At 46.0% G+C, this 142,511-nt stretch overlaps 5 protein-coding genes across 5 annotated transcripts; 1 reads left to right on the forward strand and 4 right to left on the reverse strand.

The window, feature by feature from the left end:
* Nucleotides 1-12,325: 12,325 nt before the first annotated feature.
* On the forward strand, nucleotides 12,326-42,814 carry ELF5 (E74 like ETS transcription factor 5). The gene is made up of 7 exons (XM_044270390.1): nucleotides 12,326-12,411; nucleotides 25,693-25,810; nucleotides 35,271-35,504; nucleotides 36,704-36,757; nucleotides 37,150-37,218; nucleotides 39,775-39,970; nucleotides 41,460-42,814. Exons 2-7 carry the CDS (start codon nucleotides 25,696-25,698, stop codon nucleotides 41,557-41,559), a joined length of 768 nt encoding a protein of 255 aa, XP_044126325.1. The 5' UTR covers nucleotides 12,326-12,411; nucleotides 25,693-25,695; the 3' UTR covers nucleotides 41,560-42,814.
* A 4,867-nt stretch (nucleotides 42,815-47,681) lies between these two features.
* Nucleotides 47,682-84,373, reverse strand: LOC122920154 (catalase-like). Its single transcript, XM_044269378.1, has 13 exons — nucleotides 84,262-84,373; nucleotides 78,299-78,470; nucleotides 74,917-75,027; nucleotides 74,387-74,517; nucleotides 69,417-69,521; nucleotides 66,700-66,825; nucleotides 65,419-65,610; nucleotides 57,014-57,166; nucleotides 55,015-55,156; nucleotides 49,781-49,911; nucleotides 49,342-49,449; nucleotides 48,336-48,422; nucleotides 47,682-47,911 (listed from the first exon to the last, which is right to left on the reverse strand). Exons 1-13 carry the CDS (start codon nucleotides 84,286-84,288, stop codon nucleotides 47,876-47,878), a joined length of 1,521 nt encoding a protein of 506 aa, XP_044125313.1. The 5' UTR covers nucleotides 84,289-84,373; the 3' UTR covers nucleotides 47,682-47,875.
* Nucleotides 84,374-96,637: 12,264 nt separating this feature from the next.
* On the reverse strand, nucleotides 96,638-112,856 carry LOC122920683 (catalase). The gene is made up of 13 exons (XM_044270376.1): nucleotides 112,707-112,856; nucleotides 107,389-107,560; nucleotides 106,689-106,799; nucleotides 106,464-106,594; nucleotides 105,739-105,843; nucleotides 104,824-104,949; nucleotides 103,267-103,458; nucleotides 102,826-102,978; nucleotides 101,449-101,587; nucleotides 101,060-101,190; nucleotides 99,854-99,961; nucleotides 99,191-99,277; nucleotides 96,638-97,319 (listed from the first exon to the last, which is right to left on the reverse strand). Exons 1-13 carry the CDS (start codon nucleotides 112,770-112,772, stop codon nucleotides 97,254-97,256), a joined length of 1,587 nt encoding a protein of 528 aa, XP_044126311.1. The 5' UTR covers nucleotides 112,773-112,856; the 3' UTR covers nucleotides 96,638-97,253.
* Nucleotides 112,857-115,724: 2,868 nt separating this feature from the next.
* On the reverse strand, nucleotides 115,725-130,905 carry LOC122920740 (catalase-like). The gene is made up of 8 exons (XM_044270454.1): nucleotides 130,796-130,905; nucleotides 126,758-126,949; nucleotides 126,407-126,559; nucleotides 125,323-125,452; nucleotides 123,267-123,394; nucleotides 122,089-122,193; nucleotides 121,052-121,138; nucleotides 115,725-115,913 (listed from the first exon to the last, which is right to left on the reverse strand). Exons 2-7 carry the CDS (start codon nucleotides 126,926-126,928, stop codon nucleotides 121,052-121,054), a joined length of 774 nt encoding a protein of 257 aa, XP_044126389.1. The 5' UTR covers nucleotides 126,929-126,949; nucleotides 130,796-130,905; the 3' UTR covers nucleotides 115,725-115,913.
* Nucleotides 130,906-132,581: 1,676 nt separating this feature from the next.
* LOC122920782 (vegetative catalase-like) lies at nucleotides 132,582-140,332 on the reverse strand. The gene is made up of 6 exons (XM_044270510.1): nucleotides 140,253-140,332; nucleotides 139,469-139,637; nucleotides 134,744-134,854; nucleotides 133,072-133,202; nucleotides 132,691-132,795; nucleotides 132,582-132,602 (listed from the first exon to the last, which is right to left on the reverse strand). Exons 1-6 carry the CDS (start codon nucleotides 140,295-140,297, stop codon nucleotides 132,582-132,584), a joined length of 582 nt encoding a protein of 193 aa, XP_044126445.1. The 5' UTR covers nucleotides 140,298-140,332.
* Between the last annotated feature and the right edge of the window lie 2,179 nt (nucleotides 140,333-142,511).

Below are 142,511 nucleotides of genomic sequence, written 5' to 3' on the forward strand. Positions count from 1 at the left end.
TAGTTTCACAACAGCCACAAGTTGGAGACCATTGGTGTAAGTAGGGGCGTAGCTAAAGGCTCATGGGCCCTGGTGCAAGAGTTCAGCGTGGACCCACCTTCCCTCGGTGCTTTGTGGCCAGGGGCAGGCGAGCACATAGCCCTCGTGCTGCCTGAGGCAAAAACTGAAATGGAATCCCCCCCCCCCCATCCCCAATACTAAATTCTTGACCTAACCCCTTCTCTCCAGCCAGAGGTGTAACTTGACCAGCATGCACTTTCTATAATACCGGTGCCTTCTTATGCGGCACAAGGATCTTTGGGCCCCTCAGGCTCCTGGGTCCAATAGCTACCTCTGCACCCCTATAGCTACACCCCTGGAGGTGACATGGGCACTACTAGAAGTCATACAAGGCATTGATGGTCAGGAGAACTCGCCATGGCTTCCAGGACTCTTATCTTTCTGGGTGGCACCATGGACAGGGAAGACAATCTTATTTGATGCTGTAGCCATCTCAATCTTTCGCTGGTATGGGAGAAGCCCCAGAAGATCTTCTGACCTTCAGGTGTCATGGGAAGTTTCCCACAGCATAAAGATCCCCACATATGGAGTAACTGGAATTTCATGCCTGATTCCTGTGGTACAAAGAATACAATGGAATTAGGGGAACTCATCCCTGTCATGTAATTCCTTCATCTCACCAATGTGTGGCCACAAGGGGGCACTCCAGGTCCTGAAGCATCTGCTGTAGATTCGCCCGGGTCCGCCCCCCCATAACGGTGCAAGCCGCACCGGGTCCGCCCCCCCATAACGGTGCAAGCCGCACCGGGTCCGCACCCCCATATCGGTGCAAGCCGCACCGGGTCCGCACCCCCATATCGGTGCAAGGCGCACCGGGTCCGCCCCCCCATATCGGTGCAAGCCACACCGGGTCCGCCCCCCCATATCGGTGCAAGCCGCATCGGGTCCGCCCCCCCATAACGGTGCAAGCCGCACCGGGTCCGCCCCCCATAACGGTGCAAGCCGCACCGGGTCCGCCCCACATAACGGTGCAAGCCGCACCGGGTCCGCCCCCCCATAACGGTGCAAGCCGCGCCGGGTCCGCCCCCCCATAACGGTGCAAGCCGCACCGGGTCCGCCCCCCATAACGGTGCAAGCCGCACCGGGTCCGCCCCCCATATCGGTGCAAGCCACACCGGGTCCGCCCCCCATAACGGTGCAAGCCGCACCGGGTCCGCCCCCCCATAACGGTGCAAGCCGCACCGGGTCCGCCCCCCATAACGGTGCAAGCCGCACCGGGTCCGCCCCCCATAACGGTGCAAGCCACACCGGGTCCGCCCCCCACACCGGGTCCGCCCCCCATAACGGTGCAAGCCGCACCGGGTCCGCCCCCCATATCGGTGCAAGCCGCACCGGGTCCGCCCCACATAACGGTGCAAGCCGCGCCGGGTCCGCCCCCCCATAACGGTGCAAGCCGCGCCGGGTCCGCCCCCCATAACGGTGCAAGCCGCACCGGGTCCGCCCCCCATAACGGTGCAAGCCGCACCGGGTCCGCCCTCCATAACGGTGCAAGCCGCACCGGGTCCGCCCCCCATATCGGTGCAAGCCACACCGGGTCCGCGCCCCATAACGGTGCAAGCCGCACCGGGTCCGCCCCCCCATAACGGTGCAAGCCGCACCGGGTCCGCCCCCATATCGGTGCAAGCCGCACCGGGTCCGCCCCCCATAACGGTGCAAGCCGCACCGGGTCCGCCCCCCATAACGGTGCAAGCCGCACCGGGTCCGCCCCCCATAACGGTGCAAGCCGCACCGGGTCCGCCCCCCATAACGGTGCAAGCCGCACCGGGTCCGCCCCCCCATAACGGTGCAAGCCGCACCGGGTCCGCCCCCCCCATATCGGTGCAAGCCGCACCGGGCCCTCCATAACGGTGCAAGCCACACCGGGTCCGCCCCCCATAACGGTGCAAGCCGCACCGGGCCCTCCATAACGGTGCAAGCCGCACCGGGTCCGCCCCCCATATCGGTGCAAGCCGCACCGGGTCCGCCCCCCATATCGGTGCAAGCCGCACCGGGTCCGCCCCCCATATCGGTGCAAGCCGCACCGGGTCCGCCCCACATAACGGTGCAAGCCGCACCGGGTCCGCCCCACATAACGGTGCAAGCCGCACCGGGTCCGCCCCCCATAACGGTGCAAGCCGCACCGGGTCCGCCCCCCCCATAACGGTGCAAGCCGCACCGGGTCCGCCCCCCATATCGGTGCAAGCCGCACCCGGTCCGCCCCCCATAACGGTGCGGGAATCTACTGGACCCCCATATAAGAGGGAAGTACATGAGGGGCTGTTAGATCTTTATAGTCCATCACCCCCCACCAAACAACTGGCAGACTACTATACAGTCTACATCCATGGTGGTGCTGGTATTTAATGGGGCCCTGGCTGTGATGAAATCGTTCAGGTCCCCTCCATGCAGGTACTCCATCACATAACATAAGTGGTCCTCCGTGAGAGAAGAAAGTCATCAAAAATTGGTTTGTAAAATACATCATATGTTAAACCACATAAAGGGTTTGATCAGGTAACATCTGTCCTTTGAATAGTGAACTATGTTATAAATGGAGTGTGAATAGGGGAAAAAGGTCCATATTACAGAGCAGGTCACCAGCAGAACATAGATGGACTAAGCTCAGGGTCAGTAATCTTCAGGACTCCAGCTGTTGTAAAACTACAACTCCCAAGATGCTCCATTCACTTCAACAGGAGTTCCAAGAACAACCGAGCAAGTGTGCATGCTGAGAGATGTAGTTGCACGATAGTTGGAATGCTGGTGGTTGCTGATTCCTTATCGAAGAAGATAAACACAAAAACCTTCTTAAAAGATCCTAGTCCCAGTTTCTTGTGAAAGATGAAGCTATCCAAGGACACCGGCCTTGTGTAGAGGGGTGGTTGACTGGACTGCACCTCCTCCAGCAGCTGTTGGCTTAGAGGATGAATCTTGGTTCTCTTGCCTACCTATCTTGATTATTTTATAAGACAGATCAAACCTCTCACCTCTGGAGGCACAATCTTCATGTTGTATCTCCCTTGTCCTGTCTCGTTTCCTCTTGATGTTTTTATTTCCTCATTGGTCTTCCCGGGGTTTCTTTGTGGCCAAGATTTGAGATTTGGCCAAACCCTCTTCTTGTTACACCTCCTCTTTCTACTTGGACTCTCATTTCTTATCTTTGATCCTCTGATCCTCATCATTTCCCTTCCATTTCTGAAGGGATTCGAGGCCACCACATGATGCCCAGCAGATGGTTCATTGGGCTGGTGTCTCTTTCTTTTCAGGTCCTCTCCAATGTTATGAGGGACCCTGTCTTCTCTGATGTTATGAGGGACCATGTCCTCTGATGTTATGAGGGACCATGTCCTCTGATGTTATGAGGTACAGTACCATGTCTTCTGATGTTATGAGTTTATCAAACTGGTGTAAAGAAGAACTGGCTTAGTTGCCCATGAAAGGTGGAACCTGATTGGTTGCTATGGGCAAATAAGCCAGATCTACTTTACACCAGTTTTGGTGATGTCATGAGGGACCATGTCCTTTATGTTATGAGGGACCATGTCCTCTCTGATGTCATGAGGGACCATATCGTTTCTGATGTTATGAGAATCCATGTCCTCTCTGATGTTATGAGGAAACATGTCCTCTCTCATGTTATAATGGAAACATAGGGGACTTCTGGTCTCCTTAAACATCCTGGTTCAAGTACTCATGCTCAATAGAAAATGCCATACAAAGATTTGCCAAGCACAAGAGAAAGAAACCGACTACCTTCACACTTTGGTTGGCGTAAACTCACAAGTGTCTAGTGGCTGCTGTCTATACAAAGCAAGACAAGTCCTATGACATCGTCATCCACCATCATAACAGAGCACAAGGGAGGTTGATTGTTAAACCCTACAACCACCTGACATCATAAAGAAGCCCTGTGACATCATCAACCAACTTCTCATGTCCTCAATCTGTGGCTTTCCAGCAGTAGTGAAACTACACCTCCCATCATGCCATGGTAGCCTATGGCTGTCATGGCATCCAGCCTAAGATCTATATTGCTGTAAGTAGTCCATGTAGATACTTGGCAGGATCTCTGCATGCAGGGGTATTATTAAGCTAAATGTATAAACTGTATTCAGTAAGCTCCCCCTAGTGGTGGCTGAAGGTAGACAGAATGTATATTTAACATGTATATCTATGCAGGTTTGGAGCTCTGTATAAGCACAAAACGAACGTTGACCACTATATTTAAGATATATTTAGAAATTAATGAGCACGAAAGTAATAAAATTTAGTTTTATAGGGGGGCTTTCCCTTTAGGTGTAGGGTCTTGCCGTCTCCAAACTTCCAAGGTGATAAAAACATAGAGGAGCCTTAGATGTTGGTGGCAGCTCCTGATGGACCTATTGCCGATGTAGCATACAGCCATGGTATGGCTTGCTGTTGTTTCATATGGTCCCAGCCATGATATTTTGCACATTTTTGCCAGGTGCAATGGATCGCAGTCACTGACTTGCAGTGTGATTGAAAGCACATGAATTATGTTCATCAGTTACGCAACTCATCCCTCACAGCAATAGAAATATGACCTGCTGCTTCTGCAGAAGATGGTGCAGGATGCGGATTTATTGTTTCCGGTTTATGTACAGAATGTAGATGACATGTTGCTTTTTGTATCATCTTGTTTTAGGGTGTATCCAACCTGTAGGTGAGGTGTTTTATCTATAGATCCCGCTTTAGGGTGTTATTTCATGCACGTCTCTGTGTCATCGTACAGATCTATACACACTGATTGTACGGTGTATAGTGGAGTGCCCTCAATCCTGTGCAATTACAGACGTAGTATAGGACATTGGTCTCCAAGCAGAGACCTAAGAGTCAGCGCATACTGGGAGTTAGGCCTCATGCTCACGAACGTATTTTCTTTCCGTGTCCGTTTTTCTTTTGCGTACCATATACGGAAGCATTCATTTCAATGGGTCCGCCAAAAAAATGGAAGTTACTCCGTGTGCAGAATAGAACATGCCCTATGATTGTCCGCATTACGGAGAAGGATAGCACTGTTCTATTAGGGGCCAGCTGTTCCGTTCCGCAAAATACAGAATGCACATGGACGTCATCCGTATGTTTTGCGGATTCGTTTTTTGCAGACCGCAAAATACATACGGTCGTGTGCATGAGGCCTTATAGTTTTGCCATAGCTGAAGCCATAGGTTAGAGATCACTGATATAGAGGCTGCCCCAGCTTGGGTCAGGTTACCTATAACTCCCAACATGGAATCCTCACCCTCATGATCTGTCCCGATCCTGACAAAGTCTCCTAGAAATGCACATTCTTGTGAGCCACACTGATATGTGGGTACTGTAGCTGGTTGGCACTGTAATGGTGCAATGTGAACAGCGCTGCTATGGAGGCACTGTAGGTGGCTGGTACTGTTATGGGGCATTGTAAATAGCACGGTTATGGGGCATTGTAGCTTGCTGGTACTGTTATGTGGCATTGTAAATAGGACTGTTATGGAGGCACTGTAGGTGGCTGGCACTGTTATGGGGCATTGTAAATAGCACTGTTATGGGGGCATTGTAGCTGGCTGGCACTGTTATGTGGCATTGTAAATAGGACTGTTATGGAGGCACTGTAGCTGGCTGGCACTGTTATGGGGCATTGTAAATAGCACGGTTATGGAGGCACTTTAGCTAGCTGGCACTGTTATGGGGCATTGTAAATAGCACTGTTATGAGGGCACTGTAGCTTGCTGGAACTGTTATGGGCGCACTGCAAATAGCACTGTTATGAGGGCACTGTAGCTTGCTGGCACTGTTATGGGGCATTGTAAATAGCACGGTTATGGAGGCACTGTAGCTGGCTGGCACTGTTATGAGGCATTGTAAATAGCACTGTTATGGGGGCACTGTTGCTTGCTGGCACTGTTATGGGGCATTGTAAATAGGACTGTTATGGGGGCACTGTAGCTGGCTGGCACTGTTATGGGGCATTGTAAATAGCACTGTTATGAGGGCACTGTAGCTGGCTGGCACTGTTATGGGGCATTGTAAATAGGACTGTTATGGGGGCACTGTAGCTGGCTGGCACTGTTATGGGGCATTGTAAATAGCACGGTTATGGAGGCACTGTTGCTTGCTGGCACTGTTATGGGGCATTGTAAATAGGACTGTTATGGGGGCACTGTAGCTGGCTGGCACTGTTATGGGGCATTGTAAATAGCACTGTTATGAGGGCACTGTAGCTTGCTGGCACTGTTATGGGGGCACTGCAAATAGCACTGTTATGGGGCATTGTAAATAGCACTGTTATGGGGGCACTGTAGCTTGCTGGCACTGTTATGGGGCATTGTAAATAGGACTGTTATGGGGGCACTGTAGCTGGCTGGCACTGTTATGGGGCACTGTAAATAGCACTGTTATGGGGGTACTGTTATGGTGTACTGAGGATCTGGAATTTGGGAAATAAATACTTATACCTGTTCTCCATTTCGGGAAGTTCGGCTTCATTGTCTGGAGGTGGGATGAGGGATGAGTTGATAATAAAATATATTCCAGTTTCCTGGTTGCGGCAGACAGATCCGCCCGCTCCACACCTCGCTGAGTTCGGATGATTGCACAATTAATAAGAGATTTGCATTTCTTGTAAGATTGCTAAAAATGCCCCTCAGGAGTGATAATTACAAAAACTGGCAGATGATCGGCGCCCTGTTCTCAGGAACTGATGCACGTACCTAGAGCTTAAAGGGATGTTCCCATCTGGACATTTATGGCACCTCAGGGACCCACCTCATCTCAGGAACGTTGTGGGAGATATATTGTCTCCCTGTGCCTCTTATTTGGCACTTGGGTAAAATTTTGTTGCAATTCGCATTTCTGCGTGGAGAGCAGGTCCCGCACATTTTTTCAGGCATCTGCGGCAGAGAGTGTCGTAACCCACTGGTCTTTGATAAATCTCCTCCTTTGTGTTTGGAGATTTTATTTTGTCTTGTGGCGGTAGTATTTAAAGGGGGTTCTGCAGTTTTTTTAAACTAATGATCTATCCTCTGGCCTGGGCGCAGCTAAGCTCCATTCAAGTGAACAGAGCTTAGCCGCGCCCAGGCCAGTGATACTATTCGTGACGTCACTGGGCCTGCGGTAAACAGCGAGAAGGCTGCAGCACTACTGCCAGCGCTGCTGCCTTCTCAAACAGCTGATTGGCAGGGGTCCCGGGTGTTGGGCCCCAGCCAATCAGATGCTGATGATCTATCCAGAGGATAGATCATTAGTTAAAAAAACTGCAGAACCCCTTTAAGCACTGTATGATGGTTTTATTTGAGCACTGTATGGTGGTATTATTTGATCACAGTATGATGGTATTACCTAGGATTGTATGGGGGTATTACAAAAAGGAACAGTTCCATAAAAAATTCCTCTATCACATAATAACAGCCCATGTACCCATACAATTTCATATTTAACGCATATCTATCTATTTATCATCTGTTATCTATGTATCCATCAGTCCAACTATCCATCCATCTACAATGTGTGCCTCCCCCTAGGGCCCTCAATGTAATGTGACCCAGGTGTAGGAATGCCGAGTGGTATAGTGCGGCCTAAAATGTCCCTTTTATATGTGTCAAGGTGCTCCTACCTGGATATGGCTGGGCCCCAGGCTTTGGCTCCGAAGCAATAAATAGGGGGAATAATTGAGGAATTTGCAAGAAAAATTTAGTCCAGACCTTGTATATAGTTGAACAGCAGCTTTACTTGAATAAACGTTCATCAGAAACAATCTTCAAGCTTTGTCTTGGTCCCAGCAGGCTTTAGCATATAACTGGCAGGCAAACACAACTCTGCTACATCTGTTTCTCTCTGACTCTGTTTGCTCTACTGACAGGCTGACTGTATAACTCAGATTTTCCTGTCTGCTGCACCTTCTCTCTGTAGTATGACTCTTAAGTTATGCCAGGGAACTATGCTCCTGGCTTCTGAGGCTTTAAGCTTTGGCCTCCATGGCCAGCAGAGCTTAGGGTGCTCTGGCTGGCGTGGGCATGTCCAGCAGCGACGTCGCCCTGCACACCTTCCCCTAGCAGGGGGTAAGCTAGAACTAACTAGAAACTGGGACCCACCCTTCCTGCAGGAAGTAGGACTCGCCCACTTCTCATGGGGGGGTTAGAATGGAATGGAAAACTCCATTCTACCTAACTATAGCTCTGCCGTGTTTGCTGTCACCTGCTGGTGAACCAGGCACATTCCATGGGAACATAACAGTTACAAACATTAGAAATGCACAGTGTGGAGGACCTGAACAAAATACATAAGATGACGCTTTGTTAGCCCATTAGAGATAGTAGCAGGGTGCAGAAGTGGTAATGCCACTCTGGGGCGTTACACATCTATTATCTATCTATCTGTCTGTCTTCCTGTCTGTCTATCTATATCTATCTATCTCTATATATCAATTAGAGATTAGCGAATCAATTCATTTGAATCAAAATCCAACCCAAACTTTTCCCCAAAAATTTAGATTGGTCAGAATCAGAACTTCTTCAAAAAAATATTTGAATGAATCTTACCTTTGGAGAGAGATTTTCACCCTATAAGACGCACCTAGGGTTTAGAGGTGAATAATAAGAAAAAAAAAAACATATATATTTTTTTATCAGACCTCAGAAGAGACAAAAAAAAAAAGTCAAGTAACCTCTCGGGGGTGAAGACAGTACTGCCTCTCGGGAGATCCAGCGCTCTTCCTGCCGCGCTGTGCTGTGTCCGCATGAAGGCAACAAAGCGTACCTACGTCCTCACACTGGGCGCAGGTCACAGAACAGCGTGCGGAGGTGGCAGGAGAGGACCAGGGAGCGGTGAGTACAGAGACCACACAAGGAGCCCTGCATTCACTGCTTGCCGGTCCTACTGTACTAATGAGCGCTTCCATAACTTTTAGGGTGAAAAAAGTGCATCTTATAGGGCGAAAAACCTTTAATTCAGGTAGAATTGATTCTATAATTGAAATTTTTGGGTCGATTTGGACACACTGACCCAAAACGTATTTTAGGAAATTTGCCTATCTATATAGAAAATGAACTCCACGGCACCAAAGAGTAAAGGTGCGTTTATTCACATTTCGGTCCTCTCTATGGTCCTTTCTCAAGCTTCATTGCTTAAAGGGAACCTGTCCTGTGGATATTTGATTATAATCTAACTAATTATATACAATCATTAACTACTAAAAAGTACCTTAGATGTATTCACTTACTGGTGTGACAGACGGTTACCTCATAATATACACACAAAGATGCCTCATGCCGCATGCTAATGAGCTGATTTGAGTCCGGCGTGATGTCATTGAGTCCAGCGTATATTTAATTCAGAGCTATAGCCACTCCCCTGCCCACCTGCTGCTGATTCATATGGAAAATAACTGTCAATCAGCAGCAGGTAGGCGGGAAGAGTCAGGAGCTCATAAATATTCATGACTCATCATTATCAGCTGGAGCTTTTCAATACAAGATGTTGGCAGATTGACTGGGTCAATTAAAGAAAGTGACCCAGCATTTTGCTAAGAAAATCAGTCACTTATTTATGTTGCCCTTAGGCCCCTTTCACACGAGCGAGTATTCCGCACGGGTGCGATGCGTGAGTTGAACGCATTGCACCCGCACTGAATCCTGACCCATTCATTTCTATGGGGCTGTTCACATGAGCGGTGATTTTCACGCATCACTTATGCGTTGCGTGAAAATCGCAGCATGCTCCTCTTTGTGCGTTGGGGTTCGATAATCCACGCAACGCAGGCCCCATAGAAGTGAATGGGGTTGCGTGAAAATCGCAAGCATCCGCAAGCAAGTGCGGATGCGGTGCGATTTTCACGCATGGGTTCTAGGTGACAGTCTATTCACTGTATTATTTTCCCTTATAACATGGTTATAAGGGAAAATAATAGCATTCTGACTACAGAATGCATAGTATAATAGTGCTGGAAGGGTTAAAAAAATAAAAAAGTTAACTCACCTTATCCTCTTGTTCGCGTAGTTCGTTCCCGGTCTGTTCTTTGCTAGCTGTGGGCTTGGGCTAAAGGACCTTTGATGACGTCAGATCACATGCTCCATCACCACGGTGATGGACCATGTGATTGGAGCATGTGATCTGACGCCATCAAAGGTCCTTTAGCCCAAGCCCACAGCTAGCAAAGAACAGACCGGGAACGAACTACGCGAACAAGAGGAGAAGGTGAGTTAACTTTTTTATTTTTTTAACCCTTCCAGCGCTATTATACTATGCATTCTGTAGTCAGAATGCTATTATTTTCCCTTATAACCATGTTATAAGGGAAAATAATACAATCTTCAGAACATCAATCCCAAGCCCGAACTTCTGTGAAGAAGTTCGGGTTTGGGTACCAAACATGCGCGATTTTTCTCACGCAAGTGCAAAACGCATGACAATGTTTTGCACTCGCGCGGGAAAATTGCGCATTTTCCCGCAACGCACCCGTCTCTTATCCGGGCAAAAAACATGACGCCCGTGTGAAAGAGGCCTTAGTTAGGACACCATAAAACTGGTGACAGGTTCCCTTTAAGAAAAGTTCCATAGAGTGGACCGAAACGTCGCTGTTATTTGGTGAATAAATGCACCTTTAGGCCCCATGCACACTGCCGTGTTTCACAGCCGTGTGCGGGCCGTGGAACCGCGGCCTGGATCCCTCCTGAGAGCAGGAGCGCACGGCGTCACTGGTTGCTATGACGCCGTGCGCTCCCTGCTGCCGGCACAGTACAGTAATACACTGGTATAGATCATACCAGTGTATTACTGTACTGTGCCGGCAGCAGGGAGCGCACGGCATCATAGCAACCAGTGACGCCGTGCGCTCCTGCTCTCAGGAGGGATCCAGGCCGCGGTTCCACGGCCTGCACACGGCTGTGAAACACGGCAGTGTGCATGGGGCCTTACTCTTTGGAAGTGCCGTGGAGTTCATTTTTAATCTACATTGTCGGGTTGGTGGATCGCCTCTGCAGTCACTGGCACTCCGTTTTACTTTTTTTTACTCTATTTTCTTTTTTCTATCTATCTATCTATCTATCTATCTATCTATCTATGTATTATCTATCTCATAGCTATCTATCTATCTCCTATCTATCTATGTATTATCTATCTATCTATCTCCTATCTATCTATGTATCTATCTTAAATCTATCTATCTAGTATCTATCCATTTAATATCTATCTATCAAATCTATCTGATCTATCTATTCTATTTATTATCTATCTATCATCTATCTAATTTCTATCCATTTATTATCTATCTTTATCTATCTACATATGTGAACACCAGACATTTATTTCAATATGAATAACTTGACAACCCTGGATCGTGGTAATATCCAGGCCTCCACTGGTTGTTGGCACCAAACGCTTTGCTCACCATACCCTCGCCCATTATAGAGTCGGGCGCTTTCTCTTCCATGACCTGTTATTACTCCTGTTCCCAATAGCCCTTCTTCCCTGGTTGTCCAGTCCTTTTAACGGAAATGAGAATTCCCTGTTCAGTGTATGACACCTGTGGGCGAGGAATCATTCCAGGTGCAGGATCAGGTCCACCTCACCGGCCTCCCGTACTCCGAGAGACACAACCTGAACAATCCTGAATGGCTGTCAATGAAAGGGTTAAAAGGAGAGATATCATTGAGGGCAGGAGGTCTCCTTTGTTATAACGGTCATAAATGATCATAATAATCCTATGTAAGACCAGGCCGGTCAGTGGGAAATGCCATTCATCGTGTGTAGCAGGGCTTGGCTGTGCCCTCTGGAAAGAGTTAAAAATCTTCCAATATGGATTCCATTGGTATAATGGCTTCCAATGCTTATGATTGAAAGGGGTTGTCCAGAATTAGAAAAACATGGCCGCTTTCTTCTGGAAACAGCGCCACCCCTGTCCTCAGGTTGTGTGTGGAATTACAACTCAGATCCATTCACTTCAATGGAGCTGAGCTGCAATACCAGTCACAACCCATGGACAGGCGCTGTGTCTAGAAGAAAGAAGCCTTTTTTTATTATTATTATTATTATTATAATTATTTTAGCTTTATTAACACCATCCTTTCCAGATTGCCAGTCTATGGCTACCAGGGAGTTGTAGTTTTACAAGCTCTAGGTTCGGAACCACCACCTTAAAGGGATGGGTAGCAGTGGTCCATACAGGTAATGAGCCTGTGTTTTGCATTGAGTAGTATCCAGAGTAGTCATCATGTTCGTCACAGAATGGGTGTGTTCCTGAACCTGAAGAACCAACCTAACCTGTTCAGATGCCCACAGTCGGCGGAGTCTTCTTCACTTTCCACCAGAGGAGTCGACTCGCACACAGTTCGTGTTTTCTTCAGGCTGTCCGGGAACTTTACGAACCACCATAAGGTGAGCATCTGGGTCCTTAATCCTGACCCCAGCAGCGGGGAATGTAGACACCCCCTAGTGGTCGATAAGGAGGGTGATTTCTGACTTTAAACCAAGCGTGATTGCTGGTTTTCAGCCACTGCAGTCTCAAGTGTAGTGGTCCTTGTAAAACGTCCGCCCCGGTGCTCACTTCTTCATATACTACATCTCACGAGTCCGTTTTACATACTGCGGGCTCAAAGTTTTCTGTCCCTTTAAGAAAATTTAGAATGGTTTCCTATCAAATTATATTATTGTTCTGGTTTTCATGTTAATAGTTAGGCTTCATGCACACGACTGTATCCGTTTTGTGGCCCGCAAACCGCGAATCCCGGGCGATGCTGCCATTTTCGTTTTCCCTTCTATAGAAATGTCCATGGCACAGACCTATGGATGTGGACAGAACACGCAGTGCCGTCCGCACTTTTTGTGGCCTCATTGAAATGAATGAGTCTGCTTCCGATCTGCGAAAAATTGGATCAAAAATACAATCGTGTGCATGAGGCCTTATAATAATGAATATATGAATTATAAGGTTATATGTAATAATAGCTATGTATATATAATATTTCATTTTGTATAGTTTTTATGTTGTTTTTTTTAGCCCTAAAGGGGTAGTCTGGCCGTTTAGAATGAAAAAATGAGAATATAAATATTAAGATATGAAAATAATACTACTAATAAATTATTGTAAGAAAAACGATATTAATAATAACAACAGACGAGAAAACAGAGGGGATCCCTCTGTCATCTCATTGGCGTAACAGAGAAGTGATCATGGGGTGCCAATGAGTTTCTATGGCAGCCAGGGGCCTACAGATAGAAAACGGGAGGGAATCCCTGTGTCACCCCATAGGCACTACAGGTAACTGATCATAGGGTGCAAATGGGTTTCTATGGCAACCAGGGGCTTAAACTTAGAAAAAGGGGCCTACAGATAGAAAAAGGGAGGGGATCCCTCTGTCACCACATAGGCACTACAGATAACTGATCGTAGGATGCAAATGGATTTCCATGACATCCAGTGTACAGATAGAAAAAGGAGCCTACAGATAGAAAACGGGAGGGGATCCCTCTGTCACCCCATTGATGCAACAGAGAATCGATCGCGGGGTGCCAATGCTTTTCCATTGCAGCCAGGGGCCTAAAGATAGAAAGAGTGAGAGGATCCCTCTGACACCCCATTGATGCAACAGAGAAGTAATCGTGGGGTGGCAATAGGTTTCCATGGCATCCAGGGGGTTAAAGAAGACGCCCAGGTCTGCCATCTGCCTATGCCTAAACACTGACAGGCATAATACGCTGCAATACAGAGGCGATCAAGTGAACACATAGACAAGAGCATTGTCAGGACAAAATAAAATGTGTAAAATATGTATTATAAAATGCTCAAAACTATAAAAAAGTATGTGTTCTCCTACAATAGGGTACAAAAACATACACATAATTGATGTCACCTCAACCTTGACAACCAGAACTATAAACCTAACGCATTCTTTATCCTACATGGTAAACTGCCCCAAAAATGGCACAATAGTGTTGTTGTTTTTTTTTTAAATAGAACTATTTTTATTGTGCAAAAGTAGTAAAACATAAAAACTCTTTAATGGTGCTATCATCGTAATCATGCCAACCCCAAAAATAAAATTAACATGTCATTTATACCATCTGGTGAACGGCATAATAACCCAATATGGTGGAATTGCATTCTTTTTTAAAGTTATAATTTATATGGTCCCTAAAATGGTGCTGGTAGCAAAAAAAAAAAAAAAAAAAGATACCACACAAAAGACCCGGCATTCATACCTCTAGGTCGATGGAAAAAATAAAAAAGTTACGGCTCTTGGGATGCAGCGATAAAAAAAAAAGGGCCAAAAACAGATGAGTCCTTAATGATTTAGGAACATTTGCATATTTGTGATTTACCCATTAAAAAATAAAAACTATCATGTGGATGAGCCGGGGGAAAAAAGGAGCGCCTCCTCGCTCCTAAAGAGGAGGGGGCCGGTAGGAGCATGTTCCTGGCTGTCATTGCTCCCTCCATTAGTCTGGGTGCTGTCTGGTTTCCAAGATATTACCACACAAAGCTGTGAATTATGTTGTCACTTCCAAATCCAGATAATTACCGCGTGCAGGCGATTTCTGTCCAGAATATCACAGGAAGGTTGGACAGAAAACCTAAAAAGCAGAAGCCTAGAAAGGATCAACTCTCCCACAGAGAAGAGTAACTTCTTCTCTAACAGGGACCAGGTACCTCCATTCTTGGGATCGGCGGGGGTCCGAGCAGTCGAGCCCCCTCCATTGGATATTGAGTCTAGTCCATAGGCCATGGAGACTTTTTGCAGGAAAAGCTGCAAAAACGCCAAGACGGTTATTATAGGAACCATTATAAACTGGCCATACACATTAGCAGGGACGGACTGGCTAATGCCCAGGGGGCCACCCTCCGCACTGCCGCTGTCCAGGTACATAACGATCTGATGCTTTCAGCATTAATTAAAGTTAGGAGCATCAGGTGCTTATCCCCCTGGCCAGCTAGGTGCTCTCCTGAATTCAAGCTGCGCTGTGGTATTTGGTTCTGCTGGGGCGGTACTTTACACTATTGCTGGCTCCGCCTTCTTCTGTTGTCCCTGCCTACTTGTAGCTTGTGTTGTCCCTGCCTACTCGTGTTGCTCCACCTTTTGTCAATTTGGACTCGCCTAAGACTTGGGGCCACTTTTAGTTTTTTTTCCAGGGCCACATTAAGTTCCCGGTCCGCCCCTGCACATTAGATATCGATTTGATTTCCGCAGGACTGGTGGCAGAGGTTTAGGGATAAAAAGGTGGGTCAGAGTTCAACATGCCTGATCCTTTAGTTCTCAGCGAAGATAAGTCACCACCAGAAGTGTCCAGAAGCAGCTGACTCTCTGTTAACCCCTAAGTGACCAGTTTTGACCCCTAAGTGACCCTGTTTTGGGAAAAACAGCAACACCGCCGCTGACTTTTTGAGTTATAAATTTTGTGGCGTTCATTTTTCAGTATAAATAACATGATAGCGCTATTCTCTGGGTCAGTACGATTACAGTGATACCAATTTCATTAACATAGGTTTTTATATGTTTTACTACATTTTCACAATAAAACTTGGAAAAAAAAGTTTTTGCAACGCCACATCCGAAAATCCATTTTATTTTATTTTTTTCATTCGATGGAGCTGTGTGAGGGCTTGATGTTTGCAGGATGAATTTTAGTTTTCATCGGTATCATTTTGGGGTATATAGAACAAACAGCAAAACAGACATTTTCTTTTTATTATACCTTACACCGTTCAGGGTAAATTACATGATAATTGTGTAGTGCAGGCCATTATGGACACAGTGATACCAAATATGTGGAGGGGATTTTATTTTTCATTTATTATAACTTTATGTAAGTTTTTCTATCCATTTAATAGCTCCACGAGAGGTGATCTTTTGATCACTTCTATAATACACTGTAGTGCTTATGCAGTACAGTGCATTACACTGTTAGTGCTATACTGACAGGCACTGCAGGCAAGCCTGGGGGCTTCATTTGGCCCCCCAGATTGCCATGCGAAGACATTCCCGGGGTGCTGATAGAAGATAGAGAGAGCCCCCTCCCTCTAAACTACTTCGATGCCGCAGTTACTATTGAGCATCTGAGCTGTTAGAGTGCCTGGATTGGCACTTCTATCAATCCATGACTTTAGAACAAGAGTCTGGCTCCCATTCTCCGCCGCACGGGTCCCCATAAAAAGGCTGTGGCCTCTCCTTAGGCCTGTTAGTGATCGCATGCGTATGGGTGGTCACTAAGAGGTTAAGAACACATTCATGCTAAGCCAAGCCAAGTGTGCATGTGTATAGAGGATCCAGAAGACAATTTTATGTTTATACATGTAAATAGAAAAGATATACAGACAGATAGATAGAATAGACAGACAGTAAGATATTAGATAGATAGATATTAAATATTTGCATGAATACATAGATAGATACATAGAAAAGATAGACAGACATAGATATTAGATAGATAAATAGATAGATAGAGGTACAAGCCCAGGGAGAGCAGACTGTGCCAGCAGTGCGACCAGGAGGCCGTGGGGGATGAGGCTCATTTCCTGCTGCGGTGCCCCAAATACTCAGCAGTGAGGGAGACTAATTTCAGGAGACTGTCTGATCTCTGCCCAGACTTCATCTCCATGGAGGAGGAAGAGAGACTCTCCATACTGCTGGGGGAAGAGGAGAACACAGCGGCCACAGCAGCACAATATATAACTGCCTGCCATAGACTGAGAGGAGCCTGATATACCATGGACTCCTATACCCCCACCCTGTATATGTCCCCCCCCCCCCCAACCCTACCCAATTATTTCCCACTTGCTTTGGCAATGCTAAAATGTACAGTATTTAGTCCTGCCAATAAAGCTTATTTGATTTGATTTGATAGATAAATAGATAGATAGATATGAGATAGGTGATAGATAGATAGATAGATATGAGATAGGTGATAGATAGATAGATAGATAGATAGATAGATAGATAGATAGATAGATATGAGATAGGTGATAGATAGATAGATAGATAGATAGATAGATAGATAGGAGATAGATAGATAGATAGATAGATAGATAGATGATAGAAAGATATTAGATAGATATGAAATATTTGCATGAATACATAGATAGATAAATAGAAAAGATAGACAGACAAATAGATAGACAGAAGAGATAGATAGATAGATAGATAGATAGATGGATAGATAGATAGAGAGATAGATAGATGTGACACGGGATCTCCATGCAATCAATGATTCCTTTGTGACTTCTTTTCTCTTCTGTAGATGTTATTATTGTTTCCTGTCCTCTGAGATGGGACGCGCCGTTTGTCCCTTTAAGAAATTGACATTTCTGCCGTTCCCTGATATCAGGTCGGTTCCCACAAGTTCCTGTATTATTTTGGCAAGGATGGCGCCCACAGTCCTGTACACACTGACACAAAGCACACCCTGCGCCATAGTGTTATCTCCGGAGCAGTGAGACCTCGTGCGGGGGCTCGTTACACCAGACCGCTGAGTTCTGCAGATGTCTCCTCTTCTCTCCTCTGGGTGATTCTGGGTGAAGTGAAAGGGAGAACAAATGAGCAATAGACGTGCGCAGAACAGATCTGCCGGGTAAAAAGTTCTACCGCAAGGGCGACTTCCATATTCTTGTCCATTTTGCGGACAAGGATAGGACATGGGGGCAAATGACACACTCTAATACTGACTTATTCCTAAATAAATAATTGACATCGACAACATAGTGGAGGAAATGGCCGCTGTGCTTTATTAAGGGTCACTTAAAAGTATTTTACAACCATACGTTAAATAAATAAATGAATTTTAAAATACCATCATAACCGATACCATAAGACCAATAATAAATTAACCATATAAAGACCAAGATCCACTGAGCATGAGCTGAGCGACACTACCCCTCTAATAAAGCCCAGCGACAGGTGGCACAGTGAAAAAATAGGGGAAGGGGGGGTGGGACGCTGGTCAGCTCTTCAGGCACTTCTGAGCCAGCTCTGCCGAACCTGGAAATATAAAGGGGAACAGATTCCCGCCGATAATCCAGCAACAAATCAGGGAGCTGGAAATCTCCCCCAGCAACAAGCAGCAACCAATCAGCTGCCTTCTTGACACGCAGCAGCTGATTGGTTGGAATGCAGGTAAGACATCTCTGAGGTGATTTTACCTGTAATAGAAAAAAGGGCGGGAAAAGAGATACAGGGAAGAGAAACAAGGCCCCTAACAACCTTTAACTTTCTGCCTACCAAAGGTGTCATTGCCCCCATGTCTCCCCCCAAGCTAGACGCTCTGGTGGGGTAAATTCATTTGTGAAGGAGTGAAAAAAATGGCGGCAGGCTCTCTGCCTGAAATCCATGTTTTGCGTGTTTTATCTGTGCTTGTGCTGAATGTTGGGTCCAAAGCAGCGGTCACATGGCATGTGGCCACCCCCAGCTTGACTGTTTTGGAGGTGGCAGCCAACAGGGTCCACTGTTTACAGACTGAATCCATTGTCAGTGGGGGGCACAGAACCGAGGCGCTCTGCTAAGAAACTAGAGGGCTTGGGGTTTCCTACGTCATAACCAGCGGCGTAGCTATAGGGGGTGCAGAGGTAGCAGTAGCTACCGGGCCCAGGAGCATGAGGGGGCCCAAAGACCCTTGTGCCACATAAGAAGACACCGGTATTATAGAAAGTGCATGCTGGTCCAGTTACACCTCTGGCTGGAGGGAAGGGGTTAGGTCAAGAATTTGGCATGGGGGCGGGGGGGCAGTTTCAATTTTTGCCTCGGGCAAGCACGAAGGCTATGAGCTTCCTGCCCCTGACCACAAAGCACTGAAGGACGGGGGGCCCCAAGCTGAACTCCTGCACCAGGGTCCATGAGCCCTATAGCTACGGCCCTGGTCATAACCACGCAGATATCGTATTTTAGAGATTAAGTGGCCGTGTGAAATGAAGCTGAGGATTTAAAGCTGTGTATCAGCAGAACATCCTTTAAATAAAAAAATTCTGTCTGCCTGGAGCTACCACTAGGGGGAGCTCATTGCATATCCCATTATAAAGTTACCATTAGGGCTCATGCACACAAACGTATGTATTTTGCGGTCTGCAAAAAATGGATCCGCAAAAAATACGGATGACGTCCGTGTGCATTGCGTATTTTGCGGAACAGAACAGCTGGCCCCTAACAGAAAAGTCCTATCCTTGTCCGTAATGCAGACAATAATAGGACATGTTTTATCTCTTTGCGGAACGGACATGCGGAAACAGAATGCACACGGAGTAACTTTCTTTTTTTTTTGGCGGACCCATTGAAATTAATGGTTCCGCATATGGTTCACAAAAAGCACGGAACGGAAAGAGAATACATTTGTGTGCATAAGGCATTACAATAAGGCCCCTTTCACACAAGCGTGATTTCCGCGCGGGTGCAATGCGTGATGTGAGCGCATTGTGTCCGCACTGAATCCTGACCCATTCATTTCAATGGGTCTGTGTACATGAGCGTGTTTTTTTCACACATCAGTTCTGCGTTGAGTGAAAATCGCAGCATATTCTATATTCTACGTTTTTCACGCAGCCCTGGCCCCATAGAAGTGAATGGGGCTTCAGTGAAAAACGCATTGCATCCGGAAGCAAGTGCAGATGCGATGCGTTTTTCGCGGATGGTTGCTAGGAGATGTTGTTTGTAAACCTTCCGTTTTTTTATCACACGCGTGAAAAACGCATCAAAACGCATTGCACTCGAGCGGAAAAAACTGAACTGAACGTAATCTCAGACAAACTGACCGGAGTTGCTTGCACTGAAAGCACCCTGAACGCATCCTGACCTAACCCGTCACGCTCGTGTGAAAGGGGCCTTAGTGCCGCTAGATACCTGGCCTGTACTCGACCTGCAATAGATTTTAAATTTGTTTGATAAAGGGGTCAATTACATCCAATAATTAAGCGTCTCAATCCTAAACCGGATTAAAACACACAATCCGAAATGACCTTTGCGTAGGCGTGAAAAACAATGCTCTCTTTGAAATCGTAACAAAGTATCAGGCACTGTTTACCTTTTACAACAATGTTCTGGGACTTTATTTGTATCCATAACGGATAATATACTATTGTGATTATAGATTTGGTTTTTGATGCAGTGCAGTACCTACCATAACCACCAGGGGTGACACTAGTCAACTGATATAGAAAGCAAAAAAAAAAGAATCTTGCATTTCACAAAGCTAGGATTATATACAGCGACTGTGGCTTGAACAGGCAGATATCATTTGTATAGAGGATGAAACAATCCCTGTAAATGCAGCCTGCAACATAGGGACAGACATCTTGGCCAATAAGGTTCAACAGAGTGCAGTGCCTTTGCAGATCAGTTGTTAAGTGCACCGAGGGCGGGCTCAAGCCATTGTGTGCACCCCTGCTCCTCCTGCTTTCGCTGTCAGACCCTCCCTCTTCTTCGTGATTGGCAAGTCTAGGTTGCAGAACAGTCGTCTTGCCAATCAAGAAAGAGAAGGTGGGGTTGAAGCAGGAGGAGCACCCAGAGTACCCGTCGTCAGTGCACTTAACTGTCCAGTTGCATGTGGATTAGGCCGCATTCAAACATGTGGATTTTCACGGACCACAGTCGGTGAAAACCTGTCCTGCTGAGTGGACGAGCGCACAGAGTTTTTGGTTGCTCTGACGCCGTGCGCTTCGTGCTGCCGCCGCTGTACAGTAATACACTGGTATACAGTAGATCATATGAGTGTATTGCTGTACAGCAGCGGCGTCACGAAGCGCACAGCGTCATAGCAATCAATGACCCATGCGCTCATGCATGCAGCAGGACAGCAGGACAGGTTTTCATAGACCGTGGTCAGTGAAAATCCACGTATGTGTGAATGCAGCCTTAAAATAACTTTTTCTCGTGAATGAACCAACAGATCGATGTGTGAACAGTATCATTATACTCAGCTGAGCAAGTCCTACAGAGAAGAAGGCATGGCGCCTGGTTTATAGGTGAATTTCCTTGTGACAGACCCCATTTAATATGAACACAACAACATTTTAAAGCTATGGACCAGTGCTTTATAAGTAATGTATGTACACAGTAACTCCCCCAGCAGAATAGTGAGTGCAGCTCTGGAGTATAATACGGGATATAACTCAGTATAAGTAGTGTATGTACACAGTGAGTGCAGCTCTGGAGTATAATGCAGGTTACAGGGGTATAATACAGGATGCAACTGAGGATCAGTACAGGATAAGTAATGTATGTGCACAGTGACTCCACCAGCAGAATAGTGAGTGCAGCTCTGGAGTATAATACGGGATATAACTCAGGATCAGTATAAGTAGTGTATGTACACAGTGAGTGCAGCTCTGGAGTATAATGCAGGTTGCAGGGGTATAATACAGGATGTAACGCAGGATCAGTACAGGATAAGTAATGTATGTACATAGTGACTGCACCAGCAGAATAGTGAGTGCAGCTCTGGAGTATAATACAGGATGTAATTTAGGATTAGTACAGGATAAGTGATGTATGTACACAGTGACTGCACCAGCAGAACAGTGAGTGCAGCTCAGGAGTATAATACAGCATGTAACTCAGGATCAGTACAGGATAAGTAATGTATGTACACAGTGACTGCACCAGCAGAATAGTGAGTGCAGCTCTGGAGTATAATACAGGATGTAACTCAGGATCAGTACAGGATAAGTAATGTATGTACACAGTGACTGCACCAGCAGAATAGTGAGTGCAGCTCAGGAGTATAATACAGCATGTAACTCAGGATCAGTACAGGATAAGTAATGTATGTACACAGTGACTGCACCAGCAGAATAGTGAGTGCAGCTCTGGAGTATAATACAGGATGCAACTCAGGATTAGTACAGGATAAGTAATGTATGTACATAGTGACTCCAACAGCAGATTAGTGAGTGCAGCTCTGGAGTATAATACAGGATGTAACTCAGGATCAGTACAGGATAAGTAATGTATGTACACAGTGACTGCACCAGCAGAACAGTGAGTGCAGCTCTGGAGTATAATACAGGATGTAACTCAGGATCAGTACAGGATAAGTAATGTAATGTATGTACACAGTGACTGCACCAGCAGAATAGTGAGTGCAGCTCTGGTGTATAATACAGGATGCAACTGAGGATCAGTACAGGATAAGTAATGTATGTACACAGTGACTGCACCAGCAGAATAGTGAGTGCAGCTCTGGTGTATAATACAGGATGCAACTCAGGATCAGTACATGATAAGTAATGTAATGTATGTACACAGTGACTGCACCAGCAGAATAGTGAGTGCAGCTCTGGAGTATAATACAGGATGTAACTCAGGATCAGTACAGGATAAGTAATGTATGTACACAGTGATTGCACCAGCAGAATAGTGAGTGCAGCTCTGCAGTATAATACAGGATGTAACTCAGGATCAGTACAGGATAAGTAATGTATGTACACAGTGCCTGCACCAGCAGAATAGTGAGTGCAGCTCTGGAGTATAATGCAGGATGTAACTCAGGATCAGTACAGGATAAGTAATGTATGTACACAGTGACTGCACCAGCAGAGTAGTGAGTGCAGCTCTGGAGTATAATACAGGATGTAACTCAGGATCAGTACAGGATAAGTAATGTAATGTATGTACACAGTGACTGCACCAGCAGAATAGTGAGTGCAGCTCTGGAGTATAATACAGGATGTAACTCAGGATCAGTAATGTATGTACACAGTGACTCACCTTTTTATATAAATTCTTTCACACAATTCTGTGTTGTCTGAATGTCAAACTTGCTCCTGACATTTCCCATAGAAGAGGATTTGTTTGATACAAAATACAGTATAAACACAGCTGGATACATAAACCTGCAGACACCACAAGTAACAAATGTAGGGGATGTAGTTACTATTGTGTGAGCCAAGTGACTGCACAAGCATTTGATAATCATATGAGGGACTGATCAGATTCATCAAAAAGAAAGGGGAGCTATGGGTGGGGGTCAATAGGAGGCAGCGGGTTCTAAAACACTGAAGCACCTGAGCCACAATGTAACTTCTATACCAGGGTCCCCCAAACCTCAGTTACTATTTATAATACTGCTGCCCTCTTAATAATAGCAGAGTCTGTGGGTACCAATAGACCTCCATTATGGTGCTGGGTTTTACCTTCCGGGACAAAAGGGCCTGGTGTTTGCTATCCACACCTTTTCCATATGCCTCGTGCCAATTCCTCTGGAGAGGGTAGTCATGCACAGATTTTTGCCACCCAGGGATAGGGACCACATGAGTTTCCTCTAATGGGAAATGTGTAATACTTCATTTCTCCTGTGGTGGCGCTGCAGATAAATTGAACACTTGGTCTGAAGTCCTCCAGAGATTTCAGTCGATCGCTGTGATCACCGAATGCAAGGTGTTATTGACATATTGTTAAGGCCTCCTGCACACGAACATGTGCGCCCCGTGGCCGTGCTGCGGCCCGCAAAATGTGGGCCGCAATGCAGGAACACCGTCCGTGGGGCAGCCGCAGCGGATCGCGGACCTATTCACTTTAATGGGTCAGCGATCCAGCCGTTCCGCAAAAGGTATGACATGTTTTATCTTTTGCGGAACGGAAGCGCTCCGTAGCAGAAGGAGAAGTGTCTGTACCTTTTATCATTGAGCACATGATAACAGATTTGCGTGTTTTGCAGGCTGTTATGCGGTAAACAGTCCTGACGTGTAAAATAGACAGCGTTCCTCTGTGCTTCTCGATAATCCTCCCAGGTCCTGGGACATTGTGACACTATTTTTAATCCAAATAGAAAAACATCTTCTCAGTGGGTGGATGCATGTGTGCGGTGACACTGGGCGGGTGATGACACAAACCATGTTGATGTGAGGACAATACAATGTTTGTGTTCTACATGGTAATATCAATTGTTGGGGAGGATTAATTAAGAGTCACCTTACCCCAAATACACCCTTGTTTGCCGACTCCATCAGAATCTCACCCTAAGGGCTCATTCACACGAAGCCCGTGTGAAGCCCGTTGCCGTATTGCGGCCCGCATACAGCGGGTCCCGCAATACACGGGCACCGGCCGTGTGCATTCCGCATCACGGAGCGCTGACCCATTCACTTGAATAGGTCCGCAATCACGGAGATGCGGAACGGAGGCACGGATCGGAACCCCACGGAATGCTTCCGTGGTGTTTCTGGACGTGCCTCCGCACTGCAAAAAAGTAAAGCATGCACTACTTTTTTGCGGTGCGGACCGCGGACCCCATTCAAGTGGATGGGTCCGCGATCCGCATGCGGCTGCCCCACGTGCGGCTGCCCCACGTGCGCGGGTACGGAGCCCTTAAGTTCGTGGGCATGAGCCCTAAACAAAATATCTTGTGAAAACCAGCATAACGCAGATACCTGGGAACAAGGATTAGAAAAGAGGTCCCAAAAACAGCACCAATCTTATCCATGGCTGTGAATGAGCTGTAGCACCTGACACAGTCCATGGACAAATATGGCGCTATTTCTAAAAACTAAGTAGGTCTTTTGTTTTTCTGAATCCAAGACGATATTATCTGCCTAAATAAAGTACGTTTAAAAACATTTAATCCAACAGTTAATTTGAATCCCAGACAACCCCTTTATAAGATTTCACAGAAGAGGTCATACAGTCACCTCTTTGTATGAAGCTTGGCTCAGTCTTGGGAGATGGAAGTGTAAGATAATATGTCTACATATTTACTTATGGCGGGATGTTGTCAGTGTTGACTCTTCTGCACCTGTAGCCCATAACTTGCTGTCACTTAGGAGTTATGGACACCTTTGGATCCTTTTTTTTTTTTTTTACTATTGGTCTACATATATTTTTGGCTTAAAAATCAAGCCAAAAAGGCCCATTAAACCTTGTGTAAATACATCCTAACTAGGCTGGGTCTCCAACCAGAATTACCTACCTGGGATCATTATAATCCCATATAGAACCCTACTTAAAAGGAAGGCTCTGGTAAAATGTTTTTATCTGCCCAGGGTACCCTAAATAGACCATATTTTTCACTTGTATAATTGTTTTTCATGTCATGTCATGTTTTCTTCCCGTGTTCTCACCATCACTGCATCCTGGCAGGATGTTTACATGAAGAACTTCCTGTTTTCATTGGCTTCCTGATAGGTTTTCTAAACAGTCCTAGCATGCTTAGCTCTGTCATGTTTCTCAGGGATTTCTACATTGTTCCCACTGCTATTGAAATGTCCCCTACACCTCTCCTCTCCTTGTTAGCTAGGTGGAGTAAGCCCTGTGAAATATTACATAGCAAAGCTCTGTTAGAAAAGTTACAGAACCCAACAAGAAGCTGAAGAAAACAGGAAGTTCTGTATGTAAACATCCTGCCAGGCTGCAGTGATGCTGAGAACAGGGAAAGCAAAATGTCCACATATTAAATAGGCACATGAGGAAACATATGCAGTGTTTGAGTTACTCTGGGCAGATTTTAAAAATAATTATAAAGCTAGAGAACCCATTTAAAGTTAATCAAGATTTCAGGCTTAGGCTCCAGAACTTTGTGAGCTGCATAACAGTCTGCAGTAAGCTCCTTAGCTCCCCCTGGTGGTGGCTGCAGACAAGTAAAGAGTATTTAAAGTGTGACATTTGTGTATTCTTAATCATCTGATTTAGACACTGATCTTTCAAAAAATTGAAACTTCCGCATTAACTTGTTGTTTGCACATAATAGGTAATGATAGACTCTTCTACACACAACCTTGTTATGCCCGCGTATCATGAAGCCCATTTTTCATGGACAGACTTATTCTGCACTGACCTGTACCCTACATACAGAGACCCATCACCAGGTAAGGTGCCTTGTTTATATCTCATTTCAATCATAATCATATATGAAAAACTCGTAAAGATGTCCTCCTTACTATATGATATCATAAGAGGGAACAAAGCAGCTTTTATAAAGTATCTTCTGAACATCAAAGATGGGGGCCAGGGCTGGACTTGTCCACCATAGTACAAGAAGATCCTCCAGTTAGTCAAGGATTGGTCACGTACTGGGACCCAAAGGTCTAGCAGAAGAGAACCCCACGTGGAGGTGACTTTGGAGCCAATCATTTGCCTCTAGGGTCTATTACTTAATAATCTCAAATAACCTACTAGATCTTCTTGAGATGGATACTGAGGTGGAGCTTGAAATCCCATCCCCACACTGATGGGAACGAACCAAGGGACATCTCTTACTGGATAATGTAAACCTTGGACAACTTTATTTGGGCACCAAATCATGAATCACTGGCCTAGAAGCAAAATTAAAGATGTTTGTCTACTTTTCATAACCCCTTGGACGGTTCCTCCAAAAAATAATCACAGTTTAGCCCACAAAAGGATCCCCCAGCAATCATCTGTAATCTGCTGGTGATCCAGCAGCAACAGTTCAATTTCAGTGCACTGCCTCCACAGGGGAAATGGAGTATTACAGATTGTACCCATTGAAATCAATAGGTTTCCTCGTTATGTATGGCCGTGATGGGTCCTTCAGAGAGGGAGACACTCTATGTAGCATCTGCTCTGGCTGATATATGTCAAGGACCATGTTCATTTGAAAACTGGTTTTATAAACTGGACAATCCGAGTCACCAGAGACTGGGTCAGTAGAGCTGTGCGTTTTGGACTGAAACACCCAACCATGGGACATCTGGGACTGCTGTTTAAACCCCCAGTACAAGGATATAAACTCCTAGTGGAAAACCGGAACTAGTGCACTAACTCAGTGAATACTGTAAATACTAACTCAAAGCCAATGGCCACAGGTGATCAGGACTTGATGCCTTCGACTAGATGACTGAACATATGAGATTGCTCCATTGAGCCACTTGGAAGAATGACTGTAAGGCAATAGACACAGCCAACTGGTGCTCCAAGTCACTGACCAGCTGGGACTAGATCACTAACCCCTGGGCAAACGCCATTGCTTAATAAATCAATTTAACACATGGAATATGAATTTTAACCCAATGGACACAATAAACCACTGGACAGCTGGGACTAGAATACTCACCCGTAGACATCAGAGACTGATATAGTAAACCTCTTACCACCAGAAAAAGGCTATGTTTGCCAATTTTCACAACCACCTGGTGCTCTAGACCACTGGACAACCCTTAGACTCCAGGCATTGATACACTTAAACTATGAACAGCCGAACACCGGGGACAGAGGCTCTACGCCCTATAGACACAATCAAATGGGCAGCACACTCCTGGACACCAAGGATTAAGATGCAAACCCCCAAACACCAGAGACTAGTACAGTCACTGAAAACCAAGACTAGGATAATGGACACCATCAACTGGGACTCACTGGACATGTAGGGTGACAATAGAAGCCATTGTACTAACTAAGCCACTGTCCACACATCGTGGGAACTGGTAGTCTCTGAAGAGGTTTCGACTGGTGGATTTATAAGTCCTACTTAAATTTTACTGTCATTTTGTAGATTACCTTTTGGATTAATATATTTTTGTTAGGATGAAATCATTTTATATTAAATCATTTTATATTGTGACTGTAATTAGTAGGTTTATATTAATGTCTTTTCTAGAGACTTTTAGATAAAATGTAATGACTAGTGTTGATCGCGAATATTTTAATCGCAAATTTTTATCGCGAATATCGGCACTTCCAGAATTTGCGAAGATGTAGAATATAGTGCTATTTCTTCGTAATTGCGAATATTCTAGATTTTTTATTATCAGTAACCTCGCTGCTTCTTGCTTGTGGGCCAATGAGAAGGCTGCAATGTCTTTGTCACAGCTTAGCAATATCCCTAGCAACCAATAGGAAAGTTGCCTCCCCCTTACTATATAAGAACCTCCCCAGCAGCCATTGTGTGCTGTTTTTTTGCAGTTGTGAGAGAGAGAGCAGTGACATTGCTGCGCTCTGTGCTTTGCTGAGTCATCTGGATCCATATTCAATTGCATTAGATAGTTAGTTAGTTTAGTTTAGTTTAGTTAGTTAGTTTATATATATAATACAGATAGTTAGTGGGAGATAGTCAGTGTAGGTTAAACCCTGAGATAGTGCAGGGTGTTAGGTAGTGTGATAGGGATTACTGTACTGTGCATTTTCTCCAGTCTCAGGAAACTTCTAGCAGCTTGAAAAATGCACCAAAAGTCAGCGACGCCTGTATTGCACACGCATATTACATCGCCAATTTTTGCAATCAAGAATGACTGGAGATCACGAATTCTAGAATTTGCAAATTTATGGAGAATATTATGCCAAAAATGTGGGAAATATCGCCAAAACGAATATTGCATATGCTGCTCATCACTAGTGATGACATTATCTTTATGTTTGTGCACATTGATTTTGGTCAATCCACATGGGAAATGTCTATATTTCACTGTATACTGGGTGTATTCCCATGTCCTGTTTGTAATTTATTTTAGCCAGGGAGGCTTTATTGGGCACATTCCCCTGGACCTCCACTATGTTCCCACCCGGTAGATGCAAGGGAGCCTTTAGTAATCTCCCCCACCATTCACCTTGTAGGCCACAAGCAATTTTTAGGCTGCGGCCTTCCACACACCCACTCCTATAAGTGGCTACAAGACAACATCAGGTGGAATCTTGGTCCATCAAATGGACTCAGATACAAAATAGGCCATAGGGTCCCCATATATCACACATCACTCCTAATACTGGTCTTCTCCTGCTACAGGGCCCTATAGTTAGGCCAGTGGCTTCTGCCATCTTGCTTTTTGCATTGTTTTTTTGGCCATGCATTACTTGAAGTATAAGGAATGACCTTTAGGAAGTTCCTTCACAAGCTCTTCTCCAGCTTGCATCAAAGACTTCCAGACATTGCTGTGCCAGTCTTTGAGGGCATGTCTCATCAGAACCTACCTTGTTATTTCTAGGTTATTTACATACTGTACCATCAGATAGGGTTTAATTATATGTTCTGTGAAGACTGGCGCATTCTTGGAGATCCATGTGGTGATTTGGCAGCTGGCAACATCTTATAAGCTCCGGATCTTGGCCTACAGCCCAGGTCAGGTTCATCAGTCAGGTAGCCAGTTCTTAAAACATGAAATCTATGACAAAGCTTGCCAGTAAGGACCCACTGGTGGCTGTCCCACTCATGACTCATTAGTGGAAATAACTATCATTCCTCCGCCATGATTAGGAGTTGCTGTTAATTAGTATGCAGGCGTCATTCCTTCTTAATGTAGCTACATACGCCGCACTTCCCGGTTCAGCTTGTTAATGTGGATGGAAAATAATTGCAGGGTTTTCATTTTTCACCTATTAACATAAAATTATCGAATAATGATTTAATTAGGGCATCACTAGAGGCTAAATGTAAAGAAAATTAAGACTTTTCAGTATATCTTGCGAGAAGAAGCCTTCAGAAAAATTACCTTCATCAGGACCAACCTTTAAGGTGTGCGACCTGTGCAGTTGCAACCCCCCACTCCACTGAAGGGGGTAGCAAGGATGGTCTAGTACCTGAGGCTTGTGATCACCACGAATCGTGATATTAAAGGAGTATTCCAGTAGTCACTTTATAGGGGATCACTATAAGATCGGTGGGGGTCAAACCGCTGGGACCCCCATAAATCACGTGCCCCCCTGTATGAATAGAGTGGCAGTCGCCCATGCACGCTATCACTCCATTCATCTCTATGAGACTTCTAAAGATGGCGTTTGGCTATCTCCAACTGGAAGATGGAGCCACAGCACACATGCTTGACCACCTCTCCATTCGAACTGAGTGGTCTTACCCCCACCGCTCTAACAGTTATCCCCTTAACGTATTGTTACTAAAATATCCCTTTAAATCGTTTTTCTGGGAGTACATTATTGATGTTCTGTCCTCAGGATGGGTCATCAATATCTGATTGGTGGGGGTCTAATCATATATCAGCCATTCCGGTGAGCACTGCGACCTATTCCTAGGCCATTGACGTCACGTTCATTGGTCACATGGTCTAGGCACAGCTAGGTCCCTTTCAAGAGAGTTGCAATACCAAGCACAGCCACTATACAATGGACGGCGCTGTGCTCATTATGATCACCCAAGCACCGGCTTCTTCAAACCGCATGTCCATGTTGCCGCTAGCAACCAATCACAGTGCAGCTTTCTTTTCATATTCTGCGCTGTGATTGGGTGCTATGGGCAAAAAGGGCAGTTTACACTAATCTGCCCAATTGTATAGCATAGTAGTTAGGTTACTTTAAAGGCTATGTATACCTCCTGGGGCAATTTTTTTATGATTGCATTTTATGCATTTTGGACAAAAATCATCTCTAAATTACTAAAAGGTCATAAACACTTATTTAGGCCACATTCTTATTAGTAAGATACGAATTGAGCTACAATGAGTGTTTATAAGCTCAGAGATCAGAGATAAGGAGCCATCAGCTGAGCTGGCTGACAGAACAGAGAGAAAATTCAGATCCTGCTACTAGAGAAACTCAAGTCTGCACAAAGACAGTGGTTCAAAAATAAAATTTTAATAAAGACCAACTGAAAGTGATTTTTAGCTCAAAATGAGTACAATGCAATAATAATAAATAAATAAATAAATAAAATGACCCCCAAAGGTGTACATAGCCTTTAAGTATGGAACTGTTACTTGTTTACTGTATTGTGTATGGAGGATATTGTGTGGCCAGCAAAGCTTCTGCTCCTCTGCCCATAGATTATGCACCCGCACTTCCTTCAGCTCATTAAGAGTCAGCGTTTGTCCTAAGCAATAGGTTTCTAAGCAATAGGTTTCTTAGTGTTCTAAGTTCGTGAAAATCTTTCCATTCTTTTATCTTCCCGTGTACCGACCTCTGTCTGTTTACCGTATTCTGATCCTCCGCTGCCTGACATGACATGTCTGTTATCTGTACTACTTCTACTCTGCCTGCCCTGACCTTGGACTCATTCCTGCTTTGCATGGACTCTAATAGCCCTGACCTCTATTCTGCCTGACTCCTCAGGGCCCTACACCTGTGCCTCTGTCCCCAGTGGGTCAGCTGTGAAACACATAGAGACTACTCTAGGACGTACAGACCTGGTGGTTCCCCTGCAGCGGAGTTGAGATCCGTGTATAGGGCGGGGTTAAAGAGTGAATTCCAGGGAACTGCCAGGATAAAGCCCTTAGGATTAGCCCTATGCCAATTCTGTTGGTTAACACAGTGGTTCCACAACTACTACTGTACTTTGAGTTTTACAGCATTTTTTAAAGAAAATTTTTTTTTTCATTGTCGTTTTTTATATAAAATAAGCCAAAAAGAATGCAAAGGTCTTATGTGTGAGCAGGTGTTATCAAATTAGCTCTTTTGGAGAAGCAAATAACTACAAAATAATCAGGAAAAATACATGCTCTCTCCATATTTCAGTGCAGCCCCATTGCCTGAGCAGCCCTATGCAGAAACCCACTTTGTCCTGGTTTGCCAGATTTTTTATTTATTTTTTATGAATTGAAAACAGTCATTCACTGTTTCAGTCAGTGAATGAAAATGTATTTTTTTGACTGACGGAAAACCTATCCATCTGCCAGAAGTATATGAGATAATCCTCTAAAGTCATAGTCAATATCACCATTACTGTAGTTCATAACGGGTATCGCTAGAGAAGAGGTCTGTATATTTTATACTAAAGATCCAGTATGGACAGGGCAGACAATGTAAAATGTAAAGTCTATTCATGTTAGTTTGTGTGTAGTACTGCCTGTCAGCACGTTCCCTACTGGGTCACCGCATGGATGAGATCAGAGCCAGCTAAAGGGAGAGCTGCTTTAACCTGCTCTCTCTCAGGCTGTATAGCAGCTAGAGATACGAGACATGTCGTGTTTTAAGGCTGACATTCTCAGAAATTTAAACAACATTGGTGATACCTGCAGATCTCATTCCCGACCTAATTTCTAAAAAATTCAATTTCTGGCTGTATGTCAACTAGCATTGCAATCCCGGTCTTGTTTAAAAACTTAGAATGTCAGCCTTAAAACAAGACCTTAATACAGTTTGAGACAGAGCCATAAGGAGCAAGTAGGTGTCTGATACCTCCTTGGCTACGTACAAATTAAATAGGGCAAAGACCTCTTGGCGGTAATACCAGCTAGGTTGGTGGTATACTGACCAGGTGGTAACTCTGTGTGGCACTGCTACTATTATTTTTACAGTGTCTGGTGGTGACAATGAGGTCTATTATCCAATTGCATTGATCTTGAGAAGAAACTATTGCTAAACATCCATCCAATCTCTGTGAGAGAGTTTCTGCAACACTTTACGATATGGATGTGTCATGTCTTGGTCATTGGGCTGAGCAGTCTTATGCGCTGATGTTCTCTGTTACCAGGAAACTAGTAGATAATATTCTCTTCCCATTACTAACCCATGTCTAATTGCTAGTCTGTCATTAGCATCATAGCTCTTCTGCATTAATCATCTTACTGTCTGGACTTGCAGATATATTTCGGGGTTTTCCCTTATAGCAAATAGGCAAATGAGCAAGGCAGGCCCAAGCAAGCAAATACCAAGGTAACATTGAAACCTTTCCACTAAATATCTGGCTGCGGACTTCCTAAGGGTACATTCAGATTGTGCAGTTGTGCTGCGGCAGCGCACCACAGGTGCGACGTCAGCCAGGGGCCCCTTTAATATGTTAATAAAAGTTTAAAGTTTGTTGTGACGCCAGTTGTATTTCAGCAATGAGGGACTGGGTCCCTCTAAATAGGTGGTGTTGGTGGTACCTAGGTGTAGGAATGCCAGGGTGGTGTAAGGGTTACCTATAATGTCCATTCAGGTGTGGCTGTGCACGTGTCACGGTGCTCCTACCTGGATATCCTGGAACCCCAGGCGTAGTTGTCCGCAGTCATGCAAATAAAGGGTGGTTAGTTGAGGGATTGCAGAAATGATGGAGTCCAGACTTTTATTAACGTTGAAAATGGCGTTACTTGAACAAACTTGCATTAGGAAACAATCTTCCAGCTTTATCTTGGTTACCAAGAGGTTTTGGCTTAAGTTTTGGCAGGCAAACACATTCGGCTCTGCTACATCTGTCTCTCTTTCTTTGACTCTGCTGACTCTGCTGTGCTAACAGATTAAATAGAAAATTGTCCTTTCTGCTAAACATAGCTTGGTAGTCTGACTCTTTATCTCTGCCTTAGTATCTTTAGATTTACCTTTCTTTTCGTCTCTGTATCTTTATTCTTGTCTTTATTCAGCGAATCTTTACTCTCAACTCTGGAGGCATTCAGCTCTGCCAGCTGGAACACAGCCTTCCCCTTGCAGGGGGTACACTCAACTAACTCTAACTAACACCTCCCTCTCTAGAGAGTGCTAGAATGGATAGAAGGTTCCACTCTAGGAAAACTAGCTCTGCCATCTGCTGGTAGATCAGGTACATTACACTTAAACAGTTGCATTACAGGGAAAAGAATATGCATATTATACAGGACCTGGCAAGTAATATATAAGATGACATTGGGTCAACCATAGGTGATAGTAGGGGGCACAAAGAGGTGGTAATACCACTCTGGGGAATTACACAGTTTTTGCCAAGACCCATTTAATCTGTTTTTCACCATGAATTGCAATGGTTTTCGGGTTCCTGGCTACATAGTACTTACAGTTGTAACCAAAAAATTGAAAAATTGTGCATCCAATAAGTGCAAGGTTCAAAATCAAGTGTTTTTAGGAGCCGGACTGGAATTTATTGTCTCGGGACGCCAGTCCATGAGAACAGTTCCCGCAGAGGTGCTGCATCGGGACCGGTGGCCTCCTTTTGTCCTTGATTAGCCAAGCCCTAAACAAATCTTAAGATAAAAAAAAAACTAAGCAACCTTGCAAATCATCTTCAGTAGAAAAAAATAAATAAAAATACAGTTTTGTGTATACAGCTGCTATCCCAAACTATGTGTTTCCATGGTAACAGGAGGTCACTTTAACCCCTTTCCCCCTGTATGTAATTTGGCCGTTAGTGACCAAGTAATTTATTTTTTATTTTTTCATTACCACCTTCCGAAAGCTATAACCTTTTACATTTCTCTGTCAATGCAGCCGTATGAGGGCTTTCTTTTTTGTGGGACAAGTTGTGGTTTTTAATGGCACAGTTTGGGGGTACATATAACTTACTGTTTTATTAACTTTTTCTTAGGGTGGAATGGAAAAGTTTTTATGTTATAAATTTTTCGTCTTTCATTTTTCAGCATAAAAAACACAACTTTACTCTCTGGGTCAATACCAAATACATAGAGCTACTTTTGCGCAATAAAAACAATTTTTTTTGTGTGACGACTTGCAGGTATGATTTGGGGATACATAACACTTCTTGATTTGCTGGCAAAAAACAGCAATTCTGACCTTTTTTATGGTGTTCTCCATACAGGATAAAATTACATGATAAATGCGTAGTGTTGGTCATTACAGGTGTGGAGATACCAAATATGTGGAGGGGATTTTATTTTAGCAATTTTTTCTATTCAAAATAAAAACATTTCAATGGAAAAAGGTGTATATTTTAACTCATTTAATAAAACTTTTAAAAACTTTTTTAACCATTTAATACTCCCACAAGGGGACTTTAATAAGCAATCTTTTGATTGCTTCTATAATTCTCTGTATTGCTTATGCACTGCAAAGAATTATACTGTCATTGCTCTTCTGACAGTCACCAGCAGGCTACACCAGAGAGGCACAGCCTGCTGGGATCCACTGCAGGCAGGGCTGGGGCTTTCATTAGATCCCAGCCTGCCGAGCACAAACATTGGCACCCTGTGATCACATTAGTGGGGTGCTGACAGTAGGAGACAGATGGAGTCCACCATAGCTGCTTAGATGCTGTGGTCACTATTGACCGCAGCATCTAAAGTGTTAAATGGCCCGGATTGGCACTTCTGCCGATTCGGGCAGTTAGAGCAGGAGGCCAGCTCTCATGTGATGTGTCGGTCATTAGGGGTTAAGATACTATCCACAACCTCTTCTCTCAGTCAGTACCACAGAAGAAAACTTCTTGGAGCTGCTAATAGACAAGGTTTTCTGGGACTTAGCTCAGGGTAGGTCATCAATATCAGATCAGTGGTGGTCCTACAGCCAGCACACTCACCGATCAGCTGGTTTGGGCACTATACAGTAGATGGAAGGGGGTGTGGGGTGTCGGACCCGCCTCACCAATCTGATAGTGATGATGTATCATGTGGATAGGTCATGAATATTTAAGTCTTGGTAACTGTCTTCTTTCTTGGTAACTGTATAGACATTTATTATAGAGTCTGGTCACTGTTTTCACGTCCTGTATCTCGTTCTCATCAGATGTCCCTTCCCAGTGGTCGTCTCTACCCCCAGAACATTGGACCAAGTACCAGGTGTGTGAATGGCTTCAGTACTGCTGTGACAACCACAAGCTGGACGCCACCTGTATACCCTTCGCCCAGTTCAATGTGACCGGCCTGGAGCTCTGCAACATGAGCAAAGAAGACTTCACAGATTCGGCAGGAGCCTGCGGTCATTTTCTCTACAGTCTTCTGCAAGAAACTCGAACACATGGTAAGAAGGAACTTACACTGAGCAAAGGAGGCCCCCTAAGAAAAAAGAAAACTAGGGCGTCTCATTCCACCACCACTGTCCTATTTGGGGGCTGGAGGTGAGCACTTCTACCACCCCTCTCATTTAGGAGATGAGGGTTAGCATGACCATTAACGTTAGAGGGCTATCCCCATCTCGACATTTATAGCAAATGTACAGAAAGTTCCATACATGTCTGATGGATCTGGGTTTCACTTTCACTGGGTTTTCTCTCCATTCACTTCTATGGGAGTTCCATAAATAGCGCAGACTGTGGGAAACCAAGTCATGCCCACTTTCTGGAAAAGTTGAGAGAGTGATGACAAATGCCCAAATTTTAACTAAAAAAATTGCAACTTTTGTATGCCAGTTCCCGGGAAAAGCCATTGATAAATTTCCCCCATAGAGTTAAATGAGAACAATCTGGCTTATGCAGCCACCACTAGGGAGAGCCTCTGTCACGGATGTTCCCGTGAGAGGTGCCAGGAGATAAGTGAGACTGGCAACACGTGGTTTGATCTGACAGGTTCCTTGTGTTCGTGTCTGTGTTGTTTCTGGTAATGGCCACACCCTTTGCCTAAGGCGTTGCTAACGTGGTCATTTAACCATCCCTATTTATTGTGGCTTCTCCCACCATGCTGTGCGGTTTATAGCTTCAGTCTTGTTGTGGATTGCTGGTGCTTGGATCTCGGCAGCGTTCCTGTGCTTCCATAGGCATTTGAAGTTAAGTGTCTCCTTCCCCTGTTTATTGTTGGTGTTTTCTTGTTTTGTTCTTTTCCCTGCCATTCGTGTTTTGGCCTGAGGGAGACTCCTGTTCTTCCTACCGTTTGGAGGAACAGGTTGTCTCTTGTCCTGGCATTAGTACCAGGATACTACAGGGTGAGTTAGGACTTTAGGTTCCTGTGTATGAACCCACCTGCCTCTGGGCTCAGTTCATACTTGCAATCAGTCAGGACTTTGATTAGGGTTTCTCTAGGAGGTGACCGGCTCCTTTTCCTAGCTACCAGGCCTTTTCCCCTCACCCCCTTTCCCCCCTACGTTCGTTGTGGGTTTCCCTCCCAAAACGAAGCGTGACAGACGCTTGTGCTGAACGTATTATGTGGTATAGTTGCATCGAAGCTCAATCTTCAAACCTATATGACCTTCTTAACATATCTTCTCTGTTTATTTCCCTCCCCCAGGCATTCCATTACTTACTGGTGCAGAGGAAGTGCCGCCCCCACAAAGCGCTGACCGTAAGTGACACAACTTGTTTGGGGTTCTTAGAAAAAATTTTTAGTCTTTTCTACTCTAAGCTGAGAAAAACTGGTATGACTTGTATTGTAATTTTTTTTGTTTGCTTAAAGAGGAACTGCCACCAGTCTAGATAGGGTTTGAAAGTCCTTAGAATTCCTCTGTTAATCCCCCTGGAAATGTATGTATAAACTGACAACTGGATGCTACCGTTCCCCTTGTCAGTAGAATGTTTTCCTATAGGGACACATCCCCGTTGACAAGGGGAATGTTTGTAAATTTATTAATACATTTCCCAGAGGAAGGACAGAGGAATCTCCCAATGCATGGGTGATGTATTGCACGTCTGTTTGAGCCATAAAAGCTTTATTCACATATTCTTTATATTTTACAGGTAATGATAAAGTATTCTTAAAATCAGAACCGGTGAAACGAAACCGAGCCACCAACCAGCATCGACATGGTAAGACTGAGCGCTCACCTCTGCCAAATGTCCCCACCAAAAAGTAACATACCTGTCCAGTCTTTGATAGTGATGACCTATCCTTAGGGTGACTCCTGACGCCCCCACCGATCAGCTGAATAAGGGGGGCTGCGGTGCTCCGACATTCGCCTTGTCCCCGTCATTATTCGGCCTATGGCTCCATACATTTAGGAGCGGCTGTGCCTAGTATAGCAGCCCCACTCGAATGATGTGGATCTCATCAAAGTGCCATCAGTCAGCTGAACGGTGACAGGAGTCAGACCCCCACCAATCTGATAACAATAGACCATCAATGTTAATGGTGTCTTCCAGGGGAATCCATTTTCATTTTAAAACAAGGGGCAGAATAGGTTAAAAGTAAAAAATAATACTCACCCCTCACCAATCCCCCACCGCTGCCATTCCTGGTCCGGTCCATTTTGCTGGTCAGCTAAGGGGGGGGGGGGGGGGGGGTTACAGCTGCAGCCAGGGATGCTCAAGCTGCGGCCCTCCAGCTGTTGTAAAACTACAACTCCCACCATGCCCTGCTGTAGGCTGTCCAGGCATGCTGGGAGATGTAGTTTTGCAACAGCTGGAGGGCCGCAGGTTGGGCATCCCTAGGCTAAGCCATTTCCTATGTGTTCAGCCCAGGAAAAGGAAGCCGAGAAAAGCAAGGATCAGTGAGGCTGGGAATGATATATATATATATATATATATTTTTTTTTTAACCCATTCTATCCCTGTGACTTTTTTTATTTTAATAAATGATCCCCAGAAAATCCCTTTAATGGCATTAATAAAAAGAACACCAGACCACCAGCTTTATTAAATCAGTTTTCCGGAACTTTTATACTGATGACTTATCCTCTGGATAGGGATCGGTGGGGGTCTTACACCCGGGACCCCCGCTGATCAGTTGTTTGAGAAAGCACTCGCAGTAGCGCCGGGTCCTTTTACAGCTTTGCCTAGGTCATGTGATGTCACGTTCATCGGTCACATGTCCTGAGCGCAGATAGTGAATGGGGCTGAGATGCAATACCAAGCACAGCCGCTATAGAATGTACGGCGCTGCGCTTTGTGAGCTGAGGAAGGCTGTGGCGCTACTGTGAGTGCCGATGCCTTCTCAAACAGCTGATCGGTGGGGGTCCCGGGTGTCAGACCCTCACCAATCAGATACTGATGACCTATCCAGAGGATAGGTCATCATCCTAAGGCTTCTTTCACACGGGCGAGTTTTCCGCGCGGATGCGATGCGTGAGTTGAACGCATTGCACCCGCACTGAATCCGGACACATTCACTTCTATGGGGCTGTGCAGATGAGCGGTGATTTTCACGCATCACTTGTGCGTTGCGTGAAAATCGCAGCATGCTCTATTTTGTACGTTTTTTCACGCAATGCAGGCCCCATAGAAATGAATGGGGCTGCATGAAAATCGCAAGCATCCGCAATCAAGTGCGGATGCGGTGCGATTTTCACGCACGGTTCCTAGGAGACGATCGGGATGGAGACCTGATCATTATTATTTTCCTTTATAACATGGTTATAAGGGAAAATAATAGCATTCTGAATACAGGATGCATAGTACAATAGGGATGGAGGGGTTAAAAAATAAATAAAAATAATTTAACTCACCTCATCCACTTGTTCGCGCAGCCCGACTACTCTTCTGTCTTCTTCTTTGCTGTCCAGGAGGAAAAGGACCTGTGGTGACGTCACTGCGCTCATCACATGGTCACCATGGTGATGGATCATGTGACGGACCATGTGATGAGCGCAGTGACATCACCACAGGTCCTTTTCCTCAAAGAAGAAGAAAGAAGAGAAGCCGGGCTGCGTGAACAAGTGGATGAGGTGAGTTAAATTATTTTTATTTTATTTTTTTAACCCCTCCATCCCTATTTTACTAAGCATTCTGTATTCAGAATGCTATTATTTTTTCCTTATAACCATGTTATAAGGGAAAATAATAAAATCTACACAACACTTAACCCAAACCCGAACTTCTGTGAAGAAGTTCAGGTCTGGGTACCAAACATGCCGATTTTTCTCACGCGCGTGCAAAACGCATTAAAATGTTTTGCACTCGCGTGGAAAAATCGCGCATTTTCCCGCGACACACCCGCATCCTATCCGGCCCAAATCCATGACGCCTGTGTAAAAGAAGCCTAAAAGTCTCAGAAAACCCCTTTAATTTCCATTGAAATCCTTGGAGGAGAAGTTAGCTACTTCCTGATCTCACTCGTGAACTACACTTCCCAGTCTTCCTTGTTTTTCCACTGATAAAACTTTATCACCTTACGGGCTATAGACACAGGTGAAGGATATGCTCTGTATAAAGCCTCCTGCACACGAACACGAGCAATATGGTTGCATTGCATTAGGGGTAGAACGCTAAATTGATAGGGTAATTTCATGCGCTTGTGTGCATGCGCCATTAGGGCGGCACAGTGGTTACTACTGTTCCTTTGCATCTGGGCCAGGTTGGCAACCTTCCCCATAGAGGTTGTATTTTACGTGTTTGCCTTCTTCAGGTGGCTTTTCTTCTATGTTCCAGGCGTGCACAATTCTCATTTGTGGGAATTCCTTCGTGATCTTCTCCTGTCACCTGAGCAAAATGATGGCATCTTAGACTGGGAGGATCAGGAGCAGGGAATATTCCGCGTGGTGAAGTCCGAGGCGCTGGCACGCATGTGGGGCCAGAGGAAGCGCAACGACAGGATGAATTACGAAAAGCTCAGTAGGGCTTTGAGGTGGGTACTGGCTATACGGAGTAGTCCATATGTTTATAAAGAGCATAGATGTGTAATAATTACGGACCCCCAATCATCTGACCACCCCTTCCCATACTATGCATTTTGCTATAATATAAACAATTTTGCCATCGGCCGTGGTACAAAAGTGCTGCTTGCCCCCTGCACACACACAACCTCTCTTGGAAGCCCATACATTTTCAACAGCATTGCTGGCAATGTTCCCTTTAAACCTCTGTATCCCTGGTTAGCAAGGGTAGGGTTGATGTCTGTATGCCTGGTAGTCTAGGGCAGCGAAGGGGTTAATGTCTGTACACCTGGTGGCAGTAAAGGTTTTGGTGTCAGCATCCCTGGTAATCTAGGGAAGTGAATGGGTTAATGACAATATAGCTCTGGCCTAGAGCAGTGAAGGGGTTAATACCAGAATCCTCGGTGATCTAGGGCAGTGATGGCTTTAAAGGAGATGTCCGGCTGATACATATATTTTTTTTAAAGATCAGAATGGCAAAAGAAAAGAAAAAAGTGATACCACGTCCACTGCAGTGATACCACATCCCATTCTTACAGGGTCCCCCATGGCTCTCTGTTTCCTGATCCCTTCTAACACACAGGTAATGTCCACCCAGCCAATAACTGGGCTGAGGTAGGTCACTGCTGCCGCCATGGGTTGGCTGAGTGGGCATTCCCTGCTTGTCAAGAGGGACCAGGAAGCAGAGACCAGTGGGAACTCACTATGCATCACTTTTATTTTTCTTTTGTTATGATATTTTGACCATTCAAAAAAGAATTGAAAAAAAAAATAAAAAAATATCGGAAGAAGCCTCTTTAAACCCTTCACTGTCCTAGACCACCAGGGACTCTGAGCATTTTTTATTTACTATGCCATTATGGCCTTTTTAAAAAAAATACTCTTTGACCACCGAAAGTGAGTATATCTGGTGGTGTATGGTAGTGAAGCGGATGATGTTAGTATATCTGGTGGTCTAGCGCAGTGAAGGGGTTAATGACAGTATTCCTGGCTCTGTAGTGAAGTTAGGGAATTCATTCCAGTATCCATGGTGGTCTAGGGCAGTAAAGAGATTAGTGCTACATATCTGGGGTCTAGTGGTTACTCACCTCCTCAGACTCGATCATCACCATGGCTGTAAATTGTTACTTCCCCGCAGTGATCTGAGTGCACGGGGGGCACTGAATGGCAGTTCTCTCTTCGATCAGGTAGTGCTATGCCCAATACCTAAAAGGAAAGCCAGCATTTGGCGATGGGAGCCTGTGGACCCCCTGGCTTAGGGAGCAGACACAACTATTAGAGCTATGTCACTGTCACTCGGCCAACTCTTGTCTACCATCTGACAAAATGTATTTAGCAAACTTCCTTCAGATAGATTCTAAATCTCCCGCCGCCCCTCTTCAGGCCCATGACCACCCTCTGTAGACATTGTCTTTCTACGTTAGAAGAGATACTACAAAATCCCCTTTAATTTCTTCACAGGCACTACTACAAGACGGGCATCCTGGAGCGAGTAGATAGGCGACTGGTCTACAAGTTTGGCAAAAGCGCTTATGGGTGGCACCGTCCCGTTACGCATTGAGTGACCCCTCCGATGGCTGCTCCGGGGCAATTCTCGTAGATTCCATGAATCAAATTTCAACTTCACTGTCAGAGGATGAATATTCTCTCTGTGCAGAACTTGAACTCATCACAGAATCTGAATCATGAAGCAAGTTAATCAGTATTAGCCCAAATAATCACCCTGGATTATAAAGGTACTGTAAATAGGGGACCCACATGGGGGCCACAGGTTGTGTCGGGTATGTCAGGTAACTGAATAGGGCTGAGCTGCAATACCAGACACAACCCGAGGACGGCTGTGGCGCTGTTTCTATAAGAAAGCAGCAATGTTTTCATCATCCCCTACAACCCCTTGTGAGTGCCTACAGGAGCCGACACTAGAGGCCAGGGGGCAATGTTGGCTCAATAGTGCCCCTGCCTCAAATATGTTCTGAGAAATGTCTCCTGTTCATCGCCTCCTGAAATCACGTCTTTGTGCAACTTAGTCCCTTGCAAGTGAATATGCCGCAATACCAAAAAAGGCCACTATACAACGTATGGCGCTGTTCGTACAGCTGATTAGTGGGGTGTCAGGAGTCAATCAGATATTGACTATAATGACCTATCCTGAGGTCATCAATATTTGCATCCCGGATAACCCCTTTAAGCTTGACCTCTTGCTCCTCCTACCTGACTTATATTAATTGTTGTCTTTCCCATACCTCTAAATATTTTAATTCTATATCAATTTAAAGGGGCTGCCCAGGATTTTACTACTGATGGCCTGTCCTGAGGATATATGTGGTCGGTGGGGGTCCGACACCTGCCAGCCCTGCCGATCAGCAGTAGCTCGATTACACAGCGCCATCCTCTGTGTAGTGGACGGAGCTGGTAACTGCACCGCTGCTCCCAGCAAAGTCAATACTGCCGTAACCAGCTCCTTACACTACAAAATGGACAGGGCTGTTTAGTTCTGGAGCTGACTTCCAGCATCGGGGCCAACCCGAAATAGCTGATCGATAGGGGTGCGGGGGTGTCAGCATCCTGTCGACAATGCCTTTAAGCTCCACCCTGTTCCACCAAGCAACGCCCTCAAATTGCATAGAAAAACTCATTTGAATGCAAATCTGCATAAGCCCCGCCTCTGCAGAGCCCTGTCCACAATACAGTATTGCAATGAATATGTTAGTCCTGCTTCTATACAGACAATGTGTGAATGGTTGTATGTAAAAATGTGAATATATACGTGTCAATAATATTTTTATGCCAAACCAAATAAATATATATTTAACATCCAGGAGTTGAATTCTTGGCTTCGCACTTTGGGTTTCATGCTCTACGCGGCAGAAAAATTCACATACTTCTCACAGCTGTGGGACTGCTACAATTGTATCCAGTGTGGACAATCCCCCGCGAACACAGCAGTGTGCAAATCCAATGCCCGTGCTGAGTGTTTGCTGCAATGTGTTAGTAAATGTATCAGCCCTAGACCATTGTCGACTGGATACAACGGTACCAAACCCTCAACAGCGAGTAGGACTAGGTCAATGCTATTTTCAGCTTCTGGATGTAAGTAAGAATGGTCCCATTACCAGGGCCGTCTTTAATACTGATTGGACCCTGGGCAAGAATTTACTTGGGCCCCCTGGACCCCGCCTTTCCACACACTAGCATGCAATCACGCCCTCCACACACACAAATAATCCACACACCTCGTAGAGTAGTAAACTTTAAGGCCTCTTTCACACAACAGTTTTTTTTCCGTTTACGTTTTTGCGTTCTGTATACGGTCCGTATACGGAACCATTCATTTCAATGGTTCCGCAAAAAAAAACGGAATGTACTCCGTATGCATTCCGTTTCCGTATCTCTATTTTTCCATTCCGCTGAAAGATAGAACATGTCCTATTATTGCCCGCAAATAACGTTCCGTGGCTCCATTCAAGTCAATGGGTCCGCAAAAATAAAACGGAACACATACGGAAATGCATCCGTATGACTTCCGCATCCGTTCCGTTTTTGAAGAACCATCTATTGAAAATGTTATGCCCAGCCCAATTTTTTCTATGTAATTGCTGTACACTGTATATGCCATACGGAAAAACGGAACAGAAACGGAAGCAAAAAACGGAACAACAGATCCGTGAAAGAGGCCTAATAATGATTCGTGGCCACTAGAGGTGTAATGTAAATACTGACTTTTTTTTCTGAAAAGGCAGTGTTTCCATTAAAAAGCTTGCAGAGACGCGCTATAGACACCAGAACTACGGCGTTTAGCTGTTGTGGTTCTGGTGACTATAGTGTCCCTTAATATAGAGGGGAAAAAAGAATCAGCACAAAAGTATCAAATAAAATGACTGTATCATTATTCTAAAAATTAACCACTTCACAATAACCATTTCCCCCTTCCTGACAGAGCCTAATTTAGCAAATCTGACATGGGTCACGTTATGTGGTAATAACTTTGGAACGCTTTTACTTATCCAAGCCATTCTGAGACCGTTTTCTCATGACACATTGTACTTCATGACAGTGGTAAATTTGAGTCTATATATTTCACCTTTATTTATAAAATAATCAAAAATTTACCAAAAATTTTGAAAAATTCTCAATTTTCAAAATGTACATTTCTCTACTTTTAAAACAGAAAGTGTTACCTCATAAAATATTTATTACTTAACATTCCCCATATGTCTACTTTATGTTGGCATCATTTTGGAATTGTCATTTTAACTTTTTTTAGGACGTTAGAATTGTAGAAGAAATTCTTAAGAAAATTTCCAAAACCCACTTTTTAAGGACCAGTTCAGTTCTGAAGTCACTTTGTCGGGCTTACATTGTGGAAACCCCCCATAAATGACCCCATTGTAGAAACTACACCCCCAAAGTTACTCAAAACACCGATCTCAAACCCAAACCCGCGGGGAAAAATTTAGCATTTTCCCGACACGCACCCGCATCTTTTCCCACACGTCACCCCCAACGCCCGTGTGAAAGAGGCCTTACAGTAGAAACTCCCAAAAAGTGACCCCATTTTGTAAACTAGGGGATAAGGTGCCAGTTTTATTGGTACTATTTTGGGGTACATATAATTTTTAATTGCTCTAATTTTCATTTTTTGTGAGGCAAGGTAACAAAAAAATTGCTGTTTTGGCACTGTTTTTATTTTTTACAACATTCATCTGACAGGGTAGATCATGTGCTATTTTTATAGACCAAGTAGTTACGGACGCAATGATATCAAATATGTCTACTTTCTTTTGTTTGTTTGTTTCAGTTTTACATAATAAAGCATTTTTGAAAAAACAAATTATGTTTTTATTTTTCTGCCGATCGTCTGGTGCAGGGGCTCGTTTTTTGCAGGAAGAGTTGATGTTTTTATTGGTTCCATATGATTTTTTCATCATTCATTATCAGTAATGGCCAGTTCGCATTGTTTGCCCGCGAACATATGCGGGCTGCCATCTTTTTTTACAAGTCCTTACCTGTGTCTGTGCGCGAGCCGGTCTAAAAACAAGTGCAATCAGCGGGAGCAGGCAGTACCGAGAACAGCCCGATGAAGCCCCCGGTGGCTGTTCTCGGAACTGCCTGCTCCCGCTGACCGCACTTGTTTTCAGACCGGCTCGCGCACAGGCACAGGTAAGGGCTTACCTATGTCTCGCCAGACTTGTGAAAAAAGATGGCAGCCTGCATATGTTCGCGGGCGAACAATGCGAACTGGCCATCACTGTTTATAATTTCACTTTATGGGGCAAGGTGACCAAAAAAATTGGTTGTTTTAGGACAGTTTTTATTTATTTCTTTTTACAGCGTTCACCTGAGGGGTTAGGTCATGTGACATTTTTATAGAGCTGATCGTTACGGACGTGGAAATACCTAATATGTATACTTTTTCTTATTTATTTAAGGTTTACACAATAATAGCATTTTTGAAACCAAATAAATTATGTTCTAGTGTCTCCATAGTCTGAGAGCCATAGCTTTTTTAATTTGCTCCTCTCCCCCCTTCTTCCTAGTGCCTCCCATAATGTACCAGTATAAAATGCCCTATATATAGTGCTCCAGTAGATGCCTTCAGTGTCCCCCATAATTTGCAAGTATAAAATATCCCTTCTTTGTGCCCCCCATAGATGAGCCCATAGTACTCCTCTCTCCCCTTTCCTATAGTACCCACCATAATGTGCCCCAGTATGAAATACCCCTTCTTTGTGGCCTCAGTAGATGCCCCCAATAATGTGCCAGTGAGAAGTGCCCCCATAGATGCCCCCACAGTGCCCTTCAATAATGTGCCAGTAAGATGTGCCCCCATAGATGCCTCCCAATCATGTGCCAGTAAGTAGTACCATATAAAAAAATAAACACTCATACTTACCTCCATCAGGCTGGCAGCGATGCGATGCAGGCCTCTTCCGGCCTGTACGCTGCCTGCATCGGTCTCTGATAGGCTGCAGGCGGAATAGGGAATGGAGACGCCTCTCCCTCCCCTGCCCCGCCGCAGCGCATCTGTATCGCTGTCCTGGGCCGCGCCACCAGGGGCCACCCCCCCCCCCCCACGCTACTTCACTGGCCAGCGGGGCTCAAGAGGCAGCTGCCTTGGGCCCCCCAGGAGCAACTTGGCCCGGGGCAGCTGCCCCTTTTGCCCCACGTTAAAGACGGCCCTGTTCCCATTCACTGGCAAAAAGCAGAGATCTTAAAATCAGTGAGGAGCTGAAACAAAGATAGAAAGTGGCAGATTTATTTTCCATATTGCAATGGTTCAGCTTTATTTAAGGGTGGGAAACCCCTTTAAGGGAACTAAATCTGGGTTTGAGACTTTAAAGGGGTGTGAAATCTGGACAACCACTGTCAACATTTGACTGCAACGGAGGGGATTCGGATTGCTTCCAGTGCTTCCAGTGCTTCCAGTGCCTCCGGTCACATTGTCCTAGCGTTTGCCTCTAGCTTCCACCAGGGGGAGCTCAATGCACATCGATTTTTACAGTCCCCATTGAGTTCTGTAGTAGCTGTTTATATCCACAGTGAAGCCTTTGGTCCTTAGAGCTGGCACAGAGGGTACAGTGAGGTGACAAGTTTAGCTCTGCTGCATCATTAGTTTTATACCAGTTGTGAGGCTGGACAGTATAGAAAAACGCCTTGGCCTCTCTGGTGGCCTGGACCAAGTGCGCATAGACTGATGCTTTTTCCTATAGTGTGCAAGCACGGCCATGCTGCTGGATCGCAGGGTTATCGTAACCCCTGGATATGAGCAGTGTATAACGTGATGGAAAAATGAATCCAGCCAGCAAAGGAAGCAATATGGACGCTCACAATACATTAGTAAGTGTCTTGTACTAACTTTCTCTACATGATAAATGCTACTTGCTCAAGTGAGAGAACTCCTTTAAGGAGGATCTGTCCCCTCTCCTGACATGTCTGTTTTAGTAACTACCTGCATTCTCCATGTAATAACTATTCTGGAGCATCTATACTCATGACTGTGCTGTGCATTCCTTTATTATTCCTGCTAGAAGTTTATCAATTCATTGCAAGCAATTTGCTATAAAGGTCCAGCTGGGTGTTTTCAGTTGGGGGGGGGGGGGGGGGCGGGTCCCGGCACAGCCGGACACTGGCAGCACTGATTGGATAATGACACCCCTCCTCCTAACTGGTAGCACCCAGGTCGACCTTCATTGGAAACTGCTAGTAATTTATTCAGAACTTTGTAGATGGAATAATAGAGGTTGGGTAATAGATGCTCCAGAATTGTTATTACATGGAGAATGCAAGGCAGACAGGGTGCAGCTCCTCTTTAAAGGGGTATTCTGGTTAAGATGAGTTATTCCCAGTTTGACCCTCACCGATCATGAGAACGGGGGTCTTATGTCCACATGTAGATGGAGCGGTAGGTCGAGCATGCACACTGCAGCTTGAGTCAGAGGTCATGGGACTGGATCTGGATAGCTAAGCGCACACTCAACATGTCACTCCACTCCTATGGGGGCATAGGATTCTTGTTCTCGTGATTGGTGGGGGGTCCCAGCGGTCGGACCCCCACGATCTAACAGTTGGGTCAGAGATTAACTGGAATACCCTTTTACTGGTGATATTGGGGCTCAGACAAAAGACCAGTCATATGTCTACCTTACGCATATAAAAAGAAGCATAAAAAAGATTCCATCCTATAAAAAAAATATCTATATATAAAACTTTTTCTTCCAAGTAAATCCAGTAAAACAAGCTGAGGCTGCGTCAGCAGCCCGGGACGTCTGGTGAGATGATCTGTGGTTCCAATATTTCCATAGGTACGGCAAGGGTTAAATTTGTCGGGAAACTGTTATCTTCTATCTGAGATCACCTTCACAGTCCCCATGGTCCATTCAGGAGGAACATCGAGTGTAACTATGCAGCGGTTCCTAAAGAAGGGATAGAAAAACACTTTAGTGCAGGACTAATTAATATTTTTTTTTTGCTTTATTAAAGGAGCTCTCTACCCTGGACAATCCGTTTATTTTTTTGCTAGGAAGGTCTCCTGGCTAAAGGTTAATCATAGAGTGTCCTTCTGCTGGAGATCTGAGCAACTGGCAGTAGGCGAGAAACATACGAGCACATGCTCAATTTCCCTACAGCGCACCTACAGGGCAAATGGAGCATTACACCCTGCTCATTGAAATCAATGGGCTTTTCATGTAATGCAATGAGACGCTGGGTCCTCCAGACAGGGATGCTCTCTTTCGCTTTCTGCTATTAACAGTGGAGATTTTGGGGGGCTCGGGACAGGATTACAGCCATCGTCTCAGTGCACATTGGGGGCTAATATTGTGTATTATGAGCGGCTACCTTCTTTCCACCAGCCTTGTTGTGCTTGTCCAGCAGAGTTTGGATACGGGCACCATAGTCCGGGTCCACAGCTCGGAAATTTTTCAGCTTAAAGAAAAAAATATAATAATAACATTTAATTCATGGTGCAGGGTCGGCACTGAGAGAGATGAGCGAAAGGAAATCCTAATGAATTCAAAAGCACACTGAGATGGAGGATGACTGCTGCCAGGCGGCTCAGTCACAGCTCATTTTTTTTCTGATACAGAGCACCAAATCCCCTGCATAGAGTTTAAAAGGGTTGTGCAATAACTACATAAAATACAATAAAAAAAATAAGTAAAAATAAATATTTTTTTATAAAATAATAATATAAATAAAAATAATATAACTTAAAAATAATAAATACATAAATAAATAAAATAACAATTAATTAAAAAGTATAATTAAATAAAAAATATTATAAAATAATAAAATAAATAAAAATAATATGACTATTTTTTTTATTAAAAAAAAAAAAAACATACTCACCCCTTTTCTCCTCGGCTGATTGCTCCAGTCCTAACGTGACATCATGTGTACACCAAGTCACCATGCATCCAATCACTGTTCTCCGCTTTTTTTTCGGGATGTAACTACTGAGGCCAGTAATTGGTGTGCATAGAACAGCCAGGAAGGGATGTGTGACTTTTTTTTTAGGATATTTACTGCTGCCTCCCCCCCAGTATCTATTTATATCAGACAATCCCTTTAATAAGACATTTCTTGCAGTCTGTAGCCACCACTAGGTGGAGCTGACGAGCTTACTGCATATTATTTTTTATTGAGTTCATTGTCTACACAGTATGCCGTGAGCTCCCTCTAGTGGTGGACTGGGTGTTACCAATTTATTCATAAATATACAGGAGGAATTACAGAGGAACAGCACGACACAGAGTTACTGGATATGAGAACTGTGCACCAGAAAACAGGAATGTACTAAAATAGACATGTCAGGGTCTCATCGAGTTCTGTCATGGACACTTACTGCTCTTTCTTGGATGAAGATCTGTGCATCCTTCAGGCTTAGGGCGATGTTTTCGCACACTCTCTGGCGCTCGTCTTCATTCAGCGTTTTATTGTAGAAAATTCTTGCCTGAGAACGAACGTTGATGATGTCACTAATGATGGCGACATGTTCGCCTCATCCATATTTACATAAAAGTTTGTAGGTGGCAAAGCCTTCTGGGACTATGGGAGTCATTCACAGCAGTGGGTGGCAGACCTGAGTTCAAAAGATCTCAACCCTGTCCTTTTAGCATGAATAGATGTCAAGTTGCGGCTTTCTCTCGTCCCCATGCTTTACACTGCAGCTCATTTCACATTGAGATAGACCTAGAATCCATCCGTTCTATACATTAATGACAATGACTCATTATTTTACCACCCACATGATAGTACCACTCAATGACCCCCTTCTCCCTCACCTGAGACACATTGTCGTCATCACAGCTATCATGGCGGGTGATGTCTCCAGAGGTGGGGAAGGCACTTTCATTGCACTTGCGATCATCTCGCGGAGAACTGAAGCTGTTTGGGTAATAATTTGGGACAGTACCTACAGAAAAAGATTTCAGGGATTTACAGCATTCATTGCACAGATCGTATAAAGTCTAGCAATGTCTGCCATTACATACAACATTCATTGTATGATGCAGGATACAGAAGCAATGATCTGATTGGTTGGTATGTAAGCAAGAATGTTCCCATTCGCTGACAGCTAGCATTGGTCTTGCAAATGGTGAGGAATCGAACCAGAAAGTACATTGGAAAGTTGTAGAATTGTTAAAGGGGGTATTCCCATCTGATACATTGATGCCATCGATCTCGGATAGGTGCGGGTCCCACCTTTGGGAGCAGCTTCTATCTCCAGAACGGAACCCCTGAAGTGAACAGAGAGCAGCTGCGCGTGTGCGGCCAACCTTCGTCCACCGCTATGGTAGTTCCGAAAGATGGCGAGCGCTCACTCGGCTATGAACGTCAGTCCCATAGCGTTGAATAAAGAGGAAGCCATGCTTGGGCAGAGCGCTCGCTCAGCTACCTTCACAGCCCCAATGGAGAGAACGCTGGGCACACGCGGTATGCCCGTTCTCTAGATAGTAGAGGTGGTACCCTCCCCTGTCTGACATTGATGGCATAATCTAGCAATGTCAATGCCCATCAATGTTTCAGATGGGTCAACCCCTTTAATTACATAGCAATTAAAAGGGTGATCCAATTCTAAAAATGCCCCCCCCCCCAATAGATGATACTTACCCCGCTCCCCGTCACCCGCGTCAATCCAGATCCCAGCACGGCCGCCACTGCGTCTCTCCGTCGCTCTGATCAAAACCTCTCGCGACGGGGGGAGGGGGTGCAGCGAATAGCAGGCCGCGACAGTGACTAGCCTCCTTGCATCATGGATGACATCACCCGCGATGCTAGGGAGGCTGGTCACCGTCGCGGCCTGCTATTGGCTGCACCCTCATCACTGGATGTTTTGTTGCGAGATGCAGCGGCGGCCGTGCAGGGATCCGGAGTGACGAGGATGCCGGGGAACGGGGTAAGTATGCTCTAGAGCAGGGATGCCAAACCTGCGGCCCTCCAGCTGTTGCAAAACTACAACTCCCACTATGCCCTGCTGTAGGCTGTTCAGGCATGCTGGGAGTTGTAGTTTTGCAGCAGCTGGAGGGCCGCAGGTTGAGCATGCCTGCTCTAGAAGAAAGGGGGGTGCATTTTTAGAATTGGATAACCCCTTTAAACTTTATTACATAAAACTGGAAAATCCCTTTAAGAATCTTCTGTTATAATCATACGGAGCCGGAAACTGCCAAAGGCTGATCCTGATGTGTGGAGGGCAGATGACAGCAGCAGCGGCGGGGAGGGTCAGCATGTGACAATCATGAATCAAAGAACAGGAGAAATCTGCTGACTCTTACATAACACGAGGAGGAAGGTCATGGAGACAAAAGCTAAGGTTGTTGTGAGTCCAGACAAGGGGTCATGAAGGAGCATACACTGCCAGGGGGGCTAGATGCCAACGAGCCCCCCTGTGTTGTTTAGGGTGTTTAGATACAAGGCTAGGACAGCAAACTGAATCTATACCCTGGAGCAGTGGTGGGCAAACTTTTTTGTCAACTGAGCCAAATATCGCCAAAACCACGATTGAAATTTCTTTTGAGAGCCACATTTTTAAAACCTAAAATATTGCGTCAAAAGTACCAGTGAGGACTATTAGGGCTCATGCACACGACCGTGTGCCCGCCGTTGCCATATTGCAGGCTGCATACGGCGGGTCCGCAATACACGGGCACTGGCCGTGTGCAGCCCGCATCATGGACCCATTCACTTCAGCATGCGCTACTTTTTTGCGGTGCGGGCAGTCGGATGCGGATCGCGAACCCCATTCAAGTGAATGGGTCCTCGATCCTCATGCAGCTGCCCCATGGTCTGTGTTCGTGCATTGCGGTCCGCAGCACAGGCACGGCGCCCTTACATTCGTGGGCATGAGCCCAGAGTGTGTTTTTACATACTTTTATATGTACTTTCTTTTATTTGGATCTTGATTATTATTTCATTTTATCTTTATCATTTTTTACTTTTATCAAACTTGTCTGCAGATATGGATGACGCACTGATGGAGAATATCTGTGGATGACGCACTTATGGGGGATATCTGTGGATGACGCACTGATGGAGAATATCTGTGGATGACGCACTTATGGGGGATATCTGTGGATGACGCACTTATGGGGGATATCTGTGGATGACGCACTTATGGGGGATATCTGTGGATGACGCACTTATGGGGGATATCTGTGGATGACGCACTTATGGGGGATATCTGTGGATGACGCACTTATGGGGGATATCTGTGGATGACGCACTTATGGGGGATATCTGTGGATGACGCACTTATGGGGGATATCTGTGGATGACGCACTTATGGGGGATATCTGTGGATGACGCACTGATGGAGAATATCTGTGGATGACGCACTTATGGGAGATATCTGTGGATGACGCACTTATGGGGGATATCTGTGGATGACGCACTTATGGGGGATATCTGTGGATGACGCACTTATGGGGGATATCTGTGGATGACGCACTTATGGGGGATATCTGTGGATGACGCACTTATGGGGGATATCTGTGGATGACGCACTTATGGGGGATATCTGTGAAGGGCACTTATGGGGGATATCTGTAGCATAAGATGCTATATATGTGCCCTCCACAGATATCCCCGATAAGTGCCCTCAACAGATATCCCCCATAAGTGCGTCATCCACAGACATCCCCCATAAGTGCGTCATCCACAGATATTCTCCATCAGTGCGTCATCCACAGATATCCCCCATAAGTGCCCTCCACAGATATCCCCCATAAGTGCCTTCTAGTAAGTAAAGTAATGTATTAGTGGGGGGAAGGGAGGAGGCAGGGACACTTGCGGCGGGGCCGGTGCAGTGCCCGGCGCTGTGCACCCACCGGGGGCAGCTCCTACCTTTCTGCTGCAGGACATTTCGCTCCAAGTCTCCTGAGCGGCGGCCTCTTCACCACTCCACCACTCCTCACATGGCCGGCAGTGGGCAGCCGAACTAGAGCGCCGCTGCCCGCCCTTCTGCTGCTGTGCGCAGTGTGACATCTCTCCCTCCGTCATGCGCCTCCTGCCCTGCCTGCCTGCTTCATTCATAAAGTGGAAGGAGCAGACACACGGGGCAGGAGGCGCATGACGGACATTTTACAAGCAGCTTGAGAGGCGCGATATGACTGCGCGGCCGCCCACCCGCACCAAAGAGCCGCATTGAAGGTCCTAGAGGCGCTTGTGGCTCGCAAGCCGCACTTTGCCGACCACTGCCCTGAAGGAAGTTAAGTCTGCGCAGGACCAAGGGTCCATTCACACGACCGTATCCCTTTTGCCACGGATCCACAAAATACAGATGCGGTCTGTGTGCATCCCACACTTTTTTGCGGCCCCATTAAGAAAAGAAAAAAGAGCTGCAAACAGACAAAAATAGGACATGTTCTATCATTTGAGGCTCGGCCTCACGGATGCGGACGGCACATAGATGACATTTGTGTACTGTCTTCCTATTTTTTGCGGCCCCAGAATGGGTCTGCATGCAATAGCCAAAAATGCGGATCGGATGAATACGGTTGTGTGAATAAATAAACCCTAAGTCCTATATCACAAATGCTACCCCCCTATAGGTCTGTATCTATGGATGTCTCAGCGTAAGCTTTACTGAAAGGATGTATGACAACAGCCCTGCCCTAATTTACTGAGTGTTACTTTTGTCAGCCATAGAAAAGGTAGGCGAGTTATCAAGTAACTGGCCTACCTTTTAATAAGGAAATGGGGTACTAATGTATGGTTACAACAGAAGAAAATAGAAATGACTGCTATACACCTTTCTACCACCAGGTGGCATGCAGAGTATTATGATGAGCTTCCGAAAGTTTTGGTGATGGAAATGTTTCACAGCACACCTTGTGGCCAAGCACAGTACTGCAGATAGAATGTTTTTTCGGGAAACATTATCATTACTTATCTATTAGGACAAACCCTTGTCAGCAGGCACGTCCCTGACAATGACATGTCCCTAACATCTGATTGCTAGGGGAGCAGTACCCTGAAAGCGTAGTCTAAAGCTTCTAAAGTCTAGTGTAATACATGTGCGATGCCCCAAGGCGTTGCATATCATGTATGTAGCATATGGCCTCAAGGGATGGCTAACCTCCGGCACGCCAGCAGTGGTGAAACTACGACTCCCAGGATACTCCATTCATTTCTATGGCGTTCTGAGAACAGCCAAGAAAGTGTTCATCTTGGGAGTCGTAGTTTTACTACAGCAGGAGTGCCGGAGGTTAGCCATTACATCCCTAAGATGAGGGTATAACTATTCCCTCTGCATCGGCTAGCTACACAACTGGACACAGATCCATGCCATACACCTTTCTACCACTAGGTGGCGAGCAGAGAATTATTGGAGAAACCTATGTATGATTTGGTTATAAAAAGGTTAACAGCACTGCTTGTGGCCAAACTTAGTACTGCAGTTAGAATAGTTTATGGGGAAATATTCCCATTACTTATCTATTTGGACAACCCCTTGTCAGCAGGCAAGCATCTGATTCTGGCATGAGGTGCCACTAACATCTGATAGTAAGGGCAGAGTAGCCTCAAAGCAAAGACTATGGGGCAGCATGGTGGCTCAGTGGTTAGCACTGGCCTTGTAGCATTGGGATCCCAGGTCAGCTTGATGCTAATGTCTGTAAAGCGCTGCAGAATATAGTAGTGCGTAAAAAATTAAAATAAAAAGCCTCTAAGGCAGGCATCCTCAAACTGCGGCCCTCCAGCTGTTGCAAAACTACAACTCCCACAATGCCCTGCTGTAGGCTGATACCTGTAGGCTGTTCAGGCATGCTGGGAGTTGTAGTTTTGCAACAGCTGGAGGGCCGCAGTTTGAGGATGCCTGCTCTAAGGCCTAGTGTAATACACGTATAGTATCCCAAGGCATGTCATGTATGTGACATATGGCATATGCCCTAAGGTGAAGGTACCATTATGCCCTCTGCACCCGCCGCATGGCTACACAACTGGACATAAAACCGTGCACCATATTTGTCGGAGAATCCCTCCCCCCCCCCCCCCATAGCCCCGGCAGAAGCCCCCTTACATGGAGCACTGAAGAGGCACATAGGACCATCCTGCTGATAGTTGGAGACATGTGCAAACTTCCTGGGGCAGTTGACAGGTAGATGCAAATAATTAGCTCCAAGGCGATGTCTGTGTGTATCTGGGTAGGAGAAGAGACGTCCCTGTGAGAGGATACAAGACATTGTTACAGACCAGGTATTAGTGCTGCAGAATGCCAACCGCTGCCATAGATGCACACTTGCCGCCAGGGCTGGATCCAGATACAATGGGGCGACACGTATGGTATTGCATTACACTAGGTCTCCAAAAGCCCGCCCCAATGTTACCAGCCCATAATAGTGACATATTCTAAAAGTCAGCTAGGTACGGTAGCATTGTACACACAGTATATTGGGCTTCAAACAGTGGAGAGGTGGCTGAACATTCTCCAAAAGTAGGGGCACATCTTACAACACTGTTTAGCCTGGGCCTCAGAAAATTTGTATGCTAATTATATTTACTAAAAACTAGTATGAAATTTGATGTTTTGCCACTAGATGGAGACATACCACCACCTCCTACTATCAGCTGCCCTGATACTGGATCCAGTGGCTGCACCATTGTCTGTCATAGTCACTAGTGTTGAACGAATCGAAGTATCCGAAGTAGACTTCGATCTGAATTTCAGGGAACATTCGATACGCCAAATTTCCTCATGCTTCGTGGTAAGGAATCATTTTTACCTGAAATCGCCTTAAAAAAAAACATAATACTCGCCTTATCCATTTGAGCATGAAGAGGCCGCCGCAGCCATCTTGCTTGAAGATCCAGCGCGAAGTCTCATGTGCAGTGACGTAGGACGTCGCCATGCCAGCCAGCGTGATGACGTGATCACGCATTGCGTGAGATTTCGTGTTGGCTCTTCAAGCAAGATGGCCGCGGCGACCTCTTCACGCTCAAATGGATAAGGTTAGTTTTTTTTTGTTTTTTTTAAAATGATTTACCCCTTAAAGGCCTTAAAGGGGTTCTCCGGGCTTTCACTATTGAGGACTCAGGATAAGTCATTAATATCAGATCGGAGGGAGTCCGACACCCGGCACCCCCGCCGATCAGCTGTATGAGGAGACGGCGTTCGCAGCGCGCGCGAACCGTCTCCCTTCTCTCTTCCTGTCCGCTGCTACTGTCTATGGTCTTTGCGATAGACAGCCGCAGTGAGCAGGGAGAGAGACGGGAGGCGGCATGTGCGCAGAGTGGACGCCGTCTCCTCATACAGCTGATTGGCGGGGGTGCCGGATCTGATATCATGAGAATAGGTCATCAATAGTAAAAGCCCGGACAACTCCTTTAATAGTAATCTCAGATGCCGCGATCAGTGATGAACGCGGCATCTGAGGGGTTTAATGATGGGGTGGGGGGGCAGCACAATCACCGTTCCCCATCATTGCACCCACTAGTTGCAAAGAAATGCGAAGTAATTCATTATAAAGCTTATTTGTCTGTAAAATTGGATGGAAAGCGTCGGGGTTTACTAGATCTTCCCAGTGCATAATATAATAAAGTATAAAATAATAAAAGCCTGTGTGCTCTGGAGCAGATTGTGGCGTGGCATACGGTCAGCTGTTCCCACCGAGGCACAGTAGTTACTAGCGGCAAGGAACTCCGGCAGGCTGTTCTGGCGGGTGACAGGTCGTGCTTGTATTCCGGCCGCCTCTCTGCAGGTTTGCCGTGCTGCCGCCAGAACTCCAGCCCACCCCCATTATAGTCAATGGGGCCGGAGCAGTAGTCCGGAGGCTCGCGTGCACTAGCGGAAGCACGGAACAGCCTGCCGGAGTCCCTTGCCGCTAGTGTGAAACTACAGGGGTGCAGAGGCAGCAGTTGCACCGATCCCTGGTGGCTAAGGGGGTCCAAAACCCTTCAGGCCACATGAGAAGTCACCAGCATTTTAAATGGCACGTGGTGGGGCCCCTGTTCCAGATTTTGCACTGGGGCCCAGGTACTACAGTGAGCTGATCACAGTTTAGTTTAGTGAATGTTCCCACCTGCAGCATTTTATCCGGGCTGGCCTCAATCCCCGGCGGCATGTTGCTGGGGTCAAATGCAATCTGTTCCACTTGGGCAAAGTAATTCTCAGGATTCCTGTTGAGTACCAGCTTACCCACGGGGATCAGGGGGTAATCCTTATGAGACCAGACCTTGGTAACAAAAAACAAAACAAAAAAACAAGTTCAATATGGTGAATCCTACATTTCCATATCATTCTAGCCATGCACCCCCCTTTGTATCTATCTGATCATCTCACAATTTTCTATTTTTCCATAAGGAACACGATCAATGCCCGAGGCGGCTGTTTCTTCCTTAATTAGCATAGCTGCCAACAGTTCAGAATTTGCAGGGAGACCCCGGGCAAATTCGGCCGTCCTGGGGCAAAAATGGTTAGGACATATGTAAACCTCCCCAAAAGTTAATGCTCCTGGGCAGGGCTTACATATCCCAAATTTATCAACTACCATGTTATATATAAGTAAGAGATAGCACCATACCTCTCGGAGCTGTAATACCATATGTGCCCTGTTCTTGAGGAAAGCAATCCTCGACAGCCACTTTAGCCTCTTTGTTTCAAAGGTTGGGTCTTCTATACATTACAGCATAAACCCTACTGAAATTACTGGGATCAAAGTTATTTAACCCCATAGAGGCACATGGCATCTGGGAGGTTAGCCAGAGGCAGGAGGGCAGGCTTCTCTCTGTCCTCCAATCGGCACCTTCGTGGCGGAATCACGGGATGCCGATCGGCTGCTATGGCAGCTTGGGACCTTCTGAAGGCTCCTAGGTCTGCCATAGTAAGCTTCCTGTTGAGCACTGTCAATCAAGAAGGAGAGGGAGGGGCTGGCAGAGGGAAGAGGAGAAGTAGGGGTGCACAGAGTGGCTTGGGCCCGCCCTAAGTGCACTTAACTGCTCATTTGCATATGGATTAAAAGTACCCAGAATGAAGCAACGGATGGGTAATTAAAAGGCATCGTTACATTCAGCTGAGCCTAGAAGGCATTGTGCCTGAATTTTCAGACTTTAAATGGTGGAGACCCCAAGGCGATTGCCGTTATTGCCTAGCGTCACGCCATTAAAGAACTACGTGACCTTAAGGATGTCGTGATAAAACTGGCGGAGAAAGGGGGAAATGTTGTGTTGTGGCCGGCACAGATGTATGAGAGGGAAGCCTTCAGACGGCTATCCCAGAAGGAGTGGAGCTATAGACGGCTGGATAGCAACCCGACCGTCAAATTCAAAAGCGAACTGGATCATATCTTACAGTCTGGGGCGGCTAATAACATACTCACACCAAAACTGAAAGATGGCCTGGTTGTTGACCATCCAATAACACCTACATTTTATCTATTACCCAAGGTTCACAAGGACAAGACCAGCCCTCCAGGACGTCCGATTGTGTCCGGAATGTGGGGTCTTTGTGAGTGGGCTAGTAGATTTGTGGATTTCTACCTGAGAAGTTGTGTGAAGACCCTGCCATCTTATGTAAAAGACACATCTGATGTCCTAAGGAAATTCAATGGGGTCTCTTTAGAGGATGATATGTTTTTTTCGTCACTTGTGACGTAGAGGCCTTGTATACGTCGATATGCCATGACCACGGGATCCGAGCAGCCAGGATTTTTTTTTACAAATGACGGATTTTGATCTGGATCTGATACAGTTTGTCATCAATATTCTGGACTTTGTACTTAAGCATAATTATTTCACCTTTAAAGACCGCCTCTTCCTACAGCTCCGGGGCGCGTGCGCCCTCACATGCCAACCTGTTCCTGAGGCTGTGGGAAAGAGAGATGGTCCGGAATATACCTGGCCATGGTGATCTCGTGGTCTAGGTATATCGACGACATCCTGTTCATCTGGTGGAACTCAATGGCTTCCTTCAACAACTTAAAGGGAACCTGTCATGTGGATATTTGATTATAATCTAACTAATTATATACAATCATTAACTACTAAAAAGTGCCTTAGATGTATTCACTTACTGGTGTGACAGATGGTTACCTCATAATATACACACAAAGATGCTGCATGCTAATGAGCTGATTTGAGTCCAGCGTGAGGTCAGTGAGTCCAGCGTGATGTCATTGAGTCCAGCGCTTTTATAATTCAGAGCTATAGCCACTTCCCCGCCCACCTGCTGCTGATTCATATGGAAAATAACTGTCAATCAGCAGCAGGTGGGCGGGGAGAGTCAGGAGCTCATGAATATTCAGGACTCATCATTATCAGCTGGAGCTTTTCAATACAAGATGTTGGCAGATTGATTGGGTCAATTAAAGAAAGTGATCCAGCATTTTGCTAAGAGAATCAGTCACTTATTTATGTTGCCCTTAGTTAGGAAACTATAAAACTGGTGACAGGTTCCCTTTAAATATTAAACTGACATAAAAATATAGCCGGGAACACATTGAGTTCCTGGATATCCTGTTACGTAGGGAGATGGATGGCAGGGTCTCCACAGACCTCTTCAGGAAACCTACAGCAATAAATGCCTTGCTACATGCTAATTCCTCTCACTAGCCACAGATTATACCCATGGGCCAATTATTAAGATTACGCCAGATCTGCTCCAGTGACGAACGCTTTGAGACCCAATCTGAAGATCTCTCTAACAGATTTTACAATAGGGGCTACAATCAACGTGATATAAGAAAAGGTTATTCAAGAGCAAAAACCATCCTTTTTGGTGAGTAAAACACAGACTAGGGGAAGATTCGGGACTTCATGACCCAATTCTGGCCCATTCTACTGTCAGACTGTGATCTTAGGGGGTCACTTTCCGAGTACCCTCTTATCACGTGGAAGAGGGACAAGAATTTGGGGGACCTGCTTACAAGAAGCCACTATGTCCCACCTGTAACGCACAATTTTTTCGGTAGCAGATGGTGTTCATTCCCATGTGGTAATTGTCAGGCTTGTGGGTAGATGATGAGAATATCCACTTTTAAAGATTCTAATGGGATTAAAGAATATCAGATTGTACATCACATCAACAGCGGTCGTCCACCTGATAGCATGTCCTTGCAATCTGCTATATGCGGCCATGACTACTGGAGAGCTTCGGGTGAGAATTTTGGAACATGCCAGCAAAATTTGATTGGCAGGTACAATGAGGATGGAGGATTTGGTGAAGCTGCAACCTATAGCTCTGCATTTCAAGGAAAAACATAATGGTGACCCGAGGGGCCTGAGAGTCAGGGGCATTGACAGGGTGACTCTGGGTTGCCGAGGTGGTGATATCAAAGGGTTTCTACCACCAGAAATACCGACGGATATAGCGATGCGCTAATGTCAGCACTACACAACAGTATGTTTCTAACATTTCTCCCTGCAGCAGTTTTGCTAAAATACACACTTTTACAATATGCTAATGAGCCTCTAGGTGCTATGTGGGTGTAGAATCAGCACCTAGAGGCTCCGTCCACTCACCCTCTATCCCGCCCAGGTCCCCTGCTCTGCCCGCCCCACTCCTCTTGATGGATGGCACGGTACGCCGCATCGCTGCCGAAATCCCGCGCCTGCGCCGTTCACTTCTGTCTTCGGTGCAGGCGCTGTGAGTGAATGATGCGCTCCTGGTGCCGGATTCCTCACTGCGCCTGCGCCGACTACGTCACAGTGAGGAAGCCGGCATCAGGAGAGCGGCCTTCACTCACTGCGCCTGCGCCGAATACAGAAGTGAACGGCGCAGGCGCGGAATTTCGGCAGCGATGCGGCGGACCGTGCCATCCATCAAGAGGAGCGGGGCGGGCAGAACGGAGGACCTGGGCGGGATAAAAGGGTGAGTAGACGGAGCCTCTAGGTGCTGATTTTACGCCCACAGAGCACCTAGAGGCTCATTAGCATATTATAAAAGTGCTTATTTTACAAAAACGGCTGCAGGGACAAATGTTAGAAACATACTGTTATGTAGTGCCGACATTAGCGCATCGCTATATCCGTCAGCTACATAACGGTATTTCTGGTGGTAGAAACCCTTTAAAAAATGATTGCTACAAAGGGAAACAAAATGGATAGTTCTGCTCAATACTGAGATCCCCCAGGAATTAAATGAAGTTTCAGGTCCTTTCTATAACTGCGCTCTTTTATTGTTACTTGTGTTTTTCTCGATTTGGGTAGAAGATGGAGTGTGGGTATTTGTTATTTGTATTTTAACCTTATGTTTTCTTCTTTAAAGGGAACCTGTCACCAGTTTTATGGTGTCCTAACTAAGGGCAACATAAATAAGTAACTGATTTTCTTAGCAAAATGCTGGGTCACTTTCTTTAATTGACCCAGTCAATCTTGTATTGAAAAGCTCCAGCTGATAATGATGAGTCCTGAATATTCATGATCTCCTGACTCTCCCCGCCCACCTGCTGCTGAATGACAGTTTGTTTCCATATGAATCAGCAGCAGGTGGGCAGGAGAGTGGCTATAGCTCTGAATTAAATAAACGCTGGACTCACTGACATCACACTGGACTCAAATCAGCTCACTAGCATGCGGCATCTTTGTGTGTATATTATGAGGTAACCATCTGTCACACCAGTAAGTGAATACATCTAAGGCACTTTTTAGTAGTTAATGATTGTATATAATTAGTTAGATTATAATCAAATATCCACATGACAGGTTCCCTTTAATGTCATGTCACTCTCCAGCGAGATGCGGTACACCCCCTTGAATATGAGGCCTGATGTGGAAAAGATCTTTCTCATATAATGCACTTGACACTTTATTTTTTATGAACTGTATTGGTTTCGAAAGATCTTTCTCTCTTTTTATTTTTTAGTAAAATTTTTTTTTATATATATGTTGCACTGAATACACGGCTATTGAGTTTATATGTATTTTTATTACTTTGCATCAATGATGTTGACTTATTATGTATTGGATTTGGCCCTTATTTTTATAAATGTATAGACAATACACAGTATTATTTGAAGTTAAATGAATTATTATTATGTATTTTTTACACTTGGATGAAGCATGATATCTATATATGGACAGTATATAATTCTATTCTGTAGAGGGTATATATATACCGGCTACATCACATTATTATTAGTATGGTATTGGATATACCTTCTGTGATACTTCCAATTGATGGGGGATCTGTACACTTTCTTTTCACTGCAGTGCCTCTGCTCGACTCTGGGGTGTACGCATTCTGTGCATGCGCTGGTCGGGCGCGTCATGTAGTACTCTGCGTTAGCTTGTTACGCTAGCGACCGATGTGGGCGGTGTCTTGCGCCCCCGCGTCATCCATGACGCGGGGTGACGAGTGGCGCGCTATGATGACGCGGCCCTCCTAATCATGCCGGACATGCGTCAATGATTGACTCCAGATGCATTTGTATCATATATACCCCTATCGTAACCTACCTGTTTAAGCCTCCTGACGAAGCCAGTGGGTTGGCGAAACGCGCGTTGAGCCTCGGGTCACTTGTGTATTATGGGTAAATTATTCATGTTGTTTTATTTGCCTGTGACATTTTAATGTGATGCAGCTTGTGCGTGTACGCCTCATTGTACGGATCGGCTATTATGCACTTTTGATATCGGGCACTGGTTACCGTTTTATAAATGGTCTTCATACAACGCAGATTACAAGATACTTACGTGTTTAACATTTGTCCTATCATGTTCAATTGTTGTATTTATCCAGGCCGCAGATACAGTAATTGTTTGCTGGCCCCATTCATTGTATATACCTTGGGCCTGTGACCCGTAGCGGCTCCTGTGTGGTCCCTACTATCAGTGGTCCTCGTGGCCTTCTTCTTCCCTTGTTTTCACCTATGTCATGTATTTTAAATACCAATAAAGATTTTTGCTATATTTCATAAGAGATTGTTTCCATATTTATTAGGGGCTATTAGTTAGTTCTGTTGTAGGAGTTGTATTGTATGAGTCTAGGCCCCTGTGACTAATTCTTGACTATAGCGGAGGTATCTGTTGGTTCTATCTGGGATGTTAGCCAGAGGCAGGGGGGGGCTTCTCTCTGTCCTCCAATCGGAATCACGGGATGCCGATTGGCTGCTATGGCAGCTTGGGACCTTCTGAAGGCTCCTAGGTCTGCCATAGTAACTTCCTGTTGAGCACTGTCAATCAAGAAGGAGAGGGAGGGGCTGGCAGAGGGAAGAGGAGAAGTAGGGGTGCACAGAGTGGCTTGGGCCCGCCCTCAGTGCACTTAACTGCTCATTTGCATATGGATTAAAAGTACCCAGAATGAAGCAACGGATGGGTAATTGAAAGGCAGCGTTGCATTTTAGCTGAGCTAGCCCTAGAAGGCATTGTGCCAGGTGTAACACTGAATTTCCAGACTTTAAATGGTGGCTACCCCAAGGCGGTTGCCGTCATTGCCCATGGCATCATCCAGCCCTGAAGGGCAATGGAGGGATGTGAACTGTATTGAAGCAAGGTTATGTTGAGGACAACCACGGGGCAGATCTCGCTAGTGACACACAACAGAGCCGGGCCTCCCGAAGTGCCCAGTGAGGCAGGGAAAATGGCTGGTCTGTAACCTGATCTCCTCCGTACCCCCTTGAAGTCTTCATTCGATAGCTCTATAGCACAGGAAGTGCCCGAGTTTAATACGTCAGGGGGGCGGGGCTTTTTAGTGCTGAACCCCAGAGACGTTCTTATGGGGACCACCCAATGGGCTATGGTGCTGGTTCCCATCAGAGGGGTGAAGCACAAGTGAAAAAGGAACCCGATGGCGAAATTCTAAACTCATTGAAAGATGAGAATCCGCAGGGATTAAGATCTAAATCCTTCATTGGGCTGGATGCCATGCAGGTTCCTGGCACCAGGAGCTGGCACCAGGAACGACTGGTGGTTTCATAACCAGAAATCCTACAAGACACAACGCAGCGATATCAGAAAGATCTAACTAGGACGGAATCTAATTACCGATGACGATAAGACTGACACACTGGGAGGACACATTCACATCTGGACTCTCCAGCTTTGGGATATCATGAATGTTGTCACCTGATGCACAGCGCACAGTAAAGGGATGCTGTACAGCCCCTGGCTTCAGCGCTTCACTGCACATGCGCCTGCGCGGGATCTTGTCAAAATAAGAGGTAACATGGGGAGGGCGGTGGGTGGCGAAAGCCTGACTTCCAGCCTCCTTGACTTACGGTAATTTACATATGACAAGAACAAGAATCAAAATGCATTTTCTGCAAGTTACTCAAAAGAATTAAGAGGTGGTTCTGGACCGCCGCAACCTGATCTGTGGGCAGTATCAAATATGAGATCTCAGGTTCCGTTTACATATTTTAGACTGTTGGACTACGTGGTGGCACTGTATAGAAGTCAGAGCTACACATGAGCCGTCAGATAAGGGGATTCAATGGAAACAGACTGTGACAGCTTGCAAACAGACTGATTTTTAACCCTTGTATCTCAGAAACGGCTAAACTTTAATAAAAGGCTAATTTTGAATAAAGACCAATTAAAAAAAAAAATGTTTTTAGCCAAGAAGGAGTAAAATGCAATCATTAAAAAGAAAAATGGTGACATCTTAGTTTTTTTTTTTTCTGACCCAGCCTTGTTGTGCATGATAGTCCAAGATGGGAATATCCCTTTAAGAATCTTCATACTAATCTGGAGGATTTGGAATTGATCTTACGGCTGATATCCAGTTCCCAGTCTGACCAGTCTGTGTTTACACAGGTGGGCATTACACAATCTTATTGTAACGGATCTCCTGGCACCCCGACTGGGTATGTCCTAGTGCATCCATCAACGGAGGTACCCAGTCAGGGTGCCAGGAGATCCGTTACACTTATTATAAAGCCGTAGCTCCTCGCACTGTATACAAGCCTCTAATCTTACCACCGTAGATGGCAGTATTACTATCGACCATTATTATAATTCAGTTTGATCGAAATATGCCTCAAATAACAGTGATCATATTCGGAAACAATGCATTCGATCCTTAAAGGGCATGTCTAGTTTTTGTCACCATGTCAGAGGTTCATGTCTTGGTCTAAACCAGGCATGCTCAACCAGTGGCCCTCCAGCTGTTGCAAAACTGCAACTCCCAGCATGCCCAGTCTGCCCTGCTGTAGGCTGATAGCAGTAGGCTGTTCAGGCATGCTGGTTTTGCAACAGCTGGAGAGTCGCAGGTTGAGCATCCCTGGCTCTAAACCATTATATGGTATCTATAGGTCAAAAATACAAAGCTTTCTGATCAGCTGTTTCTTCCTTACTTTTCGGGGAGCTGAGTGACAACCAACATAACCGCTATGACCGTCGTTACAGAAGTTGTCACCCAACGTTTTCTGGCTCCTTCATTCCAATCTGCTGCAGTATGAGATCTGCTGCCCCCATGTTCCTGCTTTACTAGGCAGATCTGTCATTTAGGAGTCTGAACGAGCAGAATTTTTTAGCCGCTGGTGTCCCTTACCTTGGTGAGGTCGAAGGGATTGAAGGGACAGATCTCGGCCTGCTCTAATGTCATGATCTGGATTTTTAAGGTCCATGATGGGAAGTCCTTTTTAGCAATGGCTTGGAATAGGTCCCGAATTGCGTAATCGGGGTCTTTGGCCGCCAGCTTGTCTGCTTCTTCTACTGTCAGATTCTTGATACCTTGATCAGACTGCAGGAAATAAAATACTGCATCTTAATTATAAACTTCAAATATGGTGCCCCAGTAATAGTGCCATACGGTTGCCCACGTATCAGTGCTATACAGTGCCACTGATGCCATGCACTACAACCGTATGATACTGTAGAGTGCCACACAAAGCCGGAGTACACTGTAGGTCACCATACAGGGCTCAAATAATACCGCTAGTGTTGAGCGAATTGACGTAGACTTCGATCCGAATTTCAGGGAAAATTAGATTCGCTGCAAAGCCAGATTTCCTCATGCTTCATGGTAACAAATCGATTTTCTCTGAGTGGCGCCATCTTGATTGAAAATCTCAAAATCGTAATTTGTCACAAAGCAAATTTTTGGGTAAAATTCGGCAAAGCAGCCAAATCAAATTTTCCAAAACTTCGCTCATCACTAAATGCCGCCATACAGTGACCAAGTAACAGCTCCATACAGAAAGTAATAATAGTTGTGTACATTGCCTAAATAATACTGCTATAGAGGTGCCAGTCTTGTACCAGGGCAGAAGTATGGTATTCCAAGTCAGTGCCAGGAGTTTTGGACACCTGTTTGTCATGGGGTTGAAGTTCCCCAGGAAAGAGGCCCACACTGTATATAAATGAATAACTGATCTATTGCAAATCTGTTTTAAAGGGCATCTGTGTTGGTGCCATGTTCCGATGTGAGATTTTTTTTTATATATGCAAATTAGCATCTAGGAGCAATGGGGGCGGTGCCATTACACCTAAAGGCTCTGCTCTCTCTGCAACTGCTGCGCCCTCTGCACTTTGATTGACAGGGCCAGGTAGTGTAAACATGATCACGCCTGTCCCTGTCAATCAAAGTGCAGAGGACGTGGCAGTTGCAGAGAGAGCAGAGCCTCTAGGTGTAATGGTAACGCCCCCGTTGCTCCTAGAGGCTCATTTGCATATATTAAAACATAATTTTTCTCAGCAATGCAGGCACATATGAACATGGGACCAACACAGATGCCTTCAGCTGCCAAGAGCACATGTAACAGGTCAGCCAGTTTCATAGGTACAAAACTGCTGACAGATGCCCTTTAAATCCCTCACACAGGAAACTTACCTTAAGATGGAATTTACAATACACGGCATTTCCTTTGGGATCCACCAGTTTGAAGGTGTGAGATCCATAGCCGTTCATAAACCTGTATCCATCGGGAATGCCACGATCACTAAACAAAAACGTCACCTTAATAACGAGAAGGAAAGAAGATTAGGTTGCAAATATCAGTTTTGTCTATGACCTATGTGTCTCCATGGTTACAGACTACAAACAAATCTTGTGTAGCCTGATCCTGCAGTCATGTGTAAATTGCTTCTTTCCCTCCTTCTACTGCCTGTAGGTGACTAAGAAGAAGAGTCAGGGGGAAGAGGAATAACACATGACTGCAGGATCAGACTACACAGGGTCTGTTTGTAGTCTGTTACCATGGAGACAGATAGAGCTGCATAGGAGCTGTATACCACTCATCTGCGTTTGTGACCTTTTCAAAGTTTAAATACCAAAATAACTGATGTATTGGAGAGATATACGGGGTGGTGACCCAATAACAGGGTATCGAGCCTCTGGAGTAAATGATATGTTGAAGCTGGGTGTGACAAGTGGCACTCTGGCAGCCTAATACATGTGATGGCAAGTGCCGGTCCTGGCGGTGTAATATTAGCTGGAGAAATACACTATTATAAGACTGATGGATACTCGTAGTACCGGACAGTATCGTCTGATGACAGGACGGCCTCTTGCTCTGACTCTCTGCAATCATTTTTTATTTGTGGAAAATCCAGCGACAAGGGCGCAATTCTCCTTCAGAGCTACCGCAGGGCAAATGAAGCATTGAACATGAGCTCTGCCTATGATGCGGGACATGCGAAGTCCTCCAGGGTGAGAGGTGCGGGGTCTGAATGAGGAACTTCCCTCCTCCCTCCAACATTTACAACGGCCTAACAGGTTAGGGCTCGCGCACACAAACATATTTTTTGTCCGTGTCCATTCATTTCAATGGAGCCGCAAAAAAAACTGAAATGACTCTGTGTGCATTCCGTATCCATATGTCCGCAAGTCCGTTGTGCAAAAAAATAGAACATGTCCTATTCTTGTCGCTTTTGCAGACAAGGATAGGCATTGTTACAATGGATCAGCAAAAAAAGTATGTAACACGGACATCACACGCATGTCATCCTTTTTTTGTGGATCCGTGTTTTGCAAACCGCAAAATACAAACGGTCATGTGCACGAGCACTTATTTGAAAACTTCCCTAATATCACTGATCTAGTACTCCATTTTTTTCTTTAGGTATCTCTAATTTATTTAACTATTGTTAACCCCTTAATGACCAGGCCTGAATCCAGGTTTTTATACAGGTAAGATTTTAAAGAGAGACATTTGTGGCAGAAAGGACAAGCCCCCCGAGCTGTGATAGGGAGAGAGCTGCAGCAGAAAAGACACACCCCCTGAGCTGTGATAGGGAGAGAGCTGCAGCAGAATAGACCCCCCCCCCCCCCCCGAGCTGTGATAGGGAGAGAGCTGCAGCAGAATAGACACAACCCCTGAGCTGTGATAGGGAGAGAGCTGCAGCAGAAAAGACACACACCCTGAGCTGTGATAGGGAGAGAGCTGCAGCAGAAAAGACACACCCCCTGAGCTGCGATAGGTTGAGAGCTGCAGCAGAATAGACCCCCCCCCAAGCTGTGATAGGGAGAGAGCTGCAGCAGAATAGACACCCCCCCCCCCCCTAAGCTGTGATAGGGAGAGAGCTGCAGCAGAATAGACACCCCCCCTGAGCTATGATAGGGAGAGAACTGCAGCAGAATAGACACACCCCCTAAGCTGTGATAGGGAGAGAGCTGCAGCAGAATAGACACAACCCCTGAGCTGTGATAGGGAGAGAGCTGGAGCAAAAAATACACATCCCCTGAGCTGTGATAGGGAAAGAGCTGCAGCAGAAAAGACACAACCCCTGAGCTGTGATAGGTTGAGAGCTGCAGCAGAAAAGACACAACCCCTGAGCTGTGATAGGGAGAGAGCTGCAGCAGAATAGACACACCCCCTAAGCTGTGATAGGGAGAGAGCTGCAGCAGAATAGACACACCCCCTGAGCTATGATAGGTAGAGAACTGCAGCAGAATAGACACACCCCCTAAGCTGTGATAGGGAGAGAGCTGCAGCAGAATAGACACACCCCCTAAGCTGTGATAGGGAGAGAGCTGCAGCAGAATAGACACAACCCCTGAGCTGTGATAGGGAGAGAGCTGGAGCAAAAAAGACACAACCCCTGAGCTGTGATAGGTTGAGAGCTGCAGCAGAAAACACACAACCCCTGAGCTGTGATAGGTTGAGAGCTGCAGCAGAAAGGACAAGCCCCCTGAGCTGTGAATGGAAGACAGCTTCAGCTAAAAAAAGACACCCCCCCCCGAACTGTGATAGGGAGAGAGCTGCAGCAGAAAAGACACACACCCTGAGCTGTGATAGGTTGAGAGCTGCAGCAGAAAGGACACTCCCACTGAGCTGCTAGCTTGAAATAAATCTAGAAGAGCAATTGGAGCAATGAATGGGGAGATCTTTGGATCCATGTGAGGTGCAGGGCTGGTTCTAGCTTTGTTAGAAATAGATTGTCATGCACTATATGATAATAGTCATAGGATAACCCCTTTAAATCCTAGATAACCCCTTTAATCAAACATCCAAACTCTGCTCATGTGCCCCCTCCCTCTATTATTTCAGTAAATGGTTGGTATTACTTTTCCAATATTCCAATCACTTGCCGGATATGATACCGCACCTGATGCAGTGACTCCGGTCTCAGGCTCCAGAAGTCCCACACCATATCAGGGTCCTTCAGATGTGTCTGCGGGTTCCTTTTCTGGCTGTGGATGAAGGACGGAAACTGCAGACAGAACAGATTATAAGTACAGGTTATACCAGGATACCTGATGACATTGGTCATGCCAGGACTCTCCGCTGGGCAATGGTTCCAGTATGAGATTGGCTTCCTTTTTTAGATGCAGTGCTACAGGTGCCAACCTTTGCAATCTACAGAAGGGCACACGTACCACAGAGGCAGGCCGTGCAGATGCTTGGGGCCCTTAAAGAGAGGAGGCCTAGACCTTTATATACAGAGTATATACAGTACAGACCAAAAGTTTGGACACACCTTCTCATTCAAAGAGTTTTCTTTATTTTCATGACTATGAAAATTGTAGATTCACACTGAAGGCATCAAAACTATGAATTAACACATGTGGAATTATATACATAACAAAAAAGTGTGAAACAACTGAAAATATGTCATATTCTAGGTTCTTCAAAGTAGCCACCTTTTGCTTTGATTACTGCTTTGCACACTCTTGGCATTCTCTTGATGAGCTTCAAGAGGTAGTCACCTGAAATGGTCTTCACTTCACAGATGTGCCCTGTCAGGTTTAATAAGTGGGATTTCTTGCCTTATAAATGGGGTTGGGACCATCAGTTGCGTTGTGGAGAAGTCAGGTGGATACGCAGCTGATAGTCCTACTGAATAGACTGTTAGAATTTGTATTATGGCAAGAAAAAAGCAGCTAAGTAAAGAAAAACGAGTGGCCATCATTACTTTAAGAAATGAAGGTCAGTCAGTCCGAAAAATTGGGAAAACTTTGAAAGTGTCCCCAAGTGCAGTCACAAAAACCATTAAGCGCTACAAAGAAACGGGCTCACATGCGGACCGCCCCAGGAAAGGAAGACCAAGAGTCACCTCTGCTGCGGAGGATAAGTTCATCCGAGTCACCAGCCTCAGAAATCGCAGGTTAACAGCAGCTCAGATTAGAGACCAGGTCAATGCCACACAGAGTTCTAGCAGCAGACACATCTCTAGAACAGCTGTTAAGAGGAGACTGTGTGAATCAGGCCTTCATGGTAGAATATCTGCTAGGAAACCACTGCTAAGGACAGGCAAGAAGCAGAAGAGACTTGTTTGGGCTAAAGAACACAAGGAATGGACATTAGACCAGTGGAAATCTGTGCTTTGGTCTGACGAGTCCAAATTTGAGATCTTTGGTTCCAACCACCGTGTCTTTGTGCGACGCAGTAAAGGTGAATGGATGGACTCTACATGCCTGGTTCCCACCGTGAAGCATGGAGGAGGAGGTGTGATGGTGTGGGGGGGCTTTGCTGGTGACACTGTTGGGGATTTATTCAAAATTGAAGGCATACTGAACCAGCATGGCTACCACAGCATCTTGCAGCGGCATGCTATTCCATCCGGTTTGCGTTTAGTTGGACCATCATTTATTTTTCAACAGGACAATGACCCCAAACACACCTCCAGGCTGTGTAAGGGCTATTTGACCATGAAGGAGAGTGATGGGGTGCTGCGCCAGATGACCTGGCCTCTACAGTCACCGGACTTGAACCCAATCGAGATGGTTTGGGGTGAGCTGGACCGCAGAGTGAAGGCAAAAGGGCCAACAAGTGCTAAGCATCTCTGGGAACTCCTTCAAGACTGTTGGAAGACCATTTCAGGTGACTACCTCTTGAAGCTCATCAAGAGAATGCCAAGAGTGTGCAAAGCAGTAATCAAAGCAAAAGGTGGCTACTTTGAAGAACCTAGAATATGACATATTTTCAGTTGTTTCACACTTTTTTGTTATGTATATAATTCCACATGTGTTAATTCATAGTTTTGATGCCTTCAGTGTGAATCTACAATTTTCATAGTCATGAAAATAAAGAAAACTCTTTGAATGAGAAGGTGTGTCCAAACTTTTGGTCTGTACTGTATATATATATATAAATATATATATATATATATATATAGGCCACCAACACTTAAAGAATGTACATACTGAACAGCATAACAAAAACACATCACCTATACAAATATTTACAAAGTACCAAATGTTAGAAAAATATCAAAGCTTCAATTAGTCTCAAATAATTAGACAATAAAAAGCAGGACATCTCGTAGAAAGAAAGGAGGGACCTATTCTATACATACAATGAAATACATTAAAAAAATATGGCAATTATTTAGCCAAGCCTAATTCAGGCTAAACAAACTATTATTACCGCATGAATAAATAGACAATTCAGTAATAAGACCATATAATAAATGGTACTGTATGTGTAACACTCCGAGTGACATTACCAGTCCTACGCCCTGCTTCTATCTGTGAATGATAATATACTGTTATCTTATGCATTTATTTCCATGTCTCTAGACACTGTGCATTTATAATAATGTTATATAATTGTTCATGTAATGTGCCTGGTTCACCAGCAGGTGGCAGCAACTATGGCAGAGCTACACTTAGAGAGAATGGAACTTACCATTCCATTCTCCCCTCCTTTCCTGGTCAGAAGTGGGCCCGTCCTGTTTGCTACCAGAAGGAGGTCGGGAGTTCTGGTTGAGACTCCATGTTTTTGTGTGCGACGTGGGAAACTGAACATGCCAGGTCCGGCACTAAAACCATTGTAAGTCAATAGTGCCAGATCCAGGGTTTTTTTGGACACGAAAAAAAACGGACCCGGCGTCCATTGACTTACAGTGGTGTTAGTGCCAGATGTTCAGTTACCCATTCCGCACACAAAAACGCTGTGTCCGGCATAGGAACACAACGCATTCTGGTGAACTCCATTCCGGTTTGTTCAGCTTTGTCCCTATTGACAATGAATGAGGACAAAACTGAAGCATTTTCCGACGATTTTTAGATCCTCTGCCGGATCTCAAAACCGGACAGCACAAGGCAGATGTACTCATTTATACAGCGCTGACATATTCCGTATTCCGGCATGTTCATTTTTGATAGAATATAACCGGATGCAGCTGGTTGGATAATCTTCTGCCGAATCTGAAAACCGTACAGCAAAAACACAGATGTGACAGTAGCCTAAACAGCAGATAATACAGTAGCCAGGTGAACAAGCCCCGACACGGGTTTCGCTGCGGCTTCTATCCCTTGAAAGAATCCCCAGCTAAACACATCAGGGGTGTGGGGTTATTTACTGCGCCCAGGCGGATTATTATATAGCAATAATAATAGTTTGTGTAGCCTGGATTCGGCTGGGCTAGATACAGTGCAGTTTTACAGTATGTATCACCGTCTGCACAGTGCGGGTTCCTCCTTTTATTGTCTGAGATCTGCCGCCTTTTATTAATTGAAGCGTTTATATTTTTATAACATTTGGTACTTTGTAGATATTTGTATACGTGATGTGCAAGAGTCACGATGACAAGGGCTTGCAGGGTGAAACAAATACCGAAATGGAGGGGGTCACTTTGCTATGGGGTCCCTTCTCTTGTACACCACTGAGTCTACAACTTTGTATTACATTACAGTGTTACATCCTTCACAAGAGTCCCGAATTTGTGGGGACTGTCCCCAAGCCATAAATAGTAGGAACTTATGTAAGCCTCTCCCAGAACTGGCGGACCCGGGCAGGTTTCGGCGTTCCTACCCAAACACTTGAGTTTACTAGCTTGGTATGTATGCCTTTACAATGGAATAGATGGACGCTGTTGTGTGACCCGCTAGGCCCACCAGTGGAAATTATTCTGGGGGCCCACCCTCTGTGTATATAGGATCATTATTGTCAGAGCTTGGGCCACTGGAGGATCCTCTGGTACTCTGGTGGGCCAGTCTGACCATGGTTATGTCTAGTGCCGGAGTGAGGCCTGACCCTCTTCAGGTACCTCCCGCTCAGGCCCTGCAATAGGCATAACCTAATGAATCCGGTGTTCTGCCAGATTCCTATACCTTGGCAGAATGCTATACCCGGAAGTGACGTGGCCGCACCGGAATCAGCTGTGTCTGGATCTGGATTCATAAAAATAATTGCACCGCCGCGGGAGAAGCACCTACTTCATTTGCATGCGTGAAACCAGACACTGCGCGTGCGCACTCAGCTCTGCTATGTGGTGACCCCACCACCCCAATATCCTGCAATCACCTCTGCTATGTGGTGTCCCCAATATCCTGCACTCAGCTCTGCTATGTGGTGTCCCCAATATCCTGCACTCAGCTCTGCTATGTGGTGTCCCCAATATCCTGCACTCAGCTCTGCTATGTGGTGTCCCCAATATCCTGCACTCAGCTCTGCTATGTGGTGTCCCCAATATCCTGCACTCAGCTCTGCTATGTGGTGTCCCCAATATCCTGCACTCAGCTCTGCTATGTGGTGTCCCCAATATCCTGCACTCAGCTCTGCTATGTGGTGTCCCCAATATCCTGCACTCAGCTCTGCTATGTGGTGTCCCCAATATCCTGCACTCAGCTCTGCTATGTGGCGAGGCTGAACTGCTGTATATGTGTCGACGTGTCCGCACTTTACCTACCCCTGAGTGCGCACACGCGGTGTACGGTTTCGTGCATGCAAATAAAGTAGGTGCTTCTCCCGCAGCGGTGCAATTATTTTTTACAAATCCAGTGGATCTGCCCTTGCGCAGATCCACACACACCCTCCTCCAGCTGATTCCGGTGCGTCCGCGTCACTTCCGGGTATAGCATTCTGCCTGGTATAGGAATCTGGCAAAACACCGGTATTATGAGATTTGAAGGAAGGCGCCACTCTTGCTACAGGCTGTGCCTGGTATTGCAGCTTAATGTCTAGGAAATGTCTAGGAAGAAGTGCCCCCCCCCCTCTCTTTCATATTTGTTGCCATCTTTTTATATGTTTCAAAAAATTTATAGTAATTGATATTGGACTCGAGGGGAAAAAAAAAGTTCATATGACTTTAAGACTTTTTCAATGGGAGTCAAGAGCTTGAAGTCAATTTACCATAATGGGATCCCGAATAAAGAATATCGGGATGTTGTTACCGACCAGGTCCCAAATTCCTTCGTCCGTGTAGAACTTCACTGCAAATCCCCGTGGGTCGCGGACGGTGTCGGCGGATCCTGCTTCTCCGGCTTTTGCATGCAAAGAGAACAGGACATTGTGTTATGAACAAATAAAAAAAAACACACAGGGTAACTTTATTCATTTAAAGAGCTCCTGTCAGCAGGATCAACTCTACGCAACCAGGTACGGTATCTGTTAGGGTTGGTCCTCCTGATTGATAGCATTACCTTTGTTATGTAGACCGGTTGCAGAGAGAGCAGAGCCTCTAGGTGTAATGGTAACGCCCCCGTTGCTCCTAGAGGCTCATTTGCATATATTAAAACTTCATTTTTCTCAGCAATGCGGACACATAGGAACATGGGACCAACACAGACGCCTTCCGCTGCCAAGCGCACATGGAACAGGTCAGCCAGTGTCATAGGGACAAAACTGCTGACAGAGGCCCTTTAACATTAAGATCTTCTTACCTACAGTAGAAAACCTGATAGCGATATCTGTTTTCTTCCCAACGCGCTCAAACACTTTGGCTTTCGTGTACTGGGTGATGTCATGGGTGACTTCAAAATATCCAAATGCTCCTGCAGTGAAAAGAAGACGCCAAGTAGTGATATTTGACAAGCTCAGCTTAAGGCTACGTGCGCATGAATGTAAGAGCTCTGTGCCCGTGCTGCGGACCGCAAATTGATGGGGTCTGCGATCCGCATCCGACGGTTCCGCACCGCAAAAAAAGTAGTGCATGCGCTACTTTTTTGCGATGCGGAGGCACGGCCGGAAACACCGCGGAAGAACTGACAATAAACTCTTTTAGTCCTCCTCCTAGGTGGGCCCCTTCTGAGCTCGGGCCCCCAAAGCAGCCGCTTCCCCTATAGCAGGGATCAGCAACCTCCGGCACGCTAGATGTTCTGAAACGACAACTCCCAGAATGCTCCATTCACTTCAATGGGAGTTGTGAGAACAGCTGAGCACGTTTGCATGCTGGGAGTTGTAGTTGCACAGCAGCCGGAGGTGGCTGATCCCTGCCCTATAGCTACGTCCCCGGCTGATACCTTTTATTGGAAGTTTTCTGGATGACTCCGGCCTCTCCCTCGGGCGTGTTAGAACACGGTATCTGAAGACTCACATAGTTATTTAGTGTCTGACCGAAAACAGAAAAGAAACATGTCAGTCTTCAGGTTCCGTGTTATAACGTGCCCGAGGAAGAGGCCGGAGTCGTCCTGAAAGCTTGCCGTTTTCTCATCGTCTTTTAGGTTAGCCATTAAAGGGTATCAAACACTGAGGAATCTCATGTTCATATCTTGTATGTAATTAAAAATGTAGTATAGCTACTGAGTCATTCAATAATCTGAATAGCACTATCTCTTCCTCAGCTCTCTGTCCATCTTGCTGAAGTGGTCGCACATGCTCAGTTCCATCCTTCAGCATCCACCAGCTGCATCTTCTGTTAGAAGCCGTGAAAGTTACACGGAGAGAGCTGCAGCGGAAAGGACCCCCCCAGCTGTGATAGGGAGAGAACTGCAGCAGAAAGGACTTGCCCCCTGAGAAAGGACACCCCATCCGGAGCTGCCATTTAGAGCAATGAATGTGGAGATCTCTGGGTCCATGTGAGGTTCAGGGCTGTTTCTAGCTTTGTGAAAAAGAGATTGGCAGGTTCTATATGATTTTTACTGTTTTACATTAATCGTCAGGCCAGCAATATAGCTGTCAGCTGAATAGTTCTAGTGGTCCAAACACCAGCTGGGACCTCGGTGGCACTAACTAACTTTAAAGGGGTTGTCCAGGTTCAGAGCTGAACCTGGACATCCCTCCATTTTCACCCCGGCAGCCCCCCTGACATGAGCATCGGAGCAGTTCATGCTCAGATGCTCTCCTTTGCCCTGCGCTAAATCGCGCAGGGCAAAGGCATTTTTCTGAGTTCCGGTGACGTACCGGGGCTCTCTATGGGGCTGACAGGCAGCCCGGTGACGTCACCGGCACTGATGGGCGGGATTTGGCTCTGCCCTAGCCAGTAAAACGGCTAGGGCAGAGCTAAAGCCCGCCCCTCAGAGCCGGTGACGTCACCGAACACACTGCTGGGCGGAAGTTACCGCCCGGCAGTGTGTTATTGTAAACACAAGAGCATGTGCCCTGCGCGATCTAGCGCAGGGCACGGGAGCGCATCGGAGCATGAGATGCTCCGATGCCAGGCTAAGGAGGGCTGCCGGGGTGAAAATAAGGGTATGTCCGGGTTCAGCTCTGAACCTGGACAACCCCTTTAAAGGGGTTCTCTCACTTCAGCAGATGGCATTTATCATGTAGAATAAGTTACTACAAGGCGCTTACTAATGTATTGTGATTCTCCGTCTTGTCTCCTTTGCTGGCTGGATTCATTTTCCCATCCCATTATACACTGCTCATATCCAGGGGTTACGACCACCCTGCAATCCAGCAGTGGTGGTCGTGCTTGCACACTATAGGAAAAAATCACCAGCCAACAGAGAGGCCAATGCCTTTTCTTATAATATGTGAGCACGATCACCGCTGCTGGATTACAGGGTGGTCGTAACCCCTGGATATGAGCAGTGTATAATGGGATGGGAAAATGAATCCAGCCAGCAAAGGAAGCAATATAGACAATCACAATACATTAGTAAGCGCCTTGTAGTAACTTTCTCTACATAATAAATGCCATCTGCTGAAGTGAGACAACCAGGGGCGTAGCTAAAGGCTCACGGCCCTGGTGCAAGAGTTCAGCTTGGGCCCCCGTCCCTCAGTGCTTGTTGGCAATGGGCAGGGGAGCACGTAGCCTTCCTGCTGCCAGAGGCAAACATTGAAAGGGCACCCCCTCATGCCAAATTCTTGACCTAACCCATTCCCTCCAGCCAGAGGTGTAACTTAACCAGCATGCACTTTCTATAATGCCAGTGTCTTATGTGTCACAAGGGACTCTGGGCCCCTCAGGCTTCTGGGCCCGGTAGCGACTGCTACCTCTGCACCCCCTATAGCTACACCCCTGGAGACAACCCCTTTAAAGTTTAATATTGAGAAACAGCTTGTCATTAAAGGGTAGGGAACAGTGACGCGCTGTACTCTACCCGCACCTCTGCCCCCTAAATAACGGCCCCCAAGTTGGCGGTAGTCCCTGACTTGACTAAGTGCAGGGGCCTAAACCTAAATGGGTAAAGAGTAGACAGACGGAAAGAGGTGAAAACCGAGACTGGATATCAAATGCACAGCAGAGTGAAAATAATAGTGTCCGATAAGGTCAAATAAAGGAGGTCGCGACAGAAGTCCGAGAAACAGGCAAAAGGCGATAACGAGAAACAAACAATAGTGAGGCAGGAATACAAATCACAGGCAGCTTCCTGTTTAAATAGCGCATCCACAGGAAGCATGTGACGCCAGCACGAAGCCTGATTGGTCTGGCGTCCTTGCACCCTGATAGGTTGACCAGCCCCACTGTCAGCGGGACTGGTTGCTGTAGCAACACAGAAACACTAGTGGCGCCACCATATTATGGCCAGGGTACGCAGACGGGTGAGTACGTGACAAAGCTTCGAAGTGCATGTCCATTGGTAGCGCTGTGCCCAGTCCCCCCCATGTCTTCCCCCTCTCACAGCATGGACTGAAGGAGAAGCTGCAGCTGCATCTCCCTCCTCTCCTCCCTCTCCCTCATTTAATGTTTTACACTAGAAGGATATTTCAGTGACTGAGGAGGTTTGTGACATCTACAAAGAGCCTGCAGGCCATAAAAGGGGAACTACAGGATGCTGGACGTCACAGATGGGTTCGCAATCTTACAAATGTCCACCTCTAGACATGTGCAATCCTCTAGGACCCCGGGCACGTGGACCGCCTGGCTGTTTTACTCACCTGCTCCTTTAGCGTGCACTACTCTTTCAGGGATCCTTTCCCTGTCAAAATGGGCCATCTCATCGATAAATACGGTGTCCTGGACCAGCAGTGGCCCCCGAGGGCCCACAGTTAAGATATTAAGCTTGTCTCCTGTTGGAACGCCTGCAGCGGTGGTGAGGACACAAGGATCCTGAAGGCAAACACATTGAAGTTGGATGAGATTCTAATATCAGTTTTTTAATGATTGAGGACCAGAAAGATCATGAACATCTGGACACCACAAGATTTACTGGCTCTACACAGTTCTGTGACATTTTGGCGAGTGTCCCATTTGCTGACAGTAAGCAGAGGTCTTGAAAATAGTGAGAAGCCTGAATACAAAGTATATTATCAGGATGCAGAACTTTATTTACACAAATGATCCTCCTACATGCCATGTAACTGGTAACTGTAGACTTCAGCTTCTGATAGGCCCTGTCACCCTCCACCAGTTTTACCAATGTAGCCCCCTCCCCAGTATTCACATCCCTCCCCAGGTGATTATTTCCTCTATATTGATGTCAGAGCTCTGCTTTTCTTTTTCTTTACTGAATTACAAATTCCCTGCAGCCACCACTAGGGGGAGCTTACTGTATACAGGGTTATTCTCGTCACATCCAACTCAATGATAAATATGTATGCAGTAAGCGCACAGGCTCCCCCTAGTGGTGGCTAGAGGCAGCTACAATTTCATCAATTAACGTTGGTTATACAGGGGATTTGGAGCACAGTATAATGCCCATTAAGTGACCCCCCCCCCCCCCACGTTAAGTGACCCCACACACAGTATGAATATGGTATACATGGCATCCCCCTTTTTTTTCAGAGCAAATACACTTGAACAGTAGCAGGTTTGCACTGATAAATCTCCCCCCTAAGCCCATGACAAACGCAGCTCTGCTACACCCGTACTTCACTACAGACTAGATAGTTGTGGTTATTTCTATATCCACCGTCCCATGCATTTGTCTTCCAGCTTCTGCTGTTTGCCTCCTTAGATAAATAAGCTACAGTGACTTTGCAGTAATGGTCTTAAAGGAGCCATGCAGTATTAGAAATACATGGCTGGAAAACAGCGCCAAACGTGTCCACTGGTTGTTTGCGGTATTGCAGTTCAGTCCCATTTACTTCAATGGAGCTGAGCTGCAATACCCCATTGACTTTAGCGGAGACAGATGTCCATAGGTTTGCAGCATAGAAAAGCTTTGTTGTACATGTTGTCCTCTAAGGGCAATCTCACACAAGCGTGTCCAGTGCATTAGCTATGCTCGGTGTGATAGCAGTATTTCCCGGACTGAACGCTGCTCCTATGACACGAACTCATGGCAGTACAATGATTTATAATGCTGTGTGTTTCTGTCTGACCTCAGCCCCGGGAACACACAGCATTATAAATCATTACAAGGCCTCCTGCACACGACTGTATGGCTTTTTCAGTATTTTGCGGTCCGTTTTTCATGGATCCGTTGTTCCGTTTTTTGTTTCAGTAGTGTTTCCGCTTCTGTTCCGTTTTTCCGTTTTTGATCCGTTTGTTGCGGATCGCAAACAGAAACGGAAGCATACAATAATGTTTAAACAGTAAGTACATGAAAAAATTGGGCTGGGCATAAAGTTTTCAGTACATGGTTCTGCAAAAACGGAACGGATACGGAAGACATACGGATGCATTCCGGATGCATTCCGGATGCATTCCGGTTTTTTTTGCGGACCCATTGACTTGAATGGAGCCACAGATCGTTATTTGCGGGCAATAATAGGACATGTTCTATGTTTGAACGGAACGGAAATACGGAAACAGAAAGCATACGGAGTACCTTCCGTTTTTTTTTGCAGATCCATTGAAATGATTGGTTCCGTATACGGAATGCAAAAAAAAAACGGAACGTAAATGGCCTAATGACGTAGGAGGCCTAATGCTGTGAGTTTGTGTCACAGGAGCAGCGCTCAGTCCAGCTGTCACACATGGCGTACTCCAGGCATGCTCAACCTGCGGCCCTCCAGCTGTTGTAAAACTACAACTCCCACAATTCCCTGCTGTAGGCTGATAGCTGTAGGCTGTTCAGGCATGTTGAGAGTTGTAGTTTTGCAAGAGCTGGAGGGCCGCAGGTTGAGCATGCCTGGCGTACTCGTATTTCACTGACTGAATACACTTGTGGCTCTCTAGCTGTGGTAAAACTACAACTCCTAGTGTGTCATGACATGCTGGTTGCTGTAGTTTCGTCACATTTCATCACACTGGTTTCTTCAAAAAGAGGAAGCGTCTAGCGAGGGTAGTTCGTCATTATCTTCGGTTGCTCCACAGCACTCGGATTGCTTAAACTTGCTTGCGCCGTGTGCAACTACACAAGTCGCACAAATAGCCATACAATTTAGGCCTCCTGCACACGACCGTATGGCTTTTTCAGTGTTTTGCGGGCCATTTTTCGCGGATCCGTTGTTCCGTTTTTTGTTTCCGTTCCGTTTTTCCATATGGCATATACGGTATACAGTAATTGCATAGATAAAATTGGGCTGGGCATAACATTTTCAATAGATGGTTCCGCAAAAAACGGAACAGAAACGGAAGACATACGGATGCATTTCCGTATGTGTTCTGTTTTTTTGCGGACCCATTGACTTGAATGGAGCCACGGAACGTGATTTGCGGACAAGAATAGGACATGTTCTATATTTAAATGGAACGGAAAAACGTAATGCATACGGAGTACATTCCGTTTTTTTTTTTGCGGAACCATTGAAATGAATGGTTCCGTATTCGGAACGCAAAAAACGCCCAGTAAACGGGGGGAAAAAAACGGTTGTGTGCAGGAGGCCTTATATTGTAGCTTGTTCTGCCAACAGCTATCCCTCCTAGGACCCTCATACACAAGCATGCAGGTGTCCTGAGTGGCTAGAGGTAAGTAAGACTCCACTGGCTGCAGCATGGGGCCCCTTAAAAAACAAAAGGACTTTTGGGCTTTCCCCCCCCCCAGCGAGGCACCCTATACACATAAGATGGTTGGCCTGCCAAAATCAGTAGGTTCATCTGACATTGATTGTATGGCTAGGTTACGAGTAAATGGGGAACGACTGTTAGATTGGTAAGGGACCAAACCGCGGGGAACGGGGGGTCAAAAATGTGCGCTGCCTCCCTAGTCAAACTCTACAGGTGAAACTCGAAAAATTTGAATATCGTACAACAGTCCATTTATTTCAGTAATGCAAATTAAAAGGAATTGCATTAATGCAGCTTAAAATTAGAATTTTGTGAAAAGGTTCAATATTCTAGGCTCAAAGTGTCGCCCTCTAGTCGGCTAATTAATGCATACCCCCTGAGCAAAGAGGACCTCAAAACTGAGACTTTGGGGTTTCATAAGCTGTAGCCATAATCATACAAATTATAACTAATAACTGCTTGAAATATCTCGCTTTGCCTGTAATGAGTCTATAGCCTCATGCACACGACCGTTGTTGTGTTCCGTGTCCGTAGGTCCGTTTTTAGGGATTTTCTGCGGACCCATTGACTTTCAATGGGTCCATTGAAAACTCGGCTAATGCACCGTTTGTCATCCGCGTCCGTGATCCGTGGTTCCAGTCCGTCAAAAAAATATAACCTGTCCTATTTTTTTCACGGAAAACCAATCAAGTCAATGGGACCGTGAAAAAACGCGGAGGCACACAAGATTGTCATCCACGTCCGCGTCCGCTTTTTTCCTATCATTTGCATGGCAAACTTGACTTTTTACTTTCCTTTATGTCTGGTGATCCTCCAAAAATAAAGGAAGACACACGGAAACAAAAACGGAAACGGAACAACGGAACCCCATTTTTTTGCGGAACGGAACAGAACAACGGTCGTGTGCATGAGGCCTATCTCATATGTTAGTTTCACCTTTTAAGGCCTCTTTCACACGACCGTATGGCTATTTCAGTGTTTTGCAATCCGTTTTTCACGGATCCGTTGTTCCTTTTTTTTTTTTTTCCTTTTTTCCGTATGGCATATACAGTATACAGTAATTACATAGAACAAATTGGGCTGGGCATAACATTTTCAATAGATGGTTCCGCAAAAAAACGGAACGGAGACGGAAGACATACGGATGCATTTCCGTATGCGTTCCGTTTTTTTTTTGCGGACCCATTGACTTTAATGGAGCCACGGAACGTGATTTGCGGCCAAATATAGGACATGTTCTATCTTTGCACGGAACGGAGATACGGAAACACGGAAACGGAAAGCATACGGTTTTTTTTGCAGACCCATTGAAATGAATGGTTCCATATACGGAACGCAAAAAACGGCCCGCAAAACAGAAAAAAAAAACGGCAGTGCATTACTGAAATAAATGAACTTTGCACGATATTCGAATTTTTCGGGTTTCACCGGTATAGGACTGTCGAAGGGTAGCCGAGCAGTCCCATAGATACTCAAGTATCTTTAACAGTCCCACAGAGATGCTGCAAGCCATTCCTAGCAGCCCATCACGCTATTTTGTTGTCCGGGAGAAACATGGCGCGTGCTTCACTGCGCTCCCCGCTAGTTACATGGACTTGTTTTACTCTGTAACGATCAGGACTTCTGCCATGTTGCACCCTGCACCACCGATAACACGAGTCTTAGCAAAGATATGCGCGCGGTCCATATTACGTGAGGATTTTCCATGCAGATTTTCGTGCAGAAGATCCACGGCCCCAGCCACGTAGATGAGATCTTCAAAATTTTCATCTACACGGCAGGGAGAGCGACCTGCCTCGTGGATTTAGAAATCCCCCATTGCACTGCAAATCTGCGACTATACCACACGGTTGCCCAGGGTCAATTTTAATTGATAAAATCCGCAAGTGACACCTGGAATTGGCACAAATTTGACGCGGAAACGGGAAATCCGTAAATCCATAAATGACACTGCCATGTGCATCTGCCCTACTCACATTACTCTCACCCCATGACTTGAAAAAGACAGTAGAACTACAAGTCCCAATATTACTGCAATCTATATGCCAGGGATAGGCAACCTGCGGCACCCCAGCTGTTGTGAAACTACAACTCCCAGCATGCATACTTGCTCTGTTCTAGGGAGGCTCAACCTGCGGCCCTCCAGCTGTTGCAAAGCTACAACTCCCATCATGCTCGGCTGCAGGCTGATAGCTGTAGGCTTTACGGGCATGCTGGGAGTTGTAGTTTTGCAACAGCTGGAGGGCCACAGGTTGAGCATCCCTGTTCTAAGAACTCCCACAGAAATGAATGGAGCATGCTGGGAATTGTAGTTTTACAACAGCTGGAGCGCCGCAGGTTGCTGACCCCTGCTATAGACTATGCCCTCCTAAGAGATGACTCTCCCCCGATCCGCAATATTATCCGAAATAATGAACGTTTCAAGCCAGCCAGCCGCGCCGCGCCCTGACTCCACGCCCCTACGTTACCCTTCACCTGATCTGTTTACTGTGGCAGAATAAAGGCTCCATTCTTCGCTGGTTTATTAACACATCCTCTGTGATCCATAAACTATTAACCCCTGCCGTACAAAACTATTTTATACCATATATTAACCCCTTCTAATATGCCAGTCAGTGGTCTGTAACCTATAGCATTGTAGAACTAGAACTCCCAGCATGCCCTGCTGTCGCCACGCTGGGTGTTGTAGTCTCTGTACGTGTATAATGCATTGCGTACAGGCCTAATTCCTAGTGGACTGAGACTCCCTTGGCGCAGCAAAGTGATGTCCTACATGTGGCTTTCCCGCTGTTCCAAAACTACAACTCTCAGCATGCCCCGACACCCTGCAGCATACTCTCTGTTCACATCTCCCCTTCCCCCTGGCCTCCTAATACACTTGGCATCTTCAAGATGCAGGTGCGGACATTCCAAGGGCTCAAGTATCAGAAGGCATTCCTACCAAAGCACTGCTTGCCTGGCACTTGTGTAACTACCATGCCCTACAGATACCCCCTGGTACTGGTACCTTGGTCTGCTGCCTGAAATGGTCCATGGTAACGGTGGTTGGGTCGCCGTCTGATTCTTGGTACTTGGCACTTGCTAAATTGAGAAGATATGTCCTTTTGAGTGACTTTTGGCGTCTCTTTATTGGATCCTCTACCCCGCCCTCCCTGCTGTCAGCTCCACTCCCTCCTCAACATCTTAATGGGGCTGCCAAAAAATGTCGCAACCTTCCTCTGGTTTACAGAAAATTCCTTGCACAAGACCTTAGTCAGGATGAGAAAGCACAGTGCCTTGAAGACCTGGTGCAGTAAGGCCCCTTTCACACGGGCGAGAATTCCGCACCGTTGCAATGCGGGAGGTGAACGCATTGCACCCGCACTGAATCCGGACCCAGTCATTTCTATGGGGCTGTGCACATAAGCGGTGATTTTCACGCATCACTTGTGCGTTGCATGAAAATCGCAGCATGCTCTATATTCTGCGTTTTTCACGCAACGCAGGCCCCGTAGAAATTATTTGGGCTGCGTGAAAATCGGATGCGGGATGATTTTCACGCACGGTTGCTAGGAGACGATTGGGATGGGGACCCGATCTTTATTATTTTCCCTTATAACATGGTTGTAAGGGAAAATAATTGCATTCTGAATACAGAATGCATAGTACAATAGCGCTGGAGGGGTTAAAAAAATAAAATAAAATAATTTAACTCACCTTAATCCACTTGATCGCGCAGCCGGCATCTCCTTGTGTCTTCATCTTTGCTGTGCACAGGAAAAGGACCCGTGGTGACGTCACTGCGCTCATCACATGGTCCATCACATGATCCATCACCATGGTAAAAGATCATGTGATGGACCATGTGATAAGCGCAGTGACGTCATCAAAGGTCCTATTCCTCACAGATGAAGACAGAAGAGATGTCGGCTGCACGAACAAGTGGATTAAGGTGAGAGTTAAATTATTTTATTATTTTTTTAACCCCTCCAGCGCTATTGTACTATGCATTCTGTATTAAGAATGCTATTATTTTCCCTTATAACCATGTTATAAGGGAAAATAATACAATCTACACAACCCCGATCCCTAACCTGAACTTCTGCGTGCAAAACTCATTAAAATGTTTTGCGCTGAAAAATCATGCATTCAGTGAAACTCACACTATTTTGCAAGCAAGTTCAGTCAGTTTTATCTGCGATTGCGTTCATTTCTTCAGTTTTTTCCGCGCAGGTGCAATGTGTTTTGATGCGTTTTTCACCCGCGTGATAAAAAACTGAAGGTTTACAAACAACATCTCTCAGCAACCATCAGTGAAAAACGCATCGCACCCGCACTTGCTTGCGGATGCAATGCGTTTTTCACGCAGCCCCATTCACTTCTATGGAGCCAGGGCTGCGTGAAAAACGCTGAATATAGAACATGCTGCGATTTTCACGCAACGCAGAACTGATGCGTGAAAAACAACGCTCATGTACACAGACCCATTGAAATAAATGGGTCAGTGCGGGTGCTATGCATTCACCCGCGCGGAAAACTTGCTCGTGTGAAAGGGGCCTAAGGAAACCTATTGCGTCTTATTAAAGAGGGACACCTGCAATATGCAAACAAGAGTTACATGACGGGCTCAGCTCTGCTACATCTGTACATTGGCAGACACATTACAAGTAGGGTTTCCTGAAACTACAACTCCCAGCATGCACACTCGCACAGTTGTTCACAGTAATAAATGGAGCATGTAGGGAGTTATAGTTTCACAACAGCCGGAGATTGCCGGATCCTTGTCCTAGCCATGGTGCAGGACAGGGATCAGCATTGTAGCCTTGCATCGCTAGGGTCCTGCGTTCAAATCCAACACAAGGAGAACGTCAGCATGGAGTCTGTAGGGCCTCCCTGTGTTTGCGCAGGTTTCCTCCAAGAAAACCCATACTGATTAGTGTGTGAAAATTAGATTGCAAGCTCCACCGGGGACAGGGACCGATGTGAATAGCAACAATCTGCACAGCACCACGAAATATGTGAGCAGGTTATGTGCAGGATTGCCCTGTGGCGTCAGCGCTATGAAAGGGGCAGGACAGAACAAGTCGACAAACAAACATTATTCCTCACCCTGGGAAACACGGAATTACGAAATAATGAGAGGGTAATAAAATGTGCTGAGCGCCACATCACTGCAGGATCACGATGGGGCAGCCTGAGGTGGCGATGCCAGGGACATAGGTAGTGGAGGCCATTGCTGCTGCTAGAAACACAAAGGGGGAGATTTACTGCGCAAAATATGTCAAAATGTTTGTTCAAATCGCACCAAAAAAACGACGTGCGGCACATGCCGTGCGGTCAAATTTTCCATTTGAAATGCAATTTTTTTCTGCCTCACTTTTGCCAGTTTTGAAAAAAAAGTTTGGTCTGTAAAGTCATAAAAGGCAATAGATTTATTAGTGCTGTACGCCATGTATTCTGCCCGCCGGGGCATACGGAAAAGTCTGACACGTCTAATAAGGTGCGCCACTGTATAGGAGCACACGGGAGACCATGGGCGTAACTACAGCCATAGCATTTGCTAGGGGCCCTGAGATTCGGGGGCCAAATCAGGTGCAAGAACTCTTGTCGTTTTCTGTGGGGAAATACAATATGGCGGCTTTTTTTTTTTTTTTTTTGCTATTATGTGGGTTTTCTTACATTTAATTTTTGCTACTTATGTTGCTGTTTTAATGACACTAGGGATCAGCAACCTTCTGCATTCCAGCTGCTGTGAAACTACAACTCCCAGCATGCAAATATTACATAGAAGTGAATATCCCATAGAAGTGAATGGAGGATTATGGGAGTTGTAGTTTCAAAACAGCTGGAGTGCCAGAGGATGCTGATCCCTGCACTAGGTGGTGGGGGGCGGGGGCCCCCATCGCGCTTTTGCTTTGGGCCCCTATGAATTATAGTTACAGCCCTGCAGAAGACTATGCTTTCACGTACAATTAAAAGAAAAGACAGCGTTCCCAGACCGTACCCCTACAGTATGTACAGTGCAAATACAGTCTTAGGGCTCATGCACACGGCTGTTTCCACGCCGTGGATGTGTTGCGGCCCGCATACGGCGAGTCCGCAATACACGGGGCACTGGCCATGTGCACCCCGCATCACGGATGCGGACCCATTCACTTAAATCCGGAAGCACGGATTGGAGACCCACAGAAGCACTACGGAGCTTCCGTGGTGTTTCTGGCCGTGACTCCGGATTGCGGACCCCATTCAAGTGAATGGGTCAGCGATCCGCATGCAGCTGCCCCACGGTCGGTGTCCGTGCATTGCGGACCGCAATTTGCGGTCCTGGCCGGCACACGGTCATGGCATGAGCCCTTAGGCTGCATTCACATCATGTTTTTGTTCCACATTTAACATATTTGCATTTATCTGGCAGAATGCAGCAAAAAAAAACAACAACAAGACAAATACATATATATTTTTTAAGCTTATGGAAGCCTAGGGCGAAAGATTGCCCTGAATGGCATCTGCCGGAGGCATCCTCTTAACACATACGCCATGTGGATATGTTAAAGGGGTCCTCTCACTTCTGAAAATGGCATTTATCATGTAGAGAAAGTTAATACAAGGCACTTCCTAATGTATTGTGATTGTCCATATTGCCTCCTTTGCTGGCTGGATTCATTTTTCCATCACATTATACACTGCTCATATCCAGGGGTTACGACCACCCTGCAATCCAGCAGTGGTGGTCGTGTTTGCACACTATAGGAAAAAGCACCAGCCTATGAGCACTCCCAGCCACCAGAGAGGCCGGCACTTTTTCCTATAGTGCACGACCACCACTACTGGATTACAGGGTGGTCGTAACCATGGAAACAAGCAGTGTATAAGGTGATGGAAAAATGAATAAAGGAAGCAATATGGAGAATCACAATACATTAGTAAGTGCCTTATATTAACTTTCTCTACATGATAAATGCTATTTTCTAAAGTCAGACACGTCCTTTATACGTGGGGGGGAAAAAACTGCTGTGAACACAGCTTGAATAACAAGTTCAGCACTGCTACATCTGTAGTTGCTTTGTCATGCCGGGTTTCAGGAACGCTGTAATGATATTGTGCGATGATGGAAACGCAGAAACTTGGTCTCTTCCCTTTCTTTCGGCAGCTTCATCTTCAAAACAGGAAGCAGAGCTAGTGAAATCAAGGTGGCCGCCCGGCTTACACAACAACCACTTCTCTCAATTTACAAGGAAATAAATCCCATTACTGCTGAGTCACGGTGAACGCAGGAAACAGGTCAGATCAGGTGGGAATTTATTGTAGAAGTGGAGCCATTTTCTCTGTTTATTGTACACACAAAGGGGATAGGCGTGCGCAGCCTACTGCATTAGGGTGTGCACCCTACCTACAGCACAAACACACACGCCGCGCGCGCACGTGTGTATGTATGTATTATATCCACAGATCCAGTGTTGGCCAGTTCGCAGTGTTCACCTGCGAACACATGCCGGCTGCCATCTTGACTCACCCGTCCGGCGATGCACAGGTAAGCCCTGAATCCGGACCCATTCATTTCTATGGGGCTGTTCACATGAGCAGTGATTTTCACGCATCACTTGTGCGTTGCGTGAAAATCGCAGCATGCTCCTCTTTGTGCGTTTTTCACGCAACGCAGGCCCCAAGGAAGTGAATGGGGCTGCATGAAAATCGCAAGCATCCGCAAGCAAGTGCGGATGCGGTGCAATTTTTACGCACGGTTGCTAGGAGACGATTTGGCTGGGGGCCCGATCATTATTATTTTATTTTCCCTTATAACATGGTTATAAGGGAAAATAATAGCAAATATATAGCCCCCCCCCCAGGGAGGAGCTTCAGTGCCACGGCCAAGGGATTCTGGGAAAAGCTTAACCCCAAAAATCCCTGGTGCAGGGACGATACAAAGGGAGGGATAAAACGATACCCCCAACATATGAGGCCACCTGCAGTCCCACAGCACCAGCCCTAGGAGGACTGGCGCTGAACATCTTAGACAATGGGGGCATATCGCTAGGATATGCCCCCATTGTCTGATAGGTGCGGGTCCCACCTCTGGGACCCGCACCTACAACGAGAACGGAGCCGGGGAGAGTTGTGGCTGGAGGACCCCGGGTTTCCCAGGGTCCGTCCACCACCAGGCACAGCTCCCCGCCTCTCCCATTGAAGTGAACGGGAGCGCACCGCGCATGCACGGCCAACGCTCCCATTCATTTCTATGGGGCCGACGGAAATAGCCGAGCCAGCGCTCAGCTATTTTCGGAAGCTCCATAGAAATGAACGGAGGGCGGCTGCGCATGCGCAGTGCGCCCTCCTCCACTTTCTCTGCTCCGTTCTCCTTGTAGGTGCGGGTCCCACCGCTGGGACCCGCACCTATCAGACAATGGGGGCATATCCTAGCGATATGCCCCCATTGTCTAAAGATGGGATAACCTCTTTAAGCATTCTGTATTCAGAATGCTATCATTTTCCCTTATAATCTACAGAACACCGATCTCAAGCCCGAACTTCTGTGAAGAAGTTCAGGTCTTGGTACCACATTCAGTTTTTTATCATGTGTATGCAAAACGCATTGCCCCCGCGCAATAAAAACTGAACAACGGAACGCAATCGAAGTCAAAACTGACTGAAATTGCGTACCTACTCGAGCGGGTTTGCCACAATGCACCCGGGACGCATCCTGAGCCAAAACGTGGCGTCCGTGTGAAAGAGGCCTAAGGGAAAACTATAAATAGAAATTAGCGATTCCCTTACGTCTAAACAGCAGCACAACTGGAGATTTAGCAAGAAGAAACCCTTAGGCTGGTTTCACACGGGCGTTGCGGAAAAATGTGCGGGTGCGTTGCGGAAACACCCGCGATTTTTCCGCGCGAGTGCAAAACATTGTAATGCGTTTTGCACTCGCGTGAGAAAAATCGCGCATGTTTGGTACCCAAACCCGAACTTCTTCACAGAAGTTCGGGCTTGGGATTGATGTTCTGAAGATTGTATTATTTTCCCTTATAACATGGTTATAAGGGAAAATAATAGCATTCTGAATACAGAATGCTTAGTATAATAGTGCTGGAAGGGTTAAAAATAATAAAAAGTTAACTCACCTTATCCCCATGATCGTGTAGATCCCGGTCTGTTCTTTAGCTGTGGACTGAATGACCTTTGGTGATGTCAGATCACATGCTCCAATCACATGGTCCATCACCATGGTGATGGAGCATGTGATCTGACATCACCACAGGTCCTTTAGCCACAGCTAAAGAACAGGCCGACCGGGAACTAGGCGATCATGGGGATAAGGTGAGTTAACTTTTTTTATTTTTTTTTAACCCTCCCAGCACTATTATACTAAGCATTCTGTATTCAGAATGCTATTATTTTCCCTTATAACCATGTTATAAGGGAAAATAATACAGTGAATAGACTGTCACCTAGAGCCCATGTGTGGAAATCGCACCGCATCCGCACTTGCTTGCGGATGCTTGCGATTTTCACGCAACCCCATTCATTTCTATGGGGCCTGCGTTACGTGAAAAACGCTGAATATAGAACATGCTGCGATTTTCACGCAACGCATAAGTGATGCGTGAAAATCACCGCTCATGTGAACAGCCCCATAGAAATGAATGGGTCAGGATTCAGTGCGGGTGCAATGCGTTCAACTCACGCATCGCACCCGCGCGGAAATCTCGCCCGTGTGAAAGGGGCCTAAGAGGGAGGGTCCTCCAGCTGAACTGAACTCAGGACAGACCTGCCAAAGGTGGCATGTTCTGAACTTTTTAGATCAAGCCTATAATGGCCTACAAATGTAGCATGGGAACTCCATGAGTCCGCAGCGCAAATGTGCTCCAACGGTACTAGGCTTCTCTCAGCCACCGAGGTAGCGATGGCTCTCGTAGAGTGAGCGTGGAGAAAAGCCGGGGGAGTCAACCCCTGAGCGACAAAAGCTACTCTGATTGCCTCCTTGATCCAGTGGCTTAATGTCGGTTTGGAAGATTTAAGACCTCTGTTCCCTCCGGCAAAGAGAACAAACAAATTCTCAGATATCCGAAAGTTCTTAGTTCTTTCCAAGTATACCTTCATGCTTCTGGCAACATCTAGGGTCTAAAGCACCTGTTCTTGCTTCGATACTGGAGCTGGATAGAAAACCGGTAAAGAAATGACCTGGTTTACGTTGTGGAAGGAAGGAACCTTAGGAACAAAGGTCAGGAGAAAACGCAGGAGGACTCTATCCGGTAAGAAGAGTGTGTATGACTCCACCGCGGCCAAGGCCTGCAATTCTCCGATTCTCTTTGTTGACGTAATAACCAGCAGAAAAACAGGTTTTCCAGGATAAGAACTTTAAATCCACGCTCTGAAGGGGCTCAAAGGGGGGAGAGCATAACCCCCTGAGCACAACTGACAGATCCCACTGGAGGTATAGAGCTCAGGATCCTGGGATGTAGTCTTTCGGCTACCTTAAGGAACCTTTTGACTAGAGGGTCCTGAGAAAATGGTTTCCCCAAATTTGAAGACAGAGCTGAGGTATGTACCCTTAAGGTCGATGGTCTGAGACCTTTGTCTAATCCATCCTGTAGAAACTGGAGTACGGACATAACGGGGGGATCCCCAGAGGACATCATATTTAGGTCACAACACTGAAAAAAAGTCCTTCAGATTTTGGAATATGCTCTGTTGGTAGACTCAGCTCTAGAGTGAGATAAAGTCCTCAGGATCCCTGCCGAAAACCCTCTAGATTCTAGAAGGGGTCGGGGGGGGGGGGGGGGGGGGGGGGATCAACCTCCTGGCTGTCAAGTTGAGACTCTTCAAGTCTAGGCAGGACCCAGCTAGATGAACTAGGTGCTCTGTCAGGGGAAGCTTCCAATATTGTCCCTGCCTCATCTGCATGAGCTGGGTGAACCAAGACCTCTTCGGCCAGAAGGGTATTATGGCGATCACTGAGGTCTGGTCCTGCTTGAGTTTCATCAATACAGTTGGTATCATGGAAACTGGAGGGAATATGTAGGCCAGCCTGAACCTCCACGGAATGGACAGAGCATCCACTGCCCAGGGATTGTCCTCCCTGTATAGGGAGCAAAGCCTGTTTATCTTGGCGTTGAACCTTTTTACCATAAGATCGATAAGTTGCAACCGCAACTGAGGTGGAGGCAGCAGAATAGCCTCTTCTTAAAGTGCATTCCACTCTTCTATCTAGTGGATCCTGGAGATTAGACCCATCCCCAGAGGGGACCACAATGCGTCTCGACAGCTTGGCTATGGCTAAATCCACCTTAGGAGGCGGACCCCAGTCATCCAGTTAGTCCTGGATTAAGGGGTATAAGGTTTTGAATCTCTTAGATATCACTGGTCCCTTCTCAGGATGCTTCCATTCAGTTGTCATCAGACTCCTGAGTGACTTTGCCACCTTGAAGGCCCTTGGCCCCCTAGAGGTGGATGCAGAAGCTTCCCCTTGATCAACATCCTGGTCCCTTGACCTGATGGATCTTAAAAGTCGCTGCACCTTTTCCCACCAGAAATATCTGGGTGGTAGTGTTCTCCTCTTCCTCGATATCCGAGTGGACTTCATCGATAATCATCAAGTCTTCTCCAAGAGGCGACAATTTCCTAGGAGAATTCTGTCTAGGTCTCCTCTGGGCCAATGCATCAGCTATGGACTTCCCTACAAATTCCTTTACCCAGGATATTATATGAAGAGACTGGGTCTCAGTCTCAGGAGGGGGGGCGACAACTCTGACATTTATTATAGAGATAATCGTCAGGCAGCCGAGTGTCACATTCCCAACATGACAGGTGTCTGCGTTTGGAAGAAGTTTTGCGTCCCGAAGAGGGCATTTGCCAGAGCCTGGAGAGGACATCTGCAAAATATAATAGATGGATGCTTACAGCAGCAGAGATGGCAGGACAATCTAGCGGTGAGTAACCGTCTGTAGTACTCACTAGACTGCACAAAGGTGGCTGAGAGACAGCTGAAGGGAAGGGCCACTTAATAGGTTAGAGGGGAGGAGACAACTTTTACTGCTGCTTCAAGTTCCAAATACAGAGGAAGGAAAAAAAATTGTGCCTACAGCTAACAAAAAAGTGTAAAGCTCCTAGCTACATGTTAGCTGGAACTAAGGATTAACAGACTCCTTAACCCTTGGTGTCGCTCTGCTTTTGGTTCGGCGGTGACCGGAAGTTGGAAGATCACTGGAGCCGAGACCCCCTGGACTGCAGGTATAAGGTAGAAATTGGTCTCAAGAGACCACCACCTGTCCTTTCTATCTGCAGTACAGGAAAAAAACAAAAAAATAAAACGCACAGTCTGTGTATTGGGGGGTGGGCTTTATAGGGGGCACTCCTGGTTAATTACCACTTTGTTTTGACTTAATCAATAAAAGTTCCACCTGTCCTGATTGTCCACAGGGGCAGTAATACCCCAGTTGTGCTGCTATTTGGACCTGGGGGAATTGACTTCTATGACACCCACAAGTCAACATTTAACCCCTTTAAGGGTTTTTCTGAGATTTTAAATACTGATGACTCTGCCCCATTGAAGTGAATGTATGGCACTGTGCTTGGAAAGCTGCGAGAAGGCCAGGTCTCTAACAGGAGTGCTGGTGCCTCCTCAAAATAGCTGATCGGCGGGGGTCCTGGGTGTCGGACCCCCACAGATCAGATACATATGAGCTATCCTGAGGAAAGGACAACAGTATAAAAATCTTTAAAAAAAAAAAACTTTAAGGGGATTTTTCACACAGCCATCTAGCCGACTTTTGATGTTTTTTTTTTTTTTTTGTGTTTTTTTTTTTTTGCACCAAACCACCAATTCCAGATGTTAGCTAAAGGTTATGGGAATTATGAAATGCATAGCAGCTTTTTTTATTGTGTCCATGCATTTCTGCATGGTTAGCGATGGTAACCCCGGTAAAAAACCCTCAGTAGTCACGTGCCATTCCTGCACAGGTCACCGCTCAGGCAATTGATTGGCCTGCAGAAGTGACGTGCATGAAGTTTTCATTTTTCTCATGTTAGATTGGGGTCATAAGAATACAAGGGAAAATATATTTAATCTGGGAGTTAGAATGCACGAAAACAAAAAAGCCATAATTTTACAGTTTTGGTCGAGATGAATGCGGCAATTTACGTGGACACTTTTTTTTTTTTTTTGCAACCGAGTATTGGTCTGACGCAGTGCAGTAACTTCTCTTAAGGGTAACTGCAGATGATGTGGATTTTCATTCGGGAAAAACCATAGCATAAGGCCGAATGCGCCACATTTCGCAGTCCGCAATACACAGATACCGCTCATGATGGAAAGGCCTATTCTTGTCAGCAAAACAGACAAGAATGGGACATGCTCTATATTTTTTTTTGTGGGGCCACGGACCGGAGCAATGGTTGCGGACAAGACACGGAGTGCTGTCTGCATCTTTTGCAGGCCCATTGAAGTGAAAGGGTCCACATCTGACCCGCACAAAAAAAAAAATGCCGCTCGGATTTGGACCCAAACAACGTTCATGTGCATGAGCCCTAATACAGTACTAGCAAAGTTAATGAGATTTCACAAATCTCATGTGTAAACTTAGCTTTTTTTTTCCTTTTGTGTGAAAATTTAAAACGAGGAATTTAAAAACCTGCATCGCCAGTTGTGTGTGCACAATTCTGCGCCTTCTGCACAGATATCCACACAAAAAATAAAAAAAAAGTGATAATAGTGCAGATTTATGTGAGTTTTTCTTGCCAATTTTCTACATAAAAACCTGCACAGTGCAGTGCTTAGGCATGATGAGTGTGTCACACCAGACTGCAGCTTAAAAATTAAACAAAATCGCCATATAATATAGCGATTTTATTTGTTAATAAATGTCAGTTTGGAAGACAGAAACTTTGGAACTTGCCTTTTTCTTTGGATTGATTACTGTGTCCATTATCCCTGCGCTGTGACATCACTACGTGTAATATCACTGTGCTGTGACATCACCGTCTGTATTATCCCTGTACTAGAATAGTATATGGGGTGATCCCTGCTGTAATACCTTAGTGTATAAATTGAAGGATAGGGGTAATCGCACCTTACTAGATAACGTTGTGCATCCTAGGCAGAACACTAGATGAAAGCATAATCATTCCCATATGTGCGGGATCCCTGGCTGCTGAGCTCCGCTGCCGGCCGGGCCTCTCAGGACGCCAGAATAACCATGTGGAGGACAAATTTGCTCAAGGAGTAAAATGAAAATAAAAGTGCACTGCATTAAGGGAATCTACAAAAAAAAAAAAACATTTAAAAAATAAAATAAGGTCAAAGCTACCAGTTTCGGTGATTGTCGATCACCTTCATCAGGCTGAAAATTGGTCACAAAACAGTGGTGAGAACCAGAAGTTACACTCAAGCAGCAATATTGCATAATCCTCCGACATTTAAACAACGTAAATTGTTACCACTGCATTACCCTCCAATTTTTACACTAAGGTATTACACCAGGGAGCGCCCCTATAAACTGTGCGTATTGTCCCTGCACTGTGACATCACTGTGCGTATTGTCCCTGCACTGTGACATCACTGTGTGTATTGTCCCTGCACTGTGACATCACTGTGTGTATTGTCCCTGCACTGTGACATCACTGTGTGTATTGTCCCTGCACTGTGACATCACTGTGTGTATTGTCCCTGCACTGTGACATCACTGTGTGTATTGTCCCTGCACTGTGACATCACTGTGTGTATTGTCCCTGCACTGTGACATCACTGTGTGTATTGTCCCTGCACTGGAATCAAGAGCCCTCTACCAGAAGACTTCAGATGAATAAAAATTTATTGAAAACATTTTTACTCATCTGAAGTCTTCCAGCGCAGTTCTTTGGTAGAATGTTCCTGTATCCAGTGCAGCGGCAGCCTGGTCCGGTGTGGGGTAGACCTTCGCTTTCACCTAGTCTTGCACAACACCAGTGGGTAAGTTACCTTCTGCAGTGGCCTCGACCCTATTTTAATGAAGATATTACAGAGGGAGTGTCGTTTTCACCATTATCCCTACACTGTGACATCACAGAGTTTATTATCCCCGTGGTGTCACTGCATTATCTCTGCTATACTGTAACATCTGTTTCCGATCCACACAACTTTGGAACGTTTTAGTACAAACTTTCTTCTAGTCAGGTGTTCTGTGTAATTGAGGCAGCTTCGGGGGACCCACTGTGAAAAGCTCATTTAAAGCTATGGCAACCAATCACCGTTGGTTATTACAGGCAACAAGGCCAGGTTTTCTGTTAGGCAGTTTTGATAAATCAGGTCCACGTGTGATATTGCTCTCTGGTAGAAGGGGTACGTGCAGCACAGTGGTTACCCAGCCACTTTGTCTGTTCCCCCCCCCCTTTATTTGAACAGGACTCCTGCCGTATGAGAAACATTCCACGTATTAACTGCGTATAGGTTTATTGTAAAAACAAAAAAATGATATAATTAACATAGGACGGCGCCTTTCCAGTTACAGAAAAACCAACATCTAACACAACAGATGAACAACCACCATAATGGACACGTACTGAAGTGCTCCACTAGACAGACGTAGCCCTGGCGAAGTGCATACCCCATGAGATTTGTGCACCGTGGGTAGTTTACTGCAACGCCACATTCCAGTCAATTACTGAGATCCGTCATCTGAAGGCACGGTGTAAACGATTACAGGAGCTTATAGTAACTTGTATTAATACTTGCTGAAAGGTTAGTTGTATAAAACTGTGCAGCACCAATGGCGGGGTCTATAGCCTGACCCCTCCGCCTGTCTGCAAACTGATTCAAGATCACTGCACTGTTCATTTTACTGTAATAAGACTTATCAAAAATTAGCTTATATTGTGTGATCAAGTGCACATAACCTTTGCAGGTTTGTGAATCTGTTTAAAAAAAAAAAGAAAAGATATAATAATTTGAAAGCCTGAGAATTGCAGTACATTCGATATGGTCTTTAAGCAAAATGCTACAATTAAAAGGCAGGTAAAGATGCTTTGGACGGATCCTCCCGAGGAAGGAGTCTACAAGTTGGACTTGTCCTTTGCAGTCACATGGGCGGAATGCTGGGTGTAAGTCTTCACGGTTCTCTGTATAATAAAAAAACAAAAACAAAAATTTAAATACTATAACGTAGTGTGCTGCACCAGGTTGGTGTTATGTCTGCCTTGTGACAGATACACTTCTACAAGACCACGGTGACATCACACTTGCTACTCCCTCCACTTCTGCCCATCACACTGAAAACACAGTTTGCTTAGATTTTCATATTGATCATCTATCCTCAGGGAAGGTAATCAATATGTGATTGGTGGGGTTCGGCAGCCAACCGATCAGCTGTCTGAAAAGGCCATGGCACTCTAGTGATCACTGCCTCTTCCCAGGCCGTATGAGGTCACGTTCATTGGTCGCACGGCCTAGGCGCAGCTCAGCCCCATTCAATTCAATGAATCTGGGCTGCAATAACAGCTGCTATCCAATGTGGATGGTACTGTGCTTTGCAAGTCGTGAGGAGACTGGCGCTCAACAGAATGCCACAGCCTCATTAAACAGCTGATCAGCATGGGTGCCAGGTGTAGGACCTTCACCAATCCGATATTGATGACTAGGGCTGCACGAAGTGAACTTTGGATGCTTCAGTCGAAGTCACTTTGTTCAAAACTTCAGAGCAATACTGCACAGAGACAAACCTCCGTACAGCATTAGAACATATGGACCCCGATAAGCCGAAGTTAGTTATTCACAAAGTCGTGCGTGGATTCGTTAAATAATTGATTTTTATAGTGGAAAACCACTTTAAAACTTGAAAATTAACTCTGCTTCGGTTCTGACTAGTACCTTGGAATCAAAGCCAAGTTCGGTTTTAAGTTTTAAAGTGGTTTCCAATCAACTATTGAAGTTATTCAACAAAGCCACGTGTGACTTCATGAATAACTAACTTCAGCTGATCGGAGCCCACACATTATAATACTGTACGGCGTGCTGATGATTCTATAATCACTGGGTTAGCACAACTTAAAGGACAGGTTCACACACTGAAGAACCCAACCGATTATCTCACACCTTTTACAGGTGAAACTCCAAAAATTAGAATATTGTGCAAAGTTAATTTATTTCAGTAATGCAACTTTAAAGGAGACACTAACATATGAGACTCATTACAGGCAAAGCGAGATATTTCAAGCCTTTGTTATAATTTGGATGATTATGGCTTATAGCTTATGAAACCCCAAAGTCACAATTTTGAGGCCCCCTTTGCTCAGGGGATATGGATTAATTAGCCGACTAGCGTGTGACACTGAGCCTAGAATATTGAACCTTTTCACAAAATTCTAATTTTAAGCTGCATTAATGCAATTTTTAAGTTGCATTACTGAAATAAATGGACTTTTGTACGATATTCTAATTTTTAGAGTTTCGCCTGTATATAGGCATTGTCACACGTGCATGCACCTTCGAGCATACTGCAGGTGTCAAATATTGGGATCCATGTTTTGGGGTTATAATCGAGACTGTTCAAGCGCTTACTACTACACCAGCATTATACCAATGGGTTTATTCCTGTTTTTTTTGCCTCTGAGTTGAGGTGCTGGGTTGAATTCTCTTAATACGATGCACATCACTATGGAGAGACTACATCTGTCCACAGGACTACAAAGTGAAGGCTGACGTCTCACTCCTCTAAAGGACTATGACAGAAATTATAAGTGAGTCAGTCAATCTAAATATCAGATTGAAGAGAGATAATTACTAGGATTATTTACATGCATCAAACCAGCAGAATAAGGAGATACAATCATAAGAATGCCCAGTGTGTGAATGGGATCGTTCACCTGCATTATGTACCAAGGCTTATAAAGAGTCATATGGAAACCTTCTGTTATACAGGAATACAGGAGAGAGCAGCGCCTGACTGCCAAATTATGGCGGCATTTACATAGCATTGCCGCAAAGGGATTACCTTACTGCGGCCTTCTGCATTGTACTTGTCCAGCAGAGCCTGGATACGGGAGCCGTACTCTGGGTGCACGTCACAGAAATTTTTCACCTGGTAGAGAAATGAAAATGGCATTTTACTTTTTAGCACAATAGATTTTATATACAATATGCGCATCCATGCAGCTGCAGCCCTCTCCTTATTTTAGCTTAAGGGGCATGCCTTCTCTGCCTATGAAAGCTCGGGGGAGGGGGGGTCGTCTGTGTCCTTTCTGCTGCAGCTTCCTCCCTGTAAGGCGCCCTGCACATGACCGTACCGTATCCTTTTTGCGGTCCGGAAACTGGATCTGCAAAATATGGATACTGGCCATGTGCATCTAGTTTTCTTGGCGCCCATTGTAGAAATGACTATTGTCTGCAAAATGGGCAAGAACAAGACATGTTCTACAATCTGCGGCATGTCTACACAGATGACATCAATACGGAGAACGTTCCAATAGAGCCATATTGGTCCCATTTTTAGTCCATGTGTATAGGATTATTTATATTTTTTTATTATTACAAAAAACACTGCAACCAGTCAATTATTTAAAGGGGCCCTAAACTTAAAGAGTAGATGTCCAACATACAGTTCTGAAAAGGTCCATCTATATAATTTTGGGGGGGGGGGGGGGCAGAATATACTCACAGCTCTCTTTTGGATGAACAGCTGGGCGTCCTTCAAGTGTCCAGCAATGTTCTCAATCAACCTCTTGCGTTCTTCTTCACTCAACACTTTGGTGTAAAAGTCACGAACCTGCGGAGGAAAGAAAAATAAAATATAAGTTAGGCGACATGTCAGAAAGAAAACAGACGGAGCACAGGCGTTGCCTCATCTTAATCTCCGCTGGAAGCGTACACTAGGTTTTAATGATGTGGGGCAATATTGTGCCACGCAGCAAAACCACAGTGGTTTATATAGGTTTCCCAACAAAGGGGGGGGGGGGGGGGGGGGGGGAGAATTTAAATCAAATCAAGCCAGATATTTTTCCTTGGTATCAGCTATCTAGGAGTTAAATATTGAGCAGATTGCTGGGGACCCGACTCCCAGCACCCCCTTCCTCGTGCATGAAGCACAGCGCCATATATAGTATAGTAGCTGTGTTTGGTATTGCGGCTCTCATTCATTCGAATAGGAACGAGCCATAGAAATACTACGAGACCGATTGACTTGAGGAAGGGCTCATTCCCATACCGGATCGGTGGATGTGCTAAAGGTTAAATAGGCCATCAATATTTGACCGACAGTATAAGTTCCAGAAAACCCCCTTTAAAGTATCATGCACACAACCGTTTCTGTTTTTAACAGATCTGTTGTTCCATAGGCAAGGTTTTTTTTCCCTTCGATTTAAGTCCTCTTCCGCGCCGTTAGGCCACAAAACATCCATATGCGATCCGTTTTTTGCAGATGGAAAACAGTAACTTATTAAATTAAACACATGAGCAATATGGGCTGGGCATAGCATTTCTACAGTATGGATCTGCAAAATACGGATGTATTCCGTGTGCGTTCCCCAAGGGATCATGCACCGAAACGCATTTTCTTTCCTTTGCAGACTTGACTGTATGCGGAACCATTCACTTCAATGGGTCCGCAAAATCAACGGAAGGTACTGTGTGCCTTCTGTATTTCCGTTCCGCAAAAAAAAAAAAAAAAAAAAAGCATATGGATAGGTTTTGTGGAATAATGGAGCGGAAGAGGACTTAATCAGAAAAAATAAAAGTAAAATATGGGGAGTGGGTTTATTAATCACTTTTTGAAACAGGACAAGCAGCCAACCCACAGACCTCATTCGTCCCTGTGGCAATGGCCCCTGCAGACTGAGATAACGCACCCCCTCCCCAAACTCCTCACCTGTGAGACATTGTCATCATCACTGCTGTTGTAGCGATACACATCAGCAGACACCCGGAATCTGCATTCTCGGGCAGAAGGCTGAACATCAGGAGCAGAGAAGCTGTTGGGGTAATAATTTGGAGCTCCACCTGTATGGGGTAAGATATAAAAAATAAATGACAAATGCCATTGAGCATTATCCACTTAGGCTACATGCACCCGACCCAAAAAGCCTTAAAGGGTTTTTCCCATACAACAATCCAGCATTATCTGGTCCATGGGAGTCCAACTGCAGTCAGAGCTAGCCACCATCCAGGTTACAGCACATTCAGTCAATGCATTTTCAGGCAAGGACGGCCACCGGTTCCCAGCACCATTTTCATGCAGTGTGACGGGTTAACACTTACCCTGGTTGTCAGAGAAGCACATGGGTCCGTCCCGTTGGTAGTTGGCTACACGAGCCCTGTAGGGGCAGTTCACAGGTAACTGGAGATAGTTGGCACCCAAGCGGTGTCTGTGTGTGTCTGGGTATGAGAAGAGACGACCCTGCAACATACCAAGAGCGTTACCTTTACTCAAGGAGTTCTATGTGAAAGGAAGACCTTTAATTTCTTAAAGGGGCTGTTCAGCAAGGTACTGTGATGAGAAACTGTTCAGTTTCCCTACAGCACCACCACAGGTAAAATATAGAATTACACAGGGTAATGCATGGACATGGCAGGTCCTCACATTAAATTAGAAATGTCTAGTAGGCGCCTACTTTAACGGCTTACACAAATCTCAGACATTTATAGCATATCCACAAGATATACTATTAAAAGATTTTCTTTTAATATCTTAAAAGAAAATCTCCCCCCCCCCCCAACTCCCAGCACGCCCATAATCAGCTGATTTAAAGGGGCACAAAAAGCTGTGGGCCTCTCAGATGGTTTACCAGGTACAGCTCCATACTTCCCATAGTGGCCGTATCTGGTATTGCAGCGCAGTCCCATTTACATGGTACTAAGAGCAGAACGCTGCAAGACCAGACACTACAAAAGGTAGAGAGCTGTACCTGGGTAAAGCATAAAGGGGGCACAGTTTGCTGGAGTGCCATGGCCCCATTAGTAAGCAGGAGGGGCCAGAAGTTCGACCCCCACAATCTGATATTTGCCATCTGTTCCACAGTCCAGGTAAACTGCTTTAACTTAGAGGACCTTTCACCAGAATAAAACATCTAAACTATACAGACATGGAGAGCGGCGCCCAGGGATCTCCCTGCACTTACTGTTATACCTGGGCGCCGCTCCGTTCTCCGGTTATAGCCTCCGGTATCATCATAGTTAGGCTCCACCCAGATGAACCTGCCGGCATCTCATTCTCCCATGCTGTAGCGCTGGCCAATCGCAGCGCTCAGCTCATAGCCTGAGAGAAAAAAAAGCTGAGCGCTGCAATTGGCCAGCGCTACAGCATGGGAGAATGAGACGCCGGCAGGTTCTTCTGGGTGGAGCCTAACCATGAAGATACCGGAGGCTATACCGCGAGAACGGAGCAGCGCCCGGGGATAACAGTAAGTGCAGGGGGGTCCCTGGGCGCCGCTCTACAATTCTGTATAGATAGTTTAGATGTTTTATTCTGGTGAAATGTCCTCTTTAAGTTTGTCCCACCTGTGGGAAGTTTCACCCATTGTGAGATCGGTGGTCCTTGGCATAACCGCACGTTATTTGTGCATTTTAGGTTTGTCCATTCCATAAACAAGCAGAGTTTTAAAAGGAGGTCCATGCAAAAATGATCCTGGAGCTCACCTGCAACATTTTATCTGGGCTTGGCTCTATCCCAGGAGGCATGTTACTTGGATCAAAGGCAATCTGCTCCACCTCTGCAAAGTAGTTGACTGGGTTACGGTCCAGGACCATCTTACCCACAGGGATGAGAGGGTAGTCCTTGTGAGGCCAGATCTGAAAGAGAATGGAATAAAACACTTGAGTTACAATATGAAGGCTATACAAGGCTACTTTCCGGCAGGCTGTAGTTTTTGTCCGGCCGCCTCTCGGCATGTTTGCCACGCTGCGGCCGGACCTCCAGCCCGCCCCCATTATAGTGAATGGGGCCGGAGCAGACTTCCGGTGGCATGGTGAGCTAGCAGGCTGTTCCCCTGACGGAACAGACTGCTGGACCCTGCCGCCGCTGCCAGTGTGAAAGTAGCCTAAATGGTTCATGGTCATCTCCCTGAGGTTACTACTCACCTTAGTTAAGTCAAAAGGATTGAATGGGTATTTCTCAGCTTGCTCGAATGTCATGACCTGGATGTAGAAGGTCCAGGATGGGTAGTTTCCATTAGCAATGGCGTCATACAAGTCATTGATGCCATAGTCGGGATTTTCGGCAGCCAGGCGACCGGCTTCCTCCACAGTCAGATTTCTGATGCCCTGATTGGTCTTAAAATAACACCGAAGAAACAAATTATTGCAGCATGGTATGTCACCTTCTGCGAATGCATTCTGGGAAAATAAGCAGCGTTGGGTCTTGCATACGGTAACATGTACCTAGGTCATTGATTTTACTGTACCAGGAACAATACAGGCAACAATCTTAGAACTGCTACATGGCTGACCAGACTGAGGTGAAAGGAATACATAGCAATAGGTTTTCCAGATTGCCCTTCAGTACTTTGAAGGTTCCAAATCAAAAGTTCCAATCTGGGATGCCGGCTAAACTAAATTGCTTTAAAAAAAAAAAGATTACATTTTTTAACTTTAGTTACAGGACCAATATTAATAAAAATTGGGTGCATCGGCCATACAACAAGATGACTGCGCACTACACAACCGTTCCAGATCATCCATACATGTCTCTAGGGGTGACATCTAGTGGCAGAAAGGTGTACTACATGACTTACAAATAACTGGCGGTATGGTATCTCACAAAAATAAAAAGAACATTTCGCTGGTGCCTCCCTTTGGAGTCAGTGTAACTTTTTAACAAGCTTTGGAAAATGACAAGGGTCTGTGCTGACGAGAAGCAAATACCAAGAAACAGCCATCTGCAGAAGGATGTTCGGCTCTCCCTTGTCATGTTCCAAATCCGTACGATCAAGCCTATTCAACCAAGCATTCTGCCTGGTGAGGTTGACCTTAGAGACTGCAATACTAGCAGCCTTGTGTGGGGGGGCGCGTTCAGGAGCACTGAAGGGCCAGGCCCCGATGCTCTCCCCAGCATAAAGAATAACTGTCATCAAGATGCTGAAACCTATTTTCATAAGACAGATGTCATTTTAACCAGCAGGATTAGCCCTACTTGGCAGTATGCATGGTTTAATAGAGTTTATCCTTCTGACGGGTAACCTTATGCTGCATAGGAAAGCAGATCTATTTAAAACCTGTTTGGAAAACCAATAAGGATTAGAGATAGATTCCCAGTTATGACCTGATTGGGGAGGGGTGGGACAGCTTAAACACCTTTAAAGGGGAAAGGGCTTTTTTCAGCAGACCTGGTGATGTCACTGGCACTAAAGCCCGTCCATTAGTGCTGGTGACATCACCGGGAACACTGCTAGGCAGAAGCCTCCGCCTAGCAGTGAAGGTTTGAAAACCAAAAAGCCCAAGCACAGCACAGGGCAAGGGAACGCATGAAAGGCTTCCAAGCTCATCTCAAAGGGGCTGTCTGAGTGAAGGGGTTATTTTCAAGTTCAGCTCTGAACCCGGGCAACCCCTTTAAGACATCCCACCCCAACATCGCACCACATGATAGATTCTATGTATCTGGGGTGCAGTCTAATACATACAGGGAGTACCAGGACCAACCTTATAATGGAATTTACAATACACCGCCTCATCTTTGGCATTGACCAGTTTAAAGGTGTGCGATCCATAGCCGTTCATGTGTCGGTGACCATCAGGAATACCGCGGTCGGAGAACAGGAAGGAAACCTGGGAGGGCAAAGGCATTAAGTGTTTAAAGGAGTGTTAAAAGCGGTCATTTACATTACTATTAGATCACGCACATCAAAGACTAAAGAAACAAACTCCTGCCCCACCTATTTTATCCCAAACGTCATGAGCTGTAATTACAATTAAATGGGGATTTGCTCACTTAGAGAAGCAACTGCTATGTTAATAACAGTCAGCACTGAGTAATCCTGGGGCAGCACCATGACCATTGACGCATGGACGCCAACCTAGAAGCGTCTCACAATAATAAACTGTATTGTGAGAGGTCTACTGAACCCAGCATTCACGTGCTGCCTCCCACCGGCATAGCAGAGCTGCTAGGTCCCAGCACACCCAGATCAGCTCTAGATACAATATACCTTTGTAGTTCAGCTCACCACAATATATCCTAAAGGGGTTGTCTAAGAAAATGTATCCCCTTTTCACAGACAAGTGTCTGATTAGCGGGGCCCCAATGGTCAAACCTCTTTCAATCTAGAAAACAGAGCCCCGTTCAACCCCATTTTATCTAAGCAGCAGTAACGCATCAGTGCGGCTGCTTCATTCAACTCTATGGGTCTGCCAGAGAGCACAGCACTTGGCCATCTCAGGCAGCCCTACAGAGCCAAATGGAGCAGCAGCACGCATAGTGACTAGCGGGCATCCCTGCCCATTAGTCCACACCCCCCCCCCCTCCCTCCCAACTGATGAAGGTGCGCCGGGGGAGATAGGGAGTTGAGCAAGAACACCCTTTTAGCGACAATGGGGCTGGTAATCAAGAACATTTACCTGGTGGAGAGACTCAGGACGAAGCGCCCAGAAATCCCACACCATGTCAGGGTCTTTCATGTGAGTCTGGGGGTTTCTCTTCTGAGAGTGGATGAATGATGGGAACTGAAATAAAAAAAATATATATAAGCATATAAAAACTGTGCACCTGAACGAGACTTTATTCACCAAAACCTCTCCCAGTCCTATATAAACATGTATGTTATTACAGCCATTTCAACAGGGGCAGGGGGATAACTCTGGCGCCACTTATCTCTTGGAGCTGCCCCAATACACATTAGGTTGTCAAGAAAGCCTGTTGAAATTGGTGCATTACGTGGAAAACGTGATCAGAGCAGGAGGGGTTAATGGTCAAAAGACGGAGGTTATACAACTATACACGGTGCAAACCTCAGAATCACATCTTCGGTCACCGTCAATGACTTTGTATGGGGTGGGGGGTCCTTAAGCCACATGCAACTGCTGCAGCAGCCAATAACTGGCCTCAGCAGTTTAATGCCCTATGCCATGTCAGTGATTGGTTGCAGTCATCACTGCAGCAGTCAAACAATGCATGAGCAATGCCGCTATTATCTATGGGACTACCACAGATAGCGGAGTATGGTGCTTGCGCCTATCTTTAGGAGTGGCACGGTGCATGCTTAACACAAGCGGTTGGGCCTCCACCCAGTAGACACTTGTTGCACGTCTTGTTCTGGGAGCTCGCAACACTATAGAAAACTTACCAACATCGCATCACGGATGAAAAAAATTGGGGTGTTATTTCCAGTCAGATCCCAGTTTCCATCCTCTGTGTAAAACTTCACGGCGAACCCGCGGGGGTCACGCACGGTGTCTGCTGAGCCAGACTCTCCAGCTGCGGGAGGGGAGATGGTAAATCACTGAAAAATCTTCAAAATCTCTTAACTCAGATTCCATTGACAACCATGAAAAAAATAAAATAATCTTACCGACGGTGGAGCAGCGCACGGCAATCGGGGTCTTCTTCCCAATGTGTTCAAATACTTTGGCCTTGCTATATTTGGTGATGTCATGAGTCACCTCAAAATAGCCAAAGGCCCCTAAAGAAATAAAAGCAAAATGAAGTCTGCGCTTAGAGGCTCAGTCAACCAGGATCAACCCTAATAAACCAGACATACTGCCTGGTAGGGGGGGGGGGGGGGTCATTAAAACTATACCTTTCTTAATCAGCATGATGACCCCTACCAGACAGTATGTCTGGTTTAATAGGGTTGATCCTGATGACTGAACCGCTTTAAAAAATTTCAGAATTAAGACTATTTGCAAAGTAATTTAAATTTGGTTTTAAAATTGTCCACTAAAAAGGGGAAAAAAAAAAATTCAAACTTGCAAAAAGTGTTCTTACTCTTTAAATTATACTACTGGCTGCACACCGTCACCACTAGGGGGAGCATAAGCGCTTAATGAAGACAGATTTACTATGGAGTTCAATGTATAGCAAGTCTGTCTAAAAACCTCCCCTTCATGATGGATCTATGGCTGCATGGAGGAAAGCAGAAGATTGGGAGCTCTGCATCGCCAGGGCCCGATGATGGCAAATTAAACATGATGTATCGGACCCCCTCCCCGATTAGCTAAGGACCAAGCCCAACCCTGCGGCAGAGGGATGATCTCTGGAGGGCTCCTCACCTGCTCCTTTGGCATGCACCACTCTTTCAGGAATTCTCTCCCGGTCAAAGTGCGCCATCTCATCTGTGAACACCACATCCTGAACCAGCAGGGGCCCGCGGGGTCCGACTGTCAGGAGGTTCAGCTTATCGCATATGGGATTCCCACCGCCTGTCGTCAGGACGTCCTGCTTCTGAAGAAACACAAAACAGAGACCGATAAGACATGAGGATCTGCATACCACACGCTGGGTGAGGGGTCATTATACGAAGAGGCGCTTGTACTGGAGTAGTCACGTGGACAAAAACATGGTTTGACATCTGGGAATTGGTACAGTATGATCCCTTTACATGAAAGATGTCCTTGGCCCCAACACCTAGCATGTCTTCTACTAAATAATTGTATTCCCCATGACCCAAAAAATAAAAATTAAAAACCCACACACTGTATGCTGTTCCCCAGTTACTCCTCCTGGAAATCACGAGTAAAAGTTGCAACTGGGAAGGTGTGCCTACATACACCGCCGACAGACCAGTCAGTGCTGACTGTAGTAAGAAATCGGTAACACCCACTTGTCAACTTATTTATACATTTCCATGGGGAATAGTAGAGGAACAGGCCAATGCAGAATCCTCTCTCTCCATTCACTCCCCACCTAGATGTGGAGCATTGGTCATGGTCAGAAGACCCCGGTTCTCTGGGGAACCCCACCTAGATGTCATTTATGGCATATCCTGCAAAATGTATTCCCAATTCAGACAATAGGGCCATATCTCTAGGGCAGCGGCGTGCCCTCCTTCACTCTGACGGCTGCGTTCCACCTCTGGGACCTGCATCTATCAGACAATGGGGGTAGATTCTAGAGATATGCCCCCCCATTGTCTGAGATGGGGGAATACCCCTTTAAGGGATCTACAGATCTGCCTTAACAGTGTGTGAAGGGGAAAAGGATTCAGCATGGCCCCTGCAGAATGTCCCATACACTGGCCGTTCAGTCCCACCAAGAACTTGGCGACACCACAGAGGACACCCCCCTTCTAGGGTGCAATACTTTGGAGTCGCCGACACGTGAAATCCCTAAGGGGGTCTCACAAGTATTACAGCTGCATTGTGTTACCATAAGCCTTGGGATCTATTGGTGGGTCAACGCCACCAAGTAGGACATTGCAGCGAGTTATGAGTCATCATTTTATGGTCGCCCCATCCATTTATATTTCTCAATAGCTGGCTCAGGAATCGCTGCGTGTGCGCTAATTCTTCCCTTATGTAAGCAGCCCAACTCCCTAGGGCTCCACGTTGAAGCCTGGCTGACTGACAATCATGAGACTAGATCCAGTCATCTGATGGCCCCGGTGGGAGCTGCACTTCATGTGATCACGGCGGCGCGCGCTGCTCTGTGTAAACTGCCCCAGCTATAGGATTACACCCAGTCTGTACATTCAGGGTAGAGGTCGCCTGCCATCTCTTCTTTATTCCTAAGACTTCTTCACCAACTGCACACTTGGCTGGACCGAGCATGCATGTATCAGATAGGGAGAAAGCACGAAGCCACCTCTGGCCACCGCTTGCCTGCCTTCAAACCATAGGCTGTGACGTATTAAACTCCAACAAGTCTTTCTAGTTCTTTGCTACTGGGAAGGAGAGACAGGACGCTGCCATACGCGCCAGCCAACCAGTCCTACAGATTTACATCTAACCCGTATGGGCTCCTCACCTGTCCCCTTGTATTAGAGGAGCATAGATCAGTAGGGGCATGTCCAAGTACAAGCTTGGTGTCCGGCACTCATCTGACATTGGTGGCATATCCTAGCAATATGTCAGTGTCTGGGATGAGACAACCCCCTTAAGGCCTCTTGCACACGGTCGTTGTGCTCCTGTGGGCATACTGCGGGCCGCATACGGCGGTTCCGCAATACACGGGGCACCGGCCGTGTGCATTCTGCATCTTGGATGCGGATCCATTCACTTGAACGAGTCCGCAAATCTGGAGAAGCGGTGCGGAAGCACGGAACGGAACCCCACGGATCCATTCAGAAAAAATAAAATATAGAACTTGTTAAAGGAGTTTGGATACGTCCCGGCGGCGCGCATGGACGTTGCCTGTACATTGGGGGACCGCAGACTGCGATCCCCAATGCACGGAACAAATACATTTGTGATAGAGAGGCCCAAGGATGATTTTACACTAAAATGCAGCGGAGCCGTAATTCTAGGAACAGCCTGTGGACAACAGTGGCGCTGTTTCAAGGGGAGGAGGAAAGGGAATCAGACCCTTATTCCAATATTATCAATGCCTTTACTTAGTTTACTAGGAAACGGTCCCTACTAGGTTATGAGACGCCTGAACTGCGTGCTGCGCGCTGGATTGCGTTCAGATAAATCAAACATACCTAGGACAATCTGCATTAGAAGTGGAATTAGAGCAAACGTCATGGAGAACAAGCACAAAAGTCAAAACATCATGGCAATTGGGGGGCGTTGCAGGGGCAGAGTCCTCCAGACCTGGACCGCCGTTATCAGCCCAAGGTCTGGAAGAATATTTACCAGCGCCCTTCCCCCATACCGCTGGGTAGTGCAGGGTTTACCATGATGCAGCAAAATTCACTTTCCCTGTCGTTAACGCTGGATTAGCAGACGTTCCGGTTTATTGGACCGCTAAAACGTTACTTCTAACAAAGAACTCCTGGATTAATAGAAATAATTACACAGAATAAGGTCATAATGTTTATTATACCGCACTGTGCCAGGAGTCAGGCACCAGAGGCGATAACACCTGCTGCGACAGCAGACAAAGTCCAGCGCACCGATGATAGGGAGACGGCTGCCGACTGGTGTCAGTGACCTCTGCCCTCGCTAGATTCTCCGAACTGGGGGCGGATTCCCAGCACCAGAATTGCATTTTTTGATCACCTCGCCACTCCAAAAACAAAACAAAAAAAATCCTCATGCACCGCCATTAACGTGAAAAATAAATAAGTTATCATCAAAATATGTGGAGGAAAAAAAAAAAAAAAAAAGTTCTCCGTTATGCACATTTGGCATCTGTTTGAGCCATTTCCATCTCAAATCCTTGCACGCAATACTTTTTTCGCCAAACAGAACTGACACGGAAATGGCTCAAACAGATGCCAGAAGTGCATAACTGAACTTTTTTTTTTTTCCCACTGATGACCAATAGGAGATTCTTTGAAAATTAATTTTTCTGCTGAGCAATGTCAGTGAATTACGGTTGACACACGGATGGTAAAAACGGACACACGGATGAAACCCATACGCTTTTTTTTTTTTTACGGATGTGACAGACATGGAAATGTGGTGGGGTGCCTAACGATAGTATGAACTCGCCCTAAGGGCTCATGTATTTGTCCACATTTTTTGCAGGTCAGATGCCGACCCATTCAACGAGGACGCAAAAGATAAAGAACATTTCCTGTACTTGTCCGCATTACAGGCAAGGATAGGACTGTTCTATGGACAGCACAAAGTTCCTATCTGAAAAGCGCACACGGCTGGTATCCGTATTTTGCAGATACGCAAAACAGGCTACGGTCGGGTGCATGAACCCCCCCAAAAAAAAATAAAAAATACAAAAAAATAAACCTGAAGGAGTCTGGTCCCAAAGTAGCTAAGGGCCACACAGCCCTGAACGATGACTGCTGCATGGGCACAGAGTTGGGCTGCTTCTTGGCTGTACCCTTAGAGTGTCACCATTACCCAATATTCCCCTTCCTCACCGAAGCCCCCCCCCCCCCAGTAAATGCAGTATCTTGTATTATGGACATTAGAGGGGGGCTCCAATGTCCATAATACAAGATACTGCGTTTACTGGGGGGGGGCTTCGGTCAACGCGTTTCAGGCTCAATTTCCTACCAGGAAAGGAGGGGAGAAGGTCATTGATCCCCACCAACTACACCATTTTTAACAGCGCTGCTCAAAATACTTTGCCGCTGGCTTTCAGCAATTTCCGTGAAAGTTTCTAAACTTTCAGCTGCAGATCCGCAGGCAGCAGATCCCATGCGCCACCCTGCCAAATATTACAGGCTTTACAATAATCCACCCTAAAGGGGAACTCTCACATGAAAGCGCTGGTATACCACTAGGGTACGCCACGAGTACATCATCTGTGGGACTCCGACCAAGTTTTCCCTGCACATTGACAACCCCAGTGGACCGGAGAGGGTCTTAGAGGTCGGACCGCCACGTTCATAAAGTGATGGCATATCCAACACTTTACAAGACGCAATTAACCCTTCAAAAGAGGGTGTTTCAGTCTAAAGTAATGGAAAGATAGGTCACTGCCTAATGAAACAACCTGTAAATGAGTCTTCCTCTCATTTACAAGATCTCTGCTTGCTGTCTGCACATGGTAACATTCTTCTTTACGTCTAGAGGCTGAAAACTTGCATCCGTCACTGCTGACTGTTTCCACAATCCTGTGTGCAAAATGGGCCGGGTTTACACCCTCGGTGTTTTTAAATGCAGGTGTGGATGAAGTAGTTGACAATTTTTTATTTTATTTTTTTAAACCTATTCCAAAAATTGCACCAGGAAACAGACAGGTGAAAACCGAGCCCAACAGATTCTGCATGGTGCAACAAGAGGGGACGGGTAACACCAGAGGACTGGATAGGACTGTCACAAACTGTCAACTGTGAGAAGTGTAAAGGTCCACAGGAGGCAAAGAAGGTTCACATTCACTGGCAGTAAGCAGAGATCCTGAAAGCAGTGAGGAATTAAAACACAAAGGAGGGAGTTTTATGGGACATTTAGCACATGCCGGCAGATGAAAGGTCACTTACATCAGCTTTTCTGGTGTAAATTAATCCTGAAACCTACACCAGCACCCAGCTGGCATACATTTCAGATTCTGGCGCTGCCAAGATATCTTCAGAAATGATCGAAAAAATGGGCACCACCTCACATCACACCATGTAGACCAAGGCTGCCATCAGAAACACTAGTCTTGATAAATGAACTCATCAATATACAACAATTAACCTATATGTAGGATAAGAGGCAAGGGAGTCACTAAAGTCAGTGCAAATGTCCCCTTTAAGTGCAACTCACACACCACTGACTTCTATGGGGTGCAACAATCCTCCCCCCCAATTAGGGTTTTCAGTGATCTCCACTATGTGGTCTTCTAGCTGCTGCAGAACCACAGGTCCCAGCATGCTCTGACAGCCTGCAGCTGATAGAGCATGCTAGGAGTTGTAGTTTTGCTATAACCTTTAAATACCCAGGCAGTATATCTGTCAGCTCCACAGACACAGCTGGATGCCAGGGATAACAGCCAGCCCCACTGCAGGTCACTGGCAGAGGTGTGACAAGCTGGGTACCTGGTTGCCCCGGCCCTCCTTCCAGAGCTTCATCTGGTCAGTGCTCTTGTCCCTCTGGTCCGCCATGATGCCCCCAAAGCGCTGGGGCTGCGCAGCTGCAGGATTTTATAACGAACTGAGGGACGCCCCGCCCATGACATGAGGGTTGGGCGCTGATTGGACGAGAGCGCTGGGAGTAGTAAGCGCTGATTGGTGGAGGGGAGCTGTCTGGTGAGAACGCCAGGAGGCAAAGAAAAAATAACGTCTAAAGGTCAATAGATGGAAGGAGCGGAGAGGTGACGATAGAGAGGAGGGATAGAAGGGAGGAGAGGATGACCGAGGGTGGGGGGAGGAGGGATAGAGAGGAGGGGAGAGGATGATAGAGAGAAGTGGGGACAGTGGAAGGGAGGAGAGGAAATGATAGAGAGGAGGGATAGAAGGGAGGAGAGGGGATGATAGAGAGGAGAAGTGGGGATAGTGGAGGGGAGAAGGGAGGAGAGGAAATGATAGAGAGGAGGGATAGAAGGGAGGAGAGGGGATGATAGAGAGGAGAAGTGGGGATAGTGGAGGGGAGAAGGGAGGAGAGGAAATGATAGAGAGGAGGGATAGAAGGGAGGAGAGGGGATGATAGAGAGGAGAAGTGGGGATAGTGGAGGGGAGGAGAGAGGATGATAGAGGGGGAGGGTTGGAGGGATAGAGAGGAGCAGAGGGGATGATAGAAGCAGGGGCGTAACTATAGTGGCCAGTGTTGGACTGAGGTACTTAGGGACCACCAGTAAAATTTATTTTGGGGGCCCACTGTACGGATACATTTATATATGAACATAAGCTGGTTGAGGTGCTGTACATGAAATATATGTATATAGTGTACTAAATCTAATGTGTTATGTGCCACTTGTGCAGGGGGTGAGAGACTAGGGGCCCACCTTGCTCAGGGGCCCACCAGGGGATTCCCCTGTACCCCTGTGGGCCAGTCCGAGCCTGTTTGGGGCCCTTACCCCGAATGGGCCCATCCAGGAGGAGGAGGACTAAAAGATTTTGTCAGGGCCCCCTCAGCAGTATTACAGAATGAAATTATATCAAGTGACAGTATAGACAGCGTAGAAAACGGCTGCCGGGCCTGGTCTGAGAGAGCGGTCGTCACTAGCCACAGGAATGGGGGTGGCATTAAAGGAAGGGGTTGCGAAAAAATTACTGGGGGAGAGGGGCCCCATTCAAAAATATGCTGTGGGGCCCAGTCATTTCTAGCTACGCCACTGGATAGAAGATAGGGGAGAGTATGACAAAGAGGTGGAGAGGGAGGATGGAAGTAATAGACAGGATAGTGATAGAGAGGAGGGGAAGAGTGATAGGAGGGATGGAGAAGAATAGAGAGGAGGGCAGTGAGTGACAGAGAGGAGGGGGTAGTAGTGGTTGCTGTAGTTGTTGTACTCCCTATCCAATAGGACCTGTCGCCGCTCCTGACACACCTATTTAATAGCCTTATGCATTCCCCAGCGTGCGCTGTAGTAGGGGTGACCCCAATCTGATAAAGACATTGACTCACCCCACATTAAAGAGGACCTGTCACCGCTCCTGACACACCTATTTTATTAGCTTCATGCATTCCCCATGTAATAACGATTCTGGAGCCTCTATTCTTACAGCTCTATGTTGTGCCGTTCCTTTATTATTCCTGCTAGAAGTTCTGAATGAATTGCTAGCAGCCTGCAGTAAGGGTACAGGGGGGTGGTAACCAGTTGGGGGCGTGTCCCTGTCTGAAAATGGCAGCTCTGATTGGATAGAGTGAGTCTGTGCAGGGACACACTCCCGACTGGTAACACCCATCTGTGCCCTTACTGCAAGCTGCTGACAATTCATCCATCATTTTTTTTTGTAGAAATCACAGAGGAATGCCACAACATGGAGTCATAAGAACAGATGCTCCAGAATCGGGGAATGCATGAAGCTATTAAAACAGGTGTGTCGGGAGCGGAGAAAAGTCTGCTTTAATGTGGGGTGAGTCAAGGTTTTTATCAGATTGGGGTCACCCCTTCTACAGCGCACGCTCTGCTGTGTGTATTAGTAGACTTCCGCCTTCATGTCCCGGTGGGTTCGTCGCCGCTCTTGGGTAGATAAGATTTGAGCCCCACAGGGGAGAGATGGAAGCGACCACCATCGGTGTCCAACCGATGGGGAAATAAATCCCACTGGGATGTATATTGTCCATTGTCAGCCGACCATCTTATGTGCATGGGGGTCTCCCGACTGTCCTCTAATGGCAGATGTTGGGGGAAGATAGGGGTCGGGTTGTTGGATTTCAATTTGTCCAATCCTCTTGTTCAGCTGTGCTGCTGTCAGAGTCTGGTAGCAATGAATTCCCTTCTTCCTAACGAGAACACAGGCATGCTCGGCTGAACCTAGCATGTACAATATGGGGAAGGAATAAGCGTCGGCCAAATGGGCTTCCAGCCTAAAACCAGGGCGTGTGGCCGGCTGCACAAGTGCAGATGTTTACAACGGGAGACAGTTATTTCTATAGGATTATGCCATTGACTAGTGCGCCACCTGCTGGACAGCATCGTCATTTCAGTGCAAATGTAATCCCTTATTTTTTTATTTTATTTTTTTATACTTTTAAAATTTGCACTGTATGTCAAGTTATTTGCTGTTTCTGGTGCACACGCTCTCCACAGCGCATGCACGCAATTTTTTAAAATCTCATCTACCTTAGAGGGGTTTTCCACTTTGGACAATTGCTTTTTACTTCGAAGGGTCCTTATACGATTCGCTGATCCGAGGGATCTCCGGGGGGGGATCTGCAGGAAGTGTTTGAATCCCCTGCAGAGCCCCCACAGGAACTAAGAGGTATTACACAGTTCCTATTGAACTCTGGGTCCTGTTTGTGTCAAGCAACTGTAACTACATGCTGGGAGTTGTAGTTTCCCCGCAGCACTGGTCTAATGCATCTCGGCGAGACATGCTCTTTGTAGCTCCGCTCTACGGGAAGGGTTGAGGTTCGTGAACAGATTTGCACAGACATCGAAGACCAAGTTGATTGCAATGCAGAAGTTTATTCTCGGTCAAAAAGCATTAAAAGCTCAAAAGACACCGCAAACCCACAGCCCATGAATCGCAGGAAAGTGCAGGGAAGTGATTGTGGCAGCAGAGTTGCGTCACACGAAGCAGATGTATGTCCGGTAGAGTCACCGCCGCGCCTGGTGCCGGATCTCTTTGCTTTGCAGCTTCCTGGAAGGATGAAAAAGAGTTAAAAAAGTTTTTGGCTTAATTGTCCTCTAATGAATAATTCTGCAATTTCTTATACACATTTTGCATTTCAATTCCTTGTCATCTTCAAGGTGTGTGCTTGTTGTCAGTGAATAGAAGCATTTTATTTATTTATCTATATCCATAGGCTGAAAACCTGCCCTGAGTATGTGATACTCGAGAGATCTTTGACATACTCTTACCCTAAGTTCACACCTGAGCGTTTTACAGCGCGTTCAAACGCGATGTAAAACGCTCAACACATGAAAAGCAATGCTTCCCTATGGGAATGGTTCTCACCTGGGCGTTTTACAGCGCGTACGATCGCGCTGTAAAACGCCCGACACTCAAACAAGTACTTGAGCTTCTTTGGGGCGTTTTGACGCGCGTTTGTGGCCATAGGACACTGCAGTCAATGACACAAACGCGCGTCAAACGTGCGTTTACTATTACAAAAAACGCGCGTCAGAAACGCGCGTCTGACGCGCGTTTAGGAAACGCTCAGTTGTGAGAAAGCAGGGTTAAAGGGGTTTTCCGGATGTTTAATATTGATCAGTATCTGAACGGTGCGGTCTGACTCCCAGCACCCGGAGACCTGAGGATAGGTCTTCAATGTTAAAAGCCTGGAGAACCCCTATCCAGTCAGTGAGGCCAGTGTCGGACTGCAGGGGCACCCCCCCCCCCCCCCGACTGGTAACACCCAGCTGGACCTTCACTGCAGACTGCTAGCAATTCACTCATGATTTCTAGTAGAAATAATAGAGGAACAGCACAACATAGAGCCATAAGAATAGATTCTGTGGAATCGTTATTACATGGGGAATGCAAGTCGTTACTAAAACGGACATGTCAGGAGAGGGGGCGGGTCCTCTTTAAGGCAACTGATGATGTCACTGGGATTTTCTTAGTGATGTCAAGGGTGGAAATACATGTTTGACTCCCAATTTGTGGTATATTTTAAGCCCTGTCTTGATCCACCCACAAAGCCTCCCATCAGTGCCCACTTTGGGGGAGGGGGGGGGGGCACATATTACAAGTCACGCTCCTCTGTGGTCCATTGGTGGACCTATCCCACATTAAAGCCTCATTCAGTGATGTCCAGGATTGGAGCCTCCACAGACATGAGCACCTGTTCTGGGTTTAGTGACACACCTGGTTTTGGCTCAAAATCACTGATGGAAATTACTGATCAAAACACTGACGTGTGAATGAGGCTTACAAGGTACAGTTTTTAACCACACCCGTCATTAGGTGCTTCTATGGATCTTTGCTGTTAGGCAGGGTGATCGGGTGCAGATGCCAAGCAAGCTTCTAATCTTGCGGGCTAGTGCCAATGAGGGCACTGGGTGTACATGTATGAAATGGGACAAACTATCTCTGCAGACAGGAGACCGCCAGCGCTAGAACTCCCCTCCCTGCTACCATAAGCCCCTTGAGCTCAGAATGAGAACGGGTCACTACCCCCGAAGCCAGCCTCTGTGTTACCACTCCCAATGCCAACCTCTATGTTACCACCCCTGATGCCAGCCTCTGGGTCATCACCCCCGATGTCAGCTTCTAGGTCACCACCCCTGATGCCAGCCTCTAGGTCACCACCCCCCGATGCCAGCCTCTAGGTCACCACCCCCCGATGCCAGCCTCTGGGTCACCACCCCCCGATACCAGCCTCCACTCCCTATGCCAGTATCTGGGTCTTTATCCCCAATGCCAGTATCTGGGTCTTTATCCCCAATACCAGCCTCTGAGGTATCATCCCCAATGCCAGTATCTGGATGACCATTTTGCACCCTTTATACACGGTAGTAATCTCACGCAATGCAAATATCCATGAGGTTGATATCACTGTCCCCTTATCTGATGTGGAATTTGATTGCGTGATCAGAAGGGAGCAGAGTCCTCTATGTTTGTCGGGTGAAAATCCTAATTCTGCCAAGTTGGCGCTCTGCGCCGCTGGTTAATGTGTTTCTTAATCCGCTTTGTTTGAGCAGTGGGATTGCGCAGCACAGTCTGAATTATTTATTAACCTCTATCTGTTTTGTAGGTTGGCAGTTTGGACACTGACGAGGTGAACTGTAGACTGGAAAAATCCAAAGGGGTTTGCAGGTACTGTTATAATACTGGCCTTTTTATATCTGATTAGCGGGGGTCTGACACCCCGCACCCCTACTGATCAGCCGTCCTGTAGTCACTACAGCTCTGTCCACTGTGCAGCGGACGCAGCCGGTTACCATTCACTTCAATGGGCGCTGCACTGCAGTAACCAGCTCTGACCACCACACAGTAGACGGAGCTGTAGAGTTCCGGCAATGCAGCTACTGCAAAACAGCTCATCGCTGGGGGTCTCGCCGGACCCCCACTGCTTACATATTGACGGCCTATGCTGAGGAAACCTCATCGAGACAGACCCAAAGGGTACTAAGAACAATTTAAAGGAACACTCCAACGTGAGGGGGTGAAGCATGAGACAATCAAAGAATGGCAGAATCCTTGTGTCGCCCTGCGCTAAGAATAACAATTCTAGGCATTAAAGGGAGTTGTCGAATTTTTATTTATTTCCCTAAATCTGCCCCCCCCCCTTCAGCCGTTGGTACCTGTAGAGCAGGGATGCTCAACCTGCGGCTTTCCAGCTGTTGTAAAACTACAACTCTCAGCATGCCCGGAGCGCTTACAGCTATCAGCCTACAGCATGGCATGGTGGGAATTGTAGTTTTACAAAAGCTGGACGGCCGCAGGTTGGGCCTCCCTGCTGTAGAGAAATCCATACTTACCTGCTCCTCGTTCCGTCTGGACTCTTTATTGGACTCCATCTGTCAACTTCCGCACAGACGGTGTCACGTGTGCCACTGCAGCCATTGACTACAAGCAGCATGTAATACTTGGCCACGTGTCACCGCTGAGGTCAGTCATTGGCTGCAGCGGAGCCTGTTGACCCACATCCTTGCGGAAGTTGGGTGATTGGGCCCAGAAGTCCATTGAAACTAGTTCAGGGGCCACGATGTTGGAACGGAGCGGTGGGGAGCAGGTAAATATGGATATCTCCACAGGTAGCGCTGGCTGGGGGGCAAATTTAAAGGGGTCGTCCCACAAATTATATTCTACAGTTTTCAAAACCAGCAGCTGGATTTGAATAGTTTTGTAATTGCATGTAATTAAAAATTGTATATAGCCGCTGAGTTATTTACTGAAATCTGTGAGTATAGCGCCACCTGCTGTTTGCTCCTTTTCTAATTTCTCTGTCCTGCTCACTGAGATGGAAGCATATGCTTAGTTCCATCCTTGAACTGCCACCAGCTGCAGCAGAAAGGACACAACCTCTGAGAAGGGACGCGCCCTCTAATCTGCCATCTTGAAATAAATCTAGCAGAGCAATGAACGGGGAGATCTCTGGATCCATGTGAGGTGCAGGGCTGGTTCTAGCTTTGTTAGAAAGAGGTTGTCATGTACTAGATTTATGGGATAAACCTAGACCACCCCTTTAAAGTCTGCCTTCCGTGGTCATTTTCACGTTTCTTTCCATATTGTGTTGCAGTTTTGGGTTCAAAACAAGAGCCAGATTGGCAGATTGTCTGGATTATCCTGTGCCAGAGTAAAGGACTTTCACTCGCACGGTATTCTGGAGGGTTAATGTTAACACTTGCGGCAGAGGGATCCGGCAAGCAGTTCCCGTCGCTGGATCCGGCGATCTGGATGCAAACTGAAAGCATTTGTAGACGGATCCGGATCCGTCTCACAAATGCCTTGCGTGAACGGATCCGTCTCTCCGCTTGTAATGCGGATAGACGGATCCATCTTGTATTTTTATTTTTTACAGTATTAAAGGTCTATGCATGCGCAAACCGGAAGGACGGATCCGTCATTCAGGTATTTCTAATGCCGGATCCGTCACTAATACATTCCTATGTAAATTAATGCCGGATCCGGCATTACAGCAACTGATCCGGCATTTTTGACGGAGATAATACCGCAGCATGCTGCGGTATTTTCTCCGTCCAAAACGACGTTCAGTGACTGAACTGAAGACATCCTGATGCATCCTTAACGGATTTCTCTCCATTCAGAATGCATTAGGCCCCTTTCACACGGGCGAGATTTCCACGCGGGTGCAATGCGTGAGTTGAACGCATTGCACCCGCACTGAATCCCGACCCATTCATTTCTATGGGGCTGTGCACATGAGCGGTGATTTTCACGCATCACTTGTGCGTTGCGTGAAAATCGCAGCATGCTCTATATTGTGCGTTTTTCACGGCCCCATAGAAATGAATGGGGCTGCGTGAAGATCACAAGCATCCGCAAGCAAGTGCGGATGCAGTGCGATTTTCACGCATGGTTGCTAGGAGACGATCGGGATGGAGACCCGATCATTATTATTTTCCCTTATAACATGGTTATAAGGGAAAATAATAGCATTCCTAATACAGAATGCATAGTACAAAAATGCTGGAGGGGTTAAAAATAATAATAATATTTTAAATCACCTTAATCAACTTGTTAGTGCAGCCCGGCTTCTCTCCTGTCTTCTGTCTTCTTTCTTCAGGACCTGGGTAAAGGACCTGTGGTGACGTCACTGCGCTCATCACATGGGCCGTCACATGATCCATCACCATGGTAAAAGATCATGTGATGGACCATGTGATGAGCGCAGTGACGTCACCACAGGTCCTTTACCCAGGTCCTGAAGAAAGAAGACAGAAGAGATGCCGGCTGCGTGCACAAGTGGATTAGGTGAGTTAATTTTTTAGTTTTATTTTTTAACCCCTCCAGCGCTGTTTTACTATGCATTCTGTATTAAGAATGCTATAATTTTTCCTTATAACCATGTTATAAGGGAAAATAATACAATCTACCCAGCACCTAACCCAAACATGCCGATTTTTCTCACGCAAGTGCAAAACGCATTACAATGTTTTGCACTTGCGCGGAAAAATTGTGCATTTTCCCGCAACGCACCCGCATCTTACCCGGGAAAAAACATGACGCCCTTGCGAAAGAGGCCTTAGGATATAACTGATCAGTTCTTTTCCGGTATTGAGCCCCGACGACAGAACTCCATGCCGGAAAACAAAAACGTTAGTGTGAAAGTGCCCTGACATTGATGAAACACTATTTTTCTACTTTACCTATGGAGTTCCACACTCTGGAATCTGAGTGACCCGTGCAGCCACTCTGCTCATGAGGTCGGGATCTATCGAATTCAAGTATTCAAGCTAAAAAAAATAATATAAAATTAACATTTTACATGTATCACCCACAAGTTATCAACATTATCAGATATGGCTGGTTTCCCCTAGGTGTAACAAAATAATATTAAAACCATTTTATAAACTTTAAACTTAAAGGGGTTGGCCCATGTCGCACTTTGTTGGCATAATGTTAGGATATTCCACCAATGTCCTCTAGAATGGGGTCTCCAAAGCAGAGAAGAGATCCCCGCGCAAGCACAGCTACCCTCTATTCACTTCTATGGGAGTGCCAAAAAATTTCCGGAACTCCGGATGTAGAGGGGGCAGCGCATGTGTGGTGCGCTCTCCTTCACTTCTATGGGAGTTCCATTCTAGAGATCAGTGCAGGTCCCACCTCTGGCAATATGCCACCAAAGTGCGAGATGGGCCAACCCCTTTCAGTGCCTGATTGGTGGACTCCAACTGCTGGGACTCCCACCGATCACGAGAAAGAATTTCCTTAAACGGAGTGGTGGAGCACGCCCACTACGGCTGCATTAGAACTCTACATCGAATATACCTGAGCAATATTTTGAACGGAGCGGCAGTGAGCATGCTCGACCACCGCTTCATTTGAATGGGGACATTGGGGCGCTCATTCTTCTAACCATGATATTGATAGGTTCAAAGGTTGTAAGACAATCCCTTTAAGGCTACTTTAAAAGCCCATTAGTAGCATGGTGATCGTGAAGGATCTGCTCATCAAAAAAACAATAGAAATCAGATGGCCCTGACCTAGCGCCAATGTGAACAAAGCCTAACTGATCGTATTATGTCAGGTGGAGGACAATACCCAGATTCTAAGTCAAGAGAAAGTGGGCGGGTCCGTGACAACGTTACATGAAAGAGTCAATGAAGGACTAGACAGAACAAGTAATGGACGAGCAATGTGATCCCGTATACATTCTATACAATATGAAGGGTCTGGTACTCACCGTCCGTTCCTGTATTTCAGGGCTTGCCCTAGAAATACTATCTGCAAAATTTTGTGCAGTTCTATCCTTGTGATCTTCTTCCATTGCGTTATAGAAGGCCTGAGACTGTGGAGAAAGCAGCAATGAGAGTGGAAGGAGGAAGATGCCGTAAGTTCCCCATGCACTGACCACCTGGTGAGCTTGTGCTTATACACAGGAGCCGATCCGAGCAAGCAGAGCTACAAATCACTGGGAGAGAAGAGCGCATCCGTCTGAGGTTTTAATTAGTGTTGAGCGAACTTGCAATTTGCAAGTCTGGCATTCGGGTTATCTAAGAATCCCGTTATGGATTCTGCTACCAAGGACCATAACAGATTTCGATGACGGCACACACCACGGAAGCCTATAAGAGCTATGCTGGCCATAGACTTCTATTATGACGGAATGCCTCTTATAGGCTTCCGTGGTGCGTCCCGCCATAGAATTCCGTTATGGTCCGTAGTAACGGAATCCATAACTGGATTCTTAGATAACCCGAACGACCGACTTGCAAATCTCAAGTTCGCTCAATGCTTTATTAAAGGCTATGTACACCTTTGGGGACAATTTTTATTTTATTTTTTTATGATTGCCTTTTACAAATTTTGTGCTCAAAAATCATCATGCCTTCATGAGGGATCGGTCTTGTCAAACTAATTTAATCAGTTTCTTACCTCATTTACCCCTTTCCCATATTTTTTTTTCAGTTTGGACCCTCCTGACCCGTTTTCACCATGTAAACCGTCCTCTACGTAGCACTTCCTGTGGCTGCTTCCAACCAAACCCATGATGCACTTCTCCTTTCTTTGCCACAGCTCCAGCACCGCCCCTAGTTCATATCTCCTCCCACCCCGCTAGTTTCATAGACACTCCCCTGTCGCTGCCCCGCCCATGGACATGACATGACAGGAAATAAGAGAGAGTTGCATGGACATGGTCAAAACAGAAGAAAAAATATACATCAAACAGGAAAACCGCAGACAACGCAGCTAAGGCTACTTTCACATCTGCGCTTTCCCTTTCCGCTATTGAGATCCGTCATAGCGGGGGGGGGGGGGGGGGGGAACGCTTCCGTTTCTTACTGATTCATTACTCTGGTGTGAAAGTAGCCTAAGCTGGCGATCAGAGCAGCACTGAAGATCAGCGCTAGCATGTAATACCTGGCTGAAATGATCCTCACAGCAGTCGTATCTGTCCACATCACCGCAGACTTTGAACACAGTCTCCTTGAATTTTGGGTTAGGTTGTGGACCTCCGGTTGTGTTGGGATAGTAATTGGTTTTGCCCACTGCATGGAAGTAAAAGAGGTTAGGTAAATATGCCCTCCACTGTGTGTAGCAATGGAAAACGATTCTGATCACATTTTGTCGCACCAATTTTTTTAATGGAAGTCTATGGTGTAGCGCTGCGATGCAACAGTCTCAAAAATATCCATTGGAGATGTCGCATGTTGCAGTGCGACACCATAGACTTCCATAAAAAAAAATGTTGCAGCGTCGCTGTTTGTGCTCTATTTGTCGCGCGACTTACATGTCGCCGTGTAGAGCTAGCGTTGAAGGAGAGGGCACTGATACACTGTAACGAGCACTGCACCTATGTATGGCTCGGATTACACTATATCTGGTGGGTACATTGTATCCATAGACTTCTAGGAACCAGATGTATGCCAAAATAAGCGTCCTTAAGGCCTCATGTACACAGGCATTGCCCGTCCGTTCCGTGCACAATTTGCGATCCCCAACGCACAGGCAACATCCGTGCAGCTGCCGCAGACGGATCCAGACCCATTCAACTTGAATGGGTCCGTGATCCGTCCGCACCGCAAAGAAATAGAACAAGTTCTGTTTTTTTTGCGGTGCGACGGCACGGAGAGAAACCCCACGGAAGCACTCCGTAATGCTTCCGTGGGGTTCTGTGCCTCCGTTCCGAACGGCACTTTCCGGATTGCGGACCCATCCAGGTGAATGGGTCTACATCCGTGATACGGTGCACAAATGGCAGGGGCCCGTATACTGCGGACCCTGATCACAGTACGCGCACAGGCCAGCCGCGTGCATGAGGCCTTAGGCGGATGTCTAGCTGCCAGCTACGCTTTCCAATACAATAGAATCTTAAAAACTTTGTATATGTTTTTTTTATTTTATGGCAGAGATATTCAGCTGTATGGAGTACATTCCTTTGGGCTATGCATCTTGCCTATATATCATAAGTCCATCCAGAACATGATTCGGGGGTGTTCACATTCAATGACAGCAAGAAGAGATCTTGAGAATGGTGAGAAATAATAACCCACAGTATATTAGCAAGTTGCAGAACTTTCTAGCATAAAAAGGGGTTGGGTATGATCGCTGGGGGTCTCCTACAAATCACTAGAATGGGCCCCCCTGATTCGCCTGTGTAAATGGAGTGGAGTGGTAGTGGCTATGCGTGACCACTTCCATGGGCCTGCCGGAGCGAGTCGGACGTGGTCCAATAGAAGTGAATGGAGCACTGGTTACACAGGTGACTTGGAGACCCCCGTTATTGTAATTAGTGGAGAACCTACCCCCAGCAATCAGACATTTATCACCAACCCCTTTAATTACATAAATACCATGAAGCCCTTTATACGTGTAACATTCCCCCACAAACGTATATTAAAGGGGTTATCCAAGACCTATAATGCTTCCCCCCCATATGCTGGGGTCCCTCACAGAGATTGTACTTACCTTGCTTCCCGGCACCCGTGTCACTTCTGATGCCGGCATGGCCAGCACTGCATCTCTTGGGTGGGGGGGACGCAGCCAATAGCAAGCTGCGACCTAGCGTCGCCCAATATGCAGGAGATGCAGCAGCGGCTGTGCCGGCATCAGAAGCTACTGATCATCTGTTTGAAGAGGCCACAATGCTCCCGGATCCTCGACCTAGGCCAGTGACATCACATTTATCGCTCACATGGCTTAGAAATGAATGGGCCTGGGATGCAGTACCAACCACAGCCACTATACAATGGATGGCGCTGTGCTTGGTGAACTTCGAGGAGGCTGCGGAGCTCACTGGAACGCCTCAGTCTCTTCAAACAGCTGATTGGCAGGGGTGCCGGGCGTCGGACCCCGACCAATCACACACCGATGACCTATCCTGAGGATGTGTAATCAGTATTAAACACTCGGAATACCCCTTTAAGGCAGTGTTAGAAGGTAGAAAAGTCAGGCAAGATGGTTAAGACTAACATACCTTGGTGGAAGGCCATGAGTCCATCCTGCTGGTAATTGTTCACACAAACCTTGGGACGATTCACTTCCAGTTGTGCAAAGTTTGCTCCCAAACGATACCTCTGCGCATCAGCGTAGGCAAACGCACGAGCCTGAAAGGATATAAAAAATCTGCTAGCTGCAGGGACTCTCCAGCAGGCTCGGACTGGCCCACCAGGGAGGCGGGGGATTCCTCGGTGGGCCCCCAGTCTCCTGCGCCCGAAGATAAGACGGAGGAGTAATTATTTCTCTTGTTTCTGAAGAGAAACCTTGGAACCGAACATGTTTTTTTACAGTGCATCTTAAAGGGAACCTGTCACCGGGATTTTGTGTATAGCGCTGAGGACATGGGCACTGGCCGTAGTGGGCACAGTGCACGCTGTAGGCCTGACACACACGCTCTGTGTGCTTTTATTGTGTCAAAAAAACTATACATAGTGTTCCTTCCCTGTGCTGGCATCAGCCTCAGGGAAGGAACTGCGCATGCGCTAGCTCGCGCATCACAAGATTACAGCGCACTAGCTTTGTGACGTCGGGGAGCAAGGAGAAGATTCTGAGGATGCGGGGCGGTGCTGGGCTCCATCACGCTGGACTCATCTCAGGGACAGGACTCATCTCAGGGACAGGACTCATCTCAGGTTAATTTGCATATGTTTTACACAATAAAAAGCACACAGAGCTATGGGGACTGGGTATTGCGGACGTGCTAGCGGCCATCTAGCAACCCATGTCCTCAGCTCTATACACAAAATCCCGGTGACAGGTTCCCTTTAAGAAAAAAAATTAAAATAAAAGTCGCTTTTTTTCCTCCCAATATTTTGCTCTCCCTTATGATCATACAATGACTTTTTTTTTAAATGTATCAAGAAACTGAATGGAAACAGCAAATGTGAGAGCCTAACCTTTACAGCTAGATCGCATGGCTGACAACAGGTGGAGCTGAAATGTTGACCGTTTCCAATGGCAACCAGAAGAATTTTTAAAGCAGCTCTGGATATGCGCTGAGAGCCTTCCACAAATTAACGTGAAGTTGTTACAAGCAGAATTCAGTTTTTCCTTTTACTTACCTGGAATGTTTTATCCAGGAATCCCTCTATTCCTGGACATAAGTTACCCGGGCAAAAGGCCGCCTGTTCCACATCTAAGAAATGGTTATTAGGGTTTCTATCTAAAGTGAGTACTGCTACTTCCATCAAGGGGTGAGTGATAGGATCCCATTCCTGAAATGAACAAAGTACAGAAATGTAGACCGAGAAATACTTTATGACCTACAGTAATGTCATTTTAAGGGGATGTCCATGGCACCATGGCAGCTCATTCCCTCTATGGGAGGTGCCGGAAAGGACATGGACAATTTGGTGGGACCATGCATTATGCATTTTCTTTGGTACTGCTTCCAACGGCTGATAGTCACTTACCCTAGTGATGTCAGAGAAGCAACAGGGCATTGCCTCGCTTTGTTCCTGGGTCATAATTTGCATTTCCAGGCTCCATTGTGGGAAATTTCCATTCTTTATTGCACAATACAAATCCCTGGTTGCATACGATGGATCAACTCCAGCTAATCGAGTGCCTTCTTCTGTGGTCATGAATAATTCACTGGTCTTAGGCTATAGCAATTCAGAAAAGAAAAAAAGTCTTTGATCGTACACATAGCTAAATGTACAGTAATATCCATTGGCCTAACCTCTATAAAGGCAAGCACCCGCCTGCTGTGGGCTGCCACTGAATTGCTCCCTATGCTACCATGATATTGTCATAGTGGCTTCCTGCAAATGCCACTAGGGGGAGCCCTCCGCATACAGGTTTATTTAGCTCTCCCTGACTTCCATGGACACAACTGTGTTTTTCATCCTTGTCTTGACCAGCATTTTTTGCGGATTTGACATGGGCCCATTCATTTCTATAGGCCCACAAGAAAAAAGGACAGCACACAGATGTCATAGCTTGACAAGAAGTGTAGCATGGGTGAATAAAGAGAACTTCATATATTTTTCACCATGGAATCAGGAATGCTGCCTCATTTTTTGGGGACATATACTGTACATGTCGGCACATTAGAGATGGCCATAGCTGCCAGGTTTTTGCTGTTTTACACAAGAGATATCTAAGGTCAGCGATCGGCACTAAAGCCAGTGGCAGACCTTTAAGCCCTCAGATGCTGTGGCCAATTCTGACCAATGCACCTGAGGTGGTTTTCCCCGGGAAGGCTGCGCTCCTAGGGTCTGGACGACTTCCCTGCGCGGACATGGCAGGAAACAGTTTGTTCTCTGTAATAACCTGGGACTCTCTAAAGGAACCCAGGCTATTTCAGCTGTAGTTCCTATCTAGGCCTGCAGGTGGCGGGGCTGCATAGGAAGATAGTGAATCTCCTATACACTGCAATAGTAATTCATTGCAATGTTAGGCGAAGCAATCGGAAGTGGACTTAAAAATGGTAAAAAAAATATATATATTTTAAATATGTAAAAAATACAAATCGGCTCCCTTTTCCCATAATAAAAAAAAAAAAAAAAAAAAAAAAAAAAGATCATAGGCATCGCCGTGTCCCAAATCGACCGGACTCTTAAGATGTACAGTATATGTATTTCTCCTGTACAGTGAATGCTGTAATGGGGGCGGGGGGGGGGGGGGGAATAAAAAATGTGCAATTTGCAGTTTTTTCGTTGCTTCACCTCCCTCAAAAAAAATTTATTAAAAAATTGCCCCACAATAAATAAGCCCACCCACAGCTCACTAGACGTAAATATTAAAAAGTTATGTGGCTAAGAATATGGTAATGAGAAGAAAAAAGTATATTTTTTAAGTATTAACCCCTTCTAGTTTTCACCCTCCTGCCCAGGCCATTTTTTGCAAATCTAACATGCGTCACTTTATGTGGTAATAACTTTGAAACGCTTTTACTTATCCACGCCATTCTGAGAGTGTTTTCTCGTGACACATTGTACTTCATGTTAGTGATAAATTTGAGTCGATATATATTTCACCTTTATTTATAAAAAGAATCCTAAATTTATAGAAAATTTTGAAAAATTCACAATTTTCTAAATTAGAATTTTTCTACTTTTAAGACAGATAGTAATGTCTCATAAAATAGTTATCAGTCATCATTCCCCATATGTCTACTTTATGTTGGCATCATTTTGTAAAGGTCAGGGTCTGGGCAGGGGGCGGGGCCAGCAGTCCGTTGTGCTCTTCCTCCTCGGCGAGGATCCTAGGCGAGTATGTAGAGGGTTTATTTTTAACTTCCTGTGAAGGGGGCACAATCCTGGGCATATTACCCTATTACTGTGAGAGGGCACATCTGGGCATATAACCATATTACTCTAAGGGGGCACAATCCTGGGCATATTACTGTGAGGGGGCACATCCGGGCATATTACTGTGAGGGGGCACATAACTGGGCATATGACTGTGAGGGGGCACATAACTGGGCATATGACTGTGAGGGGGCATAAATGGGCATATGACTGTGAGGGGGCACATAACTGGGCATATTACTATGAGCGGGCATATGACTGTGAGGGGGCACATAACTGGGCATATGACTGTGAGGGGGCATAACTGGGCATATGACTGTGAGGGGGCATATAACTGGGCATATTACTATGAGCGGGCATATGACTGTGAGGGGGCACAACCGGGCATATTACTGTGAGGGGGGCATATATCAAGGCACATATCTGGGCATATTACTGTTAGGGGGCACATATCTGGGCATAGCTACTGTGAAAAGGGCACATATCTGGGCATTGCCACTGTGAGGGGGCACATATCTGGGTATTGCCACTGGGAGTGGGCACATATCTGGGCAGTGCCACTGGGAGGGGGCATAACTTGGAGTATTACTGTGAGGGGGGCATATATCAGGGCACATATCAGGGCATATTACTGTGAGGGGGCACATATCTGGGCATAACTACTGTGAAAATGGCACATATCTGGGCATAATACTGTGAAAAGGGCACATATCTTGGCATAACTATTGTAAGGGGCACATATCTGGGCATAACTATTGTAAGGGGGCACATATCTTGGCATCGCAACTGTGAGGGGGCACATATCTGGGCATAACTACTGTGAGGAGGCACATATCTGGGCATAACCTGTGAAGGAGGCACATATCTGGCCATAACTACTGTGAGGGGGCACATATCTGGGCATAACCTGTGAAGGAGGCACATATCTGGGCTTAACCCGTGAAGGAGGCACATATCTGGGCATATCCTATGAAGGGGGCACAATGTGGGCATAAATACTGTGTGGTGGCATAAAGGAGGAATAATTACTATGTGGGGGCATTTACGGGACTGGGTTGGTTTAGGTGTTTAGTTACGTTTTGGGCGGAGTTATAGGCGTGGCCTAGTACAGAAAATATTTGCCGTGGTGTGTTTCGCGCGAGGCACATAGTGTCGCTCTGCCTTCTTTTCAAAAGATGTGAGATATGAATCTGTGTTTTCACCGATGCCAGCGCATACAGCAGGGGCTCGGCTGTCAGTGACTGCCCTGACCGGGCAGGTGCTGGGGCTTAAGTCACGTCTCGCGGGAAGGGGTGAAAACGCAAGAAAAACTATGCAAATATGGCATCGCTGTAATCTTACTGACCCAGAGAGTGAAGGCCGCAGGACAGTTTTAGCCCATAGGGAACACCGTAAAAACAAAACCCATGGCACTGTGACAGAATTGCGCTATTCCATTTGGATTTTTTTTGTCCAGCTTCCTACTACATTGTAGCAATATTAAATGGTGACAAGAACAAACAAACCTTCAACCTTCATGTGAATGGAAAAATGAAAAAAGCTATGGCTCTGGGAAGGAAGGGAGTAAACAAGGAAAATGCAAAAAACAAGGCTAAAAGGGTTAAACAGCACATCATTTTGGACTTAAAACTGAACGATGGATACCTCTCTATGTAAAGAAAATAAAATTGGGGGTCAGCCAGCACATCCCAGCACGCAGGTGCACATCGCCCTGGCTGAAAGCACAAAAGCAAAAAAACAAACAATGCAACAGCACTCTGCAAACACAAATAATAAAGCAAATACAATCGTGCCATACTCACTATAGAAAATGTAAAATGCTGAGTTATAAATGTGAGATTCTTGGCAAATACAGTTTGGACAAAATTATTTGTGGCCGTTTGCCAGCATCAAGGCGATCTCATTAAGACGTCTTAAGGAGATCTCCTTGACGGCGGCAGACGGGCACAAATAATTTTGTACAAAATATATTTGCCAAAAATTTCACATTTATAACGCAGCATTAGCATTTTACATTTTTTTTATAGTGAGTATGGCACGATTGTATTTGCTTTATTATTTGTGTTTGCATTGTTTGTTTTTTGCTTTTATACCTCTCTATGTACAATTTCCTGTAGTTTTCACTCTGACACGTACGGCACTTTTTCACTTAATTTCCCCAGGCCAACATAAGGAAAGAGTGTATGAGATACCCACCGTAAACTGGAATTTGCAATACACATGATCTCCAGCAGCATTGACAAGTCTAAAAGCATGACAAGCATAAGCTTCCAGGGTTCTGTATCCTTTCGGAAGCCCATCGTCGGAGAACAAATGCATATTCTAGAGGAGAAGGCAAGAGCAGAGAGTCACTCATACGTAGCCTCTGTGACACTGAGAAGCCAATGTGGTGGCCCAAAGATTCTAGTTTACCAAAGCCTAGTGTTCTTCCCCCCGCAATGAAGCATTTGGGTTCACATAACCCAAAGGTTGGCAAGACATCTTCCCAAAGTCATTACCCCTAGGTGGCATCTGTCAGCAGTTTTGTTCCTATGACACTGGCTGACCTGTTACATGTGCACTTGGCAGCTGAAGGCGTCTGTGTTGGTCCCATGTTCCTATGTGTCCGCATTGCTGAGAAAACTTATGTCTAAATATATGCAAATGACCCTTTAGGAGCAACGGGGGCGTTACCGTTACACCTAGAGGCTCTGCTCTCTCTGCAACTGCTATGCCCCCTGCACTTTGACTGGCAGAGTCAAGCAGTGAAAATGTCATCACACCTGGAACTGTCAATCAAAATGCAGTTGTAGAGAGAGCATAGCCTCTAGGTGTAACGGCAACGCAGCTGCCAAGCGCACATGTAAGGGTACTTTCCCAATGCAAACCGTATGCAAACGGAAATCTTTTTTTTCCGGATCCATCCAGGCATGGCCAACCTGTGGCTCTCCAGCTGTTGTAAAACTACAATTCCCACCATGCCCTGCTGTAGGCTGATAGCTGTTGGCAGTCCGGACATGCTGGGAGTTGTAGTTTTGCAACATCTGGAGAGCCTCAGGTTGGCCATCCCTACATTAGACCGGTACCGGATCCGTCATTAAATTTTTTTCAAAAATTAAAATCGAAAATAGCTCCTCTTATATCCCGGCGCAGACCGGAAAACCGGATCCGGCAACGCGGCAATTTCCCGAACATTTGGTACCGGATCTGGCAAAAATACATCTCAATGAAAGTAAATGCCAGATCCGGCAATTGCGGTAGTGTTCCGAGATTTTGGCCTCGAAAAAATACTGCAGCAAGCTGCAGTATTTTGTTCGATCAAATACCGTACGAGGGATGGAACGTAAGACATCCTGATGCATACTGAACCCATTGCTTTCCATTCAGAATGCATTAGGACAAAACTGATGCGTTTTTTTTCCGTTAATGAGACCCTTTACCGGATTTCAATACAGGAAAAGAATAACGCTAGTGTGAAAGTACCCTTACAGGTCAGACGGTTTCATAGGGACAATTCTGCTGACAGATGCCGTTAAAAATGGTTGTCTGGTGGGAATCCAATTTTTATAAATGGGGGGTTGTCCAGGTTTAAATAAAAAGGTTTTGTTAATTTTTTCCCCAGCGCCACACTTGTCTATGGGTTGTGCTAAAGGGGTTTTCCTCTGGATAGGTCATCAGTATTTGATCAGGGAGGGTCCGACACCCTCGCAGTAGTGCCGCAGTCTTCGCTCTGCTTTTCTTAGGCTGAGTGACGACACATTCATGGGTCCCATAGAAGCGAATAGGGTTATGCAATGTACGTTGCTGTGTCCTTGGTAAGAGAAGACCATGGTGCTCACAGGAGCGCTATTGCCTTCTCAAAAAGCTGATCGACAGAGGTCCCGGGTGTTGGGCCCCCGCCAATCAGATACTGATGACCTATCTTAAAAATCTCAGAAAATCCTTTGCAGCTCAACCCAATCGAAGTGAATGGGTCAAAGCTGCAATACCAGAAACAGCCACGTCAACAAGAGTGGTGCTGTTTCTGAGGGGAAAAAAAAGTCAGGTCCATTTATCTAATCTTAGACAATTTTTCTTTCGATATATTGATATTTGTTATATAAATTATGTACCGCAAATGCAGACTCTGGGGTCAGGGTCATAAAATCCCAAAAGCTGTTGTGATTTATAAGATCAGTCTTCGGATCGGGTTTCATGGCATGATTGAGAGACGCGAACTGTGGAGAGACGGAGAAGAGGAAGGATCTAGTAACACAGCCATAGGTTTGTATTCACATTACTGAACCACATTTACTGTATATGTGTAAGTGGAGGCCCTGCCACATGACAGCCGCTCCGTCCTCTCTGTGATTGGCTGATTGTATGGCACTCTCTTGTTTGTGGCGGTGAAATGTTCAACTGGTTATTGCCCTGGCATTTCCAGTTGCTGTGATGAGCCAATTCAGGGCTTCGGCTGAAAGAAGTCCTCGTGAATAGTATATGCGTGTACTGACCTTCCTAGGATCACAGGTGAAGAATACTGGAGAGCTGATGCAAACAAAATCGACGTTCCCTTCCTTTGTATAACACTTTGCAGCCAGTCCACGAAAATCTTGTACAGTATCCGCAGATCCTTTTGACAGAGCTACAAATGAAAACCACATACATGAAATGCAACGTGTGGACGATAGTAAAACGATATTGTCATTGCATAAAGCATTCAGTGGGTTCCTAGGCCAACAGTTTCAATGTTCATTAAGAAAACAGGTTCATGTACAGTAATACATATGGCTGGACCTAGAATGCTTCTTTAATGCTTCAACTTGCATGTAAAATGCTCTCTGTATGGCACTACAGTTAAAAAGCCTGTCTTTATTACACAGATGTCATTAGAGTGCTCTATGTACTGCACCGATGTCATTAGAGTGCTCTCTGTATGGCGCAGATGTAATTAGAATGCTCTCTGTATGGCCCAGATGTCATTAGAGTGCCCTCTGTATTGGATAGAAGTCATTAGAATGCTCTCTGTATGGCGCAGATGTCATTAGAGTGCTCTCTGTATTGGATATAAGTCATTAGAATGCTCTCTGTATGGCGCAGATGTCATTAGCGTGCCCTCTGTATGGGATAGAAGTCATTAGAATGCTCTCTGTATGGCGCAGATGTCATTAGAGTGCTCTCTGTATTGGATAGAAGTCATTAGAATGCTCTCTGTATGGCACATATGTCATTAGAGTGCTCTCTGTATGGCGCAGATGTCATTAGAATGCTCTCTGTATGGCGCAGATGTCATTAGAGTGCTCTTTGTATGGCGCAGATGTCATTAGAATGCTCTCTGTATGGCGCAGATGTCATTAGAATGCTCTCTGTATGGCGCAGATGTCATTAGAGTGCTCTATGTAATGAGGAGGTGTCATTAGAGTGCTCTCTGTATTGGATAGAAGTCATTAGAATGCTCTCTGTATGGCGCAGATGTCATTAGAGTGCTCTCTGTATGGCGCAGATGTCATTAGAGTGCTCTCTGTATGGCGCAGATGTCATTAGAGTGCTCTATGTAATGAGGAGGTGTCATTAGAGTGCTCTCTGTATTGGATAGAAGTCATTAGAATGCTCTCTGTATGGCGCAGATGTCATTAGAGTGCTCTCTGTATGGCGCAGATGTCATTAGAATGCTCTATGTAATGAGGAGGTGTCATTAGAGTGCTCTCTGTATGGCGCAGATGTCATTAGAGTGCTCTATGTAATGAGGAGGTGTCATTAGAGTGCTCTCTGTATTGGATAGAAGTCATTAGAATGCTCTCTGTATGGCGCAGATGTCATTAGAGTGCTCTCTGTATGGCGCAGAAGTCATTAGAATGCTCTCTGTATGGCGCAGATGTCATTAGAGTGCTCTCTGTATGGCGCAGATGTCATTAGAGTGCTCTATGTAATGAGGAGGTGTCATTAGAATGCTCTCGGGTCATTTAAATGCTTTGCGCCTATTACATTTGTTTCTAGAAGGCCATCTATGAAGTACAGAATAAAAAATATATATATTTTAGGAGAATGTTTTCTGTGCATGAGCCTCTCGAGTGAGCTTCGTATTTAGAATGCTCACTTTAGGCAGACCGGGATTTGGTGGACCCTGAAGTTACTGCTGATACCATTGGCACAAGTATCCTGCTCCTGTTCCAATACGTAACTTACTTGTAGTGGAGAATCGAACACACACTGGCATTTTCTTTCCAACTTCACTGAACATTGCTGCTTTGGTCAAATGAGTGATATCACGAGTGATCTCAAGTGTTCCGAATGCTCCTATAAAGACCAAAAGCGCATTGATATTTAGTCACATGGATGAATGTTTTCAATTTTATACACAGAAAATCCTCCTGGTGAAATGCTACACAATAAGGCTCTGTTCATACTAATGAGGCCCTTCCGCTCCTTGTGGAGAGTGCCAGAGCTGGCAGACGGAGTGCTCCCTGGGAATAAGGATATGCAGTTTAGCTGGAGCAGGGGCATACACAGATCTCACAGGGCCCTATAGCAAAGCTTAGCATGGGCCCCCAACCCACTTTCCCATTTTCCTTGTGACAGCCACACCCAGCCAACGCCAAGTGCAACGCATCAGATTTCTGCAAATTTACATTTCATTTAAATTAAGCGGAAGATATTTCTCCTGCTTCTCTTCTATTATAAAGCTGTCTGCCTGCAGCCACCACTAGGGGGCGCTCAGTGCATAGGAATTCATGCAGCTGCAATTAAAGAGGTCTTTCAAGAATGAAATACAACAGTATCTGATCAGTGGGGGTCCGAGACCTGGGACTCCTGCTGTTCAGCTTGTAGTAGCGCCGCAGCCTCCTCGCTGCTTTCCCTAGGCTAAGTGATGACATGTTCACATTAGTCACAGAACAGCTCATAGAAGTGAATGGGACTGAGCTGCAATACCAGGCACAGCCACTATACAATGTATGGCTGCGGAGTGTCGGCCCACCACCGATCAGGTACTGATCACCTATCTAGAGGGTAGGTAAGGGTACTTTCACACTTGCGTTGTTTGATTCCGGCAGGCAGTTCCGTTGCCTGAACTGCCTGCCTGATCAGGCAAACTGTATGCAAACGCATGTCATTTTTTCTGACTGATCAGGCATTATCAGGATCCTGATCAGTCAGAAAAATGCCTGATCAGTCAGAAAAATGCATTGCAATACCGGATCCGTTTTTCCGGTGTCATCAGGCAAAACGGATCCGGTATTTATTTTTTTCTCATTTTTAAAGGTCTGCGCATGCGCAGACCGGAAGGACGGTTCCGGCATTCCGGTATTTTGAATGCACTAATACATTCCTGTGGAAAAAAATGCCGGAACCGGCATTCAGGCTAGTCTTCAGTTTTTTTCGCCGGAGATAAAACCGTAGCATGCTACGGTTTTCTCTTTTGCCTGATCAGTCAAAATGACTGAACTGAAGACATCCTGATGCAAACTGAACGGATTACTCTGCATTCAGAATGCATGGGGATAAAACTGATCAGTTCTTTTCCGGTATTGAGCCCCTAGGACGGAACTCAATGCCGGAAAAGAAAAACACTAATGTGAACATAGCCTAAATAGTATTTAAAGAGTAACTAAACCTTTGTATCAAATTTTACTAAAACTTTTTCTAATATACTTTATTAAAGGGAATCTGTCACCTGCTTTTACCATTTTAAGCTGGCACCATCGCTATGTTGCCTGCGGCCTGCGCCTGCGCGATCATCAACCTCCTGAGGGCAACAGCCTCAAAAGTCTTACTGGGCATGCGCCGAGCCCAGTGATGTGACCTGAGCGCTGTTGCCCTCAAGACGTTGCTGATCGCGCAGGCGCAGGCGGTACTGCGCCTGCGCGAGTTTTCTGGCCGCAGACAGGAAGAAGGACGGGGCATTTCTATAAGGTAGACTATGACGTGGGGAGGGGGCACCTTGGACCCTAATTAGTATAACATAAAAATCGCTTTTATATCAAAACTACAAAACGAAAATAAGTAAAAAGAAGACTGCAGGGAATAAGGTACTTTAGTCAACATAGCGACGGTGCCAGCTTAAAATGGTAAAAGCAGGTGACAGATTCCCTTTAATTAATTTAGTATTTTTACTACACTTTTTCCTCCCTAATGCTACATTCACACAACCGTATTTTTGGCTCCTCATCCGTTCCGCAATTTTGTGGAACGGGTGCGGACACATTCATTTCAAAGGGGGCGCAAACGATGTGGACAGCACACAATTAGCTGTCCGCATCCGTAAATCCGTTCCGCGGCCCCGCAAAAAAGATAGAGCATGTCCTATCCTTGTCCGCAATCGCGGACAAGAATAGGCATTTCTATCATAGGGCCGGCTACATTCACACTGCCGGTATCCGTGTTTGCGGATCCACAATTTGCAGACTGCAAAACACATACGGACTGTGAAGTTTATGAATAGGGCCGCAGCAGGGGTGTACGGGAAGGAGCGCACATTGCTGTTCCTGCCCGTGCCCCCCGGAGGTTTACTAAGAGAACTGCATGTCAGCTCTTAGCTTAGCGGAGCAGGCAGAAGCAGGAGCCCGCTCCACTACGCTAATCCTGGCATAGTACATAGGTACAGGGTACCCATGTGCTATGCCAGGTGTTAGTAAACCTCCGGGGGGGGGGGGGGCACGGGCAGGAGCAGCAATGTGCGCCCCTGCCCGTACTCCCTGCGCTGCTGAGGCCCCATTGATAAAATGTACTCCGTACACTGATGAGCCGTCAGCGGTGTACGGAGAACTGAGTTTTAAGCGCACAGTGGATGGTGCGCTTTAGGGAGGAAAAAGTATAATAAAAAACAAAATTCATTAATAAAGTATATATTAGAAAAAGTTTTATTAGGGCATTAGGGACAACATATTAGAATCTGATACAAAGGTTTAGTTACTCTTTAAATTTCGGGGGGAAAAAACTTTTAACTGGAAGCTGAAATAGTCTCTTTGCATTGAGCCCCCCTGGTGGCCACTGTATGAAAATGCAGTTTACAGAAGGAAGTACAAATGGTAGAATATATTGATTTATTAATTTAATATATTAATTTGATTCCTTATTATTTATTATTCTTTTACTAATTTATTTTTTTCTTTATTTTTGGGTGGAATGCAACAAAAACCACTATTGATTTTCTTTGTGATTTTTCTTTGCTTCTCTTTTGGTAAAAATCACATTAACTTCATCGACGTATTTGGGCTTGTTTTTTTTTTTTTTTTTGCAAGACAGGTTGGAGTTTTTAGTTGTACTATCTTGGGGTACATGTAATTTAAAGGGAACCTGTCACCAGGATTTTGTGTACAGAGCTGAGAATATGGGTGCTAGATGGCCGCTAGCACATCCGCAATACCCAGTCCCCATAGCTCTGTGTGCTTTTATTGTGTCAAAAAGCGATTTGATACATATGCAAATTAACCTGAGATGAGTCCTGTCCATGAGATGAGTCAGGAACAGGACTCATCTCAGGTTAATTTGCATATGTATCAAATTGCTTTTTTGACACAATAAAAGCACACAGAGCTATGGGGACTGGGTATTGCGGATGTGCTAGCGGCCATCTAAAAACCTATGTCCTCAGCTCTATACCCAAAATCCCGGTGACAGGTTCCCTTTAATGATTAGTTAGTTTTTTTTTTTGTACATTTTTTAGGGGATGCAAAAACAACCCAGCATTTTTATTTATTTTTTTCTAACTGTTTACTGTTCAAATATCAACTTTATTAGCGATACCAAATATGAATATGTGCTTTAAAGGGAGCACTTCTATAAATACTATGACATACAGCATTATTGCCTGTCATTGCTAATGCGCATTCACACAACCGCTCCGTGTTTTGCAGCAGTCCACAAATTGCCGCGATTGTGGACAAGAATAGGACATCATGCTCTATCTTTTTTGCGGGGCCGCAGAACGGAACAACAGATGCGGACAGCACACGGTGTGCTGCCCACATCTTTTGCGGCCCCATGGAAATGAATGGGTCCGGACCTGGGTGCGGACGCATTCATACGGTCGTGTCAATGAGCCCTTACACTGACAGGTAAGCTATGAGACCACACTTTGGGCATAGCCTAATGGGAATATACTAATGGCAAACTGTGGCATCTAAGGGGTTAAACTATCAGAGACCCACCTTAAATGGTCTCCTATCAGTGCCCTTTCCTCCAACCTCGTTGACCAAGGCTATTAGCAACATCGGGATTGCAAACAGCAATCTAAAGTGCTGGAGTAAGGGCAAGGTTGCACCTAGCCTTTCTGCTGCCTGAGGCAAGAACTGAAACGGCACTCATTGCCTATGGCCCTTCCGCTGGCCCCTCTTGCCCCTACCTGGTGTGATCGCCTCACCTGGCCTCATTGATGGTGCGCCCCTGCGTAAGGGGTTAAAAAAAATACATAAAATCAGGGCAGACTCCAGTAATGCCTTTCAGGAATGGAAGCTGGACTCTGTTAGATCGGTAGTCTCCAGCCACATGGCTAGGATATGCCAGAAATGTCAGATAGGTGTAGGTCCCCCCTCTGGAACCAGCGCCAGAACAGGGCCCCCAAAAGTGAAGGGAGAGCAGCAGCACATGCGCAGCCACCCCCCACGGGGACCAGTGAAAGGAAGGGATGCCACGCATGAGCGGTGCTCTCTCCTTCACTTCAGGGGCCATCATGGAGACAGGAACAAGTCCCAGAGGTGGGACCCGTACCCATCCGACCTATGTGGCCTATCCTAGCATTTTGCCATAAACGTTGAGATGGGGGGAACTTATTTAAGCCGTTGGAAAACTACAAGTCCCAGGATGCAACAAAAGTTGGAGAGCGTCATGCTTAATTTTAGACATTCATATGCGGGGTAAGGATCGGGGAACTCGCTGCTCTTGGGTCTCCGGTGGTCTAGTAGGGTCACTTACCAGTTCCCCTAGCATGTACAACTCTCTCTGGAATCCTCTCTCGGTTAAAATGGGCGAGTTCTTCAAGTGTCAAATGATCAGACATCACTAAGGGCCCACATTTGCCCACGGTCAGAGACCTTGATCCATCTGCAATGGGGGCCCCAGCACTGGTGGTCAGCAGAGCGGGCTGCAGAAAAGAACAATGGAGGAGATGTAGTCAACATGGCCACAAAGGAAAATTAGGGCAGTTGCCTATCGCAACAAAGTTATTGGAAGCTCTCATTTATCAGGTCTGATTGGTTGCTGTGGGCAACTGCGCCGCTTCTCAAGTCTTCTTCGGACAGGACAACTTACGTATTCCATTCTATTCTATGGAAGTGCCAAAAATAGCAGAGCGCTGGCTGTGCTATTTCCGTAAAGCCCCATAGAAGTGAATGGAGGGCGGCAGCGCTTGCGCAGTGTGCTTCCCATTCATTTCAATGAGACTTACTATGGGTGCGCTTGGCTATTTTCAGCAGTCCCATAGAAATTAATGGAGGGCGACTGTGCATGCCCCCCAATGTGCAAGAGGGGAATACCCCCTTTATATCTAAAAAATATATAGATATAAAAATACTGAAATGGGGTTGTTCACCTTTCGTGACCTTTCCTACGGATCACCTGGCGGTGGTAATCATAATTACCTGATCCCTGCTCCATCGCCGGTCACTAAAAGTCAACAACCCCTTTAAATACAATTAGTTAAGCATGAAGCCCCCCCTCCTTGGCCAAAAAGTTCCAAAACAATCATTTTTTACATTACCTCTTCAGAATAACAGGTTTCTTCACAAGTTTGAGAACCAAACATCGACAGGGGACAACATTGGCCCTCGGTCAGACACTCTGATCCGTCTCCAAAGGGGCCTCATCACTGGTGGTCAGCTGAGCTGGCTGCAGAAAAGAACAATGGAGGAGATGTAGTCAACATGGCCGCAAAGGAAAATTAGGGCAGTTGCCTATCGCAACCAATTTATTGGACGCTCTCATTTATCGGGTCTGATTGGTTTTCTATGGGCAACTGCGCCGCTTCTCAAGTCTTTTTCGGACAGGACAACTTACGTGTTCCATTCATTTCTATGGGAGTGCCAGAAATAGCAGAGCGCTGGCTCTGCTATTTCCGTAAGCCCCATAGAAGGCAATGGAGGGCGGCAGCGCTTGCGCAGTGTGCTTCCCATTCATTTCAATAAGACTTACTATGGGCGCGCTTGGCTATTTTCAGCAGTCCCATAGAAATGAATGGAGGGCGACTGTGCATGCCCCCCAATGTGCAAGAGGAGAATACACCTTTACATATAAAAAAATAATAATACTAAAATGGGGTTGTTCATCTTTCGTGGCCTTTCCTACGGATCAACTCGCGGTGGTAATCTTAATTACGTGATCCCTGCTCCATCGCAGGTCAACAACCCCTTTAAATACAATTAGTTAAGCATGAAGCCCCCCTCCTTGGCCAAAAAGTTCCAAAACAATAATTTTCAACATTACCCTTTTAAAATGTACATAAAATTAGGATTTATCTAAATTCTTTGCTTTCTGTATCTGCGAGTGTTATGATGTTTCTCCTCTATTCACATCTAAAGCTAAGTTCAGAATCCTGCTGCTTTTCCTGTTACCAGAGAACGTTGTGGATAGTTACATGCACTGGTGTTCCCATTACAATAAAAACCAAACAAACCAAAAAGAATGCTGCATTATTGCTGTACCTCTGTTATTCCTCCTGGAAATGCATGAATACATTGACAGGGTACGTCCTTACACGTGTGTGTGAGAATGTACAGGGACCCGTCCCATAGATGGGGAGAGAACGGTAATTCCCAGCGGCTAATAGGTTCATACCTTTCCAGGAGGAAGAACAGAGGACGGCACAAGTCACTGATTCTAAGAAAAGATGGTGCAGAATTGTATTTCGTGGAGAATGCAATCGGCTAGTAACACAGACACGTCAGGACGGGGTCATTTAAATTAAATCGAAGCATAAGATACATAAATCATACAGACGGTGTAATATTACCTTGGTCGTCATGGTGCTGGAATGAGTGGTTGCGCAGATTGTCTCCCTGTATTTATAGGACCATACAGCGGAGGTGCCCCTGCCCCATCCCTTGGGCACGCTTCTTCAGGACATGCTTTGTGTGTTTTATCCTGTGACCACGCTGGCACATGCTGATAACTAAACAGCGGACTTGCCCCACTCGCCCGCCGGCAGTATGCACAGATCATAACCTCGGGGGCAGTCACGCCTCTACATGGCTCTGTCAGTCTACAATATTTCTGTCCCCTTTTGTCTCTGCACTCGCCATCAGAATTAAAGCACATGACAAGGTGACTTGAGACAGGGGCGTACATAGCAAGAATCTAAATGGGTCCCCGTGCCTCATTCTTCCCACCACGCACATCTGATACTGCATAAGAACTACTGGTGAACACTGCGGAGGTGAATTTGCCTTTCCTTGTGTCATGCCCCATCACTACCAGAAACGGAAATTAACAGACCAAAATTAAAACACAACTGACTAATCATGTCGGTCAGCGAATACGTTACCTCCCCAACAAGCAACCAACTACCAAACTGAAGCTCTAACAGAGTCCCTCTGAAGCAGCTATCTGGTCCTAGCCTGCCCTCCTTGCGTTTGCAAAATTACCTCCCCCGTCTTCTCCCGATAAATACAACATTGCAGCAAAATATCTCCCAAACAGCACTAAATAAATACCACCCTGAAGTACAAAATACCCCGCATTTTTGTCCCCTCACAACCCTCCTCCACTTGCAGCAGTATTGTCCCCGTTTAAATGTCTCACCTCAGACTTGCAGGATAGGAGCAGTGAGGCTGGAGTTAAAGGGAGAGAGCCTTCTGGTAGAGGGTAGAATGGAGTGGGTAAAAGGGGGTTTGACGTCACAGGTCCTGATGCTAATGGTTAGGTAGTAAGAGGTATAATAGATGCTGTATGTACAGATATATAGTATATACAGCAGTGTACTGATGTGAGGTATGAGGTATAATAGATGCAGTGGTACAGATGT

Source organism: Bufo gargarizans, chromosome 10 (genome assembly GCF_014858855.1).
Source record: "Bufo gargarizans isolate SCDJY-AF-19 chromosome 10, ASM1485885v1, whole genome shotgun sequence".
In the NCBI taxonomy this organism is placed as follows: Eukaryota; Metazoa; Chordata; class Amphibia; order Anura; family Bufonidae; genus Bufo; species Bufo gargarizans.

Coding starts and splice junctions, on each gene's coding strand:
- LOC122920740 (XM_044270454.1), bottom strand. CDS start 126,928: ATGACCACAGAAGAAGGCACTCGATTAGCTGGAGTTGATCCATCGTAT. Junction 122,194..123,266: donor GTGAGGATCATTTCAGCCAG/GTATTACATGCT, acceptor CTTTCTCCACAG/TCTCAGGCCTTCTATAACGC. Junction 121,139..122,088: donor CTGAAATACAGGAACGGACG/GTGAGTACCAGA, acceptor TATTTTTTTTAG/CTTGAATACTTGAATTCGAT.
- ELF5 (XM_044270390.1), top strand. CDS start 25,696: ATGATAGACTCTTCTACACACAACCTTGTTATGCCCGCGTATCATGAA. Junction 35,505..36,703: donor GCAAGAAACTCGAACACATG/GTAAGAAGGAAC, acceptor TCCCTCCCCCAG/GCATTCCATTACTTACTGGT. Junction 36,758..37,149: donor GCCCCCACAAAGCGCTGACC/GTAAGTGACACA, acceptor TATATTTTACAG/GTAATGATAAAGTATTCTTA.
- LOC122920154 (XM_044269378.1), bottom strand. CDS start 84,288: ATGGACCATTTCAGGCAGCAGACCAAG. Junction 78,471..84,261: donor ATTTCAGGCAGCAGACCAAG/GTACCAGTACCA, acceptor GTTTGCCTTCAG/GATCCTTGTGTCCTCACCAC. Junction 74,518..74,916: donor TATCAGGTTTTCTACTGTAG/GTAAGAAGATCT, acceptor TGCATGCAAAAG/CCGGAGAAGCAGGATCCGCC.
- LOC122920683 (XM_044270376.1), bottom strand. CDS start 112,772: ATGGCGGACCAGAGGGACAAGAGCACTGACCAGATGAAGCTCTGGAAG. Junction 106,800..107,388: donor GGTGCATGCCAAAGGAGCAG/GTGAGGAGCCCT, acceptor TTATTTCTTTAG/GGGCCTTTGGCTATTTTGAG. Junction 101,588..102,825: donor GCCCAGATAAAATGTTGCAG/GTGAGCTCCAGG, acceptor GGTATGTTGCAG/GGTCGTCTCTTCTCATACCC.
- LOC122920782 (XM_044270510.1), bottom strand. CDS start 140,297: ATGTTTGGTTCTCAAACTTGTGAAGAAACCTGTTATTCTGAAGAG. Junction 134,855..139,468: donor TGTACATGCTAGGGGAACTG/GTAAGTGACCCT, acceptor TGGTCTTTATAG/GAGCATTCGGAACACTTGAG. Junction 132,603..132,690: donor CCCCAGAGTCTGCATTTGCG/GTACATAATTTA, acceptor TTTTCCCCTCAG/AAACAGCACCACTCTTGTTG.